Source organism: Ylistrum balloti, unplaced genomic scaffold, assembly GCF_031769215.1.
Source record: "Ylistrum balloti isolate Yb309-2 unplaced genomic scaffold, AGI_CSIRO_Ybal_v1 Utg370828, whole genome shotgun sequence".
NCBI lineage: Eukaryota > Metazoa > Mollusca > Bivalvia > Pectinida > Pectinidae > Ylistrum > Ylistrum balloti.
This window is the reverse complement of record NW_026782478.1, coordinates 679,076-823,254: the sequence shown is the minus strand read 5'-3', so window position 1 is coordinate 823,254 and position 144,179 is coordinate 679,076. Positions and strand designations below refer to the sequence as shown.

Sequence of the window (144,179 nt, the reverse complement as noted above, 5' to 3'; positions counted from 1 at the left end):
GTACATGACCTGATGCTAGGATATGTAAAAAATAAAAAATTAAAAAAATCAATAGAAATATATAATACTATTTATAATAAAATACATATCCTGAATAATTATAACCACTTCTAGAAAATAATCATACAACTGGAGGCAAACAGAAAAAAAACACCAGCATATATACAGTATGCCAGTTTATAACTGTAAGCAATTAATGAATTTATAAATTTTATGACCAATCAATCATTGTTTTGCAGTATACATATCTAATTAATGTACATATCTAGCTGTTAATTTCAAAACAAAATCTGGTTCCAACTGGCTATAATATATCTACATCAGTATTTTAAAACAGGACCAATCTGTGGATAAAAGGAGTGAAAAAATATTGACCTGGAATAAAAATCTCCAGAGACAACAATAAGAGGTGAAATGTTTATATCCTTGTCTATACACCTCTGGCAAACAGTGGATCATTTAATTGAGAAAAAAAGAAGATAATCTAAAGAAACAATAATATTAATAACATTCATAGTGTACATGTAAATGACACAACAAACTAGGTTAAAAAATAATGAAGAGAGAGAATTTGATAATACTATTTTTTACCACCTCTATAAATATGATGGTTTCCTGTATGGTCCCACTACACAAAAGGTAAACAAAAGACTCCCACCACCCAAATGATTATCTCCATGCATCCCCCCCCCCCCTTTACAGTTACACAAGAGGGCTTGTCTACATGGGCTAATTAACTATTGTCTACGATTTGGAGGGTTAGAATACACATAGAATACACATAGATATACCTGTTATTCTGACACTACAATCTCCCCTCTCCCTCACCAATCATAGTCAATAACTAATCAGCAACTCATCTAGACAGGCCCCAGTAGTTATACGTGCTCACTAGCATTATTGCTGAAAGAATATTTCAAACCAACAACATTAAAATAAACAGATAAATACAGGTAAGGCAATGAAGTAATAATAATCACTTATTTCCAATTAAGAAAACAAAATAAAACCTAACACTTTAGAATTCATACAACGTGACTTCAGTGAATGCATTAATTACAAAAGTTCACACAGAAGTCATATTACTGTTTTAATCAAATTTTACACACTGTACAAATTACAAGTATCACATTTAGCAAAAGGACTTTGTCAGTTTCCAGGAAATCAAATTGATTTAATTGGCGAAATATTTTTTTTATGGGAAAATACAAGTATCATAATATTGGCACACAAACAAAACTACCAGTTCAACAAAACATTTGAAATATTAACAAAATCATACTTCTTTATTTTTTTGTGAAAACAGAGAATTTTCAAGTATGAATTAAGGCATACACATAAAAGGCTTATGGCGCTGTAACAAAGAAAATCACAATCTAAACTGATACAAACATATATATAATGATAATATGTATTGGAATGATTTGGCAGGTTTTTCTTAATCATAAAACAATGCTAAGATATAATCACCATAAAAACATGGCACTTTCTACAATAAAGCACTTGTAGTAAATGCTGTCTACAACCTTACAAACAGGCCCAATGCTGTATCATAGTAGGTTCAATTTGACTATGTGGAATATATCACAGAAGAAAAACGACACTCATACTTCGATAAATTCTCAGTTTGAAATTTCTCGTACTATAATCTATGCTCCATTGTACATGACTCACAAGACTGTAAAGATAATGAACGGAATATTTCTTTTAACTGTTCTTATGCAATTGACAGGTGTTCAGAAAGTCATTATGATCAAAAACTTCACTTGATTTCAAAGACACATCATAAGTAAACCTAGACAAGAAACTTTGCTTATTCTTAGGTCCACCAAGTCAGGAAGGACACTTGCTAAGTTCAGTAAACCTACATTGGAGATAAGAAGAATCTATAGCTTATTGCTTAGGACATCTACTCAAGGATAACTCTAGCTTATTCTTCAGTACATTTAGACACAAGGATATCTCTAGTACATCTACTCTAGGATAACTCTAGCTTATTCTTCAGTACATTTAGACAAGGATAGCTATGGCTTATTCAGAACATATACACAAGGTTACCTCTAGCTAATTGTTCAGTACATCTACGCAAAGTTATTTCTAGCTAATTGTCCAATACATCTATGCAAGGATAACTCTAGCTTATTCTTCAGTACATGTTGACACAAGGATAACTCTAGCTTATTCTTCAGTACATGTTGACACAAGGATATCTCTAGCTTATTCTTCAGCTTATTCTTCAGTACATGTTGACACAAGGATATCTCTAGCTTATTCTTCAGTACATGTTGACACAAGGATATCTCTAGCTTATTCTTCAGTACATGTTGACACAAGGATATCTCTAGCTTATTCTTCAGTACATGTTGACACAAGGATATCTTGACAAGGCCAACACTTGCTGTTGACACAAGGATAACTCTAGCTTATTCTTCAGTACATGTTGACACAAGGATATCTCTAGCTTATTCTTCAGTACATGTTGACACAAGGATAACTCTAGCTTATTCTTCAGTACATTTAGACAAGGCATATCTTGCTTATTGTTCAAGGAAAACGTTTGCTTGTAATTCATCACCTATAGACCTGAGAAAACCAAGCTTATTGCTTAATAAGTCCAGACGAGTAGACAAGGATAACTCTAGTCTATTATTCAATACATCTTGACAAGACCATCTCTTGCTTGCTGTTCAGTACATTTAAACACGGCCAACTCTTTATTATTTAGTGAATTAAGACAAGGATAGAGTCCTTACTTATCACTCAGCACATTTAGTACAGTTTCTATATAGATCAGTACAATTTTAGAAAATGATACTCTTGCTTGTTGTTTAGTACATTTAGACACTGATAACTTTTCCTTGGTGTGTATTTATATGCATAGTACATTTAGACACTGATAACTTTTCCTTGGTGTGTATTTATATATATAGTACATTTAGACACTGATAACTTTTCATTGGTGTGTATTTATATATATAGTACATTTAGACACTGATAACTTTTCCTTGGTGTGTATTGATATGCATAGTACATTTAGACACTGATAACTTTTCATTGGTGTGTATTTATATGCATAGTACATTTAGACACTGATAACTTTTCCTTGGTGTGTATTTATATGCTTAGTACATTTAGACACTGATAACTTTTCCTTGGTGTGTATTTATATGTAATCTATCTAAACAAGAACATTATCTCCTTTGGGGAATAGACAATCACCCTATAAGTCAAGTTAAGGTAGAAGTTTCTGGGTTAACCGACAGTATATATATCTATAATTCAGCTTATATCTTATATATATGTATCTTCTAGTAACAAACAAACAAAAAAAACTTAATGATACTTGTGTAGTGCAATTGATTTCTTCTTTCTTTACTTATACAATTCCATATGAATAATTGACCAGTAATAACATTCTGAAAGAATTTCTGACAATTTAGGACATACCATACTTTATATTTCAACCTCAAAATAACATAACCAACACAGCTATAAATTACAAATACTTCATACTAGGAAATGTTCACACGAGGAAGATGTTCAACAACTTTGGGTAGGACATACGTACGACTACTTGTTAGTTACCTAAAGCTCCTGGAAGACAGGATCTATCACAGACTATTTCTACTTTGGTTGTCAACTGTAAATGCAATGTCTGTGCATGTGTGGTCATCACTGTACAAAGAGCACCATTTTGTGTTTGGTCGCTGTCGTCTATCTACCTTTATCTACAGTGTGAAGCCTAACAAGTGATAATTCACCCTCACCAACATTTGTGTCACAAACAACTGTTCTACACCTGTATTCTAAGTAAAAGGGCCCGACAACACTTTCTACCAGCCTTGTACCATAAACACAATATAATTCATTATCTACTGTCCCTAACAAGCTACTCTCATCACTTCTTTTTCTTCTTTCCTCCTTTCTTTCCTTTCTTCTTTGGTGCATCAGCCCATCCAAACCCACGTTTATCAAGAGCATCTGGTGCATCATGTGCTATGTAATATAGATTTTCCATGGCTGGACCACTCATGATATCTACTTCAGTCTTTTCCGCCTTAGCAGATTTGGCAGATGCTGTCTTTGACTTCTTCCCCGACTTTTTCCCAGATTTCTTCCCTCCCTTTTTAGCAGACTTTTTTCCACTCTTCTTTTTCCCAGGCTGAAATTTATATCAAAATTCAATTATGTTACCTTCGTGATGTTTTTTCAAATGAAATTAAGATTAATATTGGTATGTCCATATACAAACAAATGTTTAACTCATGAGCAAAATGGAAGAGAAAATAAAAGATTATTTTTTTCCACATTTTGAGGAAAAAGAGAGAATTTTCAACATATATGCATGAAGACATGTATATTTTAAATTCAAACACATGGCCTATGGATCTAGAATCTGGTTTCATCATGTTAACTCCAATATCACAAACAGAATCATGAATGTTGAAATTTATTGGTTCACATTTCGAGGGGTGACTGATTATTTTTCTCTTGTACTCAATAATACAGATCTACATGAATGGAATAGATTGGAAGGCATAAGAAAGCATCAGGAACATAATCATTAGTTGTTTTTGTCCTCCAAGTATACATCTGTCTTTCTGAATCAAAGACAATCTCCAGATACAGAAGTGTTAATAGACCCACAACCAAACCTACTGATGCATAACTGTTATCATAGAGCAATGACAGGCCCTAATTAGAAAGCAGTGGTATGATTACACTTCCCATGCATTATGTATGTCAAATACACAAAAATATTGTGGCCTCCTAGAGGAAATGGTCTTTATTTGTTAATTTTTAGTAAATAAGTGAGTTTTTGGAATTTTCTATGCCTTCAAAAAGCAATAATAGTATATTTAATTTCAATAATTTCAACTTTTGACCAAAATTTCAAATTTTTTAAAACTCCAAACAATCAAACAATTTGGAAAATATTGATATAATACTTTTTTTTATCAAAAGTCTGCAAAATGAAAACCAGAGATATTTTCTAATCTAAGATGAAAGCTGAAATTATTATGGTGATTGGCATTGCTAAGTGTTACATGGATAGTCAGAGATCCTGTATATTATTCTTAAACGGTTCTTTAAGATATAAAGATAGTTCTAACAAGACATGAAAACGGAACATTGCAAGTAATTTATCATATGAAGTTTAATTGACCTCGTTTATACATCGGTAACACTGGTACAGACTTTTAGGTATACCACTGAAACTATAGACACTGCACTGTGTTCCAGAAAATAGTAGCATATAAGTTAGCATATAAGTTATAAGAAAACAATAAATAGAGAGAGAAATAAATCATATAAATAAACATTATATCTCAATTAAATATTGGATTAAAAAAAAAAGAAAAAAGGACAAGCTCCTAATTTGGTTAATATTCCATTTGGTATGGATGCTCTACCTTTGCCAACATCTGAAATTTGATCCTTTGAAAACAATGCAGAGAAACATTTTTTTCCTCCCAATGAATGGAATACATATTGACATTATTCCTTACCATATTCTCCTTATTGTCTTGCGGTCTGACGTTGTATTCTTCCTGTGTTAGCAACATGGATCACAACCTTAGTATATAAGCACACCCCATTTGGCAAATTTGTGCTGTAATTTCTCTGCTGTTTTATTTCATTATGACAACCAGAAATCTTTTTGTATTATTTTCAGTCCCTATAATACCAGTTTGGTCAAATTGTAGTAGTCCTTTGAAGTTGTGATTGCTGTAAGATAGATTTAACATACAATTAGGGATAGTATTATCATATACAATGTATCATATTCATCTAAAAGTATATTTAGAAGTCATAATTTCATTTAAAATATTATTTGAATGGAACATAATCAAACAGATTTAATTTCAAGGCAAGTCTAAGGAAATGGCTTTGAAACCTTATCTGTTCAGCTACATATATTTATATCTAACATTAAGAGACCTAAGAACTTGAAAAAAAGGCCTGCAATTATTCTTCTTTTCAAACAGAGTCACAATGGTATCATTTACTGTAACAAGTGAAACCCATTAACAGTATAATACCTTGGTCACTATTGACAATGTTGTCACCACTCTGGGATTTGGTCTGTTTTGATGGTATACATTACCATTTTAAAACTCTTAAAGATACTTTGAATTAGAAACTTGCTCTCTACTTGGGCTTTTAAGACATTTGTATAAAGAGTTTTCACACATGCCTCTCTGTTTTTGTCCACTCAAATCTAAAGTGTTGAAAGTGTAGAGATTAAAACACAGCTAAATAAAAGTGCTTTGTGAATTTTGATATCAGTTTTCTTTTATCACTTGTATTAACATTTTAGTAAATCATTTTAATACAATTTTTGTTATCTAAAATTGAAAAGAAATTGACCTTATTTGAAAATGATATATTTTTCTCCATTCAACTTACAAAATAGTTGTACAAAAGACACACTGACACAAATGTATAGTACTACAATTAGTATTTGAAATACTCTACTCTCATTGTTGAGTGAAATGAGATGTGTAATTTATACAGTACACTTTATGTGTAGGATTTGATACATCTGACTGTAACATTACACAAATATTGTTTACTTCAGTCGTCAAGCTATACAAGTACCTTTTCAACCCCATCAATACTGAAGTATATGGTACAAACAATCTTTACATTATATATATATTTATGATAACAAGCATGAGAAATATTGACAAGACAATCAAACATATTAACAGAACTCAATGTGGAATTCTAAGACTACAGATTTATATGTTATCATTACCTGTACAATTACAGTACAGTATATACAAACTAATGTAATATATATTAACTATAAAAGACTCTTTTATTGATATGCTTCATATGCAAAAATATACTTTAAAACATACATTACCATGTAAACTGTATATTAATGTATTACCATAAACACTTGTCTTAGATTGCATGAGTATGCATGCAACCCTAGTCAAACATAACGAGGCAAAAAACACAATACATTGTCATTTATAGTTTCCACATGGGTTTCCTGTATAAATCCTAGAATTGTCTTATTTACATCTATTATATTTATCATCAGTTCAGGAGTTAGAAACATTAAATATCACATTCAAAGACAAAACAAACACATACTCATGTGTTCCTCCAGTATCTAGAAACGTGGCTTTAATTCATGGGTCATACATTTTAAATACCAGGCATTATACCATATTGAAAAAATAAACTAAATACCTCATGTCCTCTCAGTTTTTATATTATTTATGTGTTGTTAGTAAGCATTCAATTATCTAAGAAACATTTAATTTCTGATGTCATACATGTATACTGTGATAATTTAGTAATTTTGTTGTAAACTTTATGAAAATGTCTATACTGAATGTACATGATATTCATGCTGAACTCTTTTCTAATTTATAGGTGGGGTATTGTTTTTCTTTTTCTTTTCATAACAGGTCGCCTTGTTTTTTCACACGAATGTATTAATATTAAAGAGATTATTGAACAACTACAGATATCAGAGTACGGAATTCTAGGCTTTATGAAGTAACTTGACATTTCTAATGACAAATCTGTGTTTCTAATAATACATATTGATAAAACATCCAAACTAGAAATGTCATAGCATATTTTTTTCTTTAATGCAGATCATTTACTGTAGTCGGCTTTCAATTCATTTCTGCAAATTTATTGTATACTCATGTAAAATTGGATAAGACAGCCATAGTCTACATCAGGGACATATACAGAGGAATAAGACACTAGACTCAGTGAAGACTTATGCTGACTGGCCTGACCACAGCCATTTTTATCGTTAATTGAGAAGTGAATCTCAAATTCATAGCAAAAATGATACTTATTAATCAAGGTGACATACATGCATCACAAAACTGCTACGAGTCAATTGGAAAATTACACTGCTTTTGGATGTTATATCTTTGAAGATGCCTGTCTTTATATTTGTCTTCAAAGTTGGTAGAATCATATTTGAAAATTATTAAGCTAATGTTTATTTTGAAAAGAAAACTCAACTTCTTCGAATTTGCTATAGCCTTACAAAATAAAGACAGTTTTATTATCCCTTTGTATTATACGTCTCTATCTATACTGCATAAATCTTCTCCATTAATTTGTTTTCATCGCGTGTCAAAACAGACAACTTGATAATGATCTTGTTATAGTAATTGTTGCCTGTCATGCATATTGATCGTCTCGCATGATCGTTTACCATAACATTACCAGATTATTTCCAACGCATACCATAAAATGCAGACGATCTCCATCGGTGTTTCTCGACAGCCCACAATAGCTAATTACTGTTATTAAAACTTTATGTGGATCAGGTTATTTCCTGATCGTACATGTACGCATCACCGCCTCTCCTTTTCCCCGACTAAGCTATATCTAATGTATGTAGAAAACTATTGACGACACAGAAGACAACAAATGATACAAAAACAAACATTAGTACATGAAAACTCACTTACCATTTTCAACGATGTAGAAACACAAACGAAGACGAGCACAGCAGTAGCTTCCCAGTAGCAGTAGATAATGCTGTCGCCATGGTATCCAAACGGAAGCGCTTCCGGTTAGGGACCATTCCTTGTAAAAATGATAGTTTCTTATATAAATAAACGTACGAAAGAATTTCTGCAAAAACAGGAATAATTATCTATGCATCATGGAAATTATTTTTAACTAGGATATTAAAATACATCACCAACTGCATATACTATTCAGCACAGTTGCTCTATTTTTCGAGATTATGTAATGTACACAATACTTACAGAAGCGAACACGGTAGCTGAAGTACGGATTGTAAAGTACACATCGTAACATGCATGAGTTATGGAGAAAGCAAATGAATAAGGGCACAAATAGCACAAAACAGATAATGTGAAAATTCAAAACAATATCTAATAGTTTTCTGAAGAGCTTCATGTGATAATACACTGGTTTGGGTAGCAGTGCACCATGTTTGGTTTTATAGTGATCACAAACTCGAGTTGTCACCCTTCACACGTAAATGTGTAGGTACCCGTTATCGTGCTACCATGAAACTTACATGACAACACACGAGTCCGCAGCACCAACTCCCTACAGAAGATTATTTATTGTCATAACTCTGTTAAGTTCTATCCTATAGAAAATAATATGTAAATGCACAAACTGAAGTAGTTACATGTATAGACACAGGCAATGACATACTCTCAATGAATCTGACCCAATATCTCTAGACATTTTGTCAGCGTAAAAGTTACGGCCCTTTTTATAACTGCTGGGCTTCGTTATACCGCTATCATTTAGTTTTGTTGAATGTAATTTAGTTCCGATGTATTACTTATTGCCGGACATTACTATGTAACAATACATAAACTGAAGTGTATAGTGACACATACAATTAATAAAAATGAAATGTAACCCACATGATTTATGTTATCTGAAACGCATTGTAGAGCTTACCAAGCAGAATATTCCCCCCTCCCCCCAAATCTTTCTGTATTCGATAGTTAATTGGTTTTTGACCGTATCCTCAAGTGATTTGGATTCAATTTCAAACTAATGAAATCGTAAGGTTAGTTTATCTATTTGTATATTTGTTATACAACGGGAGGGATCAATTTGTTATAGAGGTCACACCCTACAACGGGAGGGATCTATTTGTTATAGAGGTCACACTCTACAACGGGAGGGATCTATTTGTTATAGAGGTCACACTCTACAACGGGAGGGATCAATTTGTTATAGAGGTCACACCCTACAACGGGAGGGATCTATTTGTTATAGAGGTCACACTCTACAACGGGAGGGATCTATTTGTTGTAGTGGTCACACTCTACAACGGGAGGGATCTATTATAGTGGTGACACTCTACAACGGGAGGGATCCATTTGTTATAGAGGTCACACTCTACAACGGGAGGGATCTATTTGTTATAGAGGTCACACTCCACGACGGGAGGGATCTATTTGTTATAGAGGTCACACTCTACAACGGGAGGGATATATTTGTTATAGAGATCACACTCTACAACGGGAGGGATCTATTTGTTATAGAGGTCACACTCTACAACGGGAGGGATCTATTTGTTATAGAGGTCACACTCTACAACGGGAGGGATCTATTTGTTATAGAGGTCACACTCTACAACGGGAGGGATCTATTTGTTATAGAGGTCACACTCTACAACGGTAGGGAGCTATTTGTTATAGTGGTCACACTCTACAACGGGAGGGATATATTTGTTATAGAAATAACACTCTATAACTGGAGGGATATATTTGTTATAGAGGTCACACTCTACAACGGGAGGGATCTATTTGTTATAAATGTCACACTCTACAACGGGAGGGATTTGCTTGTTATAAATGTCACACTCTACAACGGGAGGGATCTATTTGTTATAGAGGTTGCTCTCTACAACGGGAGGGATCTATTTGTTATAGTGGTCACACTCTACAACCGGGGGTGTCAATTTGTTATAGAGGTCACACTCTACAACGGTAGGGATCTATTTGCTATAGATGTCACACTCTACAACGGGAGGGATCTATTTGTTATAGAGGTTGCTCTCTACAACGGGAGGGATCTATTTGTTATAGTGGTCACACTCTACAACCGGGGGTGTCAATTTGTTATAGAGTTCACACTCTACAACGGGAGGGATATATTTGTTATAGCGGTCACACTCTACAACGGGAGGGATCTATTTGTTATAGAGGTCACACTCTACAACGGTAGGGATCTATTTGCTATAGATGTCACACTCTACAACGGGAGGGATCTATTTGTTATAGAGGTTGCTCTCTACAACGGGAGGGATCTATTTGTTATAGTGGTCACACTCTACAACCGGGGGTGTCAATTTGTTATAGAGGTCACACTCTACAACGGTAGGGATCTATTTGTTATAGCGGTCACACTCTACAACGGGAGGGATCTATTTGTTATAGCGGTCACACTACAACGGGAGGGATCTATGGGATATATATATATATATATTAATGCTACATTCTTTAGTTGGATTATCCATCAGTGATAAGATTTCCATACTTCAACTAGGTGATTATTTTCAGCTCATTAAAACGGAATTGATTAATCGACGAGGTTGACACACTGCGCAGTTCGAGAATTTTTCATTCATCGATTTCACATTCTTTGTACAGCGGAAGAATAACTTTGAAAATATGTTAATGTGATAACAGACTTTAGAATGATGTATATTTGTTTCCAAAAAAAGGGAAACATCTCTTATAAATACACGTGTATTTACTACGGACATCATGTACTTGTTTAAGATATATCATTGTATTCATTCGAATATTTTTGACAGTCTGTCTGCCGATAAATACTTATCTCCCTTTTACGAGTATTGTGCCAATCTGTTGCTTTTGAAATAAATAAAATGCTGATATATTAGCATCGCCGGGTCACGTGAAACGGTAACAAATGAAAATGTCACAGCAGAGGGAAGGCCTATTCTTACCTCATCAAGTCGTTCATGGACAAATCTGTCACAGAATAGCTATCGATTTTACAAAACATTACCTGTGCTTGGTACGTCACACATTGATGTATATTAAATAGCGTGTCTTCTATTTGTTTGAGTCATGACACAACTATGTGACTGTACATATCTACGACATAATTGTAATGTTTTACGATAAACTTGGTTGGTCTACGGGAATGGACATACAATTCATATAAAGTTTATACCGGAGTTGTCAATTTATAAATGTTTTCTATATGGCTTACGAATGATAATTGTTTCAATCCAGGAATAATATCCACATACAACAGAGGTTAAAGTCACAATAACAATTACGAATATTATATCATAATAACATTTTTGCTGACTATCTCCTCTATTTGATAAAAACCTGCCATTCCTCATGTTACATCTTTTTTAATCTGACTTTGTTACACACCTCCTCCTATCGACAAAGCATCGTGTCACTTGCGCATGCGCAGTATTCATAATACGTACTTAAATAGTTTACCGCATTTTTGTCGAGTCATACTTTCACCTTTTCCTAGCAATGGACCACTTCAACAAAACGCGGATAATGTCGTAACCAATATTTTGCATCCTAGGAAAAAAATGTCCTATCGCATAATGAAACCAGTACCATATACAACAGTTTTTCACTGTGATTGTCCCTAACTTTTATAACATAAACCAGTTTTCAACCATTTCTATACGTAGTGCTGTTAATACGTAACCCTATATATTTACGATTACTACTATTTGGACGTTTTTGTTTCCAAAAGAAATGAAAGCGGCTTCATTGCTGTCGCCTTGTCGCCTTGAAAGAAGCTGTTTCTGAATCTTGCGTTGTCACAACATGTTACCGCGAAAAAGCGACAGCACGACAACACAAGATGGCCGTAATCAGCCATCAGAGACCTGGATTTTGTAAACTGTAACGCACTTTCACTGTCTTTCCTGAAGTGAATTATATTTCCTTTGATCCGCATGAAATATGATTCACCACAGGAAGCAAACAAATCATTGATACTGATAACTCGTAGCCTTGCGAACTTTGAACTTCTGAATTAACCTAAGTACAGGTCATAGTGTCATTATAAATACAGGATACGATTACTGAATTTATACCCAGTCTGTTATTGTTACGCCATATTTGATTTCTGATCTATGCATCGTCCAATATTTTGAATATTTGATATTAATTAGACGCGATCATGTAATGTTACAACATTTCGCTATCAATAACGGAACAACGAATGTCAATACTACATGTTTCTGTATTTTTCTCGGAATTTCTCATTTATTTCAGCGAAACTATAGCTTTTCAAGGCTTTTCATTACGCTGTACATACTGTTTATAATTTAAATAGATTTAGATATGTGTGTGTGAGTATTGCACTTGTTGACTCGTAGCATATACAATGTAGTTTGGTTGAAAGAAAAAGAGACGCACGTCTGTCCCCAGGATTGGAAAGTTATGTTAAGTACTACTTAAATATGGAAACATACTGTGGCTTGTGACGTTTACCTCCGGTTAGCGGAGGCCATTGTTCTGTAAACGAAAGCTAGGGAGGAGTGAGTGAGGATGTGGGACAAAAGACGATGGGAAACACTTGTACGTAAACAGCACTTTAAAACATTGACAACAATTTCTCTACACCACTCAGTAACTTGTACACCCTGGGATGACGATATGACATGACCGAGTAGAATAGTCACCAACACTTACCAAAACCCTCAATATATATTGATGAAGGTCATTTGTCTGTATATATTATATATACTATAACGATAACGTAACGTCTCAACCTGTATCATCGGATGGAAAAAAACTCGACAAAATCGCCTTAACTACGAATAAATAAATTATTTTAGAGAGTTCAGACTTTCTGACGTGTTATATGTATGTGTTGAATTGTTGAATATTTAATAAAATGGTGTATAAACAACAACAATATATTTGTTTAACCCTTTGCATAAAAAGAAGGAAAATCAATAACCTCATTCACAATCAAATGATCAAATGTTTTCAAATGCATAAGGTGACTAGTGGATTATGTCATTACTGGATTAGGTCAATAGTGGATTAGGTCAATAGTAGATTAGGTCATTAGTGGATTAGGTCATTAGTGGATTATGTCATTAGTGGATTAGGTGACTAGTGGATTAGGTCATTAGTGGATTAGGTCACTAGTGGATTATGTCACTAGTAGATTAGGTCAATAGTGGATTAGGTCATTAGTGGACTAGGTCATTAGTGGATTAGGTCAATAGTGGATTATGTCACTAGTAGATTAGGTCAATAGTGGATTAGGTGATTAGTGGACTAGGTCATTAGTGGATTAGTTCACTTGTGGATTATGTCACTAGTGGATTAGGTCATTAGTGGATTAGGTGACTAGTGGATTAGGTCAATAGTGGATTAGGTCACTAGTGGATTATGTCACTAGTAGATTAGGTCAATAGTGGATTAGGTCAATAGTGGACTAGGTCATTAGTGGATTAGGTCAATAGTGGATTAGGTCAATAGTGGATTAGGTCATTAGTGGATTAGGTGACTAGTGGATTAGGTCAATAGTGGATTAGGTCACTAGTGGATTATGTCACTAGTAGATTAGGTCAATAGTGGATTAGGTCAATAGTGGACTAGGTCATTAGTGGATTAGGTCAATAGTGGATTAGGTCAATAGTGGATTAGGTCATTAGTGGATTAGGTGATTAGTGGATTAGGTCAATAGTGGATTAGGTCATTAGTGGATTAGGTGACTAGTGGATTAGGTTAATAGTGGATTAGGTGACTAGTGGACTAGGTCATTAGTGGATTAGTTCACTTGTGGATTATGTCACTAGTGGATTAGGTCATTAGTGGATTAGGTGACTAGTGGATTAGGTCAATAGTGGATTAGGTCACTAGTGGATTATGTCACTAGTAGATTAGGTCAATAGTGGATTAGGTCATTAGTGGACTAGGTCATTAGTGGATTAGGTCAATAGTGGATTAGGTCAATAGTGGATTAGGTCATTAGTGGATTAGTTGACTAGTGGATTAGGTCATTAGTGGATTAGGTCACTAGTGGATTATGCCACTAGTAGATTAGGTCAATAGTGGATTAGGTCATTAGTGGACTAGGTGACTAGTGGATTAGGTCAATAGTGGATTAGGTCAATAGTGGATTAGGTCATTAGTGGATTAGGTCACTAGTGGATTATGTCATTAATGGATTAGGAGACTAGTGGATTAGGTCAATAGTGGATTACGTCAATAGTGGATTAGGTCAATAGTGGATTAGGTCATTAGTGGATTGGGTCATTAGTGGATTAGGTGACTAGTGGATTAGGTCATTAGTGGATTAGGTCACTAGTGGATTATGTCACTAGTAGATTAGGTCAATAGTGGATTAGGTCATTAGTGGACTAGGTCATTAGTGGATTAGGTCAATAGTGGATTAGGTCAATAGTGGATTAGGTCATTAGTGGATTAGGTGACTAGTGGATTAGGTCAATAGTGGATTAGGTCACTAGTGGATTATGTCACTAGTAGATTAGGTCAATAGTGGATTAGGTCATTAGTGGACTAGGTCATTAGTGGATTAGGTCAATAGTGGATTAGGTCAATAGTGGATTAGGTGACTAGTGGATTAGGTGACTAGTGGTTTAGGTCACTAGTGGATTATGTCACTAATAGATTAGGTCAATAGTGGATTAGGTCATTAGTGGACTAGGTGACTAGTGGATTAGGTCAATAGTGGATTAGGTCAATAGTGGATTAGGTCATTAGTGGATTAGGTCACTAGTGGATTATGTCATTAGTGGATTAGGTGACTAGTGGATTAGGTCAATAGTGGATTAGGTCATTAGTGGACTAGGTGACTAGTGGATTAGGTCAATAGTGGATTAGGTGACTAGTGGATTAGGTCATTAGTGGATTGGGTCATTAGTGGATTAGGTGACTAGTGGATTAGGTCATTAGTGGATTAGGTCACTAGTGGATTATGTCACTAGTAGATTAGGTCAATAGTGGATTAGGTCATTAGTGGACTAGGTCATTAGTGGATTAGGTCAATAGTGGATTAGGTCAATAGTGGATTAGGTCATTAGTGGATTAGGTGACTAGTGGATTAGGTCATTAGTGGACTAGGTGACTAGTGGAATAGGTCAATGGTGGATTAGGTCAATAGTGGATTAGGTCATTAGTGGATTAGGTGACTAGTGGATTATGTCATTAGTGGATTAGGAGACTAGTGGATTATGTCAATAGTGGATTATGTCAATAGTGGATTATGTCAATAGTGGATTAGGTCATTAGTGGATTAGGTCACTAGTGGGACTCTTTCAAGTTTATAGATCTTACCTTTGATGAATTACAAGGGCCAAGTGGTTAGACAACGAATTTACATAGTGATCCAACTTGTAGGCAATGCTTCCTCTTCAACGTGTTTGGGGGTTTCTCGGATGAAAATTAAAAGAAGCCCCCAATGTTAAAAATCATCACAGAATTATGACGCCAGACAATAAATACGTCGTGATCATGTAATTGTAGCTAGCATACGAAATGGCGCTGGATTGTACCGTCAAATCACCGGTACCTGAGGGCTTGCATGTGTGGATCTATCACAACACTTTTAGAATGATTTTAGACATTTTGGGGTGTTAGGTGAATATTTAGTAAAACTGACACCCATCTTTGATACAGAAGGACAAACAATAGACACTACCTACTCCTGATACTACAGTTAAAAATGACCTTCAGTACAAGTTTTGTCCTTATTTACATGATATGACTACAGAAAGTCAGCAGCAAGTGTTACTCTACGGACAACAGGAAAATAGGATGTAGATTTAGGGAGGTCATCGTTCCGGCTTGTATATGACCGGATGCATTGTCATCGATCAGACTTACATGTGGATATTGAGTGGCTATCATTAATCAGTTCCGCTCTGGTAGGAGGTGTTGCCGACCTAATATCACTTGTACTGCGTCGCAATATTTGTCATAATATACAAAGTTAAGCCAAATCTGATATCAATCAATATCGATAAATTCTTCATCAATTAACATCGATAAATTCTCCATCAATCAACATCGATAAATTCTCCATCAATCAACATCGATAAATTCTCCATCAATCAACATCGATAAATTCTTCATCAATCAACATCGATAAATTCTTCATCAATTAACATCGATAAATTCTCCATCAATCAACATCGATAAATTCTTCATCAATTAACATCGATAAATTCTCCATCAATCAACATCGATAAATTCTCCATCAATCAACATCGATAAATTCTCCATCAATCAACATCGATAAATTCTTCATCAATCAACATCGATAAATTCTTCATCAATTAACATCGATAAATTCTCCATCAATCAACATCGATAAATTCTTCATCAATCAACATCGATAAATTCTTCATCAATTAACATCGATAAATTCTCCATCAATCAACATCGATACATTCTTCATCAATTAACATCGATAAATTCTTCATCAATTAACATCGATAAATTCTCCATCAATCAATATCGATAAATTCTTCATCAATCAACATCGATAAATTCTCCATCAATCAACATCGATAAATTCTCCATCAATCAACATCGATAAATTCTTCATCAATTAACATCGATAAATTCTCCATCAATCAACATCGATAAATTCTCCATCAATTAACATCGATAAATTCTCCATCAATCAACATCGATAAATTCTTCATCAATCAACATCGATAAATTCTCCATCAATCAACATCGATAAATTCTTCATCAATCAACATCGATAAATTCTTCATCAATTAACATCGATAAATTCTCCATCAATCAACATCGATAAATTCTTCATCAATCAACATCGATAAATTCTTCATCAATCAACATCGATAAATTCTTCATCAATTAACATCGATAAATTCTCCATCAATCAACATCGATAAATTCTTCATCAATCAACATCGATAAATTCTTCTTCAATTAACATCGATAAATTCTTCATCAATTAACATCGATAAATTCTCCATCAATCAATATCGATAAATTCTTCATCAATCAACATCGATAAATTCTCCATCAATCAACATCGATAAATTCTCCATCAATCAACATCGATAAATTCTTCATCAATTAACATCGATAAATTCTCCATCAATCAACATCGATAAATTCTCCATCAATTAACATCGATAAATTCTCCATCAATCAACATCGATAAATTCTCCATCAATCAACATCGATAAATTCTTCATCAATCAACATCGATAAATTCTTCATCAATTAACATCGATAAATTCTCCATCAATCAACATCGATAAATTCTTCATCAATTAACATCGATAAATTCTCCATCAATCAATATCGATAAATTCTTCATCAATCAACATCGATAAATTCTCCATCAATCAACATCGATAAATTCTCCATCAATCAACATCGATAAATTCTCCATCAATCAACATCGATAAATTCTTCATCAATTAACATCGATAAATTCTCCATCAATCAACATCGATAAATTCTCCATCAATTAACATCGATAAATTCTCCATCAATCAACATCGATAAATTCTTCATCAATCAACATCGATAAATTCTCCATCAATCAACATCGATAAATTCTTCATCAATCAACATCGATAAATTCTTCATCAATTAACATCGATAAATTCTCCATCAATCAACATCGATAAATTCTTCATCAATCAACATCGATAAATTCTCCATCAATCAACATCGATAAATTCTTCATCAATCAACATCGATAAATTCTTCATCAATTAACATCGATAAATTCTCCATCAATCAACATCGATAAATTCTTCATCAATCAACATCGATAAATTCTTCATCAATTAACATCGATAAATTCTCCATCAATCAATATCGATAAATTCTTCATCAATCAACATCGATAAATTCTCCATCAATCAACATCGATAAATTCTCCATCAATCAACATCGATAAATTCTTCATCAATTAACATCGATAAATTCTCCATCAATCAACATCGATAAATTCTCCATCAATTAACATCGATAAATTCTCCATCAATCAACATCGATAAATTCTTCATCAATCAACATCGATAAATTCTCCATCAATCAACATCGATAAATTCTTCATCAATCAACATCGATAAATTCTTCATCAATTAACATCGATAAATTCTCCATCAATCAACATCGATAAATTCTTCATCAATCAACATCGATAAATTCTCCATCAATCAACATCGATAAATTCTTCATCAATCAACATCGATAAATTCTTCATCAATTAACATCGATAAATTCTCCATCAATCAACATCGATAAATTCTTCATCAATCAACATCGATAAATTCTTCTTCAATTAACATCGATAACTTCTCCATCAATCAACATCGATAAATTCTTCTTCAATTAACATCGATAATTTCTCCATCATATCTCATATATTACGCAAGATATTTAATACGCAAGATATGGACCGTCATCGCTCCATGAACAAATAATAATTTCGCTTGTTATATAAAAAAAATTGCGAAATTTATTGAATTATATAGACTTAGTGCACCTTCCCATCCAGATTCTGACAGATCTTGCGATCAATCTTTCTTTTGCCTCTGTCGCCACGTAGGTTAAAATAACCCTTAACATCACTGACAAGTCCTAGAAGAACGAAACGGCTGTATGATGTAATAGCACTGACAAGTCCTATAGAAGAACGAAACGGCTGTATGATGTATTAGCACTGACGAGTCCTAGAAGAACGAAACGGCTGTATGATGTAATAGCACTGACGAGTCCTATAGAAGAACGAAACGGCTGTATGATGTAATAGCACTGACAAGTCCTAGAAGAACGAAACGGCTGTATGATGTAATAGCACTGACGAGTCCTATAGAAGAACGAAACGGCTGTATGATGTAATAGCACTGACGAGTCCTATAGAAGAACGAAACGGCTGTATGATGTAATAGCACTGACGAGTCCTATAGAAGAACGAAACGGCTGTATGATGTAATAGCACTGACGAGTCCTATAGAAGAACGAAACGGCTGTATGATGTAATAGCACTGACGAGTCCTATAGAAGAACGAAACGGCTGTATGATGTAATAGCACTGCCGAGTCCTATAGAAGAACGGAAGGGCTGTATGATGTAATAGCACTGACGAGTCCTATAGAAGAACGGAAGGGCTGTATGATGTAATAGCACTGACGAGTCCTAGAAGAACGGAACGGCTGTATGATGTTATAGCACTGCCGAGTCCTAGAAGGACGAAACAGCTGTATGATGTAATAGCACTGACGAGTCCTAGAAGGACGAAACAGCTGTATGATGTAATAGCACTGACGAGTCCTATAGAAGAACGAAACGGCTGTATGATGTAATAACACTGACGAGCCCTATAGAAGAACGAAACGGCTGTATGATGCTATTTCATTAATCACCTGTTTCTATAGTATCTAATTTGGAAGTTGAATTGAAAAGTGCTATTCACTTTTGTTGAATTTCTTGTATAGTTTTTAAAATAACACAAAGTCATTTTTATCGAGAGAATGTAAGGTCATTATTCAGCCTCTATTGTGTTGGTTAAGGGTAGGACATATGCAGGACTACAAATATGGGGTTATTTTATAAAGAGGTCTGGTAACATGTACAAGTACAAAGATAAATCTTACTGTATAATTTTGAGAAATTTGTTGTGAATTGTTAGTAATTGCAATAATGTAGTATATACACAATTTTGTATGGCGGAAGTCACTCGTGCTTTCTCACCAATAGTCTCGCTAACATAGGTACTCATACAGACGGTACATTCGTAAGTTTATTAATTCGAGGAAGTGTATCAGACATCTCTCACTGAATTACAGACACGCTCCATCTGTCTTTCTACACCACTGGAAATGTTCTACAGGTACGTTCATACCTATTGCATACCATTAGTCTTTGTATTGTATCTTGAAATTGTTTTTAAATAATATATTTTGTTTATCATCCTATTGTTCAGCGTTCAATTTCTAATTTATGGGACATATATTTTATCTATCTATTGTTTATTTTAAGAAAAGCTTCAGCGAAGACATTGCTAACCTACATCAAACTTTATGTACCACCCTATAATATATTATCTCGTATCAATCATAAAGAACTAGAATGTGAGAACAGTATCCGGTGCACTATGTAGATTTTTTTTTGTCAATCATGTCAATTTTAATCTTACATGTATAAGTTTTAATACAAACATAATATATTTGAATATCTCTTTTGTACCGGGAGGAAACAAAGTAATTGCTATTTTTTAATCTTAATTAATTTTAAATTAATAGTTAAAGTATTTGAAATATATATCAAATCTGAAAAATGTTTATCTGGTATAATCTCACAAAGTACAAAACCGGCATTTTTGTTTTAAAGAATTTCGGAAATTTGCAATTGATTTCTGATGTTAGAAAAACTGTTACTAAATTACAGTACATCTGCAACAGCCGTTATTTTTATGATCACCTTGCAATATGAAACGATATATAGATACCAGGAAACACAGATTGGTTAATAAAGCTCACTGATTTATTGTATTGATTAAGTGAAATATTCGATGTGCCAACAGATGTTATCTGTATACATGTATGGAAATGGCTAATTGTTTACGGGAGTAATCTATGTTGGGTTTAATGAACTGGAAAACTGGAAATGACAATCCGTGTAATCAGTGAACTTATTTTTTTTAATTGTTTAACCAAATACATTGTTGTGTTGTGTACAGCTGTATACTTATCATACATACACGTACTTTTTATTATAGTGATCGGTGATAAAAAAGGCAATACGTTATCGTCAAAACAGAATGGCCATAACCTCCGTAGCTACTTCCTTCTACACTACTTCAGCCTGGATGGGTATGTATATATACTGAATAATGTAAGTAATAAGTATAAGTATTTAAGCAATTGTTAATCACGTAGTCCGCTTGTCTCTCAGTGAATTTGCCTATGTGTGTGTTTAGTCCGCTTGTTTCCCAGTGAATTTGCCCATGTATGTGTAGTCCGCTTGTTTCCCAGTGAATTTGCCCATGTGTGTTTAGTCCGCTTGTTTCCCAGTGAATTTGTCCATGTGTGTTTAGTCCGCTTGTTTCCCAGTAAATTTGCCCATGTGTGTTTAGTCCGCTTGTTTCCCAGTGAATTTGTCCATGTGTGTTTAGTCCGCTTGTTTCCCAGTGAATTTGTCCATGTGTGTTTAGTCCGCTTGTTTCCCAGTGAATTTGCCCATGTGTGTTTAGTCCGCTTGTTTCTCAGTGAATTTGTCCATGTGTGTGTAGTCCGCTTGTTTCCCAGTGAATTTGTCCATGTGTGTTTAGTCCGCTTGTTTCCCAGTGAATTTGTCCATGTGTGTTTAGTCCGCTTGTTTCCGCTTGTTTCCCAGTGAATTTGTCCATGTGTGTTTAGTCCGCTTGTTTCCCAGTGAATTTGCCCATGTGGGTCACTAGTGTTATATACACTGGAACGTTTTTCATTGAGTGCGCTACTCAGAAATCAGTCGTGATGTTCAAAAATGGACAATAACGTAACGTCATGAATTGATGAAGACGAAACATAATGGCTGCCTCTGTTTCAATTTGTTCTCCAAATTTTTATTTTAAAACTTGTCAAAATGTATCTTTGCTGGGTTATGTGATAAAAAAGAAACAAGTTAAAGGAGAAGAAGGCTTCAGTCTTCTGTTCCATCGGCGACACCCGCCTTGTACATCTTGATCAGTCAACAATGTCACGTTCCCAAATGAGAACAAGGTATAGAACAACGGAACCAACAAGCAAAACCACTTACATCTGCAAGTCAAGCTTCATATCGCACGAAGAAATAGCATATTTCTCAATGAGATCACCTTCCCCATTCTTTTCATCCACTTGCATTTTTCGAGACCCTGTGTCTATATTTATCAATTATTGATATCTTGTGCGACCAGACCCTTAGGTTAGGGATGCAGGGTTATGCTTTGAAGAAATCGGAAATTCACAATAGGAAAATAGAAATCATGCTTATTGGAAAGCTGTCCATGTTGCTTTCGTTATAGAAAAAGGTCGAGGTAAGCGGCTGGTGTAGAAGAGTCTGTCTTGTCCTTGATTTTCACTTCTGTTAGGTATATACGATGGACATAATGAAGAAATCTCTTGCTATTTAAAGACAAGACGTCATCAACATATCTTAAGAGAAATTTGAGGAATTTGCAAGATGTTTGTGACATGTTATGATAAACTCTTCTGTAAAGTTAGCATGGTATGAAAACAAAATGCCTGCCATAGAAGGACACTTTTTTCCATAGGTGTGTCAAAATCTGTTGGAAAATCGACAAAGATATTAACAATCAGAATCTCACTCATTTTTATTATTTCTTCCTCCGTATTTTTCTTCTTTGAGTATCTCAAAAAAGAATCTCCAGTTTGAGAAATGTTTCATTTGAGAATTTATAAAAAAAAAAATCGTTTCGAGGATTGTTTTTTTTCTTGCCAAAGGCCGCCAAAATAAAAAAAATCTAGAATTGTTTCATAAAACCCTTTCAGATCCTAAATTGTCTGTAAAAATCTCTTTTCTCAGTAGAGATGAAATGCCTTAAGATACTATTGCCTGATGATGAAGATCACTAAAATGATATTGTTTGATTGTTAATACACATACAATTTATCAATTTTCACTCATTTTCATAATATAAACTGATTGTCACAAACTATACATCACAATTCATACTTATTTTGTTCACAGATATGCACTCGGTGACAACATCGGACACGAACGTTGGAGATACCAAAACAAATGAGTATTCATTTACAGAAAACAGTGTGTGGATATCTGGACCAGGAAGTCGGGATCCGATCGGAAACATGTCCACTACTACAACATTCCTACCCGGACTTCTGGATACACTGAACGACGAAAAAGCTCTATTGTACCTTCCCGTTATAATCTTCGTTGCGTTTTTAATGGTGACAGGTGTGATTGGAAATATTCTTGTTATTTATGTTTACTGCTGCAAATACCAAAGTCGATCATCTAACCATTTCATCGTTTCCATGGCAGCGTTTGACCTTTTGTCCAGTCTGATCTGCATGCCCATTGACATCTATGACGTCAGATTTCACTACACATTCTACAGCGTTTGGGCTTGTAAGCTCTTCCGCTACTCACAGAACGTAACAACGTTCGGATCGGTCATCATCTTGATCGAAATTGCGTTTGATCGCTACGTCAAAATCTGTAGACCCCTAAGGATTGTAACGGCGTTGAAGATCAAGATCATGTGCGCAGTTGCAGGAATCTTGGCTATAATTTTGTCTGTTCCGGCACTTATCTTGTTCGGCATCACAAGGGCTCCAACGCACGTGACTGGACTGTTCGGACACGATTGTTCAGTATCAGAAGACTACAAGGAAAGTCTTTTTCGTGACATCTTCTACAAATACTTCATACCTCTAACGTTTGGCGTGTCGTTCCTACTGTTAGCCGGTCTGTATATCCGCATTTGGTATGAAATCAGACGCAGGAAAGATATAGTAATAGGCGATAAACCGACTAACCGACCAGGCGACGATCAAATGGGGGGTGGACGTTACATTGTAAAAAGGACCCGCTTTATCTCAAGTACCAGTGACGACGAATCAAGCGTATTTACTAATAACAAACGGTCATTCAAACGGTCTCTGTCTAATTCATCTCGAAAATCAAGGTTAGGTAGCATTACGGAAGCTCTAACGCAAATCAAAGTCTCTAGAACAACAAAGATATTTATTGCTGTCACCGTGGCGTTCGTGCTGAGTTATCTGCCCACCATTGTGGTTCAGGTATTTGTATCTCGACAAAAAGGTTCGGCAGTAAAACTCTCTGAGGAGAAACAGCTTATTCTGAAACTGTTTGCCCGTTCTTACTACATCAACAATGTTATAAATCCTGTTATATATAGTTTTCTGAACGTAAATTTCCGCACGCATTGCTCCAAGCTGTTTACAGCTGCTATCGGTAGTTGTAAGGGATCTTTCCGTCGTCGCACTAGTTCGTTCAGAGGATCTTTCCGTAAGGTGAATGGGACAAGGTCGGATTCCAATAAATCCAATCCGACCCATGATTTAGAAATGGAACAACTGAAATGATGCGAAATGGCAACAATGATATATATATATTATTTTGGAAACATGAAACACTTAGAAATTGAAGTGTAGCGAACAATTCATCTGTTAAAAACCAAAGTGGTGAATGCATTTGATACTATGGTGTCTTTCGTGCCGGACATCAGCATGCCAGCTTATTATAGCTCAAATAAGTGAAAAAAGGCATTCGATACAAGTTACCGATTGTACGCGGAGATCGACCATTATATTGAACCACATACTCATTGATCAAGAAGGGACATATTTTGAAATTGTTTATAAAATATAGATTTAAACATATAATTGATACAAATAAAGATATACTTAAAATAAAAAAATGAATTTGTAAGTTGTTTGTTTAAGGATAAATTGATTCAAACTAATGTTATTGACAATTCATTGAAGAGGGTTGTGTGTTCTTACAACTTTCCAGGCCCTCTCCCAACATCACAATGCACTAACTACAGTTAACACGTGGTGACACAATTCTAGATATAAACTAGGACTCAATATTGATTATTTATATTCTAATTACCATAGAGAATGACTTAAGGCGAGTGAAGAGGGGGAAACAAGATGAGAAATTCTGATTGTCTAGTAGTAACGATACGAGACAATATACTGAATGGTTAACCTGTGCTCATTCTATCAACTTAATAACTTACGATTCAACAATCAGAGTATTCCGGAATGACAAAATGCTCGAAGAAAGTCAGCGACGTAACAATAATAACATGTTGTTGTTTTTATATAATGATGGTGGTGATGTACTCATTGAAACGTCACGCTTAAATCTTCTACTGGTTGTATATAAAAATTTCTATGGTATAGAACACTGAATTAATTGTCATACATAGAATCGTATTTTGATAATAATTTTGATAATATTTATCATAAATATCACACAGTATAACCACATTTTTTATCTGTCATTTTTAAGCTCACCTGTTGGACTTAATTTCTGGGTCATATTTTGAAACAGTTGAGATCCCAGCCCGATAGCCATATAAACTCTTACTAGGCGTCAAAAGAAAAAGACAGTCATGATATGAAAATTATCCATTGGTCTAGTCCTACCAAAAAGGTTAAGATAGTGAACCGCAATTTGGAAATATTTGAAATACCCAACTTATAATCATGCATACCATATCTTGACTTTAAAATCAAAGTGAGCAATACATACCCTATGGGCCTCTTGTATCATTATACACATACGGCACATTGAATTACATCAATTCTTATTACGGTTTGTTATACAGTGACAAAAATATGTTGGTTGTTAAATCAGAAAAAATGTCCAATTCTAAAGTGTACAAACCCCCTAATTCAATACCTTTCATAAGTTTCATATATCTGATAATTACATTTTTATATTTTTTATTCAAGAATCTAAAAAACTACAGTCGAACCTCGTTATCTCGAACTCGAATGCTCAAAATTCAGTTTAATTCGAGGTATTTCGACTGTCCCAGCATTTTTTTCACCAAACATTCGATCTCACTTATATCGAATACTCGAATAACGCGCAGTTTTCCAGCGGTCCCGGTGACCTCGAAATAACGAAGTTCGACTCTGTGTAAAGCTTCAGTCAGAATAACATACAATCGAGATATAAACGTCATTATTTGGAATGATTCATGGTGACGTGACCAAAAAGATCCTTTTATATACTTTTATAACGTCAAATATTGACAAAACGGGCACTGTGTTTTTATAATGCTGAAGCTTTACATTGTAACAGATATATCTTGATGAAGTGCGGGTACAAAGCAGATTTTAAGGAAAAAGGGACTCAATAGAAAATTTATCATTACTGTAAACATTCTGAATTTGGCGCAACATTATTTTACCGTATCAAAACAAAATTTGGAAATGATGAATTTAATTCGACGCATCCTCAATAATTGCTGTAAAATCCACATACAGAAAATGAAATTCGCATATTCATATTTTAAGTGCAATACTTTTATACCGAAAATAATATTACCACAAAGATTTGGGCGTTTACAGTATCTATACTTAAATGAAAGCTATGTATATTTATTGATACGGAAAATACAACATCAAATTACTTAACAGCTGTGCAGTGGTTGAACCCTGGTCGCGTTGTTTACCTAACATATGGAGCTCTGGTGTCTCATGTAACTCAATAACCTTTTCTCCGTGTCTCATAGAAATATATCGAAAACGAAGAATTAAACGTATGATCTCAAATTAATGGTAGAGCATCTTAATCATGACTATGAAAAACATATCGAAGATATGTAAATTAACACACAGCTACATATGTAATGATGTCCATTCTTAGTCGACCGTGACGAGTTATTGGACGAAAGAGGCCACGGTCTTACCACCTTGTTTATAAAGACATGTCGGTCAAGTGGAGTCTAGTTGTTGACCAGGAGTGACCGGAAATAAGGGACACGTAAAGATAGTTGATATTCAATCTGTTAAATGTACAGTGTGTTGCGATTGGATTACAGGCTTGTATCATACATGTATTAAACATATAATGTGTCCTTAATCGGGAAATGAATTCCAGCTAAAGAGAATGAACAGTGAGACATTGGGTTGTAAAGTCGCTGGTTGTTTACTCGTCGGGTTACAAGCGATAATTTTTATTAAGTAGTTGACCGTGCGGATCAATAATCGCGTGTGTTATTACTGCAAATCAATATAACTTTAAATAACATTAAGTATTCATTACATGTTACTATATTTCAAACATTCAAACTATGATATGTTGTATACTTCCAATTTAATTTCCAGATCTTCATGTTTTTTTCAGGTGTGCTTATAAACAATGATGTGTTTAATGAGCGCATTTTCAAAATGAATTTTGGAAGAAATAATAAATTTTGAAAATTGACTTCTGTATTCTGATTATGATCTTTAAACACATGACAATATCAATGACAACCACGGCACGTTTCCTATCACCGAACACTATCTGAAACATTGAGGTGATAAGCGGGACGATTCGCTTGTATTAACCGTAAACCTAGACCCTGACCTTGAACCAACAATGGTTTTTCTCAGAACTCGTTTCTCCAGTTACATTGAAAACCACTTTATAAAATGTAGGATTGGCGAGGGGACGCGTTTGACCGTTAGATAAACAAAAAATTGTCACGATCTATGATAGCAGCATGCGTGTTTCCTATAACATAATGTATTTTCTTTAAGTTTAAACAGGAGTAATCGGCTCTTACTTAAAAAGGGACCGATTCGCAGGTTTAGTTTACCCTAGCATTCATACTGTGATTTAAATGCCAACTTATCATGAATTATATTTAGAAAGAGACACAGTAAGTACTAGATAATAAATAAAATGATATCACCTGCTTTATTTCCTTCTTCCAGTTCTCAGTAGTGATGAATCAAAGGAGAAATTCAGAAACTATTACTGGGTTTAAGAAATGTTGAAATGTAAATAGTGACTGAGTTAATTGGACCATTGTTATTGTTCCTATAAATAACGCACAAGATTTGTTGTCTTCTCTATCGACCTCATTTTGTTTATCTTATTATTGACCTTGACCATGATTGGAATGTTAATATTTTGAGTTGGTGTAAGAATGAAATATTTCTACAATTTGGGAAAACCTTTGTGATGAAAAGATGTGTATATGATAATAATAATAATAATAATAATATTGTTATTATTATCAATGTTGTTATTATCATTTTTATTATTATCAGTACTGATTGTCATCAATAAATCTCTCTTAGATTCACATATACAGTATCAGCTATAAGGCTTCAGCACGTAAAACACACACGTGCAATATACTGAGTTATACAATATAACACAATATACTACACAGTGTGACGTTTTACAATAGTTAGCCTCGCCACAACTGAAATACACGAATGACCATAAAAATACACACTTAAATAACAAACCACACATGATATACATAAATAACCTTATACAACCACACACGTACTAACCCCGTAACCTAACCGTATAACCATAACAATGACAGGTTTAATTAAGTTGTCACGTCTACAATAAACCACAAACAATGTGTGTTGTGTACGTATTATAACGTACATGTTGTGAACATACACCCAGATTTCTCACGCTGTGTGATCTACCACATGTGATGTATTATACCTACATTTAATGTATATATCTAAGAGTATTTTTATGCAGCTTCATCATGCAATTTTTTATATTTACACTCGAACACAGTTGGAACACGAGTATTCGATTAAGCGAAATCGAATATTTTGTGAACAGTTTGTCGGAACAGACGAAATACTTCGAATAAAACGGAGTCTTCGAGTTATACTAGTTTGAAATAACGAGGTTCGACTGTATATCTTGAATTTAAGCAACTTCTTCATCATTCATCATTATTCGTATGCTGTTTTTACTATCATTAGATAAAAAGAACGAAATTGGATTTATGTTCTCGAGGAAATATCCATTATGGTTCATTTTATCAATATTTTCATCACCAAATACTGTCAATCAATTTTGCGTGTTCATGATGATGTTAACTTTCATAGAAAATTAGAATTAGATACAATAGAGTTGTGAATGCATCACACGGCTGTTATCTCCTTCTAATAGTCGACAGTCTACGAGACGACAGAGAATAAAAAAAAGAGACCGGTAATGTCAAAATCTAGATGTGGAGATACATTAGCCTGTTCATTAGATTTAAATTCATATATCTGATAGTTTTGTTAGAATCTCAGGTATATGGGTGTATTGTTGACTGTGTCATGCTTCAAATGATTTAAAGCACTTCCACTTCCTCAATAAAATGTTTAACAATTGGAACACAACTCTTCTTCATGATAATGAACGCAAAAATGTTCTGTGATAGGTTAATTATCTGTCACGTGATCATGACTGGACAATGCAATATATCTATGTTTGATGTTATGGCTTTGCCGTTTGAATATGATACAATGTCGTATCCAGGTGATGGAAGATTAATAATTTCAAGTATCAAATGTACTTTTATAATCTCTCAATCAAACATTTTGCCATAGCAACAGTGCTGACGCCGGTCATCATCACATACTACTAACATACGTCATCTATCCTGTTACTGTTGCCACGTTTTTTCTAGTCCAAATTCAAAGATTTTGAAATGTGTTGTGTTGAGTGTATCTCAAATATAGAGCAATTCGATAACAAATAAATCAGAAATGGTGTATTGGCGTATTACAACAATACAAAAGTGCCATTCTCACACTCTATTAGTTATAATATTGTTTAGGACGTTTTAACAAAGCACCATCGGCACCGAAATATCTTAGATAGGTTAACAATTGTCAGAAAATATATTGTGTGTGGAGGAATAATGGCGATGTAACTCTGTTCTGACCCAGACATACCGTTGTAACAAGGTTTGTTTTGTAACATATATGTATTACACGTAAGTCTGTTCTGACCCAGACATACCGTGGTAACTAGGTTTGTTCTGTAACATATATGTATTACACGTAAGTCTGTTCTGTCCCAGACATACTGTGGTAACATATGTATTACACGTAACTCTGTTCTGACCCAGACATACTGTAGTAACAAGGTTTGTTCTGTAACATATATGTACTACACGTAACTCTGTTCTGACCCAGACATACCGTGGTAACTAGGTTTGTTCTGTAACATATATGTATTACACGTAAGTCTGTTCTGACCCAGACATACTGTAGTAACAAGGTTTGTTCTGTAACATATATGTATTACACGTAAGTCTGTTCTGACCCAGACATACTGTAGTAACAAGGTTTGTTCTGTAACATATATGTATTACACGTAAGTCTGTTCTGACCCAGACATACCGTGGTAACTAGGTTTGTTCTGTAACATATATGTATTACACGTAAGTCTGTTCTGACCCACACATACAGTAACAAGGTTTGTTCTGTAACATATATATGTATTACACGTAAGTCTGTTCTGACCCAGACATACTGTAGTAACAAGGTTTGTTCTGTAACATATATTCATTACCTATAACTTTGTTCTGACCCACACATACCGTGGTAACTAGGTTTGTTCTGTAACATATATGTATTACACGTAAGTCTGTTCTGACCCACACATACCGTGGTAACAAGGTTTGTTCTGTAACATATATTCATTACCTATAACTTTGTTCTGACCCACACATACCGTGGTAACAAGGTTTGTTCTGTAACATATATGTATTACACGTAAGTCTGTTCTGACCCAGACATACCGTGGTAACAAGGTTTGTTCTGTAACATATATGTATTACACGTAAGTCTGTTCTGACCCAGACATACCGTGGTAACTAGGTTTGTTCTGTAACATATATGTATTACACGTAAGTCTGTTCTGTCCCAGACATACTGTGGTAACATATGTATTACACGTAACTCTGTTCTGACCCAGACATACTGTAGTAACAAGGTTTGTTCTGTAACATATATGTACTACACGTAACTCTGTTCTGACCCAGACATACCGTGGTAACTAGGTTTGTTCTGTAACATATATGTATTACACGTAAGTCTGTTCTGACCCAGACATACTGTAGTAACATATGTATTACACGTAACTCTGTTCTGACCCAGACATACCGTGGTAACTAGGTTTGTTCTGTAACATATATGTATTACACGTAAGTCTGTTCTGACCCAGACATACTGTAGTAACAAGGTTTGTTCTGTAACATATATGTATTACACGTAAGTCTGTTCTGACCCAGACATACTGTAGTAACAAGGTTTGTTCTGTAACATATATGTATTACACGTAAGTCTGTTCTGACCCAGACATACTGTAGTAACAAGGTTTGTTCTGTAACATATATATGTATTACACGTAAGTCTGTTCTGACCCAGACATACCGTGGTAACAAGGTTTGTTCTGTAACATATATGTATTACACGTAAGTCTGTTCTGACCCAGCCCTACCGTGGTAACAACTGCTATATTCATTTTTTAACAAAGGCGAGGACAATCACTACAAAACAAAGCTACACGTCCTTATAAGAAAATATTTACGTCAGTCGTGTTTAAAACTGTGTTACACATTTATATCTGCATTATAGATGTTGTTATATACATCCGATGACTTAGCACTTCAAGTCCCGTCGGAAAGACCTCGTGAAATTTGTTAGACAAACAAGGCATATTAAAATTCAGTGAGTTAATACTAATCTTTTCAACAAATAAACGTCTGAAAACGACAATGAGAAAATAACAACACGTGAACATAGCAATAATCAGATTCTGTAAAACTGGGGCAAAATATGAGCAAAAGAAAGATGTACATGGGGATTCATGTACAAAGAGAATTAACACAGAAAATTGAATATTTCTCAAAGAGAACATATTGGCAAACCGTAATTTTTTCCAAACTATTGTTCATCAGGTGGCATTCCCCAAATCTCTTCCTGCTACATCAGATTCATGAAACAACATAAAACTTAATCATTATATAAAATATTATCACCTTATACAGACAACCAACATTCATCTATACTTATACCCAGACAAAACAATATTATCACCTTATACAGACAACCACCATTCATCTATACTTATACCCAGACAAAACAATATTATCACCTCATACAGACAACCAACATTCATCTATACTTATACCCAAACAAAACAATATTATCACCTCATACAGACAACCAATTCATCTATACTTATACCCAGACAAAACAATATTATCACCTCATACAGACAACCAACATTCATCTATACTTATACCCAAACAAAACAATATTATCACCTCATACAGACAACCAACATTCATCTATACTTATACCCAGACAAAACAATATTATCACCTCATACAGACAACCAACATTCATCTATACTTATACCCAGACAAAACAATATTATCACCTTATACAGACAACCAACATTCATCTATACTTATACCCAGACAAAACAATATTATCACCTTATACAGACAACCAACATTCATCTATACTTATACCCAGACAAAACAATATTATCACCTTATACAGACAACCAACATTCATCTATACTTATACCCAGACAAAACAATATTATCACCTAATACAGACAACCACCATTCATCTATACTTATACCCAGACAAAACAATATTATCACCTCATACAGACAACCAACATTCATCTATACTTATACCCAAACAAAACAATATTATCACCTCATACAGACAACCAACATTCATCTATACTTATACCCAGACAAAACAATATTATCACCTCATACAGACAACCAACATTCATCTATACTTATACCCAAACAAAACAATATTATCACCTCATACAGACAACCAACATTCATCTATACTTATACCCAGACAAAACAATATTATCACCTTATACAGACAACCAACATTCATCTATACTTATACCCAGACAAAACAATATTATCACCTTATACAGACAACCAACATTCATCTATACTTATACCCAGACAAAACAATATTATCACCTTATACAGACAACCAACATTCATCTATACTTATACCCAGACAAAACAATATTATCACCTAATACAGACAACCAACATTCATCTATACTTATACCCAAACAAAACAATATTATCACCTTATACAGACAACCAACATTCATCTATACTTATACCCAGACAAAACAATATTATCACCTTATACAGACAACCAACATTCATCTATACTTATACCCAGACAAAACAATATTATCACCTCATACAGACAACCAACATTCATCTATACTTATACCCAGACAAAACAATATTATCACCTCATACAGACAACCAACATTCATCTATACTTATACCCAAACAAAACAATATTATCACCTTATACAGACAACCAACATTCATCTATACTTATACCCAGACAAAACAATATTATCACCTTATACAGACAACCAACATTCATCTATACTTATACCCAGACAAAACAATATTATCACCTCATACAGACAACCAACATTCATCTATACTTATACACAGACAAACAATACTATCACTTTACACAGATAAACAACTTTTTATGCACAAAATCATTTAGCATAAACAGAGACCACAGCCACTCCCAAACCACCAATCTCACAGATAAACCATTTTCAATTTTAATGTGCCCAAATTGCCACTTAGATCACAAATATATCGTCATTCTGTCTCGCTTAACCTCTTTTAATGCTTCAAATGACTTTAACATTATTGGCATTAGAGATATACCCAGGCTGGGTATCGGTTGACTTTCAATCAAAACGTCTTGATCTTTATTGATGACCTGGCCATTTACATATTGTAAAGGATAGCTAAATGATTAAAATGAGTAGATATTTTCAATGATATTAGTGAAAAATTATTTCAAATATCTTATTTCAATTTGTACGAAAGAGTCAACATTCTGGTGATATGCATTTAGGGAAAATGGGTGATGTACATTTGTATGAATAAAATATGATAAAAGATAGTGACGACTTATTTCTAATTTGTACATCGATTTCATTTCAGGAAGAAAAAAAAAGAATAATTCGACATTTAAAACAAAGTGTGTCTTTACAGTTAACAGGTTGTCCTGCGCCTACAATCTATGCAATAACAGCTTTAACCCACACGCGCTCCACCAATCAATTGCCGTAACTCGCTAATATGGTATCCATTACATGTTCACATCTGTCCATTACGTCTAAAGCAGCTGATCAATTCATCACTATCTACGGTTGCTGTAACAGTATCACGGCTTTCGTTCGTGGGAATGATATGCTTAGTCTAGGCACCATTTTTGTGATAGAGTGACAGTGTATTAAGGTTACAATATTGTTTGTGTTTTTGGAGCACTGCGCCGGAAGTGTTAGGCAGTACCTGCGGTCAGCAAGGCTGATGATATCGACATCGACCTGCAGTGTGGTCATGGCGTCCCACTTGCCACTAAGAACTGTGTTATAAAGGGGACATTGAACGTATGCAAACAGACTCCTGTCACCGGATATATTAGGACCTTTTTGTAAGCTGCTGTTTAAATCGGGAAATCTTCAGATAAGTTGACATTAAAGGAGATGATTCTACAGGGTTAGGACACGGCTTCAGTCAGTACGTCAATATGTTCAGGTAGGTGGCTACTTTGTTTAACAATGCTTATCGTCTACGATTAACAAACAAACAAACTCACAGAAACAAAAATCCTGGTTTTCTATTTTGTTAACATTGTTAGAGTAGCGTAAATGGAATGTAAGATTAAAATATAAAATTATTATCTTTGTCGCAACTTTATTACGCGATAAAAAAACATTTTCAAAATTCACTACTACCATCTTAAAGGCGTTAGTCGTGGGTACATGGATTGATGAATATTTTTTTCACAACTGTCCACCAGTCAGAGAAACTCTTACTACAGACGAATCTGCTTTTGACATTGCTGTCAAAATCCCACAAATCAGAGAAACTCTTACTACAGTTGAATCTGCTTTAGATATTGCTGTCAAAATGTCCACAAATCAGAGCAACTCTTACTACAGTTGAATCTGCTTTTGATATTGCTGTCAAAATGTCCATAAATCAGAGAAACTCTTACTACAGACGAATCTGCTTTAGATATTGCCAATTGAAATCACAGCTAACAAACATATCTAGTAAAACGTTAAACATTTTAGTTGATCTTGAAAGACATGTAACGAGCCTTCCGTATGTAATTCAGTAGGTTAGCCACCAACTGCCCATTAGGCAATAAACTCGGTAAACAAACAAACCATCAATTTGCCCATAAATAAGCACCATCAGTTAATGGCTTAATTACAGAAAAAACAAACCATACCACCTGTCGAAAATCTTGTCCTATACAAACAAGTCATACCATCAGTTTAAGATGTTCAAGACTACACCCAAACAAGAGGTAACATTGGTCTAAAGTCACATATATCAGTTCAAATAGGCTATGTAGAACAGCCAAAAATATTAAACGTCTATAACTGTGTTAAATACGATTGTTATATCAACGCAGGACTAAAAGTGCTGTATAATGGAACTAACCTGCTAACTTAATCGTCACTTTCCACGACATTTTGGTAATGCATTAACTGTTGTGATTAATCATTATTCTTTCAGCTCTGATCACCTGTGGTGTGGACCAACCAACCATACACTCATTACAAACGCGTCCTACGACTGGTCATTGCTCAGCAAACTCAACGAGGACAAAGCAACGCTGTATATGCCTGTCATCATTTCGGTGGCTGTGTTGATGGTGATTGGTACTATCGGCAACATTCTTGTCATTTACATTTACAATTGGCGTCTTAAACGTCGGTCGGCCAATTTGTTTATCGGCACCATGGCAATCTTTGATCTTCTGAGTTGTGTGATCGCCATGCCAGTGGAGATACTTGATCTCAGTAATCCCTACATGTTCTACAGTGGCGCCATTTGTAAACTGTTCAGGTTCGCGGAGTCAATCACAGTTTATGGATCAGCTATGATCCTAGTCCTTATAGCGTTTGATAGATATTTCAAGATATGCAAACCTTTGAGAATTCTACCTTTATCTAGAATCAAACTGATGTGTGGTTTGGCGGGATTTCTAGCAATCCTATTTTCTGTTCCGGCTTTTATCCTGTTTGGAATCACCTGCTCGGACACTTCCGTGATCGGTCTTCGCGGTTACGACTGTTCCATTAGTGAAGACTATAAGGGAGGCCCTTTTCAGCAGGTCTACTTTACCACTCTCATCATAATGTTCATAGCAGCATTTTCATGCATGATCGGGTTCTATATCAGACTTTGGATAGAAATCAAACATCGACGTGACACAGTTATATCTGATCACGTGACATCTCCAAAATCACCGGCAGTGGTCAGGAAGTTCAAGGTCAGTAGAAACAGCACCAGTGATGACGAGTCAGCGTCTAACAGTCAGGTAACGGCAGAAATGTCCAAAAAGTCCAAGAGGTTGGCAAGCATCGCAGAGACATCTCCACAGATCAAACTGAGCCGTACTACTCTGATATTTTTTTCTGTTAGCATTGTTTTTATTGTGAGTTATCTTCCTGGAATTGTGATCAACATATTCCGAGCAGTGAAGCCAGACTACCATTCGTCCATGACTCCAGGGGAGGAGGTCATGATGAAGTTTCTAACTCGGACTTATCTTATTTCTAACTCGGCCAATCCTTTTGTATATAGCTTCCTTAATACAAACTTCCGGTCGCAATGTAGAAAACTGTTCTCGTCAGTTGTGTATTGTTGTAAACAGACAATGGAGAGGGAAACATCGCCTGGGTTACGAAAAAAGAGTAAAGAGTCCCAACAAAGTGGAACAGAAAGGTGATACAAGATTTCTGAAGCATCTCATCAAATATTGTTTCGTTTTGAAAATAAATACTTTTAAAACTCGCATAGTTATTATACTTTAATTTATTATGATGTCCTATTGCCTGTGATAAATCTGATCGCCAACAGACAACTAGTCTCACAAGGAAAGCTGACGGAAAATGAAAATGCTCTAGTTCTATTTGTGGTGCCGTGAACAGGACCTCTAAAGCTTTGTAGGGTGTGCAATATACCAAGTATAAGTTATGATGATCTCATCACGGTAATCATTGTCAATGCATTTAAAAACAAGTCATTGATTTTTTTCGGTCTTTTTAGATATAAATATTACGTGATCGTGAACTCTTTTATCAGTTTTGTCATTTTGTTTCTTAACGTGATTCTTCTTATACATGAGACTTCAGTCAACAAAAAAATACACACAAAACACTTTTCAATGTTAAGTTTGTAAAACATTTTTAACAAAAATGCAATTTCATTTTACATTTCATCAATTTTACCCAAAATTTCTTTCTTATGTAAGTAAAATTCTTACTTCAACAACGCGTTCGCTGTTTCCATGGGCATTTAAACACTGAATGACACGGAAACCTGACCTACATTAACGTGTGGCATTTCCGTTATGGTTATTATATTAAACAATAGAATAAACATTACATATATGTTTATGATATAGACAAGGTCTGTCATGTAGGTGTTTATCATATAGACAACGTCTGTCATGTAGGTGTTTATCATATAGACAACGTCTGTAATGTAGGTGTTTATGATATAGACAAGGTCAGTCATGTAGGTGTTTATCATATAGACAAGGTCTGTCATGTAGGTGTTTATGATATAGACAAGGTGTAGTAGGTGTTTATGATATAGACAAGGTCTGTAATATAGGTGTTTATGATATAGACAAGGTTATTTAGGTGTTTATCATATAGACAACATCTTTCATGTTGGTGTTTATGATACAGACATGGTCTATCATGTAGGTGTTTATCATATAGACAAGGTCTGTCATGTAGGTGTTTATGATATAGACAAGGTCATGTAGGTGTTTATCATATAGACAAGGTCATGTAGGTGTTGATCATATAGACAAGGTCTGTAATATAGGTGTTTATGATATAGACAAGGTTATTTAGGTGTTTATCATATAGACAAGGTCTGACATGTAGGTGTTTATCATATAGACAAGGTCATGTAGGTGTTTATGATATAGCATCATGTAGGTGTTTATCATATAGACAAGGTATGTCATGTAGGTGTTTATGATGTAGACCAGTCATGTTGGTGTTTATCATATAGACCAGTCATGTAGGTGTTTATCATATAGACAAGGTCTGACATGTAGGTGTTTATCATATAGACAATGACATGTAGGTGTTTATGATATAGACAAGGTCTGTCATGTAGGTGTTTATGATATAGACAAGGTCTGTCCTGTAGGTGTTTATGATATAGACAAGGTATGTCATGTAGGTGTTTATGATATAGACAAGGTATGTCATGTAGGTGTTTATGATATAGACAAGGTCATGTAGGTGTTTATTATATAGACAACATCTTTCATGTTGGTGTTTATGATACAGACATGGTCTATCATGTAGGTGTTTATCATATAGACAAGTTCTGTCATGTAGGTGTTTATCACATAGACAACGTCATGTAGGTGTTTATAATATAGACAAGGTCTGTCCTGTAGGTGTTTATGATATAGACAAGGTCTGTCATGTAGGTGTTTATGATATAGACAAAGTCTGTCATGTAGGTGTTTATGATGTAGACAAGGTCTGTCATGTAGGTGTTTATCATATAGACAAGGTATGTCATGTAGGTTTTTATGATATAGACAACGTCTGTAATGTAGGTGTTTATGATATAGACAAGGTCTGTCCTGTAGGTGTTTATCATATAGACAAGGTCTGTCATGTAGGTGTTTATGATATAGACAAGGTCTCTCATGTAGGTGTTTATCATATAGACAAGGTCTGTCATGAAGGTGTTTATCAAAACAAGGTCAGTCATGTAGGTGTTTATCATATAGACAAGGTCAGTCATGTAGGTGTTTATGATATAGACAAGGTCAGTCATGTAGGTGTTTATGATATAGACAAGGTCTGTCATGTAGGTGTTTATAATATAGACAAGGTCTGTCCTGTAGGTGTTTATCATATAGACAAGGTATGTCATGTTGGTTTTTATGATATAGACAACGTCTGTAATGTAGGTGTTTATGATATAGAGAAGGTCTGTCCTGTAGGTGTTTATCATATAGACAAGGTCTGTCATGTAGGTGTTTATGATATAGACAACGTCATGTAGGTGTTTATCATGTAGGTGTTTATCATATAGACAAGGTCTGTCATGTAGGTGTTTGATATAGACATGGTCTGTCATGTAGGTGTTTATGATATAGACAAGGTATGTCATGTTGGTGTTTATGATATAGACCAGTCATGTAGGTGTTTATCATATAGACCAGTCATGAAGGTGTTTATGATATAGACAAGGTCAGTCAAGGTCTGTCATGTAGTGTTTATCAAATAGACAACGTCTGTCATGTAGGTGTTTATGATATGGACAAGGTCTGTCATGTAGGTGTTTATCATATAGACAAGGTGTTTATGATATAGACAAGTCTGTCATGTAGGTGTTTATCATATAGACAAGGTCATGTAGGTAGGTGTTTATGATATAGACAAGGTCTGTCATGTAGGTGTTTATGATATAGACAAGGTCTGTCATGTAGGTTTTTATGATATAGACAAGGTCTGTCATGTAGGTGTTTATCATATAGACAAGGTCTGTCATGTAGGTGTTTATCATATAGACAAGTTCTGTCATGTAGGTGTTTATGATATAGACAAGGTCTCTCATGTAGGTGTTTATCATATAGACAAGGTCTGTCATGAAGGTGTTTATCAAAACAAGGTCAGTCATGTAGGTGTTTATCATATCGACAAGGTATGTTATGTAGGTGTTTATGATATAGACAAGGTCTGTCATGTAGGTGTTTATCATATAGACAACGTCTGTCATGTAGGTGTTTATCATATAGACAACGTCTGTCATGTAGGTGTTTATCATATAGACAACGTCTGTCATGTAGGTGTTTATGATGTAGACAAGGTCTGTCATGTAGGTGTTTATGATATAGACAAGGTCTGTCATGTAGGTGTTTATGATATAGACAAGGTCTGTCATGTAGGTGTTTATCATATAGACAACGTCTGTCATGTAGGTGTTTATCATATAGACAAGGTCTGTCATGTAGGTGTTTATGATATAGACAAGGTCTGTCATGTAGGTGTTTATCATATAGACAAGGTCAGTCATGTAGGTGTTTATGATATAGACAAGGTCTGTCATGTAGGTGTTTATCATATAGACAACGTCTGTCATGTAGGTGTTTATGATATGGACAAGGTCTGTCATGTAGGTGTTTATCATATCGACAAGGTCTGTCACGTAGGTGTTTATGATATAGACAAGGTCATGTAGGTGTTTATCATATAGACAAGGTCATGTAGGTGTTGATCATATAGACAAGGTCAGTCATGTAGGTGTTTATGATATAGACAAGGTCTGTCATGTAGGTGTTTATCATATAGACATATAGACAAGGTCTGTCATGTAGGTGTTTATCATATAGACAAGGTCTGTCATGTAGGTGTTTATCATATAGACAAGGTCATCATGTAGGTGTTTATCATATAGACAAGGTCAGTCATGTAGGTGTTTATCATATAGACAAGGTATGATATAGACAAGGTATGTAATGTAGGTGTTTATGACATAGACAAGGTCAGTCATGTAGGTGTTTATGATGTAGAAAAGGTCAGTCATGTAGGTGTTTATGATATAGACAAGGTCATGTAGGTGTTTATAATATAGACAAGGTCTGTCATGTAGGTGTTTATGATATAGACAAGGTCTGTCATGTAGGTGTTTATCATATAGACAAGGTCTGTCATGTAGGTGTTTATCATATAGACAAGGTCAGTCATGTAGGTGTTTATGATATAGACAAGGTCTGTCATGTAGGTGTTTATGATATAGACAAGGTCTGTCATGTAGGTGTTTATCATATAGACAAGGTCTGTCATGTAGGTGTTTATGATATAGACAAGGTCTCTCATGTAGGTGTTTATCATATAGACAAGGTCTGTCATGTGTTTATGATGTAGACCAGACATGTAGGTGTTTATCATATAGACAAGGTCATGTAGGTGTTTATCATATAGACAAGGTCAGTCATGTAGGTGTTTATCATATAAACAAGGTCATTCATGTAGGTGTTTATGATATAGACAAGGTCTGTCATGAAGGTGTTTATCAAAACAAGGTCAGTCATGTAGGTGTTTATCATATTGACAAGGTCTGTCATGTAGGTGTTTATCATATAGACAACGTCTGTCATGTAGGTGTTTATCATATAGACAACGTCTGTAATGTAGGTGTTTATGATATAGACAAGGTCTGTCATGTAGGTGTTTATCAAATAGACAAAGTCTGTCATGTAGGTGTTTATCATATAGACAAAGTCTGTCATGTAGGTGTTTATCATATAGACAAGGTCAGTCATGTAGGTGTTTATCATATAGACAAGGTCTGACATGTAGGTGTTTATCATATAGACAACGTCATGTAGGTGTTTATCATATAGACAAGGTCTGTCATGTAGGTGTTTGATATAGACATGGTCTGTCATGTAGGTGTTTATGATATAGACAAGGTCTGTCCCGTAGGTGTTTATCATATAGACAAGGTCTGTCATGTAGGTGTTTATGATATAGACAAGGTATGTCATGTAGGTGTTTATGATATAGACAAGGTCATGTAGGTGTTTATCATATAGACAAGGTCTGTCATGTAGGTGTTTATGATATAGACAAGGTCTGTCATGTAGGTGTTTATGATATAGACAAGGTCTGTCATGTAGGTGTTTATCATATAGACAAGGTCTGTCATGTAGGTGTTTATGATATAGACAAGGTCTGTCATGTAGGTGTTTATGATATAGACAAGGTCTGTCATGTAGGTGTTTATCATATAGACAAGGTCTGTCATGTAGGTGTTTATCATATAGACAACGTCTGTAATGTAGGTGTTTATGATATAGACAACGTCTGTCATGTAGGTGTTTATGATATAGACAAGGTCTGTAATGTAGGTGTTTATGATATAGACAAGGTCAGTCATGTAGGTGTTTATCATATAGACAAGGTCAGTCATGTAGGTGTTTATCATATAGACAAGGTCTGTCATGTAGGTGTTTATGATATAGACAAGGTCAGTCATGTTGGTGTTTATGATGTAGACCAGTCATATAGGTGTTTATGATATAGACCAGTCATGTAGGTGTTTATCATATAGACAAGGTCTGTAGGTGTTCATCATATAGACAAGGTCTGTCATGTAGGTGTTTATGATATAGACAACGTCTGTAATGTAGGTGTTTATGATATAGAGAAGGTCTGTCCTGTAGCTGTTTATGATGTAGACAAGGTCTGTCATGTAGGTGTTTATCATATAGACAAGGTCTGTCATGTAGGTGTTTATCATATAGACAAGGTCAGTCATGTAGGTGTTTATCATATAGACAAGGTCATGTAGGTGTTTATCATATAGACAAGGTCAGTCATGTAGGTGTTTATCATATCGACAAGGTATGTTATGTAGGTGTTTATGATATAGACAAGGTCTGTCATGTAGGTGTTTATGATATAGACAAGGTCTGTCATGTAGGTGTTTATGATATAGACAACGTCTGTAATGTAGGTGTTTATGATATAGACAAGGTCTGACATGTAGGTGTTTATCACATAGACAACGTCATGTAGGTGTTTATCATATAGACAAGGTATGTCATGTAGGTGTTTATCATATAGACAAGGTCTGTCATGTAGGTGTTTATGATATAGACAAGGTCTGTCATGTAGGTGTTTATGATATAGACAAGGTCTGTCATGTAGGTGTTTATGATATAGACAAGGTCTGTCATGTAGGTGTTTATCATATAGACAAGGTCTGTCATGTAGGTGTTTATGATATAGACAAGGTCTGTCATGTAGGTGTTTATCATATAGACAAGGTCTGTCATGTAGGTGTTTATGATATAGACAAGGTCTGTCATGTAGGTGTTTATCATATAGACAAGGTCATGTAGGTGTTTATCATATAGACAAGGTCAGTCATGTAGGTGTTTATCATATAGACAAGGTCAGTCATGTAGGTGTTTATCATATAGACAAGGTCTGACATGTAGGTGTTTATGATGTAGACCAGTCATGTTGGTGTTTATCATATAGACCAGTCATGTAGGTGTTTATCATATAGACAAGGTCAGTCATGTAGGTGTTTATGATATAGACAAGGTCAGTCATGTAGGTGTTTATCATATAGACAAGGTCTGTCATGTAGGTGTTGATGATGTAGACCAGTCATGTTGGTGTTTATGATATAGACCAGTCATGTAGGTGTTTATCATATAGACAAGGTCTGACATGTAGGTGTTTATCATATAGACAACGTCTGTCATGTAGGTGTTTATCATATAGACAAGGTCATGTAGGTGTTTATCATATCGACAACGTCATGTAGGTGTTTATCATATAGACAAGGTCATGTAGGTGTTTATCATATAGACAAGGTCTGACATGTAGGTGTTTATCATATAGTCTAGGTCAGTCATGTAGGTGTTTATCATATAGACAAGGTCTGTCATGTAGGTGTTTATGATATAGACAAGGTCTGTCATGTAGGTGTTTATCATATAGACAACGTCTGTCATGTAGGTGTTTATGATATGGACAAGGTCTGTCATGTAGGTGTTTATCATATAGACAAGGTCTGTCATGTAGGTGTTTATGATATAGACAAGATCAGTCATGTAGGTGTTTATGATATAGACAAGATCAGTCATGTAGGTGTTTATGATATAGACAAGATCAGTCATGTAGGTGTTTATGATATAGACAAGGTCATGTAGGTGTTTATCATATAGACAAGGTCATGTAGGTGTTTATCATATAGACAAGGTCTGTCATGTTGGTGTTTATGATATAGACAAGGTCATGTAGGTGTTTATCATATAGACAAGGTCATGTAGGTGTTTATCATATAGACAAGGTCTGTCATGTAGGTGTTTATCATATAGACAAGGTCTGTCATGTAGGTGTTTATGATATAGACAAGGTCTGTCATGTAGGTGTTTATCATATAGACAAGGTCATGTAGGTGTTTATCATATAGACAAGGTATATATGATATAGACAAGGTCAGTCATGTAGGTGTTTATCATATAGACAAGGTCTGACATGTAGGTGTTTATGATATAGACAAGGTCATGTAGGTGTTTATCATATAGACAAGGTCATGTAGGTGTTTATCATATAGACAAGGTCTGTCATGTTGGTGTTTATGATGTAGACAAGGTCATGTAGGTGTTTATCATATAGACAAGGTCTGTCATGTAGGTGTTTATGATATAGACAAGGTCATGTAGGTGTTTATCATATAGGTGTTGTATGTTTATATAGACAAGGTCATGTAGGTGTTTATGATATAGACAAGGTCTGTCATGTAGGTGTTTATGATATAGACAAGGTGTAGGTGTTTATGATATAGACAAGGTTATTTAGGTGTTTATCATATAGACAAGGTCTGACATGTAGGTGTTTATCATATAGACAAGGTCATGTAGGTGTTTATGATATAGACAACCTCTGTCCTGTAGGTGTTTATCATATAGACAAGGTCATGTAGGTGTTTATCATATAGACAAGGTCATGTAGGTGTTCATCATATAGACAAGGTCTGTCATGTAGGTGTTTATGATATAGACAAGGTATGTATAGACAAGGTCATGTAGGTGTTTATCATATAGACAAGGTCTGTCATGTAGGTGTTTATGATATAGACAAGGTCAGTCATGTAGGTGTTTATCATATAGACAAGGTCTGTCATGTAGGTGTTTATGATATAGACAAGGTCATGTAGGTGTTTATCATATAGACAAGGTCATGTAGGTGTTTATCATATAGACAAGGTCAGTCATGTAGGTGTTTATGATATAGACAAGGTCTGTCATGTAGGTGTTTATCAAATAGACATATAGACAAGGTGTTTATCATATAGACAAGGTCTGTCATGTTGGTGTTTATGATGAAGACAAGGTCATGTAGGTGTTTATCATATAGACAAGGTATGTCATGTTGGTGTTTATGATATAGACCAGTCATGTAGGTGTTTATGATATAGACAAGGTCAGTCATGTTGGTGTTTATGATATAGACAAGGTCTGACATGTAGGTGTTTATGATATAGACAAGGTCTGTCCTGTAGGTGTTTATCATATTGACAACGTCTGTCATGTAGGTGTTTATCACATAGACAAGGTCAGTCATGTAGGTGTTTATGATATAGACAAGGTCTGTAATATAGGTGTTTATGATATAGACAAGGTTATTTAGGTGTTTATCATATAGACAAGGTCTGACATGTAGGTGTTTATCACATAGACAACGTCATGTAGGTGTTTATAATATAGACAAGGTCTGTCCTGTAGGTGTTTATCATATAGACAAGGTATGTCATGTTGGTTTTTATGATATAGAGATCATATAGACAAGGTCAGTCATGTAGGTGTTTATGATATAGACAAGGTCTGTCATGTAGGTGTTTATCATATAGATAACGTCTGTCATGTTGGTGTTTATGATATAGACAAGGTCTGACATGTAGGTGTTTATGATATAGACAAGGTCTGTCCTGTAGGTGTTTATCATATAGACAAGGTCTGTCATGTAGGTGTTTATCATATAGACAAGGTCTGTAATATAGGTGTTTATGATATAGACAAGGTCTGTCCTGTAGGTGTTTATCATATAGACATATATTCATGTAATTCTATATATTACGCTAAAATATTGATTAACATAGGTCTGATCATGTATGTTTATGATAAGACAAGGTCTGTCATGTAGGTGTTTATCATATAGAACAAACTGTTGTTTATCATATAGAATGAAATTCTTAAGTATTACGCTAAAATATTGATTAAATATTGATAAATATTTAGATAAACACTTCGGTATTTTGTAAAGAACAAACTTTTTTACGAAAATTCATAAAACTGCTGTTACATATATCTATTAAAATTTGGAACTATATTTAAGCGCGGAGCAATCGTTTTGGCGTAAGTCATCTGGCAAAGTTAAATATAACGTTAACATCAGATTAACAAAGATTGGAGATGTTGATGTTTCGATAGTCTGAATATAAAGGCTGCATTTTGTCTCGCCAGTTTTGTCTTCCTTAACTCTCACCACACTCAGATTGTATTTTGAGACACTTTCTCTATATAAATACATATACCAACCAGGAGAAAATGTTTCACAAAATCCTCTGCGATCTTTACAATTACTCAAACAAACCATGATAAAGCCAATAACAGGTCATTACGTTCAGTTGGTAAACTGTCAAAAGATTGATAACTTAATTTGGTAGTGCATTAAACATTACCACCTAACATATAGTCTGTTGTGCATTGGCCATTAACATCCTTCTAATATAAGGTTCAGAGACAAGGCCCCACTTGTATAAAACATTTCAACTTGATATTTCCTCAAGTCGAGATTTTCCTCTGCTGATATCTCCTCCAAAACGGCTTGTATAAAATTTTCTCAAGGAACAGGAGGAAGTCATCGGCTAGGATGTCCTGAAATTCCTTGAGGAATTTTCATACCAGATATTTTATAGGAGATATTAGCTGAGGAAAATCTCGACTTGAGGAAATCTCAAGTTGAGATATTTTATACAAGTGGGGCCTGAACTCTAAGTATTTCGTCGTGGGCTTTCAAACTTCATATCATAAAGCAAGACAAAGTCAGTCTTGTACAGAGTTCAAGCTGGCGGTTTCAATAAACATTCTTCTGTAGAAAAAAAAGAGGATTCATTGAAGCTAGATGAAAACAATGTAGCAAATTAGACAGATGACATCTTAAGTAATGACATGTGGAATAGAGTTATGATAGAATCAAATGAGCAAATGGGTAAAGCAGCAGAGTCAAGAGGAAGTGAAAACATGAAAACAAATTAAGGCAAGGATCCTGTACAATACCATCTCACGAATACACAGCATGGAACGATCATACACATAGCTAGATTCACTATCATATTCGCAATAGAACCAACCGATGTCAAGACATAGTCTTGATTTAATGAACGATTTCCGTTAAGTTTAGCGATTTCTTTCTCGAGAACTACCATACGAATGCTGTTGTTTTCTCGAGAACTACAATACAAATGCTGTTGTTTTCTCGAGAACTACAATACGAATGCTGTTGTTTTCTCGAGAACTATAATACGAATTTTGTTGTTTTCTCGAGAACTACAATACTAGTGCTGTTGTTTTCTCGAGAACTACAATACTAGTGCTGTTGTTTTCTGGAGAACTACAATACTAGTGCTGTTGTTTTCTCGAGAACTACAATACTAATGCTGTTGTTTTCTCGAGAACTACAATACTAGCGCTGTTGTTTTCTCGAGAACTACGATACTAGTGCTGTTGTTTTCTCGAGAACTACGATACTAGTGCTGTTGTTTTCTCGAGAACTACGATACTAGCGCTGTTGTTTTCTCGAGAACTACGATACTAGTGCTGTTGTTTTCTCGAGAACTACGATACTAGTGCTGTTGTTTTCACGAGAACTACGATACTAGTGCTGTTGTTTTCTCGAGAACTACAATACTAGTGCTGTTGTTTTCTCGAGAACTACAATACTAGTGCTGCTGTTTTCTCGAGAACTACAATACTAGTGCTGTTGTTTTCTCGAGAACTACGATACTAGTGCTGTTGTTTTCTGGAGAACTACAATACCAATGCTGTTGTTTTCTCGAGAACTACAATACTAATGCTGTTGTTTTCTCGAGAACTACAATACCAATGCTGTTGTTTTCTCGAGAACTACAATACAAATGCTGTTGTTTTCTCGAGAACTGCAATACTAGTGCTGTTGTTTTCTCGAGAACTACAATACTAGTGCAGTTGTTTTCTCGAGAACTACAATACTAATGCTGTTGTTTTCTCGAGAACTACAATACTAGTGCTGTTGTTTTCTCGAGAACTACAATACTAGTGCTGTTGTTTTCTCGAGAACTACAATACTAGTGCTGTTGTTTTCTCGAGAACTACAATACTAGTGCTGTTGTTTTCTCGAGAACTACAATAATAATACTGTTTATCTAATAAAATCTAAGTAACTTATTTTTTCTTCCTTTCCTTTCTTTTTCTCGATTTTTCATCGTACACACAGCATAGCAACTGAGGATTCGTACTTTTCCAATATAAAACTGAATATGTTTTTTATCAAAACTGAACTGTGTCGGTGAGATTTCTTCACAACTACTAGACCCTTCATTATATTAACAGTATATTACATTTGGGCCTGGTAATTCCGACAGCGCTAATGCAGCGTTCCCATTACGAAGTCAGTTTTTCAGGAATAAATTGGCTTTTGATGTAGGCGATATTGCCATAGTAATTTACTTATTTCATAACCATATTAACCGGGAACTGAGCTGGCAGTTATCGACGGTCCATAATATGTACAATACTGGATAAATCTGTTCTGTCAATATACCTAATACCTACTGTGTTATGTGTTAATATATTGACACGTGCTTTGTCTTTCTGCAATATGGAGAAAAAACTACACAAAAAATAAAAATCGAATCGCGGAAAGAAACAAAAGAGAGAAAACTCAGATTAATATCAAGATATTGATAGCTATATGTATTTTGTATTTTTTGTCCAACAAAATTGTCTTTTTGATAAGAACGACATTTAGGGGACATCTCAAGATTTGACAATGATAAGGTACAGTTGGACATCCTTGTTTTTTAATGATTAGAAGAAGGAATTCGTCCGGATGTATGTGTTAAATATCACTTGATATTTGATATTGAGGTGAATTGGAGGAACTCATTTCTTTGTAAGTGTAGTTTTTAGGGAAAGCTGCCGGATATATATCACAAGGATTATCTGAGTGATCGCACAAAGGCTCACTCACAAAAGACACACATACGTAGTTCACCTTTCAGTAAATCAAATCTGTATATGTAAGAATACAGTAATTTTATCTATTACTGACTTTTTCAATCATTATGTTATAACCGTCCCCCCCCCCCCATACAGTAATACAGTAATTTTATCTATTACTGACTTTTTCAATCATTATGTTATAACCGTCCCCCCCCCCATACAGTAATACAGTAATTTTATCTATTACTGACTTTTTCAATCATTATGTTATAACCGTCCCCCCCCCCCCCCCCCCACAGTAATACAGTAATTTTATCTATTACTGACTTTTTCAATCATTATGTTATAACCGTCCCCCCCCCATACAGTAATACAGTAATTTTATCTATTACTGACTTTTTCAATCATTATGTTATAACCGTCCCCCCCCCAGTAATACAGTAATTTTATCTATTACTGACTTTTTCAATCATTATGTTATAACCGTCCCCCCCCCCATACAGTAATACATTAATTTTTTATCTATTACTGACTTTTTCAATCATTATGTTATAACCGTCCCCCCCCCATACAGTAATACAGTAATTTTATCTATTACTGACTTTTTCAATCATTATGTTATAACCGTCCCCCCCCCCCATACAGTAATACAGTAATTTTATCTATTACTGACTTTTTCAATCATTATGTTATAACCGTCCCCCCCCCCCCATACAGTAATACAGTAATTTTATCTATTACTGACTTTTTCAATCATTATGTTATAACCGTCCCCCCCCCCCCCCATACAGTAATACAGTAATTTTATCTATTACTGACTTTTTCAATCATTATGTTATAACCGTCCCCCCCCCCCCCCCCATACAGTAATACAGTAATTTTATCTATTACTGACTTTTTCAATCATTATGTTATAACCGTCCCCCCCCCATACAGTAATACAGTAATTTTATCTATTACTGACTTTTTCAATCATTATGTTTTTTTTCAATCATTATGTTATAACCGTCCCCCCCCCCATACAGTAATACAGTAATTTTATCTATTACTGACTTTTTCAATCTTTTATAACCGTCCCCCCCCCCCCCCCCATGTTATAACCTATTACTGACTTTTTCAATCATTATGTTATAACCGTCCCCCCCCCCCCCATACAGTAATACAGTAATTTTATCTATTACTGACTTTTTCAATCATTATGTTATAACCGTCCCCCCCCCCCCTATTACTGACTTTTTCAATCATTATGTTATAACCGTCCCCCCCCCCCCCATACAGTAATACAGTAATTTTATCTATTACTGACTTTTTCAATCATTATGTTATAACCGTCCCCCCCCCCCCAGTAATACAGTAATTTTATACAGTAATACAGTAATTTTATCTATTACTGACTTTTTCAATCATTATGTTATAACCGTCCCCCCCCCCCATACAGTAATACAGTAATTTTATCTATTACTGACTTTTTCAATCATTATGTTATAACCGTCCCCCCCCCCCCCTACAGTAATACAGTAATTTTATCTATTACTGACTTTTTCAATCATTATGTTATAACCGTCCCCCCCCCCATACAGTAATACAGTAATTTTATCTATTACTGACTTTTTCAATCATTATGTTATAACCGTCCCCCCTCCCATACAGTAATACAGTAATTTTATCTATTACTGACTTTTTCAATCATTATGTTATAACCGTCCCCCCCCCATACAGTAATACAGTAATTTTATCTATTACTGACTTTTTCAATCATTATGTTATAACCGTCCCCCCCCCCCCCCCCCCATACAGTAATACAGTAATTTTATCTATTACTGACTTTTTCAATCATTATGTTATAACCGTCCCCCCCCCCCCATACAGTAATACAGTAATTTTATCTATTACTGACTTTTTCAATCATTATGTTATAACCGTCCCCCCCCCCATACAGTAATACAGTAATTTTATCTATTACTGACTTTTTCAATCATTATGTTATAACCGTCCCCCCCCAGTAATACATACAGTAATACAGTAATTTTATCTATTACTGACTTTTTCAATCATTATGTTATAACCGTCCCCCCCCCCCATACAGTAATACAGTAATTTTACATTACTGTTTTTCAATTTTATCTATAATACAGTAATTTTATCTATTACTGACTTTTTCAATCATTATGTTATAACCGTCCCCCCCCCCATACAGTAATACAGTAATTTTATCTATTACTGACTTTTTCAATCATTATGTTATAACCGTCCCCCCCCCATACAGTAATACAGTAATTTTATCTATTACTGACTTTTTCAATCATTATGTTATAACCGTCCCCCCCCCCCCCATACAGTAATACAGTAATTTTATCTATTACTGACTTTTTCAATCATTATGTTATAACCGTCCCCCCCAGTAATACAGTAATTTTATCTATTACTGACTTTTTCAATCATTATGTTATAACCGTCCCCCCCCCATACAGTAATAATACAGTAATTTTATCTATTACTGACTTTTTCAATCATTATGTTATAACCGTCCCCCCCCCATACAGTAATACAGTAATTTTATCTATTACTGACTTTTTCAATCATTATGTTATAACCGTCCCCCCCCCCATACAGTAATACAGTAATTTTATCTATTACTGACTTTTTCAATCATTATGTTATAACCGTCCCCCCCCCATACAGTAATACAGTAATTTTATCTATTACTGACTTTTTCAATCATTATGTTATAACCGTCCCCCCCCCCATACAGTAATACAGTAATTTTATCTATTACTGACTTTTTCAATCATTATGTTATAACCGTCCCCCCCCCCCATACAGTAATACAGTAATTTTATCTATTACTGACTTTTTCAATCATTATGTTATAACCGTCCCCCCCCCCCATACAGTAATACAGTAATTTTATCTATTACTGACTTTTTCAATCATTATGTTATAACCGTCCCCCCCCCCATACAGTAATACAGTAATTTTATCTATTACTGACTTTTTCAATCATTATGTTATAACCGTCCCCCCAATTATTTTTTTGTTCATGTCGACTCTTTTTTGAATTTTGATTTGGCGCCTGTCCGTTTTTACTCAATTATTGATATATATTCAATAGCTTTAAAGACCAGTATTGTAGCCCTGTTTTAAAATAGACATATCTCTAATAGAGATGGCACGTGACAGCAAGGATGGAACGGACTGCAATATCGGTTGATGAGTCAAGACTACAAACAGCTGATGACGACCACGCTGAATATACTTGAAATCTATAAGAGGTTTCATCAGAAGTTCATATAGGTGACTGTAATTAACCACGTGACCACTATTATAATGGATGTATTGGGAAACAGTTGATATTGATGATGTATCAGCATTTATCACTTGTCATTAATATTACGATATAGCTTACATGAAGCCTCGGTGTCCAACATTTCCGAACAGGTGTTTATTGTCCTCTATAGACGCAACACGTCCACAAGTTAATATGTCCTTACCTGACTATCTATATAATGGTTTTCCCATAGGGAAGCGCTAATGGTGCACTTCAATGTCTCCGTCTCGGCAATTTGATTCTAAAGTAGGAAAATACCACGGAAAATCCCACGGAAAATACTCCTGAAATGATTGATTGGGGGCGTCTTTCATGTAGCAAATGGCGATCTGTTGATCCCAGCAATGTCCCATTAGCGTCCGATAATAATCTGTAATCTGCTAGTCTACACCGGGATTCGTGACTTCTCTCATTAATTTCAAACATAAATTTCACTGTCAAAAAAACCAATATTGTAATAACAATCTAAAATATCGTCATTTCTTCATTCGTTCTGGTTGTAATTCATCATGTTTTATAATTTACAAAGCTGAAATTAATCGATAGAGATATGAGTTACAATCGAGTGGACTCGTTAGCTGAGTATTACTGTATTAAAGGCCTAACTTTGATGTGATTGTGTAATGTTGACATTTGTTGTTAGGCGGGATTGTCACATCAACTGTATCTTTGCAGTGCCCGTTTTTATAGTGATATACAGTGTATGAGAGACAGAATTCTGTGATTAACTAATACCATCAATGTAATTGTTTGTAACGAAACCATTACTTCCGTAAATCGCTCTATTAACTACGGTTAGTGGAAATCTTCCACCAACCACAAGTCAGTACTTACTGTAATTTATCTAGTGAGAAGGAAACACACTGGTTATAGGCTTAAAACTATTCCCCGGACTTCGTATTCTCTGCTAAAGACGAAAACATAAAGGAAATTAAAGAGTTATACAACCCGATACAACCATTAATGGATGATTTAGGTCACAGCCTTTTAATAAAACAACAAACTAAAGTAATATCCAATCGATAGTGTGATCTGATCCTTTACAAGCGCCATGTTGATATTGACTGCAAACTTAATGTAACTGGGGTTGGTTGCTGTCTCCATTTATTCAACAAGGCAACATTGTAATTGTCAGAAAAAAAAACTCTATGTCTGTTTTTGACTTCGTCTCCATGTTGGCTGTCATCAAGCAACAATTACTGTCGTTAAATGCTATTTCTATGTACAATGTATGTGTTGCATGACGTACATGACAACATTTAAAGTCATTGGAAACCATCTCCATGTCTATAGTTACCAAGACCAATTTAATGCCAGCAGTTTTGTCTCAGTGTTTGTTGTTATTCTGAAACATTTGGTGTCAGTGAAGGTTGTCTCAATGTGTGTTGTAACTCTGCAACATTTGATGTCAGTTAAGATTTGTCTCAGTGTGTTTTGTAATTCTGCAACATTTGATGTCAGTGAAGGCTGTCTCAGTGTGTGTTGTAACTCTGCAAACATTTGATGTCAGTGAAGGCTGTCTCAGTGTGTGTTGTAACTCTGCAAACATTTGATGTCAGTGAAGGCTGTCTCAGTGTGTGTTGTAACTCTGCAAACATTTGATGTCAGTAACTCTGCAAACATTTGATGTCAGTGAAGGCTGTCTCAGTGTGTGTTGTAACTCGGCAACTTTTGATGTCAGTGAAGGTTGTCTCAGTGTGTGTTGTAACTCTACAACATTTGATGTCAGTGAAGGCTGTCTCAGTGTGTGTTATCAGGCAACGTTTGATGCCATTAATCCTGTCTCAGTTGGTTGCTTTCAGCAATCGTTAATTAATTGACTATGCATTATTTTACATGAATCTGTATTTTCTGTATCAAACACCATGAACCATCCTACAATCTGGTACTTGGCAGATAATGTGACGATTACATATTAATTCCGAATAACCTGTTGGTATTCATTAAAACTATTATGATGATCTGACACCTGTGAGAATACAAAATCAAATATCTTTCAGACAATGATAGATTTATTTGATACTTTATACATCCGTTCTCAGCCTCATGGAATATACATTTCAAACCAGCGTGGGGAAAATGACATTGTTCCACCAATGTGCCTGGGGGCATAGTCCACTATCGATATTAAGGCTATCAGTTTGGACGAAAACGAAAAAGCTATTGTTACTTTTTCTTTCTACAACAAAATTCAAGTAATTGTATAGATAAATAAATGAATAAATGACAGAATAAATAAATAAGATAAATAAAAAAGGACTGGAAGCAATAATTCATTTTAAGGGATTGAAACTAAACTTAGTACAATATTATAGAGATTAGAAAACTAACCAACCATGTAGCGTTATAGTGTGTGAAGTAGGTGCAGGCAACCTGAATATTTCAATTTTTGAAAACCTGAAAGTTAACAATTATAACTTTCATTTTCAATATTCTTAGAAAAACACCCACATTTTTCGATCGCTCGAACGAAACCTTTGTTGTGTTCTGAGGTTTTTCGCATGCATCAGCATATTGTCAGAGCAGGATGTTGAACCATATCGAATCGCTTAACAAAAAAGGATGGGAGTGCTATGTGAACATTAGGCACAACATCAGTCAGATAGTATGAACCGCCGTGGTATTCAAGTGTACAAAGTGGTTAACAATAAAACGTGTACAGTGTACAAGGTGGTTAACAGTAAAACATGTACAGTGTACAAGGTGGTTTACAGTAAAACATGTACAGTGTACAAGGTGGTTAACAGTGGAGTATGTACAATGTACAAGGTGGTTAACAGTAAAACATGTAAAGTGTACAAGGTGGTTAACAGTAAAACTTGTACTGTGTACAAGGTGGTTAACAATAAAACATGTATAGTGTACAAGGTGGTTAACAGTAAAACATGTACAGTGTGCAAGGTGGTTAACAGTAAAACATGTACAGTGTACAAGGTGTTAAACAGTAAAACATGTACAGTGTACAAGGTCGTTAAGTAAAACATATACAGTGTACAAGGTGGTTAACTGTGGAGTATGTACAGTGTACAAGGTGGTTAATAGTAACATATGTACAGTGTACAAGTCTGTTAAACAGTAAAACATGTACAGTGTACAAGGTGGTTAACAGTAAAACATGAACAGTGTACAAGATGTTTAACATTAAAACATGTACAGTGTACAAGGTGGTTAACAGCAAAACATGTACAGTGTACAAGGTGGTTTACAGTAAAACATGTACAGTGTACAAGTCTGTTAAACAGTAAAACATGTACAGTGTACAAGGTGGTTAACAGTAAAACATGTATAGTGTACAAGGTGGTTAACAGTAAAACATGTACAGTGTACAAGGTGGTTAACAGTAAAACATGTACAGTGTACAAGGTGTTTAACAGTAAAACATGTACAGTGTACAAGATGTTTAACAGTAAAACATGTACAGTGTACAAGATGGTTAACAGTAAAACATGTACAGTGTACAAGGTGTTAAACAGTAAAACATGTACAGTGTACAAGGTGATTAACATTAAAACATGTATAGTGTACAAGGTGGTTAACAGTAAAACATGTACAGTGTACAAGGTGGTTAACAGTAAAACATGTACAATGTACAAGGTGGTTTACAGTAAAACATGTACAGTGTACAAGGTGGTTTACAGTAAAACATGTACAGTATACAAGGTGGTTAACAGTAAAACATGTATAGTGTACAAGGTGGTTAAGTAAAACATGTACAGTGTACAAGGTGTTTAACAGTGGAACATGTACAGTGTATAAGGTGGTTTACAGTAAAACATGTACAGTATACAAGGTGGTTTACAGTAAAACATGTACAGTGTTCAAGGTGGTTAACAGTAAAACATGTACAGTGTACAAGGTGGTTAACAGTAAAACATGTACAGTGTACAAGGTGGTTAACAGTAAAACATGTACAGTGTACAAGGTGGTTAACAGTAAAACATGTACAGTGTACAAGGTGGTTGACAGTAAAACATGTACAGTGTAAAAGGTGGTTAAGTAAAACATGTACAGTGTACAAGGTGGTTAAGTAAAACATGTACAGTGTACAAGATGTTTAACAGTAAAACATGTACAGTGTACAAGGTGGTTAACAGTAAAACATGTACAGTGTACAAGGTGGTTAACAGTAAAACATGTACAGTGTACAAGGTGGTTAACAGTAAAACATGTACAGTGTACAAGGTGGTTAACAGTAAAACATGTACAACAAGGTGGTTAACAGTAAAACATGTACAGTGTACAAGGTGGTTAACAGTAAAACATGTACAGTGTACAAGGTGGTTAACAGTAAAACATGTACAGTGTACAAGGTGTTAAACAGTAAAACATGTACAGTAAAACATGTACAGTGTACAAGGTGGTTAACAGTAAAACATGTACAGTGTACAAGGTGGTTAACAGTAAAACATGTACAGTGTACAAGGTGGTTAACAGTAAAACATGTACAGTGTACAAGGTGTTAAACAGTAAAACATGTACAGTGTACAAGGTGGTTAACAGTAAAACATGTACAGTGTACAAGGTGGTTAACAGTAAAACATGTACAGTGTACAAGATGGTTAACAGTAAAACATGTACAGTGTACAAGGTGGTTAACAGTAAAACATGTACAGTGTACAAGGTGGTTAACAGTAAAACATGTACAGTGTACAAGGTGGTTAAACAGTAAAACATGTACAGTGTACAAGATGTTTAACAGTAAAACATGTACAGTGTACAAGGTGGTTTACAGTAAAACATGTACAGTGTACAAGGTGGTTTACAGTAAAACATGTACAGTGTACAAGGTGGTTAACAGTAAAACATGTACTGTGTACAAGTCTGTTAAACAGTAAAACATGTACACTGTACAAGGTGGTAAACAGTAAAATTATGTACAGTGTACAAGGTGGTTAACAGTAAAACATGTACTGTGTACAAGGTAGTTAACAGTTAAACATGTACAGTGTACAAGGTGGTTAACAGTAAAACATGTACAGTGTACAAGGTGATTAACAGTAAAACATGTACAGTGTACAAGGTGGTAAACAGTAAAACATGTACAGTGTACAAGGTGGTTAACCGTAAAACATGTACAGTGTACAAGTCTGTTAAACAGTAAAACATGTACAGTGTACAAGGTGGTTAACAGTAAAACATGAACAGTGTACAAGATGTTTAACATTAAAACATGTACAGTGTACAAGGTGGTTAACAGCAAAACATGTACAGTGTACAAGGTGGTTTACAGTAAAACATGTACAGTGTACAAGTCTGTTAAACAGTAAAACATGTACAGTGTACAAGGTGGTTAACAGTAAAACATGTACAGTGTACAAGGTGGTTAACAGTAAAACATGTACAGTGTACAAGGTGGTTAACAGTAAAACATGTACAGTGTACAAGGTGGTTAACAGTAAAACATGTACAGTGTACAAGATGTTTAACAGTAAAACATGTACAGTGTACAAGATGGTTTACAGTAAAACATGTACAGTGTACAAGGTGTTAAACAGTAAAACATGTACAGTGTACAAGGTGATTAACATTAAAACATGTATAGTGTACAAGGTGGTTAACAGTAAAACATGTACAGTGTACAAGGTGGTTAACAGTAAAACATGTACAATGTACAAGGTGGTTTACAGTAAAACATGTACAGTGTACAAGGTGGTTTACAGTAAAACATGTACAGTATACAAGGTGGTTAACAGTAAAACATGTATAGTGTACAAGGTGGTTAAGTAAAACATGTACAGTGTACAAGGTGTTTAACAGTGGAACATGTACAGTGTATAAGGTGGTTTACAGTAAAACATGTACAGTATACAAGGTGGTTTACAGTAAAACATGTACAGTGTTCAAGGTGGTTAACAGTAAAACATGTACAGTGTACAAGGTGGTTAACAGTAAAACATGTACAGTGTACAAGGTGGAAAACAGTCAAACATGTACAGTGTACAAGGTGGTTAACAGTAAAACATGTACAGTGTACAAGGTGGTTGACAGTAAAACATGTACAGTGTAAAAGGTGGTTAAGTAAAACATGTACAGTGTACAAGGTGGTTAAGTAAAACATGTACAGTGTACAAGATGTTTAACAGTAAAACATGTACAGTGTACAAGGTGGTTAACAGTAAAACATGTACAGTGTACAAGGTGGTTAACAGTAAAACATGTACAGTGTACAAGGTGGTTAACAATGGAGTATGTACAGTGTACAAGGTGGTTAACAGTAAAACATGTACAATGTACAAGGTGGTTTACATTAAAACATGTACAGTGTACAAGTCTGTTAAACAGTAAAACATGTACAGTTTACAAGATGGTTAACAGTAAAACATGTACAGTGTACAAGGTGTTAAACAGTAAAACATGTACAGTGTACAAGCTGGTTAACAATAAAACATATACAGTGTACAAGGTGGTAAACAGTAAAACAGGTACAGTGTACAAGGTGGTAAACAGTAAAACATGTACAGTGTACAAGGTGATTAACAGTAAAACATGTACAGTGTACAAGGTGGTAAACAGTAAAACATGTACAGTGTACAAGGTGTTTAACAGTAAAACATGTACAGTGTACAAGGTGGTTAAGTAAAACATGTACAGTGTACAAGATGTTTAACAGTAAAACATGTACAGTGTACAAGGTGGTTAACAGTGGAGTATGTACAGTGTACAAGGTGGTTAACAGTAAAACATGTACAGTGTACAAGGTGGTTAACAGTAAAACATGTACAGTGTACAAGGTGGTTAACAGTAAAACATGTACAGTATACAAGGTGGTTAACAGTAAAACATGTATAGTGTACAAGGTGGTTAAGTAAAACATGTACAGTGTACAAGCTGTTTAACAGTGGAACATGTACAGTGTATAAGGTGGTTTACAGTAAAACATGTACAGTATACAAGGTGGTTTACAGTAAAACACGTACAGTGTACAAGGTGGTTAACAGTTAAACATGTACAGTGCACAAGGTGGTTAACAATAAAACATGTACAGTGTACAAGATGTTTAACAGTAAAACATGTATAGTGTACAAGGTGGTTAACAGTAAAACATGTACAATGTACAAGGTGGTTAACAATAAAACATGTACAGTGTACAAGATGGTTAACAGTAAAACATGTACTGTGTAACAGGTGGTTAACAGTAAAACATGTATAGTGTACAAGGTGGTTAACAGTAAAACATGTACAGTGTACAAGTAGGTTAACTGTAAAACATGTACTGTGTACAAGATGTTTAACAGTAAAACATGTACAGTATACAAGGTGGTTAACAGTAAAACATGTATAGTGTACAAGGTGGTTAACAGTAAAACATGTACAGTGTACAAGGTGGTTAACAGTAAAATATGTACAGTGTACAAGGTGGTTAACAGTAAAACATGTACAGTATACAAGGTGGTTAACAGTAAAACATGTACAGTGTACAAGGTGGTTAACAGTGGAGTATGTACAGTGTACAAGGTAGTTAACAATAAAACATAAACAGTGTACAAGGTGGTTAACAGTAAAACATGTACAGTGTACAAGGTGGTTAACAATAAAACATGTACAGTGTACAAGGTGTGTACAGTGTACAAAGTGGTTAACAGTAAAACATGTACTGTGTACAAGGTGGTATAACAGTGGTAGTATGTACAGTGTGGTAAAGTGGTTACACACAAGTGTACAGTAAAACATGTGTGTACATGGTATTACACACATGTGTGTACAAGGTGGTTAACAGTAAAACATGTACAGTGTACAAGGTGGTTAACAGAGTATTATATATATAGCCTCCATAGGAACATATGGAATGACACGTGCTGTTTACAGGGTGGTATATGGTAGTACACACGCTGTGTACAGGGTGGTATATGGTACAGGGTGGTATATATATACACACGCTGTGTACACACGTATGTACAGGGTATATATGGTATATACAGGGTGGTATATGACACACGCTGTGTACAGGGTGGTATATGGTAGTACACACGCTGTGTACAGGGTGGTATATGGTATTTCACACGCCGTGTACAGGGTGGTATATGGTATTACACACGCTGTGTACAGGGTGGTATATGGTAGTACACACGCTGTGTACAGGGTGGTATATGGGTAGTGAACACGCTGTGTACAGGGTGGTATATGGTATTACACACGCTGTGTACAGGGTGGTATATGGTATTACACACGCTGTGTACAGGGTGGTATATGGTAGTACACACGCTGTGTACAGGGTGGTATATGGTATTTCACACGCTGTGTACAGGGTGGTATATGGTAGTACACACAATGTGTACAGGGTGGTATATGGTATTACACACGCTGTGTACAGGGTGGTATATGGTAGTACACACGCTGTGTACAGGTTGGTATATGGTATTACACACGCTGTGTACAGGGTGGTATATGGTAGTACACACAATGTGTAAATGGTGGTATATGATAGTACACTTGCTGTGTACAGGGTGGTATATGATAGTACAAACGCTGTGTACAGGGTGGTATATGATAGTACAAACGCTGTGTACAGGATGGCATGTGGTAGTACACACGCATCTGGTAGTCAGGTGGTTGTTTACTGTACAGTGTGATATATCATAGCAATACTAGCGTACAAGATGGTTTAAAGGTAGTGCATATTCACTGTACACGTTGGCATACTATAATTAAAGTGACGTATACAAAGTTATATATGGTAATCTGGTACATGTGACCAACGGTAATCTAAAGCAGCTAAGGAAGTATGTAAGAGTTATCTTTCTTTATTTGATCCTCGCTCTGTTCCTCCTTGTTCCTTTACAGTCATCCATATGTCCTTTTTTCTCTATTTCCAACATTTCCCTCTGTCTTACATAAGTAAGTTACATTTTTCTAAAATGCCATACTTCCTCTCTGTCTGCTATTATACAGCCTTACCATAGGATTCAACATATATTTCTGGGTATTGATATTTAGGGCTGTTATTTATTTATTTCAATATAACTATATCACATCACATCAGTCAGTTCGAGATCTAGATATGACCCATGGGGCAGATGAGGTATTTAATAGAAATGTACTTGCATCAATATACAGTTTAATCACATCTTATGTTTTGGTTCACGTTTGGGAACTAAAACAAAATAAGTGACTTACACGGGGAAAACCTTTATTATCACAGACAAAATTTAGTGTGACAAAAGTAAACATTGACCTGTAAAAATGTAAATGCACAATCTAACGCCTATGTTACAAATGTAATTGTGTAAACTTGTTTAATCTGACGTTTGTGTAACAGATGTGATTGTGTAGCCATCAACATGTTTAATCTGACGCCTGTGTTACAGATGTAATTGTGTCAACTTTAATCTGTTTAATATGACGTCTGTGTTACAGATGTGCTTGTGTAGCCATCAACATGTTTAATCTGACGTCTGTGTTACAGATGTAATTTTGTAAACCTAAACCTGTTTAATATGATTGTGTAAACTTGTTTAATCTAACTGGTAATTTTGTAAACGTGTGTTACAGATGTATTTGTGTAAACCTAAACCTGTTTAATCAGACAGATGTATTGTGTAACCCTAATCTGACCTGTTTAATCTGTTTAATCGTCTGTGTTACAGATTTAATTGTGTAAACCTAAACCTGTTTAATTGTTTAATGTTACAGATGTAATGTGTAATCTTTGTTACAAATGTGTTACAGATTGTGTAAACTTGTTTAATCTGACTAACAGATGTAATTGTGTAAACCTAAACCTGTCTGTGTTTACAGATGTAATTGTGTAAACCTAAACCTGTTTAATCTGACGTGTGTTACTGTGTTACTGTGTTACAGATGTAATTGTGTAAACCTAAACCTGTTTAATCTGACGCCTGTGTTACAGATGTAATTGTGTAAACCTAAACCTGTTTAATCTGACGCCTGTGTTACATATGTGATTGTGTAAACCTAAACCTGTTTAATCTGACGCCTGTGTTACAGATGTAATTGTGTAAACCTAAACCTGTTTAATCTGACGCCTGTGTTACAGATGTAATTGTGTAAACCTAAACCTGTTTAATCTGACGCCTGTGTTACAGATGTAATTGTGTAAACCTAAACCTGTTTAATCTGACGCCTGTGTTACAGATGTAATTGTGTAAACCTAAACCTGTTTAATCTGACGTCTGTGTTACAGATGTAATTGTGTAAACCTAAACCTGTTTAATCTGACGCCTGTGTTACAGATGTAATTGTGTAAACCTAAACCTGTTTAATCTGACGTCTGTGTTACAGATGTAATTGTGTAAACCTAAACCTGTTTAATATGATGCCTGTGTTACAGATTTGATTGTGTAAACCTTAACCTGTTTAATCTGACGTCTGTGTTACAGATGTAATTGTGTAAACCTAAACCTGTTTAATATGATGCCTGTGTTACAGATTTGATTGTGTAAACCTTAACCTGTTTAATCTGACGTCTGTGTTACAGATGTAATTGTGTAAACCTTAACCACTTTTATTTGAATCTGCATATACGTGTTTACGTCACCGAAGGCAGGCGAGTTAAAATGACAAAAAATAATGGATTCCATACATCACACATCAAATACAAACGCATTTGATGTCCATTTCATCACATCAATAATTACTGTAGTGTTTCTAGAAAACAAACAGTTTGGCGTCAACCTTATTTCATTTCAGCTCTATTTCTTTGGTTTCCATTGTTACGTCACAATCTGTACATATGTAACGTTATATTCTGAACCCAGAGTCGATATAGGTTAAATCACACCTGTATTTTCTCTGAATCACATTCCTGTGATAAAACAATTTATGTTATTTCATCTGTTATCGTATATTTTGTTGTTTATTAAGGGGTTACACTAGCGTGATAGGGCATGGATAGTATTTTTTAGATAAACATTACAATCCACGTTAGCACAGTATGGCATGTGTCCGTGTCTTTCATTGATAAAAACGATTAATTACAGACCGATTTCTATGACTAGTTACATTTCCTACCTGTTTTGCTGTTTGGTGTACTACGATAATATTCGACACCTAAATTGAAGATTGTAATAAGTTGTTATTTCTTGAATATATGTAGTTCGAAATACTGCTTATCAATTTATGTTTTAGAGCACATAAATAAAATGTTACATAACATAGTTTACAGTTTTAAATATGAATAATTTCAATCAAATAATTTTATTTTCAAATAAACGAAACTATCTTTAAATACGTACTTTTATAAAAATTTAGCTAGGAAATACAGAACTACATCTGTACAATTATATATGATTTATATCGTAAAAAAGCAGAAGAGAGAGGAAAATAGATATCACAAAGATAAATTATAACGATAAAAATTATCATAAGATAAAAAGGAACTATGTTTCAGGTTTTATTGAAATTGTTTAAATTATCTACGTTTCTATTCGACAATGTCACTTATAAAACATAAAAAATAACACAGGGCCTAGAATTGACCCTTGAAAACCCACGGCAGTTATGAAATTTGTGACGAAAACAGAATCACTCCCTATTTTCTGTACAATCTCTTACCAACTACGGTTAGTGTTAAATCGTATCAAAATTATAGCTTCCTTGTACAAAGTCTTCGTTTTCACCATCAACATTACTTTCTATGTGAAGGCTAGACGTGGAAATGACATGAACTCATCAACTTGCATCTTTACATGTTTTGTATGAAAATTTCAGTATGATCGGATTTGTGCTATTTTATGTAAAACTTATTGTGGAGAGGAAGCCCTTGTAATGTTGAAATAATCTGTGCTCAATCTGTAAGCTGTATTTATCCGATAAAATATTCTTAAATAAAAATTGACAGTGATTGTTTGAGTAGCTCGGGAACCAAGCAATTATAAAATGTTTTATAAGAGTGAAAGAATTTTTATGCAAATGTTTATCATTATAAATGTATACTGATTTCACGACAGTGATTTAAGGAAAGCAAAAATCTATGTTTCAAGTACCAAAAAAATAGGCATCATTTCAGACAAAAACAAATTTCCTGAAATTCAATGCGGGTACGACTTTACAATTTACATGTTTGTGAATCATTTTTTATTACTCAACAAATTGAAGTATGCGTCATGAATTTGACAAAGAGTTCGAGATCCTATGTAAATATGCCTGTTACGTGCAGAATATAGGAGCAAAACGGAGAACGCCGACCGAGTACACACCCAGGATAGGTATACGGCGGCTGTCTAGCTCGCGAGATTAATGGTAGTTGTTGCCATATCGAATGATATAAGTTATCAAAACAGATTTACAAAGTCAATACTGCACGATCGATAAGTTTGGTACAAATTGATTTTAAGTCCAATGTTTAACTGTTGAAAATGTATTGGTTTATCTCGACATGTTTGATTAGAAAGAAATGAACTGGTCGAAATTGAACTCAAATCAATAGTCCAGTAGTGTATGTTACTTTCGATATAACCTGCGTCATTCTCAGGGAAACTAGACGAACACATACGATACTGAACAAGCGTGAAGTAGGTACGAACTGGAGAAGGAATATATGGCAAATACCGACAGCTATTACCGAGTCTTAAAACGGGGGAAAGGCGGAAAATTCAAAAAGAAAAAAGTCTTATCGCAAAAAGTGATGTAACTGACGTACTAAACGAGTAGGGAACAGAGACTGGAGTATAACACTGCCTATCAACAAGAAGACCATTTTTCTTCAGTAGCTAACAGACACAAGTGGTCATTATAATCAAAGCATTTCTTAAAAGTTTTATTTTCACACCGGCAACTTACTGATTGTTCCAATATTCTACTAAAATATAATATCTAAAAGCACAACAATGTCGTGTGGTAACCCACCAGGAATTGCAAATGGCAAGGTCAATGCACAGACTTCCTACTCAGTAGGATCGGCAGTACAGTATACCTGTAACGCAGCGTACACCATGACCGGAAGTTCAACCCTAAACTGTGTGGCGGCACCGACACCATCCGGACCCAGTAATCCCCCTTACATTTGGCAGGGCACGTACCCTGTATGTACACTCGAGTTCCTGGAGACAGGTAGGATCATTGTTGATATATGCATTAGTTACATAATAATATTATCTAGAAAAATACATACAATTAGCAAAAGCAATATCTCGGTGAATTTCCGGCAATCTTCAGAAATAATTTTCAAGACTGGCGGAAATTTCAAAGAGATGTTTCGATTGGCAACAAGCCTTTATGTAGTCCAGATAGAATATTTTAGCGTTTTGATAGAAATCTTACAAAAAGAGATTTCCTTAAAGCTTCAAACGGTAGCTAACGTATTGAGGTGTATAGACTGAGCAAAATAATGATAAAGTAAAGAGTGATGGCTTTCGGGTCTTCAGGGATTTTTCATTGTTATCTATTACAGCCAGGACTATCGGGTCCTCAGGAGTTTTCATTGTTATCTGTTACAGCCTGGGTTATCGGGTCCTCAGGAGTTTTCATTGTTATCTATTACAGCCTGGACTATCGGGTCCTCGGAAGTTTTCATTGTTATCTATTACAGCCTGGGTTATCGGGTCCTCGGAAGTTTTCATTGTTATCTATTACAGCCTGGGTTATCGGGTCCTCAGGGATTTTTCATTGTTAATTTTTACAGCCTGGACTATCGGGTCCTCGGAAGTTTCCATTGTTATCTATTACAGTCAGGACTATCGGGTCCTCAGGAGTATTCATTGTTATCTATTACAGCCTGGGTTATCGGGTCCTCAGGAGTATTCATTGTTATCTATTACAGCCAGGACTATCGGGTCCTCAGGAGTTTTCATTGTTATCTGTTACAGCCTGGGTTATCGGGTCCTCAGGAGTATTCATTGTTATCTATTACAGCCAGGACTATCGGGTCCTCAGGAGTATTCATTGTTATCTATTACAGCCTGGACTATCGGGTCCTCGGAAGTTTTCATTGTTATCTATTACAGCCAGGACTATCGGGTCCTCAGGAGTTTTCATTGTTATCTGTTACAGCCTGGGTTATCGGGTCCTATTACAGCCAGGACTATCGGGTCCTCAGGAGTATTCATTGTTATCTATTACAGCCTGGGTTATCGGGTCCTCAGGAGTATTCATTGTTATCTATTACAGCCAGGACTATCGGGTCCTCAGGAGTTTTCATTGTTAATTATTACAGCCTAGACTATCGGGTCCTCAGGAGTTTTCATTGTTATCTGTTACAGCCTGGGTTATCGGGTCCTCAGGGATTTTTCATTGTTATCTATTACAGCCTGGTTTTGGTTGCTGATCGGTATACTTGGACTAATAACTCTGGGCCTGATGAGTTGTCTTATCTGGTTCTGTATCCGATACTGCTGCAACAACTGTAGGTATGTATAAGTTCTATTAAAATCCACACAATTTACCATTATCTATAAACCTTGTGTTTTCAAAACACGATTAAAAATATATTTGTTATAAAGCCGTTATATATTGTGATTATACATTTATTTCTTAAAACCCGGGAACTCGCCGATGAAGAAATAGTATGGACACAGTATATACACATACAATGGGAGAAAAGTAAAGCACACTAAAAGGCATATATCTGTGTATATTTCTATTCTACTGCAAGTTACCTGTATAGGATTTATGTAACCTGATGGGAGTATATGGGACTGTATACCCCCATCTAGTCAAGCGTAGTAATACACAGTCTATAGTCAATGTGTGACGTCACTAAAAGTACACAAATATGACTGACTTCCGGTTAAAAATAGATACTCTGGTTGAGAATTCGTAACAATTAATCACTTTCCTCGGGTCTAGAAACACGGAGATACTTTCCGCGTCACCACAGTGAGTAAGTTGTTTTTGTCTATGTCGGTACAACAGAATGATCACTGGTCATTAGGAAATTCGGTGAATTGGTTAACGAGCTCGTGTCAAAATAAACAGAGATTGGGATATTTCCCTCATTTTGAAGGAAAATCATTCATCCATACAATAATGTATATGCCTTTTAGAGATTCAAACAAGGGTTTTGTGTTACAGATGTAAGAAATGACATGCCCTAAAATGACGATTGTTGAGTTCTGTATCTTTCTCTTTTCTCTTGTGTACTACTTTTTTTCATTTTCTTCAGCAAGCTAAGTGCATATGCTTAACACTTTGTAAGAATGGAAATCTTGTGTTGTTCCAGAGGCCGAAGAAAGGTAGGAGACGTTGAAAATGTTGAGGAGAGAGGCAGTTTGTGCAGCAGACTGTGTTGCGGCTGTTGTTTCTACTGTATGCGAACGCCAGAAGATACAAAAGATGGCTGCTGTGACTACTTTGGCTGTTGTGGATACGCTGGATGTTGTTCTTGTTGTTGCTGGTGCTGCAGATGCTGCCGAGAAATTGTGGAACCGGAAAGAATAGTGCGCATGCGTAAAGGTAAACAAAAACACCGTCCGATATTTTCAATGAAGAGGCAAAAATCTATTAAAGATAAGAATAAAAAGAAGAAAATAGCGATGATAAAGTTAAACAGCCAGCGACAATTTGTGAAGAGCACCATGTTACCAACCACTCAGATGGTACGATCGATGATACAGGACGATCCGAACCTGTTTAGGAAGGTAGCCAAAAAACTTCCGGTATGGATGCCTCACACGCACTCGATAAGGGACATCAACACAAGTACTAAGTAGGTTACCAGTCATTCTAACTGTTAGAATGTTTGAGTATTGCTTTTTGCCAGGAAAATCAAATTAGAAAGATTACCTACTGCAGAGGCGGCGCCACACTTAGGACTTACGGCAAGTGAGAGTTGTCTCTCTTTATAAATACCGCACACATGCGTACGTACCTGTCTGACACGGAAAGACAACAACGGAAACATATGTATGGACCAGATATGAACCCCCACCATAAGATCAATGTTCCTATCAATCCTTAATACAATGACATCTGGAAAAAGACCCCTAATAATACCAAATCGGAAAATATTTAAGAAACATAATTGCAACCATTTGACATATCAATGGCACGTGCTGATGTTGATTAAAAATGCTGTGTGAGAATGTTTAGACCAAAATTAGCTTATAAAGATCATCGTTTCCCCAGGTGTTTTAGTTGACAGTAAGTGGTGTGGAAATTTCTTAGGATAAATCCTTCTATTTCACAAAATTAATATCATTATATAATTATTGCTCTTCTTAAATCACATCTGATCTACATTATCGTTGTAACTAATGTAATTCTCAGAATTGTTGAATACCTGTTATATTTCACTCATGTATACATTTAGATAAGTACGAATTGTCCATTTAACCCCGGCCAGGTGAAAATGAAACGAAATTCTACATGTACATTTGTCACATATGTGACACACACATGTACATTTGTCACATATGTGACACACACACATGTACATTTGTCACATATGTGACACACACACATGTACATTTGTCACATATGTGACACACACACATTAAAAACATTGATTGTAATTTTAACGCTCTCCTCAGATTAACATAAAAAAGGAATATTTGGAAAGTTGTATTTAAAAATTATGTTCACATGCCAACAAATATTGCATGATTCGTGAAAATTTTACAATGAGTTTAGTGTTCTTTGAACAGGGTATCAGATGTATAAATTCCAATTCTAGTTTAGTTACACTGAACTGTGAATAGACAATCTTTCCCATAGTGATGCCAAATATTCCTCATTACCACGTTTTTACCTGTAGGAATAGAGATACCTCCTCATGGTTACTCTCAATACTTTATATTGATAAATTCTAACAAAGAAATTATACACACGCGTAAGCCTTTACATGGCCGAAGGGAAACAACTCTTGTTTTTCATGGCATGGATAAGGCGCAAAAATGATGAACTTCATGTTGAAATTATATGTCTTTTGATGTTGTGCGCCTATTTAGAAAGAAATTATTGCTATCAAAACTTCTGCTGAATATAAAATACACAAAGTATTTTAATAAACTGTCATCATTTGTTGTTGTTTTAACAGCATAATTGTCGTTTATCACAAAACTATGGAAAATGAAAGTATAGCCATACATTTAAATCTATCGACAAGTTTTTATTCCGAAAGCCTTGGGCTAAGTTGGATCAATCTGGAAAGCTTGAAAGTTCATACCTCATACCTATGTAATATATCTTCCAACACTTCTGATACAGCGATATAACTTTCATGGAAGTGTTTGAAATGTGTATTGAACATAATTAGATAGAGAAAAGCGAAATCTGAAATGTTCCACAGGTACACCCCGTCATTTGTTTACATTCACAACATGATCTTATTTTCAATGTTTACGACAAGGTCTGTTCATGAAAACTCATTAAACGCTTATTAAGCCTGTCTGATCATATTTCATACCCAGTACTCAGTGTAATGATAGAAATTGTCCCAATAAACCAACCAAAATGGCCACGGTATTCCGTGTTCACGTCTAATATAATGAATTAGGATGTTTGAAGGTATGGCGTGCGAGAGCAGGAAGACTTTATTAATTCCTCATCAACTGATATTTGAAGTTTTGATATTTTTGATAAAATATGTTTTAAAATTTTGGCGTTTGAATCGTTTAAAATACATACTGACAAAACCAATTCTACAAGTATGATCCTTCGTGGTCTTCCATCTAGACCATCAACAGCAATCATCAACATAAGCTGAAATAACTGGTCTCAAAATAATTGTTTAAAAAATTGGAAAAAATGTCCTTTATGTAAATGAATGCTTTATATTTGTTCAATGTAAATATCATTGTCAAAAAAATACTGCAAAATAGTAAAATTGACATTTTGGAGAGATAAGGTATACGTATGCAAAACAAACAAAACGTAATATCATTAAAAAAAACATGGAAAAGTCTTTATAAAGATTACTTAAAAACACGCTCCACAGAAAATGTTGCATACATTTTATGCAATTGTGGGTACCTGCCATTCTAGAGGAATATGTTAAACATAAACCGTACTTTACATAATTGTGGGTACCTGTCGCTCTAGAGAAATACATGTACATATTGTGGGTGGCTGCCGCTCTAGAGAAATGCATGTACATATTGTGGGTGGCTGCCGATCTAGAGAAATACATGTACATATTGTGGGTGGCTGCCGATCTAGAGAAATACATGGACATATTGTGGATGGGTGCCGATCTAGAGAAATACATGTACATATTGTGGGTGGCTGCCGCTCTAGAGAAATGCATGTACATATTGTGGGTGGCTGCCGATCTAGAGAAATACATGTACATATTGTGGGTGGCTGCCGATCTAGAGAAATACATGGACATATTGTGGATGGGTGCCGATCTAGAGAAATACATGTACATATTGTGGGTGGCTGCCGCTCTAGAGAAATGCATGTACATATTGTGGGTGGCTGCCGATCTAGAGAAATACATGTACATATTGTGGGTGGGTGCCGATCTAGAGAAATACATGGACATATTGTGGGTGGGTGCCGATCTAGGTACATATTGTGGGTGGCCGATCTAGAGAAATACATGGACATATTGTGGGTGGGTGCCGATCTAGAGAAATACATGTACATATTGTGGGTGGCTGCCGATCTAGAGAAATACATGTACATATTGTGGGTGGCTGCCGATCTAGAGAAATACATGGACATATTGTGGGTGGGTGCCGATCTAGAGAAATACATGGACATATTGTGGGTGGCTGCCGATCTAGAGAAATACATGGACATATTGTGGGTGGGTGCCGCTCTAGAGAAATGCATGTACATATTGTGGGTGGCTGAGAAATACATGTACATATTGTGGGTGGGTGCTGCTCTAGAGAAATGCATGTACATATTGTGGGTGGGTGCCGATCTAGATAAATACATGTACATATTGTGGGTGGCTGCCGATCTAGAGAAATACATGTACATATTGTGGGTGGCTGCCGATCTAGAGAAATACATGGACATATTGTGGATGGCTGCCGATCTAGAGAAATACATGTACATATTGTGGGTGGCTGCCGATCTATAGAAATACATGGACATATTGTTGATGGGTGCCGATCCAGAGAAATACATGTACATATTGTGGGTGGGTGCCCCTCTAGAGAATTACATGTATATATTGTGGGTGGCTGCCGCTCTAGAGAAATACATGGACATATTGTGGGTGGGTGCCGCTCTAGAGAAATGCATGTACATATTGTGGGTGACTGCCGCTCTAGAGAAATACATGTACATATTGTGGGTGGGTGCCGCTCTAGAGAAATGCATGTACATATTGTGGGTGGATGCCGCTCTAGAGAAATACATGTACATATTGTGGGTGACTGCCGATCTAGAGAAATACGTGTACATATTGTGGGTGGCTACCACTCTAGAGAAATACATGTACATATTGTGGGTGACTGCCGATCTAGAGAAATACGTGTACATATTGTGGGTGGTTACCACTCTAGAGAAATACATGTACATATTGTGGGTGACTGCCGATCTAGAGAAATACGTGTACATATTGTGGGTGGTTACCACTCTAGAGAAATACATGTACATATTGTGGGTGACTGCCGATCTAGAGAAATACGTGTACATATTGTGGGTGGCTACCACTCTAGAGAAATACATGTACATATTGTGGGTGACTGCCGATCTAGAGAATTACGTGTACACATTGTGGGTGGCTGCCGATCTATAGAAATACATGGACATATTGTGGGTGGGTGCCGCTCTAGAGAAATACATGGACATATTGTGGGCGTCTGCCACTTTAATCAGTTTCTTCATTCAGATTACCATAGCTGTCGTTTCGCCATTGATGTATCCTATCTAAAATATTTAAACTCAGTGTGTTTAACGAACCATATATTGTAATGATTTTCTATCAATTTAAACTCCTTCAGATATCTGAGTGGTGAACTCTACCGTTGGATTTTTTTCATCCCAGACAAAACTTAATGCCCTTTCAATATTCTGATTTTAGATAGATTTCAATTGTCCTGATATTTGTGGATTTCCACAGAAACGATAGATCCCTATCATCACTGTATACGCAGGGTCCTAGAGGGACGAAACAATATTTCTGGCACCTTCATCCTTCGTGTCAGATGGTAATGTAAAGTTAATATACGAAAGACATGCATGTATTTATTACATTTACAGAGTCCATGGCCATCAGTGTTGTTTGTTACTATTATTTGATAGCAATTCGTAAATCGTTCCCGAGTAAATACCGATGAAGCTTCTACCATTTACAACTATGACATTTCGTGGCTGAACTTTTTCAATTTTTTTTCTTTTTGTAAAACTTTACACTACAAATGCTAATGGATAACAAGGTAAATTAATTTTACTGAATTTAAATATTTTGTAACTTTGTGATCAGCGATAAATACAGCGATGACATAGATTTGTCCCATGGATACTGGCGGTTTTTACAGGATTTCCAAAGCTCTGCAAACGTCGAGTGTAAATCCATAAGCCCAAAGTTCACGGTTGCATAAACGAGAAATTAAAACTCTTGAGAATTACATGACGTGAAATTCCTAAGGTGTATCAGTGATTTGCCGCGATACCTGTGTTTATTGAGCTATAAACCTAAGTGTAGTTTGTATAATGCCGTATTATAACTGGTATACCCAGGAACAATATCGTTGTGCAGTAATCGTTTATCACTGAGCTGAGAAACACTATTTATTTTTTCACGACTTTTGATTCAAAACCCTTTGTTGTTAAAGCACTAGTAAGTAAGATAAACACAACAATAGAAGATAATAATATTTGTAGAGCTGGGCGAACTCGTCCAATTTCGCGGGTGTTGGTGACAATAAGGTATATTTGTATCAAGAAGCACTCATATGTCCCCGAGCTTTTAAACCACAAGGTCTTTCACTAAATACACCTGTATGAGTGGATCAGGGTCAGCGAGTCGACAAGGCTTTTTACACACTTTCGCAAATACAGGTAAAGATATATATATACCCACGGTTCGTTGCCATTAATGTTCGGTGGAGTTGTGCCAAGACAGTGGGCCAATGCTATTAGAAGTTGCACTTGTGAACGAATAGGGACATGCAAGTCACGACCAGAACGTCCCCTGGCGGACTGCAGGCCATCACGTGATCACAGTGAAGTCCGAGGTATCAGAATCATACAGGAAAGGAAGATTGCGAGTTGGACTGGTCATTTCTACTGTTGATAAATCTCGTTAACGAGTGTCATATGGCTCTCAATATATGTGTGTCACGAATTTAAACCAACAGAAGGCGCCTATTTAAATTCTACGATGACAATAGAAAGTTGTAAAGGGTTTAATCTCAGGTATTGAAAGGAAGGCAGCGACGAGGCATATGTGACATGTCAAACTGTGAAAACTTCACCGTGGAATGTGTGTTCGAGTAAAGTGTGATGTTTGACTGCAGTCAGAGTCAGGATCTGCGAATAATGTGCCACGTCGCATTATGACGGCCTTTCACATTAAGTGACCTTCATATACTTTACAATGCATATTATAAACCAGAACAATATTGCAGACGGAAGGAGTTATCTACAACCGCCGTCAAACATCGACAGGACTCACTTCCGGTCATCCTCGACCGATTCTAATTGGAAGGATCTTTTTGGTTCACACTCACGGCTTCCACCAGTATCATCGGCAGTTTCAGACGATGAGGATGACAATTGTGCTGAAGACGCGCAGGAAACATTTGCTTCCGAGGATGCCTTACCGCTCGGACATGAATGTAACATAGAGGGTTGCAAACGTATTACTATCAATGTCAGCGGACTCAAGTTCGAAACCCAACTCCGGACTCTCAACAGGTTTCCTAACACTTTACTTGGCAACCCTACAAAACGGAAAAAACATTGGGATTCGAAACGAAAGGAATTTTTCTTTGATCGACACCGGCCAAGTTTCCCAGCTGTTCTGTACTATTATCAAAGTGGAGGTCGATTGAAGCGACCGATGGAGGTTCCGTCTGATATTTTTCTCAACGAAATACAGTTTTTCGAGCTAGGCAGATCTGCTGTTACTTCGTACAAAGGGGAGGAAGGATTTATTATCAATACCAACGAGTCACCTTTGCTCCCCAAACAACCTTTCCAACGGAAGGTCTGGGAGCTGTTCGAGTATCCCGACAGTTCACTGGCCGCCCGTGTCTTAGCCATCTTTTCGGTGATCGTGATTTTGATATCAGTGACGACATTCTGCGTAGAAACTTTGCCTCAGTTTCACGGCAGCGAGTGTATCGATGTTCTTGCAGACAGTTCTGTCAATAGCAGTAAAGTGGTCATAAAGAAGGTACCAAACTTCCAGCATCCTCTATATATTATAGAAGCAATTTGCATATGCTGGTTTTCAATTGAACTAGTGTTACGTTTTATCTCAAGCCCATCTAAGAGAAGTTTTCTTAAAGATATCATCAATTGGATAGACTTTGCATCAATAATGCCTTTTTATTTTTCAATGGGGCTATATCTGATCTCCAAGGAATGTGGTCAGTCAAAAAGCGGCGTCTTGTCGGTATTACGGGTACTTAGAGTATCGCGTATCCTAAAACTAAGTAAGCATTCTGTAGGCCTTCAGATTCTAGGAAAAACTATGCAAACCAGCATAAGCGAACTGGTCATGTTTGCTTTGTTTCTTGGCATTGGGATTATTATATCTTCCGGTGCAATATTTTATGCAGAGCTACCTGAACCAAACACACATTTTAAGAGCATCCCTGATGCGTTCTGGTGGGCCATTGTATCCATGACAACAGTCGGATATGGAGATATGTATCCACGTGGAACATGGGGTAAACTAGTTGGGGGCATGACAGTTGTTTGCGGAATATTGTCCATTGCACTTCCGGTTCCGGTGATTGTGGCAAATTTCAATACATTCTACAGACAAGCACAAACAAGGTCTGTTTGATTTTTTTCAGTACTTGTAAGAAATTGTTTGCTTTAGAATTATGAAAGACAGTTCTTTCTCATCATTTGAGATTTTCGTTGTGCCAGGGAAAGGAAACTGTTTGATTTTTTTATTATGAAGCTGATAAATTTACTCAATGTACCACATTTATACTTTAGTTAATTAGTATGGATACTGGTATAAGCTGGATTAGAATAAATACATTGATATTACTGACTTATTATAAACGACATCATTATTTACGTTGCCAATTAAGTTTGTAATATAGTCGTACCGTAAAAGTATTACTTAGATAGCGTATTATTGATCTAAATATCAATGTGACAGTACAACTATATATTGATTATTGCCTCTTGATAAATGTCAAAGTTTGTATCCATCATGATAAAATAAAATTTATTTATTTAATTTTGTCTCCCCTTTCATTGTTGCCGTTTAAAATTTGTCGCTCTACATGTTTTCGTTTTTCACGTGTAATCTCACTACTTTACCTGATAATGGTTATACATTTGCGACACAAGTCTTGAAATAATTTAACACAAAGTAAGTAAAAACAATACGTGTAACAGTTAAATGATATATTTTATATTTCTGATTTACGTTGTACTCTACCATGGGATACTGGTAGAATCCCTAACCTATATATAGTACATTGGAAATTATTGGATAGGAAACCAAATAATCTAACTATCACTGTATTTGCGTCCGAATAGGAAAATTGGCGAATTGCATTGTAGTGACCGGGAAACACAGCTCTGGTTGATCAAATGTATGAAAGTCATAGCATCACTGGAAAAACTATATCATCAATAGTGATAATATAAAATGTCTTATATCGTTACAACAGTAATGATATAAGTATGTATTAGACTGAGAAACTCCTATATGTCACTGTTAATAATGTAATAAAATTATATTTTCGCTGTTTCGTTATTCAAGTTCGAAATAAATGTGCTAAACAACATCATATCGTTGTTAGATATTGGTAAACATTGTTTGGTAGAAACCTGCTAGTACACATATATATAAACCACATATCAAACAAGATGTTATTCGGAAGCAAAAACGAGAAATATATCCTGGAGAACAGTCAGTTAAATCTGGTGATGGAGAAAAAGACGCCAATATTTTGCTTTTACTTCATACATCGTTAAGGAATTCAGTAATTGAGTAAACAATGTAAGTAAACAGAGAAATCTCTACCCACTGGATAGGATTTTATTTCAGATTTTACACACGGCCAAGACTTTTAAAGTTCATCGATAAGTTTCTTAGTCAAGTAGATAACTTTATAAATCTTAACTCGAGGGTTTGAATTTCTCTGTCCACATCACATAACACTGAAGTGATGGATTATTTCAATCTCTCACTTTCCTATCATTCAATATGCAAATTGTATAAGTGCACTGAATACATAACTTCTTTGCAAATAGCGTATTCAGTGTGTGACAAGATTGATATATTTCACAATGGTTACACTACTACATAAACGGATCACGTGATCATAGTGTGATTGTCCCTGCCGTAAGTATTTTTTTATCACATAACTGCCCTGGTATCGGCTAGGTACATACAGCATTGGTCAACTATGTGTACATACCCTAGAGTGAACATGGCAGTTTGCGATTCTCAGAGTTCTGCACGAGAAACGAATAAGTCTGTGCTGTTGTGGTTGTGTCCTTGAACAAAACACAAATACTCTTATTGCGGTTTGATGACATGTGGCGGGCCTCCCGTACGATGTTCAGTGAGGTAGCCATCAGCTACTACAAAAACAACTCTGGATGTTCACAGAACGATAATCCCAGCAGGCAAACTGATAAACAAAATCACCGAGATTTTGTTTTAATCACAAGTGTAATAACAACTTTCTGAGCAGAACGTTTTCATTGTTTCCATCGTGACGTCATAACTGAATGTTGTCCTGATCAAGATATGGAGCGAGATAATCACAAATTTACGATATTCATTAGTCTAAAAATATTATTTTCGTGTATGCTTTCAAATGTATTTAGCTTTGTGAGAAAGAGAATCTTGCATTTGTGTTTATTTCTTGTAAGATTAGTGAAAACTCGTCACATTTCTTTTTCATTCTACATCGACGGAGGCGCGGTAAAAATAGAGAATATACACTTTCCTATTAATGGAAAGGTGAATTCAATTTCGGGAGAAAAGTAAAACTGGAATTAACGTTTAAAACGATAACGGTTGCCTGTGGTTGAAGTTACTTCCCCTTAAAAAGCTGAATACCACAAATTGATGTTGTACATTTATATCAAAATACGTTATAACAGAAAGGCTTATCGTAAAGACATGTGTACGTCGAGATTAATCTATTGTACCTTTTGTTTTTTTTTAATTGCTTCATGAATTTTATTCACGTGACACAAATTTGTCAATAATAACTTTAAAACGTGTGATAATAATGATGACATTAATATTTTAAACTGATTTGTTTTAATTCTTTAAAGTAAACCCGATTAATATATTAAAATAGAGAGCTGGTCGTATTGTATAGTAAATATATATTGATGAATGGTTAATTCTTTGGAATATATTGTTTTGGGATTAGGCCAGTAAATCATTGCTTTAAGCATGCAGTGGTCCACTTACCACACGAATTCAAACCTATCAAGTCTTTATTCGTTTCGCTTATTAAACAGAAATGTTCCCACTCCTTTCAATAATTAACTTTTTGTAAACACCATAAATGATTTATAACTATATTTACTTTTAATTTTAGATATTTATTTTATATCTACATGGTTATTATATACGGTTCATTAAGTTTCAAGCCCGGTTTGTGTCTATATTTATACACCGGTACGTAATATTTACAAGTCGGGTTGAAAGGCGACACACATTAATAGTTGCTGTCTATTAGCTTACAGGGACGGTATTTTCAAAATGTGAATTGGACGGAGCAGTAGGTGAGACTTGTCGCTTTAAAAGCCATACATGTACATTGTACTCAAAACATTATCGGTCACGATAAATAAAGGGTGACGGGACACCGGTCAAACAATGTACTTAAAGAGATACATATCATCATTATCAGGCTGTATTTTAGCATTTCCGTTCTTCATCAGATCTATTGACCAATCAAAAGTAACTATGACACTTATCTCAACATTAATCAGGACCAATCAATTCACAACGTTAGTAATCACCATGGTTACTTCCTGAAACTGAAATAAGTATCCACATAGTAAACCATCATGTTGATTTCATAAGGATTGCTTTACTGCCGTCAGAACCACATATGATTAAAAAAAGACAAACAAGTAAATAAATATATTTTTTGTTATGGATAAACAATATACATGTTTTGCGACTATTAACGAAGATCAAATGAAAAAGATTTTGTACGACAAAGACTCTGTAAATACCAAGCGAACACCAAAACGGAGTGTAGAAAACTCTTCGCTGTTATTTAAAGGAGAGAGGTGGTCTGAATCAAGGACCTGTCGGTCCAGCAGATAGACGATATTTTAGAGAAATTTTCCGTCGAAGTTCGTCAAGCAAATGGAGAGCAGTATCAAAGATCAAGCTTACTCACCATACGACATGGAATTAACCGCAACTTGTCAGCAACACAATCCATAGGCATAGTTAATGACACTGATTTTAAATAGTCAAACAAGATTTTTGAGGCTGTTACTAAAAGAGAAGGGAAAGGTGCTGTGAACCACTATCCACCAATAGAGGATGCCGATCTAAAGAAAATGTACAGTTATTGTTATGTATAAAACAGCTGTTACAAGTGAAATTGTTCAGAGTCTTTCATAAACATAATTAATTCAAAGTAAGCTGAATTTGAAGAAATGTTTCATATAATAAAACAATCATAGACTATTTATCGGTGAATATTACTTTTGCGGGTTGATAGATCCGTGTATCAACCTATTAAAGAGTCAATAATTGTAAAATAACATCTAATTTGACCGACGTATACTGTGATATTAAAGTCTCGAATATTCGACATATGCTGTGGTATTTAAGTGTGAGATCTCTGATGACCGATATCTGCAGTGGTATTGAAGTGTTGAGATCTCTAATGACCGATATCTGCTGTGGTATTTAAGTGTGATATTTCTAATGACCGATATCTGCTGTGGTATTTAAGTGTGAGATCTCTAATGACCAATATCTGCTGTGGTATTTAAGTGTGATATTTCTAATGACCAATATCTGCTGTGGTAGTTAAGTGTGAGATTTCTAATGACCGATATCTGCTGTGGTATTTAAGTGTGAGATCACTAATGACCGATATCTGCTGTTGTAGTTAAGTGTGGGATTTCTAATGACCGATATCTGCTGTGGTATTTAAGTGTGAGATCTCTAATTACCTATATCTGCTGTGGTATTTAAGTGTGAGATTTCTAATGACCGATATCTGCTGTGGTATTTAAGTGAGAGATCTCTAATGACCTATATCTGCTGTGGTATTTAAGTGTGAGATCTCTAATGACCGATATCTGCTGTGGTATTTAAGTGTGATATCTCTAATGACCGATATCTGCTGTGGTATTTGAGTGTGAGATCTCTAATGACCGATATCTGCTGTGGTATTTAAGTGTGAGATTTCTAATGACCGATATCTGCTTTGGTATTTAAGTGTGAGATTTCTAATGACCGATATCTGCTGTGGTATTTAAGTGTGAGATTTCTAATGACCGATATCTACTGTGGTATTTAAGTGTGAGATTTCTAATGACCGATATCTGCTGTGGTATTTAAGTGTGAGATTTCTAATGACCGATATCTGCTGTGGTATTTAAGTGTGATATCGCAATGCTTGTGTTATTTGTAGCTTTGAATGTATGGTACGAAACCTTGTCTTATACTGTTGTTTTAAGTGCGGGAGACAAATTAAACCTTTTATTTCGTCGTTCTGTGTGTTTTATGAAGGAGTCACAGTAAAGTTGATGTATATGTGTGTTTTGAATCAGATTCGTGTTCATGTGCAACGTGCCATCAAAGATGCATCCTTCCTAGAATCAATATTTTTCTCCTACCCAAACCATATCACGCTATGAGAAATCTTTATAGTTTTTTTACGATAGAGTATAATGCCATGTTTTTTTTTGAGTTTATGTCGGAACTAAACTCATTGTCAGTTTTCAAAAATATCCGTGTCATTGATTACATAACGGATATCCCTGTTTGTTTTATAAATGTAAGCAATGATACACACCTCTGGTTATGTGCATGTTTCAGATACTGTGTGGAAAACCTACCTTTACTCTATCGTACAGTTTTATTATGTTTGCGTTTGAAACGATTTCTATACATTAATACATGAAAGTACAAAATTCTGATATAATGCAAATCAATAATAAATGTGTTTTTTTGACATAACTGAGGCAATTTCTGTTGCTATATAGTGACACCCCTATCACAAATACACTCCTACCACGCACTTAATTATCAAGTGTCAAGCGTTTGACCTTCACGACGTCATTGTTGAGAAGAGCGTTCTTCTGTCAATCATTACTTAAGATACAAGTAAAACCTATATCTACACTGACTTTCATGTATCAGTGTATATTATAAACAGATTATTTATATTATCATTAAGGAGGTGAGGTTCATATTCACTTAATGACCTCGGTTAACACCTACAGTACAACATGGATACTTTCATTAGTATTTTTTGTGTATGATCAACTTGTGATATGGAAACTCCAACAATTAATGAAATGAACAATTTAATGAAATTTGATTTTTCGAACTTATATTTTAGTGACAATCACTGTCTTCACCTGTAGTAATCTACGGTATATCATACCTGTGTATTTATACTTATATACAATGTAGCTGCGACGTTATTAACAATCATATTCCTGGTACATAATCCTACATATTTCAGTGTAAAATTTGACCATTCGGTACAGGTATGATAAAACTGTCACGGCGGAGATACAACATATAATTATAACCACTTTGGTTGGTAGTCACTTACGTACATTTCATGTGTTCATTTCGTGTGTGAATAGAGTTCAAATTAGATTTGTTTATTTTTCATCGATGTATAAAATGCAAGCGAGGACGTATTCTATTTAGGATTCGGAGCTATTTAATTTTGGAATGTTGGGGGTGGAGTAGGTTACACGGGTTAAGTTTGAACTATTAACATACTGGGAATGTAATATTAATTTTGTGTAAGTACATTATTGTTAACATCACCATTTTCTCACGTCACCGATACCTGATATAGACGAAATGTAATTACATGATATTTTAAACGGTTGCCAGTTTTGTCAGTAACAAAATTATCTTCAGGCATGTTTTTTTGTGTAGTACTAACCACAGGACTGCAATGAAACCGAGGCGATGCACGTACGAGTTATCTTTCTTACTTCATGATACCTGTTGTGACGTCTATGTTTTCTGTTTCGTTTTGTTTGGTTTTTTGTGTTTGTTTTCCCCTGTTTTAGGCTTTGATATAAACTACGATAAAATCTGTTTCATTCATTAAGATTTCGCACATTTCGTTTGCTTTCAAGTTCATCATTCAGCTTTACGAGACATTGTAAACATTCGCATTAGCATGTTAAACAGGAAATCCAATGTTTATTAGAATATCTAGCATTTTTTAATTGCCTGGTATGTTATATAATGTACGTTTTAAAATCAACTAAGTAATCAACACAACATATTTAACTACCTGTGCTCTTATACCAACAGAAATATATCTACTATCTACCTCTCATATCAAATACCCAGTACGTACAGAATGTACAAATTGAAATACAATGTACATACATAACAAAGTTAATGTAGAAGAATAAATATCAAAATAAAGAAAAATTACCCAATCAAATGCAGCTATTTCAAATTGTCGAAAACGTAGAAAAAATTTGTATAAAATGTATGATAAATTAACTCCAGATTATCTAAATGACCCCCTACCGCCTATCATTGCAGCAAAAAAAACCGATAAACTCTTAGAAACAGTAATTATAATGTTCCACTATTTGGGCTTTATCTTACAAATCTCCCCTTCCCATCTTAGATACAGTATACTTGTATTAAAAAACGCTGAAACATTAACTACATATATCTTTAACCATCATCTTCTGTTTGGGAGAGGTCTGAACATTAAACACACTATACTGAAGCACAAATGCAGTTTCCTTAAGTTATGTCCTTTTTATGAGTGAATATTGAAGATCCAGTTTGTAACTGTGGACATCCTATAGTACTTCAAAGTTTGAATGCCAGGAAAAGAGATAAATTTGGAGCTTATTTGTATGGTGGATCTGTACAATACACTCCCTTGTGTTTAGACCAACAGCACAAAATTTCCTCGACTACAGAAATGGATTTGGAGAAATATTTCAAAGTTGTGATCGTGTATCCGTGTATATTTTATATCTATGTATTATATATATATATATATTTATGTACATATACTTCATTTAATGAGAAGGCATCACTAATTTGTTATAACTTGTGACTAATCACGTGTTCAAATTAATATTGGTAATAAATAATGTTGAAGTCAAAAGTTTAAAGTCATGATGAACGTTGTCTATTTCATGTTATCCTTCAATGTGAAATTGTCACTGCGTAAAAGCGAGCACGATTTTGATCAATAAGATGTATATGCCGGTATCATTTTGAAATGCTTGTTTCATGGCTATGTGCATCCTGTCGGAGCACTTTGCAGAAAATCAAATATTTTATATTATAGCATCTCTATTTTACAATTGTATGCTATACAATAAACCACGCAATAGAGATCCTTATTATGTGAGTGTTCCATGCCTAACCAGGGACTTTCGGCGACTTCTCTGTAGGAGACTATATATATATATACTGTATTTTATCTTTTATAGAAAATGGCGAAGGTTGGTTCAAATTTTGTTTCTTCAGCAATCATGTTTACCAGAAGTTTCAAACTGTCATTGTATGTGTTTGTGTAATGATTTTTTGGAATATTAAATTTTTTTTCTTTTGAACGGATCGACAGTTCTGTGTCCATTCACTGATAAAAATCCTAAAACCCAGTAGTTCAAGGCTGATCACATGTGACGTTTGTTGCTTTTGTTGTGTTTTAAGCACCATGCATTTCCACTCACGATATCATAAGATGATCCCCATTACTATCACATAGCATACAAAACAAACGTCAGAAAAAGAACTAAACTATCCGTGAAGAACCACCATATTATTGTGAAATGATGACGACTACTTTAATTTCTCTTCACTAACATATCATACGATATTGATGTAAAATTAATTAACACTGTCTCAGGAAATAAAATGCTGGGATTACAAATCTGTTGATGGTACTTATCTCCCTTTGTAAGTGATGAGCGCCATCTTAATGACACTTCAGTTGGTGTTGATCGTTGTGTCCAACAGTAATTACAATGCATCATTGTCTCCTGCCTGTAGTATGACACAACTAAAACATACTTTAGCATTGTAAAATGACAGATAAATTAATCACGGCCAGAAACTACATCGTCTATATTCTGACGTCGAGGTAACTCTTCCTGTTCTGATGGTGACTGAGTAGCACCATGTTCGGTTTTTTGCCTTTTTCGTTCTGGTTTTTGAACCGCGATAGGAGCGAAGTTACCTGGATCACGTACGATATATAATCCACTGTACCTAATGTACATATTCTTCTATCTCATTTGTCCCTGTGTGTTGTCATCTTCCTGAACAAGCTTATGGACAAGGATATGACGAACTCAGTTATCATGTTTGGAGAAAAATGAAATCGTCTAAGTTGTGAGATTTATGTTCTGTGTGTTGAGACATGAATGTTTGTCGCCGCTTTATATCATTTAATTCATAGTTTCATGGTGTTTCCATTAGTAGTAAGATGTTTAAAAAAGCCACCAAGACCTACGCTGAGATTTACAACGGTTGATTCTAAATACAATATCTTGACATACTCGATATCCTTTAGAATCAAAATTGAGGAAATCAGAACAGAACAATATATAAACATATACATTTATTGTTTGAAACCCATGTTGCCAAAATCCAACTTTGATGAAAGCACACATAATTTTCTGTCAATAACTCATCCGATTTTCGGTTTAACGGATGCTCGTTAAGCTGTCAAAGTATGCACACCTTTAAAAGGTAAGAACGCTCCATCTCTTGATACAGGTAACATGATCAGTATTTAGTTAACTGTCCCGAAAATCGACGACAAAGACTACAAGTACAACAAGGACATCAGGACGACAAGGTCGACAATGACAAGGATTACAAGGACGACAAGGACAACAAGGACGACAAGGATTACAAGGACGACAAGGACGAAAAGGCCGACAAGGACGTCAAGGACGACAAGGACGACAAGGACTATAAGACGATAAGGACGACATGGACTACAAGGACTACAAGGACGACAAGGACATCAAGGACTACAAGGACGACAAGGATGACAAGGACGACAAGGACATCAAGGACTACAAGGACGACAAGGATGACAAGGACGACAAGAACAACAAGGACGACAAGGACGACAAGGACAACAGGGACGACAAGGACAACAAGAACGTCACTGACGACAAGGACGACAGGAACGACAAGGACAACAAGGACGACAAAGACATCACGGACGAGAAGGACAACAAAAACGTCACGGACGACAAGGACGACAGGACCGACAAGGACAACAAGGACAACAAGGACGACAAGAACGACAAGAACTACAAGGACGACAAGGAATATAAGAACGACAAGGACTACAAGGACGACAAGGACATCAAAGACGACAAGGACGACAAGGACGATAAGGACGTCAAGGACGACAAGAACAACAGGGAAGACAAGGACAACAAGAACGTCAAGGAGGACACGGACTACATGGACTATAACGACAAGGACGACAAGGACGACAAGGACGACAAGGACGTCAACGACGACAAGGACAACAAGGACTACAAGGACGACAAGGACGACAAGGACGTCAAGGACGACAAGGACGACAAGGACGACAAGGACAACAAGGACGACAAGGACTACAAGGACTGCAAGGACGACAAGGACTATAAGACGACAAGGACGACAAGGACGTCAAGGACGACAAGGACGACAAGGACTACAAGGACGACAAGGACTATAATACGATGAGGACGACATGGACTACAAGGACTACAAGGACGACAAGGACATCAAGGACTACAAGGACGACAAGGATGACAAGGACGACAAGAACAACAAGGACGACAAGGACGACAAGGACGACAAGGACAACAGGGAGGACAAGGAAAACAAGGACAACAAGAACGTCACTGACGACAAGGACGACAGGAACGACAAGGACAACAAGGACGACAAGGACATCACGGACGACAAGGACGACAAGGACAACAAGGACGACATGAACGACAAGAACTACAAGGACGACAAGGAATATAAGAACGACAAGGACTACAAGGACGACAAGGACATCAAAGACGACAAGGACAACAAGGAGGACAAGGACTACATGGACTATAAGACGACAAGAACGACAAGGACAACAAGGACTACAAGGACGTCAAGGACTACAAGGACGACAATGACTGAAAGGACGAGAAGGACGATAAGGACGACAAGGAAGAGAAGGACGATAACGACAAAACGGACGACAAGGACATCAACGACTTCAAGGACGACAAGGACGAAAAGGCCGACAAGGACTACAAGGACGACAAGGACAAGGTCTACAAGGAATATATGGACTACAAGGACATCAAGGAAGAGAAGGATGACAAGGATGACAAGGATGACAAGGACGACAAGGACTACAAGGACAACAAGGACGACAGGGACAAAAAGGACGACAAGGACATCAAGGACTACAAGGACGGCAAGGACGACAAGGACGAGAAAGACGACAAGGACAAGAAGGACGACAAGGACAAGGGTTACAAGGATTACAAGGGTTACAAGAACGACAAGAACTTCACGGACGACAAGGACAACAAGAACGTCACTGACGACAAGGACGACAGGAACGACAAGGACGACAAGGACATCAAGAACGTCACTGACGACAAGGACGACTGGAACGACAAGGACGACAATGACGACAGGAACGACAAGGACAACGAGGACGACAGGAACGACAAGGACAACAAGAACGTCAAGGACGACAAGGACAACAAGGACAACAAGGACAACAGGAACGTCACGGACGACAAGGACGACAGGAACGACAAGGACGACAAGGACAACAAGAACGTCACTGACGACAAGGACGACAGGAAAGACAAGGACGACAAGGACGACAGGAACGACAAGGACGACAAGGACGACAGGAACGACAAGGACAACAAGGACGTCACTGACGACAAGGACAACAGGAACGTCACGGACGACAAGGACGACAGGAACGACAAGGACAACAAGGACAACAAGAACGTCACTGACGACAAGGACGACAGGAACGACAATGACGACAAGGACGACAGGAACGACAAGGACAACAAGGACAACAAGGACGTCAAAGACGACAAGGACAACAAGAACGTCACGTACGACAAGGACAACAAGGACAACAAGAACGTCACTGACGACAAGGACGACAGGAACGACAAGGACAACAAGGACAACAAGAACGTCACTGACGACAAGGACAACAAGGACAACAAGGACAACAAGAACGTCACGGACGACAAGGACGACAGGAACGACAAGGACAACAAGGACAACAAGAACGTCACTGACGACAAGGACGACAGGAACGACAATGACGACAAGGACGACAGGAACGACAAGGACAACAAGGACAACAAGGACGTCAAAGACGACAAGGACAACAAGAACGTCACGTACGACAAGGACAACAAGGACAACAAGAACGTCACTGACGACAAGGACGACAGGAACGACAAGGACAACAAGGACAACAAGAACGTCACTGACGACAAGGACAACAAGGACAACAAGGACAACAAGAACGTCACGGACGACAAGGACGACAGGAACGACAAGGACGACAAGGACGACAAGGACGACAGGAACGAAAAGAACGACAAGGACGACAAGGACAAAAGAACGTCACGGACGACAAGGACGACAGGAACGACAAGGACGACAAGGACAACAAGGACGACAGGAACGTCACTGACTACAAGGACGACAGGAACGACAAGGACAACAAGGACAACAAGGACAACAAGGACGGCAATGACGACAAGGACAACAAGGACAACAAGGACGGCAAGCACAACAAGGACAACAAGGACGACAAGGACGACACACACACGTCTTATATTCCTTAATACAGTGTCAGCTTCGAGTGACAGTGAATTTCTATTTTTTAAAGATCGCTGTTTATTAAGAGATTAATATTTCAAGAAATATTTCAAGTCACTTAGATTTAAACATGTTTTATAACCATGTAAATGGGTTGTCATTAAACTTGTATGAAGCGCTTACTATCAAATTACTTTCATTTCTACGTGTACCATTACAGAATATCCTGATTATTAGTGACGCAGTTTATCAAAGTGGATCAGACGGTATTTCCGTCACCGTAGTGTGTACTTTAATTATGTAGTATTTAATTAATACAATTAGACAGTTCTAGGATCATCCGGAACCCAATGTGTGTATAAATGTGATGGAAGTTGCTGCCTCTTCTATCACATTATCCTTCACATGTAAACAATTGAAATTCATCGGGACTTGACAAAATATTCTCCTATGTCTTAGACTTAGTATTCCTTGGTCACGTTTTGATCACGTGGAGTTGTTCGTGTGTTATTATAGAAACTGACCAAGGTTTTCATACGTTGCTGATAGTGGTAATGTTTAAGATAGTCTCTCCAATTCCTTATCTTTAATTCACATGTTAAAACAAGGAACACAAACATGTGAAAGGAAGACAGGTCAAATGTATTTTATTTATATCAATACTCTACTGTATGGCGCTTTTACCCTTTTTTCTGTTTAAAATCTAATGATTTAATTGCCTTCACATTTAACATCATGGTCTTTTTTAATTAAAACACCAAAACAATATCCCATTCTTACGAAAATGGTCGAATACTGGTAATATTGAAATACAAGGGGCAAAGGCTATTTACTTTGGAATTAAGAAACATTATTTTTGTTTGTGTAATGTATGGAACCTCAACGAGCGAAACCAGTGCGCGGAGGACTAAGAAACCTGGTAACAAACCCAAAGTTTTATGAAGATTTAATACCAGGGACGGAAACGAGTGAAATTTGTAAATGATAAGATACTCTACATACTATTATTCAAAGAAAGCATTTACTATAAATGTCAATAGATATATTTACATGGCAGAATAAAATATAACTACAGTATTTATGAATATCCGTAGAGTTGTCTCCCCTGACTCTGTATAAAATCTACGTCATTCGCCTAAGATAATTTGATCAGGAATCCCATATAGTTGTCTCCCCTGACTCTGTATAAAATCCACGTCATTCGCCTAAGATAATTTGATCAGGAATCCCATATAGTTGTCTCCCCTGACTCTGTATAAAATCCACGTCATTCGCCTAAGATGATTTGATCAGGAATCCCATATAGTTGTCTCCCCTGACTCTGTATAAAATCCACGTCATTCGCCTAAGATAATTTGATCAGGAATCCCATATAGTTGTCTCCCCTGACTCTGTATAAAATCCACGTCATTCGCCTAAGATAATTTGATCAGGAATCCCATATAGTTGTCTCCTTTGACTCTATGGATAACTCAGTCACCTCAAGTGATCATATAAGGGCCCGAATTCATGAAACCATTCTCATGCTCAAGAATAGACTTTGTGCTCAAGCAAACTTTTTTATAATTAACCTAAATAATAAAAAAAAATAATGTCAACTTTAAACCTTGAATATAGCTTTGATTTGAAATCCTTTAAAATTGTATTTAAATCTTCGGCAAAATCATCCTTATTATTAATTTTAACTTAAACAAGATATCAGATTTGAACACAAACCTCATGCTTGAGCATGAGAACGGTTTTATGAATACAGGCCCAGGAATCTATCTAGTTGTCTCCCCTAACTTTGTCTATTGACAGTCTACGTCATTAGCCTCAGATGACTTTGTCAGGAATCCAAGTAGTTGTCTCCCCTAACTTTGTCAACATCAGAGGTCACAAAGACTCTTCACTGTATCTTTTGTTGTCCGTCCCATGCAATCATGCGTTTGGGAAGCTAGAAAGATATTGGATGCAGTTAAAATGAAATAAAAACTCATCTTAAAATGGAGTAAATCTCAAGGCACTCTGTGGTTACTCTATTTCATGCCTGGAACTTTTGACGTCGGTTGGATGATTAATTTCCTATAATAAACATTGTGTATTCATTCAGGCCAATGATAACTTCCATATCTATGCCAACACACTCAAAACGATCAATTTATTAACGTTGTAAATCAAAAACCATATTGACATTAACTGACTTTCTGTCGACGTTTCTCGTGTAAGGCACGGATATCAGCACACGCTCATCAATGTTTGCTTCGGTGAGATTCTCTATAGTTATCCTAACTGTGCCATTTCAATCCATTATCGGTGAAAATGAAAGCAATGCGGAGAACTGAGTTAAAAGATTGCATGTTGATTAGCTATCCAAAGTTTTTAGGGTTCTTAGCCAAGTCACATGGTCATTGCCGGTGTCGTGTGTATTTTATAATAATATTCATTACCAATTATTGTGCATTATTTACATCTAACCTATATACCTACTATTTATCATCGTTTAGTATGTTCCAGACGTTTTTCATATACCAGACAAATTAAAATTTTTACTAGATACACTTTAACTTTTCCCATCATACACTTCTTACAATATGTTTGTGTGGTTATTGTGTACACAAACACTGGTACAAGGCTAAAGAACCTAGGCCCCGTATAAGGCGTGAAGCTGACTATGGTTAGGGACAGAGCCTCTGTATTTCAACGTTACGTAATTTCGATAGCTTACAGGACTGGATATCATCTGACGTCTATAGAAACATGTATCTTTTGTTTTTATGAAGACAGTTTCATCTTTTCTAAACATGTTGTTTCCATTCTTCCAGTTAATGTACTAAGCATTGAACTGTACTATTATGGTAATTTAGGCACATAAGTTAATTAATTCCACTACATATTAATGAACATCTAGTTATGAATGGTTATTACAGAATGAAACAATACTTATTTGGATTTACCTAGGTTTACATAGCGGGTGTCGTCAATGAAGCAGTAGACGATTAGTCTTTCGGAACACGTGGTCTTATACTCCTTGTACGTTTTCAAGATGCTCCGTGTGATATTTTTTTCTCTTTTTCCATATTTGTCTTAGTTTTATTGAATTTGAGTTTATATCATAATTTTGTTCACATATTTGTATATTTTCGGAGTGCCTTTTGCTTTTTCTTTATGTATTCTAACGCATGATTTTGATATTTTTTGAAGCGATAGCTGTTTGTATAATAGGGTTCTCGTCTTTGCTGTGACTTTATGTTGTGCTTAGCGTCCTTGTTGTGACCTTAGAGTATATTTTGACTTGACTTCAGTCCTTCATGTATCATGCTACTGTGGTTGTTGGTGCTCCTCGGCGTACACGGGCCCGAATCAATACGTTCTGATAGAACTATAATAAGGAAGAAGAGCCAACCGTGGGCGCTACTCCACTTCACCGGAAAGCGGTGCCCGCCGATTACGTAAAACAGACATGTCTTTTTACGCCGAGGTCCATCCGCCATATCAATATCCATACACCACCGACAATTAAGGTTAGACAATTTTCGAACGGAACAGGCAGATAAAAAATTTTCTCTTCTTCCAATGGTGATGAGAACTTGTGATGGATCCTGGTTTCAAGTGGACAAAGTAGAGAGTTGATTGTATCAGCGTTAGTATGATATAGGGGAGGGGTGATTATTTGTGGAGATCAATATCGGTGTCTGAGACACCGCACCACCGGGCTCCCGTCAAGTAGTATCCTGGGCACATCAATTTATCGAAATACAATATAGGAAAATAACGAAACGACCTATTGGTAGAAATAACACCAACTTTGCGGCTTCAGTTTACTTATATGTTGACTTGATACGCTGATCCATGATTAATCACGTGGACGCCGAGACTTCAACGTTACGATGAACGCATTTGTATGGTTGTGCAATCTTTCAGACTGAGGGTGCAATCACCGAGCGACATCTCTCCTGCTTTGGACTTCGATGGAAATCCGATATCTAAACGAAACAATTCAAACATAAACTAGTGACTATTTGTTTCTTTTGTATATTTATTTATCTTATATATTTTTTTCATTTATTTATTTTTTCATGTATTTATTTTCTCATCTACTTCTTACTCTAGAAAGATCGAAATTGTTATGGAGAACTTTATGGACCGCTGACGTGACAAACTCCTATGTATATATAAGTACTATCAGGAAGAATGAAATCGATGAGTCGAATGAAAAACGAGATGAGGCTAAAGGGTGAGACGAGACAATTGTGCTAAGCTCTGCACACAAGTCTTAAAGGTCATGACCCATATATGTCATTATTAGCGACTTACGTCTAGGATAGATCTATCATCAATTTCATATTAATCTCCATAAGTCTCGCCGAATTGTCTGCATTCTTTACAGAAACTAACTTTACACGGAAACGGATTCCGTATGCATCAATTGCATTTATTTAATTCGTTTTCTTTGAAAAACTCAAGACTTGTTAAAGAAATATGCTATGTAATTTGGAAATAACTTGGGGATACTTTCTCTTTGGATATATCCCCGAGGAAATTAAATCAGATTAAGCAAGGCTCTGCTTCTACGGTTAGTACATACAATCACGTAAGTACAAGAAGAAAAACCCGTCCCCCGGGACATGGCAATACACATTCCACCTAAAACTACCCACACAATCAGCCCGGAACAGCTACACGTAAAATTCTTTCGGTCTACAAAGAGTCTGGGCACTTTACCAATTGGGTCAACCCTATCTATAAAATTGCAGTGCAATTCACAGGGACGCTATTCCCAAAGATAAATACGTTTTGCTTCAGGGCATATACAAGATGACTTTTTCAGAAATCATTACAATTTTTAAGATTATCATTGTTAGTTTATAGGTTTCAAATCGAATCGAATTCAAGTAAAAATTCAATTTTGAACCCCTCCCCCCAACCCCCCCCCCCCCCCCCAAAAAAAAAAAAAAAAAACAAAAACAAAAAAAAAACCAAACAAACAAACAAGAACGATCATGGTTAAACAGAAACAAATCTGTTACAAACAGGTGTTCGTTTTGGTCTGTTGTAAAATCTGAAAATGGTTAAAAAAACAGAGTGTTCTAAAACACAACCTTCATGTATGCCAAAATTCCTTTTAAGCCAATCGATTGACTCCCCTTTTGTTCGTCGTTACAGTAGTGCAGGTGGTTGTACAATAATCAGTACCAGACACACCTAATTGAATAAAGTTGTTTGAAAGAGCACACGGATGATATTTAACCTAAATGTAAAACAAAACAAAAAATGGACCACACAACCTACTTACAATAGTCGATACTCTAAATAACCGGTACGACGATTTCTTGTTGGACAACATTTAGTGGAAGTGAACAGAATATAACACAAGGTGTTTAATATTTTGATAAAATGTCTGATGAACGAGCCACCTCGTACTACCTGCAGTCAGTATATACTTCTCCTGGATACTTGGACATCGAAAATTAGCACGGAGTGCTGGAGTCACGACAAACAATGTATTGGTTTAGATTGTACCCCACCTGACCTGACTATTCGTCAATTGATTTCATATGGTCCATGCTGTCCTTGTTTTTCACGTTGACATTATTTCTTCTGGTCAAAACAGTTCATGTTCATGACGTCACTATAACCTAAATCGGAGTGTCCGTCCCTTTTACTGATGTTATGACAGGGTGACCGGAGTTCTGTGTATCATAGTTTCTCAATGATTCATTTCCAAAGAAAGAAGTTGCTTTTGATTGCGTTTCGGGTCAAAGTTCAAATGGCAAGCTAATAACGTGAGTAAAAATAGCTTTCCACTCCAAACCCCACGTTAGCAAGCGAACCCAAGTTCATTACACTTCCTTTAAGAAAGTTAATTGCAGGGACTGCATTTCGGATCGAAGTTCAAAATTGGCCTTCAAACGGACATTTTTGTGCTAAATACATGCGAAAAAAGATAATTAAAAAAAAGAATCACGGAGTTCAAAACTTCTACGACATTTCGTAACGATATTCATGAACAATTTCCTCGCTAATCAAATTCTAAATCTGCTACATTGCCAGGGTGATGTTGTACAGTGACAATTAAAAATAAGCGAAATCCAAGAAAGCCAACAGTTCTAATTTTAGACCGGTCCAAATGTTAAGCGTATCTAATGATACAATACATTTAAAAGTATTTACAGAAAGTGAAATGAAAAGCAACCCGTTTCTTTAATGAGTAATCTAAAGATAGCCTTAAAAGGTGACAAAATATATATGATGGCTCCTGGTGGCAATGTTGAATTTCAAAATTCGGCTCGAAATCTATCTGAAACTTTTGTCAATCAGATAATAGTTCGTAGAGTATCAATAAAAGTATTGTACACAAAATACAAAAGTGGAATAGCACCTTTCGTCCAAACGAATTTAGGTACATGTACAGTAGAGTTGAAACATTGGAGGCAAATTGACCCAAATGATATTCAAAAACCAGACGGGAAGGAACACAAAACTAAATATCTTTCATAATTTTCAGTTACGAATTATTTCAAAAGAACTTCGGGTACAGATTTTATACTGAACAGTATTTTTGAGTGGTATTTTTGGAAATCATTGCGAGGAAAGTTTGGTATGGACGATTGCATCACAATGATTTTACACAGACAAAAAAAGGTGACATCAGCAGAAACTCAGCAGAAAAAAACTGTATATCTATGGAATTCTACATTTGCTTTGTGTAATACATCACTGTCCATATAGTTAAGGATGTATAGACCTTTCTGTGGCAGCCATGAAATAAATTTTACATGAAGATGACATGGAATAATCTTCATTTAATAATGATCGGTGACATGTCGGTAATACAGGTTCAGAATTTGATACTGTATATAACACAACGATAAAATACCCTTACACACCGTCATACAGGTGTTTTGACTTTCAAACTGATGGCCGAAATAAATGATACAGATAAGTATTTATTTGGGTCTGCATTATCCCACCATAAAGTTTGAACAGAAGTCACGTGATGGAAAACGCTGTCATAAAGTTTGTATAGAAATCACGTGATGGAAAACGATGCCATAAAGTTTGTATAGAAATCACGTGATGGAAAACCTTGTCATAAAGTTTGTATAGAAATCACGTGATGGAAAACGTTGTCATAAAGTTTGCCAAGTCTGTAGTTTTTCTCCTGATACTTTTCAGAAATGCCGGTTGACTGATGTGTCTGAGCTTGAGATCGGATACATTACATCCCGAACCCCGGTAATGAATGGTTTAGTGACGGAGCGACATTACGAAATCTCAATACAAATAAAATATTAGCCTCGCTTTATTCGATTTGGTAGGCTTAATGTGAATGATATCCTCTTAGCCCTGTGGAAGGAGTCGACTAGAGTAGTAAATATTATTACCAGATCACCAAAAATGAAATCTTATAAGACACAGATCGAGCCCCGGGGTCGGACTACTACAATCACACATGGAAATTTGTGTATACAAGAGCGTGGTGAGTCATTCGGACTGAATTTATTGATATTTGCCTCTATCAATATCATCAGTATCTAGTCTTTTTGGGATCGGCACGACTTGAGGTACCTTATTCTGAGTTATTTCCCTCGTCATGTACAATCACTGACAGGGATATGACCAAGGAACGTCAATGATACCGAGTAATGCTCCGTTGTTTATAGATCAATACTGGTCTGTAACCTCGAGCAGAAAAATATCTAGAATACAGATGTATGTTGTTCCTTATCAATGATGACACTTTCGATATTTTTTTAAAAACATTTTTCACAGTGAAACGTTAACATTTTTTCATTTAAACACTCATGACCTGATTTAATTACGCAGAACTCAAGAATGAAAATAATCGAAGGAAATTGACTTAGTCTATGTCCATATATTGCATTCCCAAATTTCAAGATAGTGTCCGATAATGAGAAACGAGATGATTAAACTTAATTCACCACACGAGTTTTCTATCACGTTCTCAGAATATAGTTTCTTTTTTCATAAAATGTATACACACTTTCCCATATTATACAAACGATATCCAACTTTCTAAAATTCTATATCTATTTGAGAAATTATCCATTTAACTATAGCCTGAGTTAAACAGTCGTTAACTGATGGACCAACTCGTCACACAAGGTTCCAAAAGACGCAGGTTGATGGAAATCATGGGTATGTTTTACGGTCGCCATAGTAATCTCATTGAGAAATATTCTATGAGGCAGTATGATGTTCGACAGTATACCTGGTGGTTCTGTTGTGTGATATGAAGTTGGACCTGTTTGATGTTCGACAGTATACCTCGTGGTTCTGTTGTGTAATATGAAGTTGGGCGTATTTGATGCTCGTTAGTATACCTGGTGGTTCTGTTGTGTGATATGAAGTTGGGCGTGTTTGATGCTCGTTTGTATACCTGGTGGTTCTGTTGTGTGATATGAAGTTGGGCGTGTTTGATGCTCGTTAGTATACCTGGTGGTTCTGTTGTGTGATATGAAGTTGGACGTGTTTGATGTTCGTTAGTATACCTCGTGGTTCTGTTGTGTGATATGAAGTTGGGCGTATTTGATGCTCGTTAGTATACCTCTTGGTTCTGTTGTGTGATATGAAGTTGGGCGTGTTTATGAAGTTGGGCGTGTTTGATGCTCGTTAGTATACCTGGTGGTTCTGTTGTGTGATATGAAGCAGGACGTGTTTGATGTTCGACAGTATACCTGGTGGTTCTGTTGTGTGATATGAAGCTGGACGTGTTTGATGTTCGACAGTATACCTGGTGGTTCTGTTGTGTGATATGAAGTTGGACCTGTTTGATGTTCGACAGTATACCTCGTGGTTCTGTTGTGTGATATGAAGTTGGGCGTGTTTGATGCTCGTTAGTATACCTGGTGGTTCTGTTGTGTGATATGAAGTTGGGCGTGTTTGATGCTCGTTAGTATACCTGGTGGTTCTGTTGTGTGATATGAAGTTGGGCGTGTTTGATGCTCGTTAGTATACCTGGTGGTTCTGTTGTGTGATATGAAGTTGTGCGTGTTTGATGCTTGTTAGTATACCTGTTGGTTCTGTAGTGTGATATAACGCTGGACGTGTTTGATGCTCGTTAGTATACCTTTTGGTTCTATAGTGTGATATAACGCTGGACGTGTTTGATGTTCGTTAGTATACCTTTTGGGTCTATAGTGTGATATGAAGCTGGACGTGTTTGATGCTCGTTAGTATACCTGGTGGTTCTGTTGTGTGATATGAAGTTGGACGTGTTTGATGCTCGTTAGTATACCTGGTTGTTCTGTTGTGTGATATGAAGTTGGGCGTGTTTGATGCTCGTTAGTATACCTCGTGGTTCTGTTGTGTGATATGAAGCAGGACGTGTTTGATGTTCGACAGTATACCTCGTGGTTCTGTTGTGTGATATGAAGTTGAACGTGTTTAATACTCGTTAGTATACCTGGTGGTTCTGTTGTGTGATATGAAGTTGGGCGTGTTTGATGCTCGTTAGTATACCTCGTGGTTCTGTTGTGTGATATGAAGCAGGACGTGTTTGATGTTCGACAGTATATCTCGTGGTTCTGTTGTGTGATATGAAGTTGAACGTGTTTAATACTCGTTAGTATACCTGGTGGTTCTATTGATTTATACATTATTCTCATTTGTGACATTACTTGGACAGTCCAATGTTTACTTGGTGATTGTCATCGATGAAGCAGAAGATGCTTACTATTCCGTAACACCTTGCCTTAATCTCCCTGTACTTTTTCAGGAGTCACCCTGTAAACCTTTCTTTTTCATATTATGCCCTAGTTGAATTTGAGTTTGGGTTATGATGATGTTGTCACCTTGGTATTTTTGTTGTTTATATATATATGTGTGTCCCATATCGATGATCGGTGTACTCCTTCCAAACAATGTTAATTCTATAACGGTCTTGTCTACCAAGGCGTGGCCACCATCACATGTACCCTAATTCGCCTGGGTGTAGTTATAAGGAATACCGTCACGCAATAAGATAGACACTAAGCCAGAATGTCGTGCTAGCAGCGTCAATTTAGAACAATAAGACTGTACTTATACAGTGATTATACACCCAGTGTCGCTAGTACGAACCGAATTTACCGCCAAAATGTGTAAAAAAGAATTAAACATATCTGTTAAATGTTGCGCCTTCGATAAAGAGAAAATAACAGTGCTGTTGTTTAATGGCAATAACTGATGGAATAAGTCTGGTATATACAATAATTCCACTCAGGGATACAATTCTACATTGAACCCTAACAACTATCTACATGTATATTACTTTTCACAAGTATATAGGTATAATTTACTTCAAGCACGTGTTTTACCGTGAAATACGACTTCAACGGTTACGTATTTCCAATAAAAATGATTTTTTTTACTTTTAAATTTTGACGAAAATCAATTGTGTTCCATACATACATAGCAAGTACATAGATTTACATACATGTTGAACCATGACACATTCACAAGAAACATATCTACAAAAGTAAAACGACGCGACACTGATGGGAAAATGTCAATATACATTAGAAATTAATGCACGGAACATAATTTGATATACACATTACTTTTTTGTTTGTTTGTATTTTGTCAAGAATTTTCAAATACATCACAAATACATCAAGAATACGTCAATTAGCACACATATCAACACACCTGGTATATCTACATCATCATCATTGTCATCATCGTCCTCATCATCATCATCATAATCATCATCATCATCATCATCATAATCATCATCATCATCATCATAATCATCATAATCATCATCATCATCATCATCATCATCATCATCATAATCATCATCATCATCATAATCATCATCATCATCATAATCATAATCATCATCATCATCATTATCATCATCATCATCATCATCATCATCATCATCATCATAATCATCATCATTATCATCATCATCATAATCATCATCATAATCATCATCATCATCATCATAATCATCATCATCATCATCATCATCATCATCATAATCATCATCATCATCATCATCATCATCATCATCATCATCATCATCATCATCATCACCATCATCATCATCATCATCATCATCATAATCATCATCATCATCATCATCATCATCATCATCATCAAGCAGCAAGCGCTAAAACATCATCATCATCATCATCATCATCATCATCATCATCATCATCATCATCATCATCATCATCATCATCATCACTATACCATCATCATCATAATTATCATCATCATCATCATCATCATCATCATCATCATCATCATCAACATCAACATCATCATCATCACTATACCATCATTATCATCATTATCATAATCATCATCATCATCATCATCGACCTCATCATCATCATCATCATCATCATCATCATCATCATCATCATCATCATCATCATCATCACTATACCATCATTATCATAATTATCATCATTATCATCATCATCATCATCATCATCATCATCATCATCATCATCACTATACCATCATTATCATAATCATCATCATCATCATCATCGACCTCATCATCATCATCATCATCATCATCATCACTATACAATCATCATCACTAGATCATCATCAACGTCATCGTCCTGCACACATTAGTTGAATACAAATTTTTATTTATTTGTTTGATAAGTAATCATTGCTGAATTCTGAATAAAGAAATTATTGAGATAAAAAGGTCAACAAAGTTCCTATATTTTCATGATTAAGAATGCGTTGTCTTATAACGTGTTAGCTTTGGATTTACAATAATATGTATATATTTACAGAGAATAAGTAAGTAATTTTTGTTCTATTTGGTATATTACTTGACGTAAATGATTTGTCAGTATGATCAGATTGTTCGAAAAACCACAACAGCGACTGTCTGTCCTGTTTACATGTTGTGCTTGCTTTGTTCTGCCCCCTTAACTCTCCAGTCCGACGCCAATCCTTTATACCCTGCCAGAACTAGATGTGTTGACTCTACATAATGTATAATAAATGATATGCCAAGTTTATTGAGTGTTACGGTAGTTCATTACACTGCCTTGACATTGATAGTGCGAATACGATCTAATTAAACCATCGATAGACACATTTTCTCACATAACCACGCTTTGTTCCAGGTCCTGGCGGACATTTGTAATTTTACTCAATGTCTTATTGGCAGTCATTTATGTTTCTGTAGAGCTGTGGGCTACGGGAAGACCCGAAGTACGTGGTTCGATACTCCCGACCCATTGGTGTTTTTGTTTCTCTTGAAGCGGAACGGAAAGGTCTTTCCAGACGTGACTGTGTCCTTGGGAAGGACGTTTTACCCCAATAGCTTTCGAACGCATACGACGGACCTCCCGTATGTTTATCAGTCAGGTTGTTTTGTGGTGGCGCTGGCTGTCGACAATAAAACTTGTGAGCACTTTTATTGTTAATCACAAACGACAAAATGCAGTTGCGATAGGTGATCAGCTGCATTCTACTATCCCATACTGCTTCGGTGGCTCTTTCAGCGAATTCATACAAAAATATCCTAACTCTGAAGGTATCGCAAAATTATCTATCAAAAAACCGAATGGATAATTTTCTCATTGGATGCTTGCTTTAAGTCGAAGGTAAAATGTTCAATGATCTCTTCCTACTGTGTAGATTGGTTTTTTCCCAACAAGTACTTCATGAAGGGAAACTCTCAAGTTGGAAGAAAAAAAAAGTTGTTTTCGAGTGTAAAGTCGTAAAATATCAGAATGTTATCCAGAGGGTTACGTTATCCCTATCCGATCATTTTTCGCCTGCCTTCTTGGCATTATTGTATATACACGTATGTTATGACTGGGCCTTCCGCCGCCCTTTCCCTAAGGCAAAATTGATACAATTTACGACTTGTAAGTCGGCATGATCGGTTTATGGCAGTCGACGGCTAAAATACGGTAACATTATTCCAACAGAATTGCAAGTCAAGGACGAAATTACACAACCTCTCGGCCCTATACCGAGATAACTCATTGTTATTCAGTTACGTGTATTTAATCATTGTTCGTGTACCTCGTTGATCTTTTTTTATTTTCTCCATGGACAAATTGACATTCAGTTTCTTCAGTTGTCCCCAAGTCCCTTATCATCACTGACGAGTCCGAGGAGGACAACGATAGAATACATTTTCCTTTATTATTTTGCCCATCGCTCTCATAGTCTAAACTTGGAAAGGAAGGTGTGCTCCTATGGATTTTTGTAGGAAAGGAAGGTGTGCTCCTATGGATTTTTGTAGGAAAGGAAGGTGTGCTCCTATGGATTTTTGTACAATTTTCGATGCATTTGGGTGGTTTAAGCAGTACATACTAATAAATGAGATGAGTAGACGTCTAAAATAAATGCTTGAAGGGAAAACTGTACGTCACGTTAAAACCAGAAAAAAAAAACGAATATATATATATCTTTCCTGTTCTGGTGAAAACCTAATATCATAAATAGTGTACTTGCTTTCAGGCATATATTAACCTTCGATGTACCTTAAGTGGGAGATGGGGATCAATGTGCATGTTATACATCAACGTTTGATTATTTACCCGTCATGCTCATTTCTCGGTAATTAACTCTAATCGAACATAAAGTTCACGTGCACAATTATTTATCCAAGAATAGCGAGTAAAGCGTCACTCATTAAGTATTAACGAGTTATTTTTTATCGATGACATTAGGGCATATACACCTGTAATTACAGGTGAACCACCAGACATACTAGTGCTTACTACTTTGCTCGTATCATGATTAATTCGCCGTTGGTGCCTCAGGAAATTTCAACGATGTCCACTATAGTGTTAATGTTGCCTATAAAGCTAGCTGTATGTATATCGAAACATGTGCTTATATGTAAGAATTATATCACCTACCACGCCAAAGAAATTAACATACCCAGAGTCTGGAAAGGGTTGATATTGTCGATTGAGACGGAAGTTCGCAAGTAATGTCGCCTCAGGGGAGACAACTAGGAGGAATATGTATTCATTATTACCCCGGAGCGTAGTTTGTTCATCAGAGATATGATTAAACCATACACATAAAAAGGGGGGATATTCTATAGAATATTAAGCAAAACTCACGTGGGCTGGCAGAGTGAATACAATGGAAAATATATTGGTTTCTTTCGATATTTTTCATTTGACAATCACGTTTTGATTTGATTCTCCAAAGTTAATTCAAAACACATGTTCATTCCTTCGCATGGCATAATGGTGAATTCCCATTACTTGTAATGGTCTCCAACAACCGAAGCCTTGCGCTTGCATTGGCGTGCCGCTATTACCATGCAGAAAAACAAAATGTACATATAATTTGATATGTAGGAGGGCGTGGTCGAGACAATGGCATTTCCTGAAATCGGTAGTCTTTTGTGAGGGAGCATTCGTTACTTGTTTCTATGTGTCGTCATATTTGTCTGATCTGTTAGATATTGAATAGCGTCTAGGCCTCCCACCGGTGGTCACTGCCAGCTTACAGACATCTCGCAATTTGATGAATCTGAATAACGTAGTGATGCTCATGGATACCAATTTTCCCTCTTTTTCTAACAAATTAGCTTTGCATATCTTAATTAGTACGTGGTAGTGTTTTAGCAGTGTGTATGATCTCTAATTGATCATCAATCCCTGTCCATCTTAGCGCTGGTGTCTAGAGTCAGCTGCTGAATAATTAAAATGTAATTCTAGGTTAACCAACTATTAATAGTTATTAACAGATAATTCGGAACGTGGCCATCCAGGCAAAAGCCAGTATGTGGTCGATCCATTATTTCAACCATGACTGCTTAAAGCTGAAAGCATCCTAATTTTGTCTATGTCAGTTGTTTGTCCACTATTTCAACTATGCCTCAAACAACTGAAAGCCAAGTAATTCCACCATAACTAAGTTGTCGGTCCACTGTTTCCATGATAACTACGTCAGTTGTCGGACCACTGTTTCAATTATAACTCCGTCAGTTGTCTGTCCACTGTTTCAATTATAACTACGTCAGTTGTCTGTCCACTGTTTCAATTATAACTCCGTCAGTTGTCTGTCCGCTGTTTCAATTATAACTACGTCAGATGTCTGTCCACTGGTTCAATTATAACTCCGTCAGTTGTCTGTCCACTGGTTCAATTATAACTCCGTCAGTTGTCTGTCCACTGTTTCAATTATAACTACGTCAGTTGTCTGTCCACTGTTTCAATTATAACTCCGTCAGTTGTCTGTCCACTGTTTCAATTACAACTACGTCATTTGTCTGTCCGCTGTTTCACGTCAGATGTCTGTCCACTGTTTCAATTATAACTCCGTCAGTTGTCTGTCCGCTGTTTCAATTATAACTACGTCAGATGTCTGTCCACTGTTTCAATGAAAACTACGTAAGCTGTCTGTCCAATGTTTCAATTATAACTACGTCAAATGTATGTCCACTGGTTCAATTATAACTCCGTCAGTTGTCGGTCCAATGTTTCAATTACAACTACGTCAGTTGTCTGTCCAATGTTTCAATTATGACTACGTCAGTTGTCTGTCCAATGTTTCAATTATGACTACGTCAGGTGTCTGTCCAATGTTTCAATTATATCTAAGTCAGCTCTTTGTCCACTGGCTCAGTTATAACTACGTCAGCTGTCGGTCCGATGTTTCAGTTATAACTCCGTCAGTTGTCTGTTCAATATTTCAATTATAACTTCGTCAGTTGTCTGTCCAATGTTTCAATCTTAACTCCGTCAGTTGTCTGTCCAATGTTTCAATAACTACGTCAGTTGTCTGTCCAATGTTTCAATTATAACTACGTCAGCTCTTTGTCCACTGGTTCAGTTATAACTACGTCAGCTCTTTGTCCACTGGTTCAGTTATAACTACGTCAGTTGTCGGTCCAGAATTTCACTTGTGGCAGCTGGTGGTCCGAAATTTTAATAATGATTAAGACTGCTGTCTGTGCAATACCTCAGTTATAACTACAACAGCTGTTGGTCCGATAGTTCAATCATGGCTTCATCAACCATCGGCACAGTATTACATCAATAGCTATGCCGAATCTTCGTCAGATATTTTGACTCTGGCTTTATCAGTGACTTTCTGCCGTTCCTCATCAGAGGCTCTCAAAACAGCCAGTCTAAGGTTACGTCAGATGTCGGTCCGATACCTTGACCAATGGTTCATATGTGGATGCATACCAGCATACAAGAATTCTTCACCACTCCGAATCTCGAACAGGGCAACGTAGGCTGTCAGATCAGTCCCTCGACCGAGTTTATGTCAGCTAACAAGGTACCGTCGGCTGTTGGCTAAGTCTCGACCTAAGCTACGACAGGTGTAGGTCTATCTCGAACAAAGCTTCCCTAACTGTATGTCCAGTATCTCGACCTAAGTTACGACATCTGTAGGTCATATCATCTATTACTTCACATACTATCCAAAGGTTTATGTTCTTACCTGTTGTAGGCTTTGGGTGTAGAGCCGATGACTACTTGATATCTAACGCAAGCGACGATCGTTTTAAATAAAAGAATGCCATGTGATTATCTTACTTACCGAACGATGATTCATTAGCTTTGGAAAATGAATTTGGAACCTTTTGTTCATAATTTGCTCGCATTTTATCGATTAAGAGTTTAAATGAAGATAGTGTTAACATATTGGTATTTTATTGTTATCTGTCTTATGGAAGAAAGACGAGAATCCGATTTCTAGATGTAGTTGTTCTTGACGATAGAAATGGCGTTTAACACATAAATTTCTTGTTTCCCTCATGTCATCAAAACAGAATATCTATTCTTTATACAGAGAAAGGGAATGAGAAAATATCGTAAGAGGAATACATTCAAAGCCCTAACATCAATAATGTTCAACAAGGTGATGAAACTATAGACACGTGAGCATGTAATGTACACGTGAGCATGTAAAGTACACGTGATTGAATGTATTTGGCCACGCATTATTGAACCAAAACTTTAATCTTATTAGCTTTGGTCTAGAACAAATTGGTACTGAACCAGCAATTTTTTTTGTTTTTGGAAAAGTTTGGTAGTGACGATCATTGGTGATACGTGTAAGGATTGGTAGTGACGATGATTGTTAGTAGTTTGAAGGATTGGTAGTGACGATGATTGGTGATATGTGTAAGGATTGGTAGTGACGATGATTGGTAGTAGTTGTAAGGATTGGTAGTGACGATGATTGATGATACGTGTAAGGATTGGTAATGACGAGGATTGGTGATACGTGTAAGGATTGGTAGTGAAAATGATTGGTAGTAGTTTGAAGGATTGGTAGTGACGATGATTGGTAGTAGTTGTAAGGATTGGTAGTGACGATGATTGATGATACGTGTAAGGATTGGTAATGACGAGGATTGGTGATACGTGTAAGGATTGGTAGTGAAAATGATTGGTAGTAGTTTGAAGGATTGGTAGTGACGATGATTGGTGATATGTGTAAGGATTGGTAGTGACGATGATTGGTAGTAGTTTGAAGGATTGGTAGTGACGATGATTGGTGATAAGTGTAAGGATTGGTAGTGACGATGATTGGTAGTAGTTGTAAGGATTGGTAGTGACGATGATTGGTAGTAGTTGTAAGGATTGGTAGTGACGATGATTGATGATACGTGTAAGGATTGGTAGTGACGATGATTGGTGATACGTGTAAGGAATGGTAGTGACGATGATTGGTAGTGACGATGATTGGTGATACGTGTAAGGATTGGTAGTGACGATGATTGGTAGTAGTTGTAAGGATTGGTAGTGACGATGATTGATGATACGTGTAAGGATTGGTAGTGACGATGATTGGTGATACGTGTACGGATTGGTAGTGACGATGATTGGTGATACGTGTAAGAATTGGTAGTGACGATGATTGGTAGTAGTTTGAAGGATTGGTAGTGACGATGATTGGTGATATGTGTAAGGATTGGTAGTGAAAATGATTGGTAGTAGTTTGAAGGATTGGTAGTGACGATGATTGGTGATAAGTGTAAGGATTGGTAGTGACGATGATTGGTAGTGACGATTAATGGTGATACGTGTAAGGATTGGTAGTGACGATGATTGGTGATACGTGTAAGGATTGGTAGTGACGATGATTGGTACTGACGATGATTGGTGATATGTGTAAGGATTGGTAGTGACGATGATTGGTGATACGTGTAAGGATTGGTAGTGACGATGATTGGTGATAAGTGTACGGAATGGTAGTGACGATGATTGGTGATACGTGTAAGGATTGGTAGTGACGATGATTGGTGATATGTGTAAGGATTGGTAGTGACGATGATTGGTGATACGTGTAAGGATTGGTAGTGACGATGATTGGTGATACGTGTAAGGATTGGTAGTGACGATGATTGGTGATATGTGTAAGGATTGGTAGTGACGATGATTGGTAGTAGTTGTAAGGATTGGTAGTGACGATGATTGATGATACGTGTAAGGATTGGTAGTGACGATGATTGGTTATACGTGTACGGATTGGTAGTGACGATGATTGGTGATATGTGTAAGGATTGGTAGTGACGATGATTGGTGATACGTGAAAGGATTGGTAGTGACGATGATTGGTAGTAGTTGTAAGGATTGGTAGTGACGATAAAGGGTGATACGTGAAAGGATTGGTAGTGACTTTAAAAACCAAATTGAAGCGAATTTTACATGTTCCCTTCGATCGACAAAGTGGGTGTCAATATATACATGTTACTTGATTAATATTCAATAAATGAATATACTGTAGGTATTTGTTGAAACATTCCATTATAGTTTTGAATATTAAATAATGAATAAGCGTTAAAGATGATGTACATTAGTACTAAATTTCCATACTCAACGGTGTAAAGATAATGATTTGGAACTTTCTGAACGGAAGCAGAGTGTTGTACATAAATAACAGCGATGTTCGCAGACAACTAAACCGATTGAGACCAGATAAAGTACAATACTATATTGATCTTGTAAAAAGGCAAACTTAAACAATCTGGTCCGCATGCTGTGTTCAGATTGGACTAAGGTTTAGTCCTGTGGGTATAGCAATGGCAGGAAAAACGATCAAGTAGATCGACCGGCGATTCATGTTGAACATGTGGTGTTTCTCTAGGAAAATGAACAAGGAACAAATATTGACAGATAGATTATGGCGTATTAAATACAAATTGCTCTCCAGAACGAGCACCCCGGCGATTTTGTGTGACTAAGTAGCGCGCTATTAGCTGGTAATTGGCAAGAATTAAGCGTCTAGAATCCTAATATGTTTATACAGAAAATGATTGCACTAAGAAATGTTCAGGTCAGTTTTAGTCCTACAAGACTGACTAACCATATAATGGTTATTCAAGTAATTGCTGAGGAAATGGCGCTAATCTTCTTGTGTCTCGAGTTATCTTAAAAATGTAAAGTGTACTTACTCAAATCGAAATGAAAGTTTATTTGCATGTTTGCTTATTTTGTCGCCCCGTGTGCAGCCAAGGTCATTTTGAGGCGAGTATCTCCATATATAGCAGATGGTGCTTATTTGCTGACTAACATAAGAGATGCTCCTTTCATGAAAATCAACTTAAGTAAAGTGTCTTGAAGTGTCTTTCCCAAAGACAAAGCCACGTCAGCTCAGGCTTGTAGGTTTCTACGCTTTCTGAGAAACACAAACCGGGACGGATAGGAAGCGTCTGTACAGAAGTTCATATCTCCACTAGAGGTAACGCGCCCCCTACAAACAGATGATCTTTGAATGAACGGAACTCTGAAATATATCCATATATAAACCATATGATAGCATTGCCACTTAAGTCAATGATTATATTTTCCGGAGTATAACCATTATATAATTGTTTCGTTCAATTACTTAAAAAAGAGCAACATATCAGAAATGTAACTAACAAAATGTGGCAGCATGGATTCGGCGCCGAACGAGGTAAGTGACGATATGGATTCGGCGCCGAACGAGGTAAGTGACAATATGGGTTGGTTCGCTGGACTAGAGTAGTGGTAGTATGGGTTGGGACGCTGGACTAGGGTAGTTGCAGTATGGGTCGGGACGCTAGATAAGGGTAGTGGTAGTATGGATTTGGACAAGGGTAGTGGCGGTATGGGTTGGGACGCTGGACTAGGACAGTGGCGATATGGGCTGGGACGCTGAACTAGGGAAGTGGCGGAATGGGTCGGGACGCTGGACAAGGGTAGTGGCAGTATGGGTTGGGACGCTGGACTAGGGTAGAGTCGGTATAGGTCGGGACGCTGGACTAGGGTAGTGACAGTATGGGTTGGGACGCTGGACAACTGTAGTGGCAGTATGGATTGGGACGCTGGACTAGGGTAGTGATAGTATGGGTTGGGACGCTAGACTAGGGTAGAGTCGGTATATGTCGGGACGCTGGACTAGGGTAGTGACAGTATTGGTTGGGACGCTGGATTGGGGTTGTGACAGTATATGCTGGGACGCTGGACTAGGGTAGTGACAGTATGGGTTGGGACGCTGGACTAGGGTAGTGACAGTATATGTTGGGACGCTGGACTAGGGTTGTGACAGTATATGCTGGGACGCTGGACAAGGGTTGTGGCGGTATGGGTTGGAACGCTGGATTGGGGTTGTGACAGTATATGCTGGGACGCTGGCCTAGGGTAGTGACAGTATGGGTTGGGATGCTGGACTAGGGTAGTAACAGTATATGTTGGGACGCTGGACTAGGGTTGTGACAGTATATGCTGGGACGCTGGACAAAGGTAGTGGCGGTATGGGTCGGGACGCTGGACTAGGGAAGTGGCGGAATGTGTGGGGACACTGGACTAGGGTAGTGACAGTAAGGGTCGGGACGCTGGACTAGGGAAGTGAAAGTATGGGTTGGGACGCTGGACTAGGGTAGTGGCAGTTTATGTTTAGGCGCTGGACTAGGGTAGTGGCGATATGGGTTGGGACGCTGGACTGGAGTTGTGACAGTATATGCTGGGACGCTGGACAAGGGTAGTGACAGTATGGGTTGGGGCGCTAGACTAGGGTAGTGGCAGTATGGGTCGGGACGCTGGACAAGTGCTACAGGTATAGTGTTATTTCCAAAATAAGATACGCACAAATGATAATCCGTAACTGCCGGCCAGATAACGTTTTTCCCTCCACTTACCAACCAAATTGTTTGTTTGTATCAATTCTCGTCTTAAACATCAGTATTTGCAGGATACTGCCTATTGGAAAGAAAGGATTAGTAGTAGAATGCTGCACTTTAATACAATTAGGATCTGTAGTTTACGAACTATGTGTGCTGACAATAACAGGTGCTTGGAAACATAGTCGACAATATTTGTTTTAAAGTGTATAAACAAAGTCATGATTTACCACTGGTTTTTCATGGTATATAGATAGGATTCCATCGTATCGAACTACAACAGTTTTACATTATAACAGAGATGTTTAGGACACATACATCGCATCATAACACAATCGTATCCTGAAGTGAACAAAAGAGACGGAAAATTCACCGTTTGCTTTTGTTTTTGAGAGTATATATAAAGCACGTTTCGTGATCAACACCGTTTGTTCCTGGAATCGGAGATATCTGTTTATATTCCCGTCGGCAACCAACCGATTTAGATAATTAATCACTATTCTAACAAGGGAACTGTAGGGTTTTACAAATATCCTTGTTCCACTTGCGTTATGATACCCGGAAAACGAATTGAATCAATATTGATGCAAAAATTCATATTAATCCCTTCAAAAGAATACAACACAGGTTTATGACATACAGCTTACAGTTACTATATATTCTATTCAAATGTATGTAAGTGGGCTGATCAAGCCTCTTTCTCAGAGTTCCTATGCAAATGAGTCATTCACTACGACGCTTGAATTATAGGTAGAGAAATGGCAATATTAGTACGAAAAGTAACACAGCTGTATACAAGCTTCGAAAAACGATCTTTCTTTTTCTTACAAAGAGTTCAAAAAGGTATCTCATAACTGCTCCAATGTTGGAGATAAAACAGACTCTGTTTACCTCTCGGCTGAAACGTCACCATTTCTGAGACAAGTCATATAGCTATGCTATATTAATGTGGGAAACATTCGGGACGGAGATGGAAACGTGATTGTTGGCTCAAACATTATACAGTAACATTAACACTATAAAACAAACTATGGTGAAATTAACGCGATTCGTATTTCTCTTTCAAGGTGACAAGGCGTGTTTTAGGAATAATTTACTTGGGGTTTATAAAAATATTAAATTTATGTAGTATACTGAAATGGGTCGTAGTAGGTATCAGGACTAATACGTGTATAATATCATATCAAGGTGAGACCATTTCAGATTTAAAGATATAAAGAATAACCAACATGTATATAAACACCGTTTTCAAACTTATAAGTAGGAATGGCACATAGCACGATTAACATCGTATTTTGTTTTTGTTGTAACGTTTGAGGAGTCCACGATACAAAGTGATTTGTGTAGAAATATGCGTACGCACACGAACTTTTTTTTTGGTATTAGCCTGTATCTCTGACTGCTCATTTGTGGTGCTTTGAATTGATTACATGTAGAATATAACACAATATATTCAGGTCTAGACAGTCGAAGAAGCAGGATTGAATTGACTGGTAGAATGACATCGTCTCCATTACGTTATTGCACAAGTTCATTAGAAACATAGTCGTAGTCTTATCAAGCTTCACTGAGTTTGATTTATCAATGAACTATACCAAGAACTTTGTGTACTTATGTTCAGTCAAAAATGCTTGTGACAAGTACAATTTGTTCGAAAGGAGATATTATTCAGACTTATTAGATGTACACATATCGCAACCAATTCGATAAATTATGTCGTTTCGATGATTACACTGTCACCTTCATCAAAAATAAAACACCCCCCCCCCCCCCCAAAAAAAAAAAATGAATAAAAAAGGTAAAAACAGCTGGAGCACGTATTCACGGCGGAGAGTCACCACAGTGGAGCGTGGGATGGATTGCTTTTTATTGCCTCCACGCTAGGGCCCTCCACCGACTAAGGTGAAAATCGTATGCGTCAACGTGATCAGCAGTGAAGCTTAATCATTTCTTCTGCAAATAAACTACATTTTGTAAACATCCATGTATTATTCAGTGAAAGGTTTTTTAAAACTCATTAAAACACCTAGCCGTGTTCATTGTTATTAGTTAATTGTCACAAGCATCACTGAATATACAGCAGCGAAATGGCACGGTTCTACAGCTAACGTAAGGTAAATGTAATCACAGGACGATGATGGCGGTCTGATATCGCCATTTCAGTCTGTAATGTGATTAATACGCTTATCTTCTGCATGAACTCAATGAACTGGACATATTAATTGACAGTGATATAACTGTAATGACTGGGAATTCCCCACAGATCTATATCTTTTTGTATGTGTATGTTAGATCCGACGAACACGTTCCCCACGGGAAACCACGTGACATGCAGGTCCACTGGGGCGCCATCTACCGCTAGCTTAGACGCGATATAATGTAGCCATTATGTAACAACTTCACCTCCATATCAGTGTTTAAATTGTCGTCCTTGTTCAACATTAACTTCGTCTGTGAGCTGCAATATTGATTTTGTTTCTCCAAAAAGTGGTTCCATGGGAATCACAAGTAAAGATACTCCCTAACTGCCGTCATCAACCCCGGTATTTCTCACATCCTCCATCACAAGGTAGCAGCCTTTCCAGTCTTACCACCAAACAATGCATTCAATACCAAGCAATTGTATGAATTCTTTCGCTGATAAATTGAGCGGCGGTGAAAGGTTTCACACCAAATATTGTATTGTCTTTGGAGTATCGATCGCTTCCAAGTGTAAAACACTACAACTTCAAGAATTCCAAATAGCTTTCTCACTTTATTTGAAAATTTAACAATCTCCCAATTTGATTTATAGATTAGAGAAGTCGAGTTGGGTTACGACTTCTAGTCTAAATGGGTGCTGGTATGATTGGAGAAATGATGTCTCTAATCCGATGGGAATTCCAAGGCTGTAATTAAAAATTCAACATGTTGCACAATATAACAAGCAATTTGCTTAATGACTTAACTTACAACAAACAATTTTTACAAACGACCTTTCCTACTTATCGTCAACGGTTTTATGAGACAGAAATTGGAAGTAGACAATGTAAGATGTTGTTCGGTTTTCTGTCGTATTGACTATTATTAACTGTTGCATGTCGGTACAGTTTATGTCACCAGAGTGTCGTAAAACCGATGATATCTTTTAATTTAAAACAAAAGTTCGGTGGCTTCCTTTCTCATATTTGCCCTAATATCACTGTTTTCACCATCTGCGATCAAGAAGCTTTGACAGCAATGTCAAATGGTTTCCGAAAAGTGTGCCGCATTGGTGCATAATTTTTATTCAGGTCAAACTATCAGTCAATGTGCTATGCACTGATTGTGAGGGTATTCCGAGGTTTTAAAATCCGAATTTTTCTACAAAGAAAAAAATACCCGCAAAATTCAAGAGTTTTAAATTTCTTAATATGTCATATCAGTCAAATTCATTTTCGACGTACACGACATGAATTGTACTCATAAATAGACATTTTGATAGCTATTACCAGAACGTTTAATATACTTCTACGTATCCACAACCATGCAGATCACAAAAGGTGTCGTTTGTCGAAATTCAAAGGGATTATAATAGAACTCAACCAAAACCAACTGACTACATATGGAGAGCTGGCTCGCTGGAACATGTTCGCAGAACGGACTGTGAACTTCCGGCTTATCAATAGGTTAAAAGATAATCCTGACCTATAAGGTTCATGAGCAGGAGATCAAATGTGCCTGCCTCTTGACTGGTTTAAGTTGTCGAACATGGCTCGAGTATTATCGTTTTCAATATTTTAACTAAAATATTTATCAAATTTATTTGAATCTTTTTCACTTTTGGTATTTTTTATTCCCAAATGATTGCTATGAGATAAGGAAATTAAACATCGGTTAAAATATTACTCGTCTAAGCCTACGGTTGAGGCGGGGGATTCCCCAGGACAATGGTATGACGTCACAGTTACAATTCATTGACATCACGTAAACAATTAAACCATGTCATGGGAATCATTGGGACACCAGAAAAAATGCATACGAGTAACTAAGAAAACCAGTGGGATGAGAGAAAAATAATCATTGACCCCTAATTGGCGATCTCAACAATCGGGGAAAGATATCCAAGTTGCAAACATTCTGCCAGTCTCGTTTTCTAGGTCATCTATAACAACCACGGGATCACTCTGTGAAGTATGTGTAAATTTGCGGTGCAGGTATCTTTTAAAATAAGTACTTTGTTAGAAATTAAGAATGGCATATATTTCATGAATTGTTTTTTTAAGTAACGCATTTAATGCAATTAGATTTCGCCTTAGTGCCACCAAATCAACTAAAAATATCTGCATTTCCATTGCAATGACAATTAAAAGAAATGCCCTAAAATTAGCTTGAGGGCTATATATTCTTCAAATTAGCTTGAGGGCTATATATTCTTCAAATTAGCTTGAGGGCTATATATTCTTCAAATTAGCTTGAGGGCTATATATTCTTCAAATTAGCTTGAGGGCTATATATTCTTCAAATTAGCTTGAGGGTTATATATTCTTCAAATTATCTTGAAGACTATATATTCTTCAAATTAACTTAAGGGCTATATATTCTTCAAATTAGCTTGAGGGCTATATATTCTTCAAATTAGCTTGAGGGCTATATATTCTTCAAATTAGCTTGAGGGCTATATATTCTTCAAATTAGCTTGAGGGCTATATATTCTTCAAATTATCTTGAAGACTATATATTCTTCAAATTAGCTTGAGGGCTATATATTCTTCAAATTAGCTTGAGGGCTATATATTCTTCAAATTAGCTTGAGGGTTATATATAGTATTCAACCAACCCTACCGATGCACACAAGTTTTAACGTTCAAAATTTGTTCTTAGCTTTACAATTCGGAGTTAGTGGTTATGATGGATTGTACTATTGGTTTTGTGAATTTGATGACTCATATGATATGACTAGTAAGTATTTAGTAAGTCAGTCGTTTTACTGTGTGACAGGTAATAATCTGATATTTGTGATGTAGTAGAGAAGATTAGCACGTGGACAGAATCATTCTGGTACTAGTCAGAATTTTCTTCATTACCTGCCAACGTTGAGAAATTGGACTGCTTGATATAATTAGATTGACGTTTATTAAGAATCGACAACTGCTACCAATCTTTGATAAAGCAATATTGTAATTCAATAATCCTTTGACATCGACATATTTATCTGGTAACTATAAAACGTTCGTTTTGTCTGTCAGTACAAAAGGGGCACGTGAGAGGATCAAACCAAAACACGGAGATGACAGTGCATTTTGTCTGTCAGTACAAAAGGGGCACGTGAGAGGATCAAATAAAAACACGGAGAAGACAGTGCATTTTTGTCTGTCAGTACAAAAGTGGCACGTGAGAGGATCAAACCAAAACACGGAGAAGACAGTGCATTTTTTTCTGTCAGTACAAAAGGGGCACGTGAGAGGATCAAACCAAAACACGGAGATGACAGTGCATTTTGTCTGTCAGTACAATGGGGCACGTGAGAGGATCAAATAAAAACACGGAGAAGACAGTGCATTTTGTCTGTCAGTACAAAAGGGGCACGTGAGAGGATCAAATAAAAACACGGAGAAGACAGTGCATTTTGTCTGTCAGTACAAAAGGTACACGTGCGATGACATTACTCACGATATGACAGTGTTATCATCTATATGTATCATAACATATAACATCATCAATTTCATTGTAAATTTTATCGAACACTGGTGATGCTTTTTAATTTGTTACTGTTTTTAAATATGTTAGAAAAATATCCAAACCTGGGTCTGTTCTATGGACATGGATAGCTAAACCCTCATGTATAGGTCTGACTGTGCAAACGCTCGGATCTATTTTTCACAGAAAGCTTATAAACGGTCCCGTCTGTGTTGACATGATTGTGTCCTTGGGAAAAACACTTTATATTAATTACTCTGAACGGCATGTTACGGGACTACAACATGTTGTTCAGTGAGGTAGCCACCAGATGCTTCAAGAAGATGCCTTCTTAAAATGACCATGGTTGTTCATGGGGACATCAACCCAGCAAACGAAATCTATTTCAGTTAAAATTATAGATCTGAAATTGAAATAAATATAAATATTCTTATACAGACCAGGTAGTCCCAGTTAATCAAGCTTTTATATAATTTTATCATCTAAGAAATTGGAAAATAAACAAATGATAAGATATCCAAACGGTTTCAAACGTGATTCGTTGGCGATTATGTTGTCACGCAATAACAATGAGATCTGATTACACCTTCAGGCGTATTATCAAACAAGAGAGAGACAGTGTGTTGATATTTAGGAAAATATGTCGGACTTCCTAGTAGGTTTGTTTACCTTGGTACTAGCGAAGATAAAGGTTTTTGCCCTACTAAAATGAATAAAATAAAATCCTGCACAGCTGGATATTTTTATCGTTTCCTACAACCCGGAAAACGACTTCGATAAAAAAAGCATCATTTATCCGAACTCTTTAAAAAGTTCATGATGTTGAGCTACGGATGTTTAATGATTCTGTGACATCATGAATGGAGTTGCCAAGTCCTACATTTTATCGACGGAGATACTGCGGCTCTGCCTCAAAACATAAAACTTATACAACTTTTATTGGTATTATCGCAATATCTATATAAAATGGATGTACTCTGTATAGAATCTCTGAAGGTACTTTTAAAAAACCTTATTTTCATAGTTCGTAGAATGTCTCTATCTATGCTGTAGACAATGAATATTTAGTTGTTCAGCAAGACAAATGCCAGTATGAGGTTTGCTAAAGATATTGCCGTCATCGTATTGTTGTCTGACAGTGATTCCTGTGGGGGAAAAAAAAAAGAAAAAAAAGCAGAGAGGATATTTATCATTTTGATAGATATTAAATCGTTTGACGTTGTTTCGTTCTATTATGGAGTATCCTGAAGAACACAGAGTGATTTACCTCTCGTGTTTGTGTGTGTCATGGCTGTGAATTAACACAGAGTGATTTACCTCTCGTATTTGTGTGTGTCATGGCTGTGAATTAACACAGAGTGATTTCCCTGTTGTGTTTGTGTGTGTGCTATAGCTGTGAATTAACACAGAGTGATTTCCCTGTCGTGTTGGTGTGCGTCATGGCTGTGAATTAACACAGAGTGATTTCCCTGTCGTGTTGGTGTGTGTCATGGCTGTGAATTAACACAGAGTGATTTACCTGTTGTGTTGGTGTGTGTCATGGCTGTGAATTAACACATTGTGATTTCCTTGTCGTGTTTGTGTGTGTTATAGCTGTGAATTAACACAGAGTGATTTCTCTATCGTGTTTGTGTGTGTCATGGCTGTGAATTAACACAGTGTGATTTCCCTGTCGTGTTGGTGTGCGTCATGGCTGTGAATTAACACAGAGTGATTTACCTGTCGTGTTTGTGTGTGTCATGGCTGTGAATTAACACAGAGTGATATCCCTGTCGTGTTTGTGTGTGTCATGGCTGTGAATTAACACAGAGTGATTTACCTGTCGTGTTGGTGTGTGTCATGGCTGTGAATCAACACAGTGTGATTTCCCTGTCGTGTTTGTGTGCGTCATGGCTGTGAATTAACACAGAGTGATTTCCCTGTCGTGTTTGTGTGTGTCATGGCTGTGAATTAACTCCATGTGTTCCCTATCAGTCAACAACATTTTCCACAATATTAATTTATGATAGAACATCATCTGGGAAAAGTGGTTATTTTACCTGACTGGGGAATTATGGGACAGAAGAACTATTCTATTTATGGAAAAATCATTGATTCTGTGTTTGTACTTCTAGGACTGTTGATTAAAACCGCAAACACATGAAGACAATACAAAACTGCATCCGACCAGAAAATAAACTAAAATGACAGCTACATATGTACTTTTACGAATGTGATCTCAAAAAAATTGTAGACTTTGTACGTTTTTTACCATTTAACACCGCTCAAACATTTGTCTTGAGATGAAGGGTTTAACGTTGTTGATTTTACATGGTCAGTGTTTGTAATATAGGCTTTCAATTTGGTAATAAATAGCACTCGCCACACGCAATGTTTCTGGCTCTTACACTTTATGGAGATGATCAATCGTAAGAGATAAAAAGTCGATTTTCGAAAGAACGATCAAAAACACTATCTCCCTCAAACGTTATTGCCTTTGGTAGTTTGCGGACTGTTGCAACGTGCTTAAACTATTGAACATGTGCCGTACTAACACCACAGGGAACGCCACACAATTAACAAAAACACACGCAAGATGTATAACACCCCAGTTCCTCACGTCCTTAACGGGCGCCGTACAAACAGCTGGTCTATCATGGGAAAGAGTGCCGATTTTAACACAATCAATACACGTTCTGTACACATGCACACTTAAAGTAAAATCTGATCATACCATAAATCACTATCGGATCCCAAATCGAAAATATTTTCAAGCTATAGAAATATCCTCCACAATCCATCAACGTAGAAGAATGTTTCCTCAAGGTCAATACGCATTAAGTCGGCAGGTAGATATCGGGATAAAATATCACATGTGTGAAAAAAGAGACAAAGAAGCGCTCCCAAGGAACGCAGCAAAGATCACAGGATCAATTATAATCTATCGTTATTTGGAGGTTAGTTCCACGAGATTATATATATACAAAGAATTTGGTGTTGTGAGGCCAGTGAAACGTATTGCCATGGAAATATATATAACAAAGAAACAGCTTGTATGTATGGGCATGCCTGTGTGACTTAATAGTATCTAAAAACGCAAAATTTAGAATTTACATTGATGTCCTGTACCCATGAACTAGACAGGGGCAGACTACATACCTATTATATCTAATGTAATACATTGATGCACAAAATCAAATTCTAAACTCATACGTTTCCTAACGTGTTTCTTGTCTATCGTCGCTTTTTGCCTTTGTTTTGGGTGTTCGCCCAAACGGTCCCCAGAGCTAAACCAAACCATTAGCGGAAACATCGTTAGGTACTGTATCAGGCTCTTCTTGTTGTTCAGCTTTGAAATATTATCGGGTTGGGATGGTTGGCCTTCATCAGAATAGCACAACTGAGTTCCTTGCGGCTGGGACGTAGACATTCAATAATAGACACAGATAATTCAACAAATAAATAGACTTTCATTCGCTTAAAAAAGGCTACAAAATAAATACAATGTATCACCGGAATCAGGGATATCCATTTTACTCTTGTTTTGTAAGCCGTACAATAATATCATATTCGAAATCTTTCTTTTCTGATATATACAAATATTTCCTATCGCCATTAGAGTATGAGGTTTTAAACCCGAAGACTCTCTATGTTCACTCCATTGCCAATGATAGGATCTGACTGGTTTAAGGTTTGGTATAGGAGTACGGAATGTATGAATGATGAAAACAAAGGTACACGATAATTATGGCTGTAGCATTCAAATTAACTCATTAACATTTAGCAGTTTATTAAGATTTTACATGAAACGAGTAAAAATCTTGTACTTTGTCATGACACCTTACAACGATAAAGATATATGCTTGTCATAACGAAGCTTCTACAGACTGACTGTCATTGTATACTGTACTGACAGTACCAAAATACCAACACTATTGAACTGACCTTATATCATTGTGTACTGACAGTACCAAAATACCAACACTATTGAACTGACCTTATATCATTGTGTACTGACAGTACCAAAATACTAACACTATTGAACTGACCTTATATCATTGTGTACTGACAGTACCAGAATACCAACACTATTGTACTGACCTTATATCATTGTGTACTGACAGTACCAAAATACCAACACTATTGAATCATTGTGAAGGGGCTGGTGCAGAATAGATGTGTTTCTTGCAAGCACAACTCCATAATGTTTAAAGTTTTTTCGATCTTGACAAACCTTGTTCGAAAGACAAAAAACATTTTTAAAAAAATCTAAAGTCAGTAATGTCAGAAACGTTTGAAATGGGTTGACTAGAAATCCATATTTCAGAGCTGTTACAGCAGGACTACAACAGTTAGTGACTAGTCGATAAAGCTTTAGATGGATGATACTCTCGTCACAGGCTATAGAATATATCTATAATGTAAGGATAATGACAAATCCTATAAAACCATATTGTCAACCCTACCACATAGACGTTAATAATAATAGGTCTGCGTCTCTCGACTTTTATATAACCAATCATAGTTTTTCTTCTTAAAGAAAGTTCGGAGACAAGAAAATCAATTCCGAAAAAATGAATAAAACGGTATCAAGAGACTTCTTTCAATGTCTTAATGTCGGCTGTAACGACAGTTAAACGTTTGTGTACTGGATGTCGTTATATCGAACTTTACAACACAGTGCCCTCGGATGTGTTTTGATGGTGTAAAGCTTATGTAAATGTACAATAAAAATTTCTTGGTGTTGTGTATATGTTTGTACACTGTGTCTCGTTATAAAGTCCTTAGAGTCTAAGAGTATAAATATCGCATTTCGTTCTATCGAATTCGATGCAGCAGTTTTCTGTATTGTTCTATACGTAACAAGGATATCGAATTTATCACAAAAAATCGCTTAGAGTGTGACTCAATAGTTCATCATGGTGTATTATAATTTTGGATTTAATGGCGATATATCGAGTTTGACTCAATAGTTCCTCAAAGTGTGTTATAATTTTGGATTTGATGGCGGTATATCGAGTTTTACTCAATAGTTCCTCATAGTGTTTTACAGGTTTTGATTTGATGGCGGTATATCAAGTTTGACTCAATAGTTCCTCATGGTGTTTTCAAATTTTGGATTTGATGGCGGTATATCGAATTGATTCAATAGTTCTGCATAGAGTTATAGGTTTTGATTTGATTGCGATATATCGAGTTTGACTCAATAGTTCCTCGTGGTGTACTATTATTTTGGATTTGATGGCGATATATCGAGTTTGACTCAACAGTTCCTAATAGTGTTTGATTGCGATATATCAAAATCGACTCAACAATTCCTCATAGTGTGTTATAATTTTGGATTTTATGGCGATATATCGAGTTTGACTCAATAGTTCCTGATGGTGTGTTATAATTTTGAATTTGATGGCATTGTGTCGAATTTGACTCAATAGTTCCTAATAGTGTGTTATAATTTTGAATTTGATGGCATTGTGTCGAATTTGACTCAACAGTTCCTAATAGTGTTTGATTGCGATATATCAAAATCGACTCAACAGTTCCTCATAGTGTGTTATAATTTTGGATTTGATGGCGATATATCGAGTTTGACTGAATATTTCCTCATGGTGTGTTATAATTTTTGATTTTATGGTTATATATATCGAGTATCATCCAACAATTCCCCATAGTGTATAATATATAAGCGTTTTAATGCAGTGTTATTGTTGTGTAGATTTCCTTAACCTCCCTTATTCCGTTTACGCGCAGCTTGTTTAATGTATCTTTCATTACATCTCATGGATTTTTTGGATTGGAACAAAATGCAATCTCAGTAATCTAAGAGATGAGAATCGTGGTACAACATATCCTCTCCACGTATAAAGCGATTATACATCCCATGAGTTGTAAATGGGCCAGCCTAGAGACCGACACACAGAAACAGCTGATGTCTAAACCGGATTGTGTCCGTATTTCCATCTTTATCCGTTGTGTCGTATCTTTACAACATCTGTAAACAACGTTACTTCTCCACTAGACCCTTTGAAAACTTGTATTGTTGTTGCTTTGGTAATTTTATCAGTGGAACCATAGAGTGTACTCGGTTCTCTGTAATTGATATTAAATACATAAATGGACCATGTGACTGTCGATCACGTGTTGAAATCTGCACGTACGATATATAAAGCTTAGCTTGTCGCCTATATGACGCACTAACTGTCCCTCTTTCATACAGCACCATTTGTCCTATAAAACTTTATTATATTGCCGACGCTTTATCATTTAATTTTGAATGGAAAACACAATGCTTTTGAAATCTAATATAATTTCGTTTACGGTATTGATTAAAATAGAAGGGGTCCAAATGCCATTTGGAATAGGACAGCTCGCACTTCATAGTACTTGAGTCGCATAATGTATATATATACATAGATATTCTAAATTAGTTCAAAAGAAACTGCCTTTACGTTGGTCATTGCGTGCTGCATTGAAAAATTTAATATATTAAAACTTTTTATCATATCACAAGATCTGTAACCTTGCTAAATGTCTAGGCAGACAAGCTAGCACAAAAAGAGAGTTGCCAAGGACCAATATATGTATAGAAATGTCGATAAAGAAACACAGCGAGCATTTTCTGTCCCTGTTGAACTGCACAGAACGGAAATATCATTGGAATTGGTACATATTTTTGAGCTAACTGAAGCATATCTGAGTATACTACCTGACGACCAAAAAATACATATTGTTACAGAGGACCACTAACGTAAACACTATGGCATCAAACCCTAATTAAATTAGTCTTCCAACTCGCTGCACGCGTGTATAAAACCGTTATTTCAAATTAGCGACACCGTCTGGTATATGTCATATTCGTACCAAGCGTTAAATGAGTAAGAGTTCTATATATATTCTTCACAAAACTGGTGTCCATTTATCAATATTCTCAAGGTGGGTTTAATAAATGAATCTTATCGTTATTAAATGAACCATTGTGTTGTGAATTGCATAGCAATCATCTAATTCGGTCATGTGTTAGAATATTTTTTGTATATAATTTGTTAATGGAACCCATGACAGCCAGTTTCAAAATAATAATTTAAACATACAGTACTTCATTGTCCCTAAATGCATGTATAATAGCCATGTATTTACACCTTAGAATATGATATATATAGATTAGAGAAAGAAAATTAGTGTGTCTTGTACTATATATATCTTGCCAAACATATATTATAAATCAAGGAGAGAGAGAGGTATTAATTGAATCTACATTCCTTAGAAATGATGTGTAGCTTTTGCCATTTTGTCAGATATAGGTAAAAATATATCTAAAAGAATCTTCACAGGGATGCCAACATTGATGTTCAGGTGAATATTCACAGGAATGCCAACATTGACGTTCAGATGAATATTCACAGGGATGCCAACATTGACGTTCAGATGAATATTCACAGGGATGCCAACATTGATGTTCAGATGAATATTCACAGGGATGCCAACATTGATGTTCAGATGAATATTCACAGGGATGCCAACATTGATGTTCAGATGAATATTCACAGGGATGCCAACATTGATGTTCAGATGAATATTCACAGGGATGCCAACATTGATGTTCAGATAAATATTCACAGGGATGCCAACATTGATGTTCAGATGAATATTCACAGGGATGCCAACATTGATGTTCAGATGAATATTCACAAGAATGCCAACATTGACGTTCAGATGAATATTCACAAGAATGCCAACATTGACGTTCAGATGAATATTCACAAGAATGCCAACATTGACGTTCAGATGAATATTCACAATGATGCCAGCATTGATGTTTAGATGAATATTCACAAGAATGCCAACATTGATGTTCAGATGGATATTCACAGGGATGCCAACATTGATGTTCAGATGAATATTCACAGGGATGCCAACATTGATGTTCAGATGAATATTCACAGGGATGCCAACATTGATGTTCAGGTGAATATTCACAAGAATGCCAACATTGATGTTCAGATGAATATTCACAAGAATGCCAACATTGATGTTCAGATGAATATTCACAGGGATGCCAACATTGATGTTCAGATGAATATTCACAGGGATGCCAACATTGATGTTCAGATGAATCTTTCAGATTTGCTTTGAAAAGATTATGATTAAGAGTGCTAGCTTGGTTTCTCAGACGACAATCAAGACGATTTAGTTTTCTAGCTCCATAGTTTTCTAGGTTCTTGCTGAGAATAACATTTGCCGATATTGATTTTTTTCATTAGCATTGAAAGAATTTAAAGGATGAGAGTCTCTAACACTGTTATCTAAATCATTCCAAAGTTTTGTTGTAGAAGGAGAGATTGAATTTTGCGACAGTTGTAGACGGAAATGCTGTTGTCTCAATAGGTATGCGTTTCGTAGATTGTATGGAGCTAAATTTCCAATATCCGTTGGCAATATGTCTGCGAGAAAATTACATGTAGGTGCAAAGTCGCTTACTATACAATAGAAGAAAGAAAGCGTGCGTGCGTCTCGTCTCTTAGAAAGTGGTAGCCAATCGGTTTTTCAATGTAAGAATTCTGTTTTTATACATATGGACAGTCCTTTGAGTACTCCTTTCAGATTCTCACTGGAGTTTTTTAACATTAAGGAATTAGCTGTACTGATTATGTCCCATACTTCGCATGCATATTCGAATAGATCTTGAATATGGGCAAGATATATATATTTTACGGGTTACCGATACCCCTTAGGATTGCTATTATTTTCTCTACCACTGTATCAATGTTATCATTGAATATTACTTTACCTCTTCTTATCATCGTTCTCATATGACATTATTTCGCTCTGAATTAGCATTAAACATCATCTTTTAAAGTCTGACTAGTTTTCTCATTGACGTCTCAGTATGCCATTCGTTATCGCTTTGTGGCGGTATTGACTGCCCCAGTCGGCGTGGGGAAAGGAAATGTAGCTATCTATCATCGTTGCTTCCTTGGGTAAGACGCTTTATCCTAATTGCTGTATGGCAAGCGACGGGCCTCTCATATGTTGTTCAGCTATGCAGCAATCAGATATTTTAAGGAGACTCTTGCTGTGCATGGGACGATATGCCCAGCAAACAAGAAAACAAGATAATATGGCGTGATATTGTATAAACTGTTATACTTGATAGATATGCATTACATACAAGAGGAAGACGACTGACACAAAGTAGTGATCTCAAAAATGAAGATTCCAATTTATGATTCATATGACCGATTTGTTACTTGAATGTTTCATGAAACACGTGATGAATTTCAGTCTTTATTAGGGACTCTTATCTGTTTCCTCAGACAGTACTGGCAATTTCTGCTACTCTGTATGATTGTGTTTTTAAGGAAACTTATGATAATCTGTCATCTTAGACAGTGAAATGCAGCACCATTTACTTATAGTGATCGCCACTGCTGTAGACCTATCCTAAAAATACACCACAATATGCTTTTAAACTTGCGATAGTGACGATGTGTTAGATCTCCTGCTTAAGATATTCGTGACATTATCGAACACAACACTTTTTTGATCAGTGTAAAAGTGCATTCACCATTTTCTGTTCTTATCACAAATTGTGAAATGGTTTTTCGGAATCACAGTTTTGTTGCCTGCCAATCCATAAATGTTCTGATGTCTTTGTAAAAGGCTATAACACCGCATGTCCATGGCTTGTTTCAAACATTATTTCAATAGTATATCTCTAACATCACCAAGAGAGAGGAGGGGAAGAAAGGGATTGGGGAGGGGGGGTTGAATAGACTTTCAGCATATATATATATATCTATTGATGGCACAAACGTAACCAACAAGAAAACTGTCACTATACACACAGATCAATCTACTTTGGAGATTTACTGCGTACTTGACAAAACCTCGCTCGAAATTGATTGATTTAGCGAATCGTTCGGTTGTGAAGTATACAATAGTTCAATTAGATATGCTTCAGTGAACACGGTTTAGGTCTGCAAAGTCTGGATCTCCACCTCCTGGAGGCTCTCAACTAACAAGTTCTACTCTACACAGTATCAAACATCACCTTATAAACCCTTATGGGTATACTTGAGAGCACGAGATTTTTGTAAATAAATGAGCTATTGAAAAGCAAAGAGGGGCAAAATATAGTAAAATACAAATTACAATGTACACAAACAAAATAACAAAATGACAAATTCATTGAACTGTGGGGCTAACGTATCTGCCTATCTAGTGTTTAAGTCCCTTAGCATCCTTGACGAGTCCTAGAAGGAACAAACATTATTTGGCTACCTTGTATCCTACCTATTGATTGTATTAAAAGGTGCTATTTACTTCTGTGTCTTATATTAGTCTCGGTATATAATTATTGAAGACATACAAATAATAAATTCGGGGTAGCTGACAAATATAACAGTATTTAGCTAATGGACGTTTAAACAAGTAATAACTGGTAGGTAGTGAACCTAGGTAAACTGAAGTAAAATGATGGTGGAGGACAAATTGGTCCAGATAATAACAGCCTAACAATACCTATCTGGACCTAGACGTCTTCCGCTAGGCCTTTCACTGACACTAGTATTTTTTCTCACCAATTATAACGTTATAAGGTCACCTCAAGGGGTATCCAATGAGAGTGATTAATTCTCTAAATACTGATTCACGTTACATGTGTAGATATCAAACACCCCGCTAAAAGTAATAGCATGCATATTTCTGAATGATAATATTCATTTTAGCGTACACTACAATCGGACCTCATTATCTCGACTGTATTTACAAAGCTGACAGAATGTCAACATAAAAAATAGTAAATATGAAATATAATGAAAACTAATGCATTGAATTATTAGGCTTAGAATAAGATTAAACATTCCTTTGCCGACAGAAACGTGAGATTCCCAATGAGATACGAGGAATATTAGTATCATTCCATGATTTTATAACATCAAACAAAGCACGTGTCGTCACCCATCGTTACGCTCGAGGCAAAAGGTTAATGAACACCGATACATATTTCATGCGCAATTTTCATATTATATTACCATTGTGGTTGTTTTTCGTTAAACGACGCCTGGACCCGGTTAGACTGTCTAATGAAAAGCATTACGAACGCTATTAGCAGTAGTAAAGTAGCTCAGAACTAAATAATATATGCAATCTTAGACGTAGCATGAGTTTTCAGTAGAATAATGATTCCAAAAATCAATTAAATACTCAAACATTGGTGACGTCAGATTTTGAATTATTTAAGATCTCTCCCTTACATATAAAAACGTCAATACTTGCCACAGATTTATATATATATATACACATATTTTTTAAACATTGAAGTAGTAAATGCATTGATTTGTGGTGAAATCGTGGTTAGCATGCATGCACATGTTTTGTACTGGTTGTCCAACACGCCATACCGGGGTAGCTACGACGACCTGCCAAGAAAACGGCCTCTCCCTCTATAGAGAAGTTCTTGGTATGATTCAATACTAAGATTGATAGCTAAGATTGCTTGTATCTACATGTCAGAGAATCACTCAAGAGGAAGAAGAAAGCAGAGAAGGAGAACGATTAGTAAAATACAACATGAGCTAGAGACACCAAACTTCAAATATCATAATTTGCATATGTAATTAATTTTGTGTGATCAGCTTTAACGATGAAAAATTGTAGTTAATTCCATTAGCCTGTATATTGTCCTTTGAGATAATGATGTAAAGAAAATTCTGTGTGATCAGCGTCAATGATAAGAAAAGTTTGTGATTAATTTCATTAGTCTGTATGTAAACAAAATGAAATTATGCGCTGGAATTTTCATGAATGGAGACAATTGGTTCGGTGCCTTTTGACATTTTTTCTCATATATCAAATGAAATGGTATGGAAGTTAGTATACACAAAACACGCAGGATTGTTTCAGAAATGCTGAAATGCATAACATGAAAGCTATAAAAGCAGAGTGGGGTGTGCGCATGTGTGATTTTAAGTGACTACGACAAATATTAAATCACTTCCATAAAAGTATAAATCACAATATGTGTTAACATAATGCAAGCCTTTCGCCCTCTTTGATAGCCGATTGTTATTGATAGTTTTTTATTTGTGTATATAAACATATCACATTCACAAATCTGACCATCTGTCGCACGGTGACAGCTATAACAAAACAACTGTTAAACGAATTTAACTCTTACAAATAGTATACAATATCTGGTTGTGTTCAATATCACATCAAAAATAGCTTTACAAACAGCCGATTATTCAAAGTCCCCATTTATACAACAATATGTCAAAATGTCGCAGAATTTGTACGAGAGTCGACATACTCGGGGATGTGACAGCTGTACAGCTTCAGATGTACGTAAATATCGATATGTATATAATATTTCCACTATAGTGGTATCAAGGATCCCAACACTTAAATTGTCAACTCATGATGGTATGACCAAACACAATATTGAGTAACAAAATACAGGGGATAGCGATAAAAAGACACATGCTCCGTGTCTATACTGAGTGTATTGTCCAATAACGTTTTGATATTTCTGAGAAGTTATCACCAGGTCCTGAAAACGGTGACAAAACTTCGCCGATTCGCCAAGTTTATTTTTATTTCATCAAATGTTAACGACACAGTGTGCCATTGTATGTTTACGCTATAGTGTACTTTTGTACATGTATTTTGACGCTATAGTGTACTTTTGTGCATGTATGTTGACGCTATAGTGTACTTTTGTACATGTATGTTGACGCTATAGTGTACCTTTGTACATGTATGTTGACACTATAGTGTACCTTTGTATATGTATGTTGACGCTATAGTGTACTTTTGTATATGTATGTTGACACTATAGTGTACTTTTGTACATGTATGTTGACACTATAGTGTACTTTTGTATATATATATGTTGACACTATAGTGTACCTTTGTACATGTATGTTGACACTATAGTGTACCTTTGTATATGTATGTTGACGCTATAGTGTACTTTTGTATATGTATGTTGACACTATAGTGTACTTTTGTACATGTATGTTGACACTATAGTGTACCTTTGTACATGTATGTTGACACTATAGTGTACCTTTGTATATGTATGTTGACGCTATAGTGTACTTTTGTATATATATGTTGACACTATAGTGTACCTTTGTACATGTATGTTGACACTATAGTGTACCTTTGTACATGTATGTTGACACTATAGTGTACCTTTGTATATGTATGATAACGCTATAGTGTACCTTTGTACATGTATGATAACGCTATAGTGTACCTTTGTACATGTATGTTGACACTATAGTGTACCTTTGTACATGTATGTTAACGCTATAGTGTACCTTTGTACATCTATGTTGAAACTATAGTGTATCTTTGTACATGCATGTTGACGCTATAGTGTACCTTTGTACATGCATGTTGACGCTATAGTGTACCTTTGTACATGTATGTTGACGATATAGTGTACCTTTATACATGTATGTTGACGATATAGTGTACTTTTGTACAAGTATGTTGACACTATAGTGTACCTTTGTACATGTATGTTGACGATATAGTGTACTTTTGTACAAGTATGTTGACACTATAGTGTACCTTTATACATGTATGTTGACGATATAGTGTACCTTTGTACATGTAAGTTGAAGCTATGTCATGTCATTGTGTGTTCACGCTACGATATATCATGTAAGTGTGTAACACTATAACATATATATAACAGTATAGTGTATGTTGTCCCTGTGTGATAACAGTATAGTATATGTTGTCCCTGTGTGATAACAGTATAGTAAATGTTGTCCTTGTGTGATAGCAGTATAGTATATGTTGTCCCTGTGTGATAATACTATAGTATATGTTGTCCACGTGTGATAACATTATAGTATATGTTGTCCCTGTGTGATAATACTATAGTATATGTTGTCCCTGTGTGATAACAGTATAGTATATGTTGTCCCTGTGTGATAATACTATAGTATATGTTGTCCCTGTGTGATAATACTATAGTATATGTTGTCCCTGTGTAATAACACTATAGTAAATGTTGTCCCTCTGTACTAACACTATAGTATATGTTGTCCCTGTGTGATAACACTATAGTATATGTAGTCCCTGTGTGATAATACTATAGTATATGTTGTCCCTGTGTGATAATACTATAGTATATGTTGTCCCTGTGTAATAACACTATAGTAAATGTTGTCCCTCTGTACTAACACTATAGTATATGTTGTCCCTGTGTGATAACACTACAGTATATGTTGTCCCTGTGTGATAATACTATAGTATATGTTGTCCCTGTGTAATAGTACTATAGTGTATGTTGTTCCTGTGTGATAACAGTATAGTATATGTTGTCCCTGTGTGATAATACTATAGTATATGTTGTCCCTGTGTGATAACAGTATAGTAAATGTTGTCCCTCTGTACTAACACTATAGTATATGTTGTCCCTGTGTGATAATACTATAGTATATGTTGTCCCTGTGTGATAATGCTATAGTATATGTTGTCCCTGTGTAATAACACTATAGTAAATGTTGTCCCTCTGTACTAACACTATAGTATATGTTGTCCCTGTGTGATAACAGTATAGTATATGTTGTCCCTGTGTGATAATACTATAGTATATGTTGTCCCTGTGTGATAATGCTATAGTATATGTTGTCCCTGTGTAATAACACTATAGTAAATGTTGTCCCTCTGTACTAACACTATAGTATATGTTGTCCCTGTGTGATAACACTATAGTATATGTAGTCCCTGTGTGATAATACTATAGTATATGTTGTCCCTGTGTGATAATACTATAGTATATGTTGTCCCTGTGTGATAACAGTATAGTAAATGTTGTCCCTCTGTACTAACACTATAGTATATGTTGTCCCTGTGTGATAACACTATAGTATATGTTGTCCCTGTGTGATAATACTATAGTATATGTTGTCCCTGTGTAATAGTACTATAGTGTATGTTGTTCCTGTGTGATAACACTATAGTATATGTTGTCCCTGTGTGATAACATTATAGTATATGTTGTCCCTATGTACTAACACTATAGTATATGTTGTCCCTGTGTGATAACACTATAGTATATGTTGTCCCTATGTACTAGCACTATAGTGTATGTTGTCCCTGTGTGATAACAGTATAGTATATGTTGTTCAGGTGTGATAACACTATAGTATATATTGTTCCTGTGTGATAACACTATATGATATGTTGTCCATGTGTGATAACACTATAGTATATGTTGTCCTGTGTGATAACACTATAGCACATCTTGTCCCTATGTACTAACACTATAGTATATGCTGTCCCTATGTACTAACACTATAGTATATGTTGTCCCTATGTACTAACACTACAGTATATGTTGTCCCTATGTACTAACACTATAGTGTATGTTGTCCCTGTGTGATAACACTACAGTATATGTTGTCCCTCTGCACTAACACTATAGTATATGTTGTCCCTATGTACTAACACTATAGTATATGTTGTCGCTATGTACTAACACTATAGTATATGTTGTCCATGTGTGATAACACTATAGGATATGTTATCCCTGTGTGATAACACTACAGTATATGTTGTCCCTATGTACTAACACTATAGTGTATGTTGTCCCTGTGTGATAACACTACAGTATATGTTGTCCCTCTGCACTAACACTATAGTATATGTTGTCCCTATGTACTAACACTATAGTATATGTTGCCCCTATGTACTAACACTATAGTATATGTTGTCCATGTGTGATAACACTATAGGATATGTTATCCCTGTGTGATAACACTATAGTATATGTTGTCCCCGTGTGATAACACTACAGTACATCTTGTCCCTATGTACTAACACTATAGAATATGTTGTCCCTATGTACTAACACTATAGTGTATGTTGTCCATATGTACTAACACTATAGTATATGTTGTCCCTATGTACTAACACTATAGTATATGTTGTCCCTATGTACTAACACTATAGTATATGTTGTCCATGTGTGATAACACTATCGGATATGTTGTCCCTGTGTGATAACACTATAGTATATGTTGTCCCTGTGTGATAACACTATATTATATGTTGTCCCTGTGTGATAACACTAAAGTATATGTTGTCCCTATGTACTAACACTATAGCATATATTGTTCCTGTGTGATAACACTATAGTATATGTTGTCCCTGTGTATTAACACTATAGTACATGTTGTCCCTGTGTGATAACACTATAGTATATGTTGTCCCTGTGTAATAGTACTATAGTATATGTTGTCCCTGTGTGATAACACTATAGTATGTGTTGTTTTGTGTGATAATACTTGAGTATATGTTGTCCCTGTGTGATAACAGTAAAGTATATGTTGTCCCTGTGTGATAACACTATAGTATGTGTTGTTTTGTGTGATAACACTATAGTATATGTTGTCCCTGTGTATTAACACGATAGTACGTGTTGTCCCTGTGTGATAACACTATAGTATATGTTGTCTCTGTGTGATAACACTATAGTATATGTTGTCCCTGTGTGATAACATTATAGTATATTTTGTCCCTATGTACTAACACTATAGTTTATGTTGTCCCTATGTACTAACACTATAGTATATGTTGTCCCTATGTACTAACACCATAGTATATGTTGTTCCTGTGTGATAACATTATAGTATATGTTGTCCCTGTGTGATAATACTATAGTATATGTTGTCCCTATGTACCAACACTATAGTATATGTTGTCCCTGTGTGATAACACTATAGTATATGTTGTCCCTGTGTGATAACACTATAGTATATGTTGTCCCTATGTACCAACACTATATAATATATTGTTCCTGTGTGATAACACTATAGTATATGTTGTCCCTGTGTGATAACACTATAGTATATGTTGTCCCTATGTACCAACACTATAGTATATATTGTTCCTGTGTGATAACATTATAGTATATGTTGTCCCTGTGTGATAACACTATAGTATATGTTGTCCCTGTGTGATAACACTATAGTATATGTTGTCCCTATGTACCAACACTATAGTATATATTGTTCCTGTGTGATAACATTATAGTATATGTTGTCCCTGTGTGATAACAGTATAGTAAATGTTGTCCCTCTGTACTAACACTATAGTATATGTTGTCCCTGTGTGATAATACTATAGTATATGTTGTCCCTGTGTGATAATGCTATAGTATATGTTGTCCCTGTGTAATAACACTATAGTAAATGTTGTCCCTCTGTACTAACACTATAGTATATGTTGTCCCTGTGTGATAACAGTATAGTATATGTTGTCCCTGTGTGATAATACTATAGTATATGTTGTCCCTGTGTGATAATGCTATAGTATATGTTGTCCCTGTGTAATAACACTATAGTAAATGTTGTCCCTCTGTACTAACACTATAGTATATGTTGTCCCTGTGTGATAACACTATAGTATATGTAGTCCCTGTGTGATAATACTATAGTATATGTTGTCCCTGTGTGATAATACTATAGTATATGTTGTCCCTGTGTGATAACAGTATAGTAAATGTTGTCCCTCTGTACTAACACTATAGTATATGTTGTCCCTGTGTGATAACACTATAGTATATGTTGTCCCTGTGTGATAATACTATAGTATATGTTGTCCCTGTGTAATAGTACTATAGTGTATGTTGTTCCTGTGTGATAACACTATAGTATATGTTGTCCCTGTGTGATAACACTATAGTATATGTTGTCCCTATGTACTAACACTATAGTATATGTTGTCCCTGTGTGATAACACTATAGTATATGTTGTCCCTATGTACTAACACTATAGTGTATGTTGTCCCTGTGTGATAACAGTATAGTATATGTTGTTCAGGTGTGATAACACTATAGTATATATTGTTCCTGTGTGATAACACTATATGATATGTTGTCCATGTGTGATAACACTATAGTATATGTTGTCCTGTGTGATAACACTATAGCACATCTTGTCCCTATGTACTAACACTATAGTATATGCTGTCCCTATGTACTAACACTATAGTATATGTTGTCCCTATGTACTAACACTACAGTATATGTTGTCCCTATGTACTAACACTATAGTGTATGTTGTCCCTGTGTGATAACACTACAGTATATGTTGTCCCTCTGCACTAACACTATAGTATATGTTGTCCCTATGTACTAACACTATAGTATATGTTGTCGCTATGTACTAACACTATAGTATATGTTGTCCATGTGTGATAACACTATAGGATATGTTATCCCTGTGTGATAACACTACAGTATATGTTGTCCCTATGTACTAACACTATAGTGTATGTTGTCCCTGTGTGATAACACTACAGTATATGTTGTCCCTCTGCACTAACACTATAGTATATGTTGTCCCTATGTACTAACACTATAGTATATGTTGTCCCTATGTACTAACACTATAGTATATGTTGTCCATGTGTGATAACACTATAGGATATGTTATCCCTGTGTGATAACACTATAGTATATGTTGTCCCCGTGTGATAACACTACAGTACATCTTGTCCCTATGTACTAACACTATAGAATATGTTGTCCCTATGTACTAACACTATAGTGTATGTTGTCCATATGTACTAACACTATAGTATATGTTGTCCCTATGTACTAACACTATAGTATATGTTGTCCCTATGTACTAACACTATAGTATATGTTGTCCATGTGTGATAACACTATCGGATATGTTGTCCCTGTGTGATAACACTATAGTATATGTTGTCCCTGTGTGATAACACTATATTATATGTTGTCCCTGTGTGATAACACTAAAGTATATGTTGTCCCTATGTACTAACACTATAGCATATATTGTTCCTGTGTGATAACACTATAGTATATGTTGTCCCTGTGTATTAACACTATAGTACATGTTGTCCCTGTGTGATAACACTATAGTATATGTTGTCCCTGTGTAATAGTACTATAGTATATGTTGTCCCTGTGTGATAACACTATAGTATGTGTTGTTTTGTGTGATAATACTTGAGTATATGTTGTCCCTGTGTGATAACAGTAAAGTATATGTTGTCCCTGTGTGATAACACTATAGTATGTGTTGTTTTGTGTGATAACACTATAGTATATGTTGTCCCTGTGTATTAACACGATAGTACGTGTTGTCCCTGTGTGATAACACTATAGTATATGTTGTCTCTGTGTGATAACACTATAGTATATGTTGTCCCTGTGTGATAACATTATAGTATATTTTGTCCCTATGTACTAACACTATAGTTTATGTTGTCCCTATGTACTAACACTATAGTATATGTTGTCCCTATGTACTAACACCATAGTATATGTTGTTCCTGTGTGATAACATTATAGTATATGTTGTCCCTGTGTGATAATACTATTGTATATGTTGTCCCTATGTACCAACACTATAGTATATGTTGTCCCTGTGTGATAACACTATAGTATATGTTGTCCCTGTGTGATAACACTATAGTATATGTTGTCCCTATGTACCAACACTATAGAATATATTGTTCCTGTGTGATAACACTATAGTATATGTTGTCCCTGTGTGATAACACTATAGTATATGTTGTCCCTATGTACCAACACTATAGTATATATTGTTCCTGTGTGATAACATTATAGTATATGTTGTCCCTGTGTGATAATACTATAGTATATGTTGTCCCTATGTACCAACACTATAGTATATGTTGTCCCTGTGTGATAACACTATAGTATATGTTGTCCCTGTGTGATAACACTATAGTATATGTTGTCCCTATGTACCAACACTATAGTATATGTTGTCCCTGTGTGATAACACTATAGTATATGTTGTCCCTGTGTGATAACACTATAGTATATGTTGTCCCTATGTACCAACACTATAGAATATATTGTTCCTGTGTGATAACACTATAGTATATGTTGTCCCTGTGTGATAACACTATAGTATATGTTGTCCCTATGTACCAACACTATAGTATATATTGTTCCTGTGTGATAAAACTATAGTATATATTGTTCCTGTGTGATAACACTATAGGATATGTTGTCCCTGTGTGATAACACTATAGTATATCTGGACGTTGAGTGTTCACGCCTATATTTAATCCTATGGTTGTTTTGTTCTATTTCAGTCGACGGTGTTATTGTTTTACCTATAAATGTTTATGCGGCTACATACTTTGGTCGTGATTTAGGTTTGTTTCAAAGTGACAGATGAAGCTTTGACGTCTTAAGGCCTTTCATGTTATTTCCAAGTTGAAGCATATGCTTGAATCGTTTGAGAATCTTTGTTCAATATCTCATGTGTCAATGCCGTCTCAATGTGCTGATACGCTCTATGTAAAGCTTCCAATGTGCTGATAGGCCCTACTATGTAAAAGCGTTTCGTTTTGGTATTGTGTGCTGTTAACTCTCTGTAATTTTTAAAAATAAATAATCTAGCACAGGTGGTGCGTGTTTGTGTGAGTTTATTGTCTGATTGTACTTTAAAGATTTGATAAACATGTCTACCTTAACTGTAAATGTGTTATGTCATATTGATGTCACTACATTTAATGTCACATGATGACGATGTCTCCTAAATAGATGAAAGAATAGAAAGCATGAGGTCACAGATGTTGAAATGGATACATCAGCTAAATTTGAAATATTCATCGGTAATGATTATTACCCGTACCACTTCTATCAGTATCACATTATGTCTGTAATTTGATCCACAACATCAATGTCTAAAGCATTGTTTTACTGTGTATAACTTATATTGGTGTAAATGATATCAATACAATATGATCTTAAGCTAAAATTGTTTGAATGATTTACGGGCCGTGGGGTATATCTACCTGACAGCTATCTAATTTCTCTTGGTGGTAGGTCTGCTAGGACATCCTTTCCTACACAGCCTATTTCATATCCCCCTTAAGCTGTCAGCCTCATCAATATGTTGACTGATATGGTAAGAGGGCTTTAGTGTTTCACCTGAAAAAAGCTATGTTATGCATGATTCCCGACCATAACAATTCTGAACAATAGAGAACAATGGCAAGGCTATATCGAACCGCTACTCCAACTCATCGATCGCCCAGTCAACACTCATTCATTCACACCGATATAGACTAACATTACATATATTTTACAAAAGTGCCAACTGTTAGCGGAATTTGACGATGATATTGAATACGTGTTCCTTTCAGGGCCCAGTACGCGACCATGTTTTATGAGGCACACAACAGCTCACTACACAGAAAGAATAATGCATACTCTCTCATTCATCCATTTATATATATGTTCGTGTAAACGAATTGATCTGCAATTTTATTAATAACCGAAATCTTTCGGTGTTTTTTTTTGTACATGTGCATTAACACATTAACTATATATAAATTTGAGAGTCATGCGAATGTCTCATTATATAGAATGGAGTACCTGCCTTCTGGAAGAAGAACGGTAGTAGTGCCAGCATATCAATAATGCAATAACTTATTCGTTTTTGTTAGACGCTTTGCGCATGAACGTCAAGCCGGCTGTAGTAAAACAAGGACGCGCGGTTTACCTGCGTGAACACCTATCTAAGCTATTGACTTTGTCAGAGGCTGTCTTCATTCTGTGCCATGCTTATTTTAAACTCTTTAATTATTAACATCCACTTAACAATGCCTTTCACAACGTGAGTTCCCTGGGTGATTCTGTTCTACAAGACCTTGGTTCAATTGCAGGCTAATACACAAGTTTTCAATGCAATAAAGCAACTCCAGACTTATCTAGCTAAGTGTGCATATCTAGAGTGACTGGCTTTGTATCACATCTGTTACCAGCGTTTCCATATACAGATATACGAAGAGAATTGGGATAGCCCTAAAATGTAATATTCCAATGTACCGGATGGCCATGGTTGGCACTAATCCACAATTATAGGTTCTCAGCATCAATAATTGGTCAAAAGTAACGCTGACCTCCGTAATGACTCTATGGCTACTCGGTAAGTCACGCGCGGTATATTGGGATCTAGTGACGTCAGACATCAGTCATGCTTAACGGAACACAACTATTAATTTGATTCCACGATCTGATGTCCCAGGTGTCTAAGCGTGCTACGCTTGCGTTGTGTCGTCCACGCAACGGTTCGACAGCGTGTGGAGTGTGGAGTAAGCGGTGTTTGAAATACAGTCTGATCCATACCACTCAATGGGAGCATCGGCACCATCAATTATCAATAGTGTTACAGTGAAACTAACGTTAGTTGGTCAATGTTTTTTTCTTTGTGAGATGAGTTTTTTTTTTTGGTGAGATGACAGACACAGTGACTGGAGCACGAACTGGTCCATACGACATGTGCGTGTATTTGGAAAGGCAGTATTGATTCCCACCCTTTGTTGTTGTGACGCTACAGTAGGTAGTCTACATACTGGACCCAGTGAAGAGATGAATTGAAAATCTACGACAACGCACAAAAGATGGGGTCTTAATACGCAATCGATTGACTACGAGTGAACATTGATTCAACGGTAAAGTGTGTTTACAATAACACGCCATACGAGCTAGTTATTGATACTTACCAATGGGAATGAAAAGTGCAACTGGTTTGAAAGTTTGTGATTTTTTGTACTGGGATTATAAAGTTTTCCTGTATAAACTGAACAGAAAGAGGACGCCATGTTTTCTTACATAGCTCTGATATACCAAGTGCTCTGGTATTGAACGCTAGAGGAGTGACGTATGAGTATTGTAATTCGAAAGCAAGCTATTGGAGTGCTGGTGTCCACTGTAGGCAAACAAAGTAAGTTTCCACATAGCCTTACACACCAGCATTTTTGAACTCTCTCTTAAGTAAGTCAGCTTTCTATACAGATCGATTGGTTTCTCCTGGAGAATAGTTCACATAACTTTTACCATAGATTTTTTTCAAGTTTTGAAAAAAACTACTTTTGAGATCACTTCACTGCCTGGTACTGACAGTTCACTGGCAAAGCCAACGAAACATAATTGAAGTCAAATTACTGAGAAGAGACCTGTCTGCGTTTTTGGAAAATATCGAATTTTCTGTGCTGAAGTGTCGGAGAAACGACTTGTATGTAGTACATATACTTACTGATGGTAGGCTGGCAGCCATCGGGGATTTCAACAACAGATATATTGTGCTTCGGCTTAATGTTTGAAGAAAGTTCTTCTCGCATGTTACTTCTTTTATTGATTTCTAATGAAAGAAAACTAAACTTCGAAACTAAGTTTTACGAGCAGGATGACTCTCGTGTATATCCGAAAATATTGATTTTGTGTTTAAACCAAGCCTTCCTTATACAAAGTTAATAAGATTCCGAAAGGAAATGGCAGTTCCGTTCATCACGAATCAGTCCCGGTACCGGAGACCAATGAGTCGGAATAGAAACCAGGACCAGGACGCGGACGGTGACCTGTGGCTGTTCCAGTCACCAGAGTCCACAAAAGGAGCAGGAAGTAGTCGGAGTAGCGATGATAAGGAGTTGGATGCAGAGCTCATCGTTTGCCTGGAAACGTGTTGTAACGGAAATACGTCACCTCATACCTGCTGTCTCAGTACATGTGACCGATTCACTATTAATGTCAGCGGTCAGTACTATGAGCTCTGGGCTACAATAGTCAACCGTCATCCCACAACCCTTCTCGGCAATCCTAGAAAACGATTAAAATATTTCGATAAAAGGAGAAACGAATTTTTCTTTGATCGTCACAGACCTACATTTGAATCCATATTCAATTACTATATGTATGGCGGGAAAATCAGGAGACCAGATCCTGTCCCGGACGATATATTCCTAAGGGAGTTGGACTTCTATGAAATCGAAAAGGAAGTTGTAGACCTATACAAAGACGAAGAGGGCTACATCCAGGAGAAAATGGAGCTTCCGGAAAACAAATGGAAACGAAAGATTTGGATGCTGATGGAATATCCGGAAACATCGCCTTTCGCTTACGTCGTTGCAATTGTGTCGGTTATCATTACATTATTATCAATTGTTTTGTTCTGTGTTGAAACCTTACCCGGTCTTTCAGGAAATGATTGCATAGATGGACGGCCCAATTTCATGGAACCCTTTTTCATAATGGAAACGGTATGTACCATATGGTTCACACTTGAAGTGGTTGTTCGTCTTTTCTCGTGCCCAAGTAAAATCAAATATTTCAAAGACTTCAAAAATATTGTCGACATCACTGCTATTGTCCCATATTACGTTTCCCTGTCAAATCTCTTGGCACCGGATGGTTGCAATAATGCTAGTTCTGGTGCTTCGCTCGCCTTTCTCAGGGTGGTGAGATTAGTGAGAATATTCAAATTGACCAAACATTCGGCGGGTTTACAGGTGTTGATTTTGACGTTCAAAGCGAGTATACAAGGTCTAATGTTATTTCTAGTGGCCATGGTGGTGTGTGTGCTTCTTTTCTCCAGTGCGATATATTATGCAGAACACGGAATCCCAGAAGCACAAATCAAGAGTATTCCTGACGGGTTTTGGTGGGCCGTCATCACGATGTGTACTGTAGGATATGGGGACAAGGTCCCTGTTGGTCCTCTTGGCAAAATTATAGGGAGCGTATGTGCTTTAGCTGGTGTGCTCACTCTAGCCATACCGGTACCAATTATTACGGAAAACTTCAACAAATTCTATGCACATAAAACCGGTAGATTAAGGATGTAGAAATTCAAAGATCTAGTATTTTTGTCACATTATGGTTAGAAAGTTAATGAAAATATTATTATCTTTATCTTAGAATGATCTAGATATTAACAATTCGTATCAACTTTCCTCCATTGTATTTCAAGAGTGGTTAAAGATTTTTATTAGCATGATATTGCCTTAGGCAAACATACATGTCTTTGTCATAATCAACCTATTTGTTCTTAACAGGCTACTCGCTCTTCCTCCACTACGAGATTCTAGGGTATGAAAGTGACGTTTCAGATTGTATATATATTTATATGTATATGTGTAGATTTTTTTCGTCATTGAAGTAGACATTTGATACTTTACATACCTAATCTCACACCTTAGAACATACCTCTATACATGGAGATTGCATACCTGTTTTATTTCTTAGAGTGTGATGGATGAGAACTTTGTTGTTACTAGTGTGGATTCATGATTGAGAACGATAGATGGTTAGAACATGTCCGAGAGATTAGTAACAGCTAAACAGTATTTTTTACTTTCCAATTATTGTATCCATTTTTAAAAAAAACACTTCTTCAAACAAAGATTATTAGAATCTTCTATTGTAGAAATATAGCCTAGTAGTAGGCTTTTATAAACGGCCTAGATAGCTGAGATTCTAATGTTCAGGAATCTCAGAATTAGAATTTGTATTCCTCTTTATGAAAAAAGACAACTACACGAATTATAAATCTCATTTGTATGTGAATTAGGGAGCTATTATATCTGTTTAAGGAATGAATAAATACTTGTAATTAAATCACCACCTGTAAGGGATAAGGCTTAGTATAATAAAACACCATTATGGGACAACACATCCATTGTAATATTTATACAGTAAATAGTATTATTGAAGAATTCCTTCTGTCAATATTCTATCCAAACAGAAAGGACTTTAAAAATGCCAAGTCTGCAATCAGCCGTTCTGGTCCCTATGGTAGTGGGTCCCAAGTAATTACCGATATGTTAACCCCATTATACATGGCCTAGTGATCCACACTTCATTCTGTTCTGCAATATTTAGGGTGTGCATTCATACGCCGCATATCATAGCTTGCCATGTCTAGCTATCCGCGTGTGTTATGAGGACCAGATCGATCGGGGACAAAAGCCTCTGCTAATGGCACCTCATAATTCTACCATAGTCAATTCCAGTCCAAACCAGTTTTATTGACAATAATAACATAATCTGTATATTTTTTCTGTTGAGTGACTGCTTTAACACATGAGAACACTAAATTCACATACCGCTAAACCTGTCGATGAAAATAATGGATTAGTAAAACAGCTGATCACTTCTGAAAGGATTGAAAAGCGACAACAAATAATTAAGTATAACTTTAATCCATCTAAACCTAAAAAGTATAATTGTGTTTTCATAGCAAAGTATTGAAAATACGACATTATAAATTATATATACCAAACCCGTGAAGACCTTTACCTAAAAGTTCTGTTAAATTACATTTCTCATTTTATATTTACATGAATGATTCGCGAATAAAAACACATGATTGATATTGATCTAGACATATTCTAAAACATGTAATATTGTCTCTGCATTTAAATTTATATTGTGAAATAACACTACTTAAGACATTTATTTCCTGCAAACAGTCACTGGTTTGAAGACATTGTAATATTCGTTTTGCAGGTATTTCTGTATCTGTTTGTAACAGATAGTTTTAACACGTGTGCTACTTGCTCTTTGCCAAGATCAACGAGATAGTTAATTGTAAAAGGCACATACCTGTGTATTTGATACATCTACGTTTAACTAGGAGAAGGTTTGAACATTGCTTATGACAATTCTTTAAATGTAAGTAAGATTTTTTATCATTTGGCAAAATATCAAAGACGCAAAATCATTTGGTATTGATATTAATTCTGCAAAATCGTCACTATTCAAAACATAATTAATAAGCGTTTTCAAAAGTGTTACCAGTTGGAAATTTGAATGTAGTAACAAATATGATAAAAAGGAAAGCAAATGTTTGAATTGTCATATCATGCCCATTTACATTTTTACTGTTATGGTTTTAATAACAACGTAATGTTGTTATTAATCAAGCTGAATTGAAACTGGCTGTGAAGCGTAATGTGTGATATTTCCTTGTTGGAGTTTGGTTGAAGAGTAATGCGTTACCATGTTAAATGGTATGGTAATGTGCTGTGCGAAATAGAAAGTATTAACTGTTTATAATGTGGTTTTATTGTTATGGAATCAACAATTGGTAGCATTTTTATCATTGCACGTTGTATGCTGAATGGATTTACAGTTACACAGATGTGTTCGGGCCTGCTTTCATTTATGTTTTTCATTCTTACTGGAATATTTTAATGTTTTCCTGAACGGAATCCCCCGTCATGATCTTTCTTTTTTCATTTCCATCTACTTAAACTTTATACACCAGCTTTTGGATTTGATCGTTACATTCCATTGTTGCAATATTTATTGCCAAATTAGTTGTATGGAATACGAACTGGACCGAGCATTGTGATCAGGAAACTAGTGAATCATCGCTCCTTATTTGTGGGAAAAGGATATATCACGGGTGAACCTAGGGATTCCACATCTGACTTGCGTCGTTGAAGAGACTTTATCACGTTGATTGCAATCCTATGCATTATTGAGAAAGCATCCAGATGGAGCTTGGCCGTCAACAGGTACCCAGGTAAGGCAAGCCGTAACGAGCACCTGGACTAGTGCTTAGCAATCACGCTATCCCACAGGTGTAAAAGTGGTAGATATATAGGACCCAGTGGTACGAACCTTCATTAGTATGGCAATATATCAAAGTAGAATTCACATATGAGATATAACACACTTCAAAGTGAATTGCACATTTGTGATAGCGTTTTCAAGAGAGACACTTGTGGGCGCAGATCAATATCTCTAAAGTAAATAAAGCGTCTTGTTTTGCTTTATATCATATATGGAATTTGCTGATCCAAAAATGATTGAGCCATTGAAGGTCTTTACTTCTGAATCCTTAACAGTGTGGACGGCAATGATCTGTGGATATTGATCTGTATATTCAACTGTATATTAGGGCAGATACTTAAAAGTAAATAAACGTTATTTATCGAAATATAAATCAATTTAAAAGTATGGTTCATACTGTTTCAAGAGCGAGAATATTTCAGGGTTTAGAAATGTATATCAGTTAAGGCTTCTAACATTCTGTTTCTCAAATTTTAAACGTCTTTTGCTACGTTGAATACCTGGTCTTCACTTACAGTCAAGTGAACAATGTAAACTTCCCCTACAAAGCGGTTGCTGGTTTTGGTTGTTGTTGCGATATAATACCCTGTTATGTAAGCCCGGATATAGTGGCGGTGGTTATAATCCACTTTTCACACGCTTATCAACTAAACATTAACACTGACTGCTTTACAAATGTCTGTTTACTGTCACCTTGCCAGGAATACTTTGTTATCAAACATCCTTTTTGTGAATATTTAATTTGTAATTGTAAGAAACATCACAAGGGAACGACCTTATCAATATTGCAGAATATTGATATATTAGATTTGACTTGTATAAGTAAATATGATCGTTTGTTAACATAGATTACGTGATAAAGCTGTCATATAACTATGAGTGACACGCAAAGATGTCCTCCTAGATTTAAACCATTTCACCGTGGTTGTGACTTCAGTATATTGATACCGAATGCAGAAAAGGGTTTTGATTACATGTTACGAGAAATCAAATAGCGTTACGCTGCGTTCAGTGAATATGTTTATCGATATTGAAATATAGGCGGATGAAACTAGTTCGGGATCTAGTTATTGGTATATCATTATTTTAGTACTAGGTATTCATATTTTATTCACATTACATGATAAATGACAAACCTAATTCTAAGTATTGAATTTGAGGTGTAATATATCTTAAAATAGGCGCATCGAATCACAATATCTATTTTAGAAGGGTAAAAGTTGCACATCAATATGTAATGTACGAGTAATTATTGATGTATAAAAGTGTGTTTTACCGGAAATAACCCAGTCAGACCTACATCAGATGAAGCCATATTTCTTTGCGCATTTGATTGCTCAGGAAAGCGTGATATTGGCAATTCTATATATCAAATACAACATACTAGTTCCGAACGGGCGAACAGGCACCATTCCGAAATTATGTCACGTGATTGGTGTCGTAAGCATGCTTTGGTTTGATAAGAATTTAAATACACAAATTCAAGTTGGTATTTTCTACTACTTAGTTTCCTGATTTACTCATAAAAATGTCCTTCACTAGGTAGAACATTAAAGCACTGAACAAATGGCGCGTGTTAAAACAGATTTAAAAATAATAGAATTTCTTATGATGCATAGATTCAGCTGGAAAGCCATAATGGAATAACGAAAATGCATGTAGAATGATAAAATGAATCATCATTTAAAACTGTAGCATTGAAGGATTATTTACAAGATGGCTGTAGATTTTAAGCCTGTAAGTGCTTTACGAGGCCAATTCTATTGGGAACTGGCTGATACTAATATGGGTCGTGATTTCAAAAATGTAAATTTGATTTTCATAACATCCAAGTTGATAACAAAGCAACGTGGGTTACCTCGTGTCTCATCCATGTATTGATTATCACAAGTCTCGAGTAGGGGCAATGTTCTTCTTCAATCGAGGCAAACTTCATTTCTGCATTATAGTCCTGACAGAAAGTCGGTTAAATACAGGCGCATCAAGCTGTGGCGTGTTTCACTAACATTATAATCATTTTAAGTTACACTAGCTAGAAGGTGCTGCGAGCAAAATAATATCGATATCATGAACTACTTTACTTGATGCACAATGGAAAAAAATGTTATGATTTAATTCACTTTGCGGTTTATTAAAGTGTAGATAGATCTCGCATATTTATATGATGGAAGAGGGATAAAGAAAAATGAAAATTTGCGTCATTAGTAACTATCAAAGTGTACTGTCACACACAGGAGTTTCATTTTAATAGCAATTGGTAATCTGCCTAACATAGCTAGAATATTGTCACAGACGTATTGATTTCGAATAAGACAAAGTCTAGGAATTGTACGTTACCATTATGCTTGAATTGGTCTATATCTTAGCTTATCGGACATTTTCATATCTCATATCAAACATTTTTGTATATGATATTGCTTATCCCATATTGTCAATAAGACTCTTCTTTATGGAATTTGAATTGTGATTATGTTTTTGCCATGTTGGTATTTTCTTGATTTTTATTACCTTCTGGCGCATCCAAGTGTCAAACTTTTTTTTTTTTTTTTTTTTGTTTTGTTAATTTCATCTTCGCCTTCAGGTTGTCATTAGTCGTTTCTGGGTGTATTCGCTGGATCATCAGAGTTAGCATAGGGCACTTCGTTGTTTATCCCCGCCTCATTTTGTTTGTTTTTTTTTTACTTTCCAGTGCATTCCAATTTATCATCTTGTTTATTGATTAGTCGTGAGATTAACCTTTAACGTTAATAAGATGTCAAAACGTTACACATTAAGTAGCAGTATTGTATAAATATCAGGTCGACCATAAAACATATCTTGTTTTTTCGTTCGCTTAGAAGAATTACAAT

The 144,179-nt window shown here is 36.0% G+C and overlaps 7 protein-coding genes across 7 annotated transcripts; all 7 read left to right on the top strand.

Annotated features, from left to right (window-relative positions):
• Nucleotides 1-20,318: 20,318 nt before the first annotated feature.
• Nucleotides 20,319-24,892, top strand: LOC132558805 (orexin receptor type 2-like). Its single transcript, XM_060223414.1, has 3 exons — nt 20,319-20,370; nt 21,259-21,352; nt 23,211-24,892. The coding sequence occupies exons 2-3, from the start codon at nt 21,301-21,303 to the stop codon at nt 24,590-24,592; spliced, it is 1,434 nt and encodes a 477-aa protein (XP_060079397.1). The 5' UTR covers nt 20,319-20,370; nt 21,259-21,300; the 3' UTR covers nt 24,593-24,892.
• Nucleotides 24,893-34,522: 9,630 nt separating this feature from the next.
• LOC132558811 (prolactin-releasing peptide receptor-like) lies at nt 34,523-36,847 on the top strand. Its single transcript, XM_060223420.1, has 2 exons — nt 34,523-34,635; nt 35,629-36,847. The coding sequence occupies exons 1-2, from the start codon at nt 34,628-34,630 to the stop codon at nt 36,845-36,847; spliced, it is 1,227 nt and encodes a 408-aa protein (XP_060079403.1). The 5' UTR covers nt 34,523-34,627.
• Nucleotides 36,848-65,002: 28,155 nt separating this feature from the next.
• LOC132558836 (uncharacterized) lies at nt 65,003-67,822 on the top strand. Its single transcript, XM_060223446.1, has 3 exons — nt 65,003-65,225; nt 66,421-66,520; nt 67,333-67,822. The coding sequence occupies exons 1-3, from the start codon at nt 65,003-65,005 to the stop codon at nt 67,820-67,822; spliced, it is 813 nt and encodes a 270-aa protein (XP_060079429.1).
• A 5,789-nt stretch (nt 67,823-73,611) lies between these two features.
• LOC132558825 (potassium voltage-gated channel subfamily A member 1-like) lies at nt 73,612-75,030 on the top strand. The gene has a single exon (XM_060223436.1). The coding sequence runs from the start codon at nt 73,612-73,614 to the stop codon at nt 75,028-75,030; it is 1,419 nt and encodes a 472-aa protein (XP_060079419.1).
• Nucleotides 75,031-84,384: 9,354 nt separating this feature from the next.
• On the top strand, nt 84,385-85,137 carry LOC132558824 (putative uncharacterized protein DDB_G0281733). Its single transcript, XM_060223434.1, has one exon. The coding sequence runs from the start codon at nt 84,385-84,387 to the stop codon at nt 85,135-85,137; it is 753 nt and encodes a 250-aa protein (XP_060079417.1).
• A 7-nt stretch (nt 85,138-85,144) lies between these two features.
• LOC132558823 (protein starmaker-like) lies at nt 85,145-121,753 on the top strand. The gene is made up of 3 exons (XM_060223433.1): nt 85,145-85,294; nt 85,579-87,213; nt 121,286-121,753. The coding sequence occupies exons 1-3, from the start codon at nt 85,145-85,147 to the stop codon at nt 121,751-121,753; spliced, it is 2,253 nt and encodes a 750-aa protein (XP_060079416.1).
• Nucleotides 121,754-137,246: 15,493 nt separating this feature from the next.
• On the top strand, nt 137,247-138,596 carry LOC132558834 (potassium voltage-gated channel subfamily A member 1-like). Its single transcript, XM_060223443.1, has one exon. It carries the CDS (start codon nt 137,247-137,249, stop codon nt 138,594-138,596), a length of 1,350 nt encoding a protein of 449 aa, XP_060079426.1.
• Nucleotides 138,597-144,179: the final 5,583 nt, after the last annotated feature.

Coding starts and splice junctions, on each gene's coding strand:
- LOC132558836 (XM_060223446.1), top strand. CDS start 65,003: ATGTCGTGTGGTAACCCACCAGGAATTGCAAATGGCAAGGTCAATGCA. Junction 65,226..66,420: donor ACTCGAGTTCCTGGAGACAG/GTAGGATCATTG, acceptor TATCTATTACAG/CCTGGTTTTGGTTGCTGATC. Junction 66,521..67,332: donor TACTGCTGCAACAACTGTAG/GTATGTATAAGT, acceptor GTGTTGTTCCAG/AGGCCGAAGAAAGGTAGGAG.
- LOC132558823 (XM_060223433.1), top strand. CDS start 85,145: ATGGACTACAAGGACTACAAGGACGACAAGGACATCAAGGACTACAAG. Junction 85,295..85,578: donor AAAACAAGGACAACAAGAAC/GTCACTGACGAC, acceptor AATGACTGAAAG/GACGAGAAGGACGATAAGGA. Junction 87,214..121,285: donor CAACAAGGACAACAAGGACG/GCAAGCACAACA, acceptor ATTGATGTTCAG/GTGAATATTCACAGGAATGC.
- LOC132558824 (XM_060223434.1), top strand. CDS start 84,385: ATGGACTACAAGGACTACAAGGACGACAAGGACATCAAGGACTACAAG.
- LOC132558834 (XM_060223443.1), top strand. CDS start 137,247: ATGGCAGTTCCGTTCATCACGAATCAGTCCCGGTACCGGAGACCAATG.
- LOC132558805 (XM_060223414.1), top strand. CDS start 21,301: ATGGCCATAACCTCCGTAGCTACTTCCTTCTACACTACTTCAGCCTGG. Junction 21,353..23,210: donor CACTACTTCAGCCTGGATGG/GTATGTATATAT, acceptor TTTTGTTCACAG/ATATGCACTCGGTGACAACA.
- LOC132558825 (XM_060223436.1), top strand. CDS start 73,612: ATGCATATTATAAACCAGAACAATATTGCAGACGGAAGGAGTTATCTA.